Raw genomic sequence first — 144,179 nt, 5'->3', positions numbered from 1 at the left:
ACACCTCTGTTGGGCAAAGAACTACTGTAGTTTACGCTTTTCTTGTGTGCCACCGATGCATAAATACATTTGCTCATAAGACTGAAAGACCCAGTAACTTCCTAAAATGTTATCCAAGATTTGGTTTCTTATTAGCATTCACATCATCAGCTCAAGTCTCTCTGTCCCATATCATCCTGTCTTACTTTGTTCTGACCTGCCCAGGTCTTTCCCTCCCCATCTTGCTTTGTTCATTTTTTCAATCCACTTTTGGCTTTTCAATTCGCAACTGGTCCTGAATTGTTATAAGTGAGCAGATGCCCTTGCTTTTAGTAGATCTCATAATGTCCTTGTCTCTGCTGCCCCCTGCAGACCACCATAAGCACCGTGTTGCAGAGAGGAAGCTGTATGGAGTTGAGGGAAGCAGCACTTTCTTGGAGTGTATCCCAAAGTCCCTTCAGGCCAGAGTCACCTGGACCTTTCAGAAACATCCACAGAACCCACGTGAAGAGGTGAGAGGGATGGAGGGCAGTGGAGAGAGGGTGTAACTAAGAGATCTGACAGGAGAATTGACCAAACACAAAAAAGGTTTTACATGACTGTATACATCATGAAGTCAGGAAGCCACTCTTTTGCAATGTGCAGTAAGTGTAAACAGTTAATATGATTCTTACAACAACAAAAAAAAACACCTTAATCCAGTTTTAATTAATTTTCCCCACATGCCATTGTTGTTAAGCAATGCCATTCAAGTTAGTGTCTGACAGTTAGTACCGAAGATCAGTTTAGCTTTTTCCTGAGTCCTTGGATTATTATTGCCAAAATCAATTGTGATTAAAGAGCATTCCATTGACAGTATACTGGGTACAATGCTGCCAACCGTCACAGATCAGGTTTTAAATGCAAGCTGCTCTTGCAGTTAAAACGTGGGCTTTATTCTATACTTGTGCACTCACTGCCATATGTGCAGGGCTGTTTAGAGCCACTGTCAGATCCACAACATGTCCATTCTTTTCACTCTTCCACTAATCAGGGTCAGAATCATGTGCATGAAACATTACTGGATGACATTGGTGCTAAGATACACACTTTTACAAAAAGACAAAAAGTCCAGCTCCAACATGTTGCTGAAGTTATTTCTGTTTTCCAGGTGCGTCTAGATGACCGCATTCTCCAGACAGACAGAGGCCTGCTGATTCGTCGTGTCCTGAAGAGAGATGTTGGCATCTACCAATGCCATGCCATGGAGCACGGCTTCACCCAAACCTTACTAGGCATCACCTTGGAAGTTGTACCTTCAACATCCTCCTCAGTCTCCAATCTACCCTCCGATGCCCCTGTCCGATTAGACCCCCGCAGTGGAGGTGGGCCCCCGATGACCAATCAAAAGCTTTGGTATCGGGACTTCATGCAGCTGGTGGATCACCCTAACCTGAGCACTGTTGACCAGATTTGTGAGCAAGTTTGGGCACGAAAGAATGCCGGCAGTGACCAAGGGGATAAGATCTTTGCTGCTCCGGGAAAAGATGCCCCTTCTGTGGGCCCTGCTGTCCGCCCAGCTAACAAGAAGTGGAAGCATCTTCAGGAGATAAGGAAGGGGAGAAACCGCCGGACCCACGACGGGAAGCCGAATCCTCGGGCACCTCGCAGTGCAGGGGAGTAACAACGTCGAGAAAGACACGGAGGGCGAAAAGAATGACTAATACAAGGAAGGAAGGAGAAAAATGATAGAACGAGACTGAGAGACCAAGAACTCCTGGAGGTGTTCACATATACAGACACAACCACATACATAAAAACACACGCAGACACAAACACGCAGCACCTCCTCTATTGTGTATATTTATCCATGGACGCCCCCACTATAGGGTACCCCGATCTCTGAGTCCTCGTCTCACTGGCCAGCCCCTGCATGTGCTGCCTTACAGCCCAAAATGATTCTGCACGATCCCTTTACACTCTTCCACTAGCATAGTCGAGGTTACATGCAAGATACATGGGAGTGAACCCACCTTTATCTGTGGACAATAAACGTACACTCGGCTGCCATTCCTGCTGCCACTGACTGTATATGGAAGGTGGGTCGACCACACAGAAATCCCAACATCTTTCGTTGTCTACTTCATGCCAACTACACAATGTTATATGTGGAAAGTAGCTCACAGTATGGACATCTAAACTCTGGACTGCACCACTCCGGAAAAAAACATCCCACAAAGTTTTGGACGACCTCTGCACACAGCTTTTTTCTTACCTGAAGATTTTGTAACGTAATGTAGAAAAATGTCGGACAGGAGAGCTGCGCATAATGGGAGGGAATACAGAAACTGGAATATACTAGAAAGTAATGGTCTCTAACTGGAAATTTGAATGCAACTATTTATGTGCAAGTGCAAATGCGTTCAGACAAATAAACACTTTAAAACATTGTTACGACACAAACAGATACATTGATCAACTTCCCGTGGTGCTCTTGTTGCACATATTTCCAGTAACCTCACGTTTCACATGGGTTTGTGCGCATCATGCAGTCACAGAAGAGGTAGAGATGTCAGCAGTGTGGGGCAGCCTGTGGAACAGATCAGCATGTTGCAAAACTAGTTATATTATATAGTAGTTTTTTTTATGGTTTCCTTTGGCACATTGAGGCATGTTGCAGCAAAATAAATCACACAATACAATGCAGTTATGGTTAGAGAGCAGTCGAATCTGGCAAGATATAATTATGTTGCTTTACTGGTCCAAACCACTAGAGAGTGAGGGGTGGAAAAACTACTGGCATTCCACAATGTGAGAGAAAGATGAGATGTTTACAGGGAATGGACAAAGCTGAAGCACAAATAATTAATTCGTAAAAGCGAATAAAAGCCCGAACAAGACCTGCATTACACCTATACACATTGTAGCATCTTTTTACATACACAGCACTTTTGACAAGATCAAAACTTCACTATAAAATGTGCTATTTATTGGTTTTGTTTTTGGCTGTGTTTAATGTGTTGTGCATTAACATAAAGGATCAATCATGAACATGGTGGTTTGGGGAGGAAACATCAATACAATGAGATGGAGGGAAGTGGACTCTAGTATGACAACCCATGTTTCTGGGCTACAGTACAGTATATATATATATATATATATATATATATATATATATATATATATATATATATATATATATATATATATATATATATATATACACACACACTTTATATATATATATACATATATATATTTATACACATATATATATATGTATATATATATTAGCATGATATTTATGAGTGAAACTATGATTTTGTTTTGTATTCTAAACGGTACTTCTACTCCTGCTCTTTTACACTGTTCTTGCATATGTTGTTTGTGATAAATAGATATATGCAAATAATATGAGATGAGCCACCCGCCAACTTCTCATTCAACACGGCAGAATGCACATAAAGCTGTTCTGCGCTACCCATAATGCATTTCACTGTCCATCAAAAACAAAACTTTCATCCGACTTCAAACACTGTTGGAATCACTTCTCAACGTAGTGTTACAGTCAATAATATCATTGCCTTTTGCTGCTTAATGATGGCATCTCTTCATAATGAACAATTAGTACGATATGGTCTTCCTTCATTCCGTCTTTAGTCCAATCTCTCTCTGTGTATTATCTGTAAAGAAACCCGTGTGTTGCTCGTCTGTGCAAACATGTCGTGTGTAGCCTGCCTCCTTAGTGTCCATTGTGTGTACAGGCTCGGGTGAAGAGCCTATCTATGGTACCATACTGTATTATATCATAGTCTATCCACAACTGGCCATGTTAGATAAAACATGAATTTGTGTTTTGCATTCATGACTCAAGATGATTTTTGATCTAATTTGTGTTTCTGCCACAAATACCTCAGAAGTATCGTGGGTTAAAGTCTTCAGTATACTGAAATTGGCTAAACGTGGCTGTGGTCATTAATTCACAGTCCCTGACAACAGCAGGCAACACAAACTAGGTCTGTGAGTGGATTTTAGATGTATGGAATCATTGTCGTTTGTTATTTATGTACCTTCTTTATAGAGATGTAATTAACTCTTTAAACTGAACTGAACTAACTGACTCCTGTAAAAGGGACACCCTGCACTTTGACACCACATCCAGGATTTACTGTAAAGAGATGACATGAAAAAAAAGTTTAAATGTAGGAAGATGTTGTATTTCGGCATTTAAACTGTAGAATTAATTGAGGAAATACTACTAAATCACTAAAAGAAGATTTTTTACAATGGTTGTGATGTCAAATCTGCTTGAGTCTCTTTTTAGCCAGCTGTTTTGTGCTCTTTTGAAATTGCATGACCAATGTTAGTGGCTAACGCGTTTGACAATGGTGCGGTGGCGAGAAAGAGTAAGAAAGCACAATGTTGAATATTATTATCATTACTTTGTATTTATGTGCAAAGATAAGCTGAAATGTTGTGGTGGATTTTTATATTTTATTATAGATTTACATGTATTTGTGTCTGCTGAAACGGACTCATCCTCAATTTTTTTTGGGACATTACAGCCAATGGTAAAAAAAAAAAAAGAAATCCTGAACAGTGTCCAATGTATGTCTTTGTTGTTCACACAGCCCTCCAACCAACACTTCTGTTGTATCCCATGTCATGTGACGCACCCCTGTATGCTAGCTCACAAGGAGAGGTGTGTGTGTGTATGTGTGTGTGTGTGCAAGAGAGAGAAATGTGTGCTTGCGGCTTTTATGTGTGTGAGTTTTGGGGGAAAGCAGAGCTCTGTATATAATGGCAAAGGGAACAGTGTTGTGTGTAGAGAGGTCTGAAGTTCAAAGGTCGAAGGCCAAAGTTAACGTGGTGCACTGTAATACTCCCAAAGGTCTTTGTGAAATGTCATGTCAGATTGTTTTTGATTAACACAATAAAAATATGCAGTTACTTAAAATGAAATTCCTGATCTGTTTTTTAAGCTAGTGGAGGGGAACCGTGAAAAAACAAATCATAACTGCAAAATAACTTAATGAGTCATATTCTGAGTCTGACAGTCCAGCATTTTTGAAAGGTTGAAGATGGTCATGGTCAACGTGAGGATGTGCTACATTTTTGTTTTTAATTCCTGCCAGTATGAGATTTCATGAATGAATAAATGAATGACTGGAGAGACAATAATAAACGTTGTGACAGAGGTTGATTTATTTAGATCCTTCAATTAAGTTTTTTTTTTTTGATTAAAGTTTATTCTACTTTTCCCAGCTCGGGATTCAGAATTATGTCATACATGTTTTCACCACATGGTGGCAGTTGCACTATCGTGCCTTTGTGTGGCGTATTAGACCTTGAAATCTTGATTAAGTGCTTGTTTATTGAACTTCTCCATTCCATAATGTTATATGTAAATTACTTTTTTCAAAAAGGTGGAGTTTATTAATCTTCAAAAAACAGTGACTGACCTATCAATTCTGCAACATACCTGCTACAGAATGCACTAAAACATTCAAAGAAAACACAGTAACAAACAAAGCAAAATATTTTTCTAGTTTCTTCAATACATACAAATTCATCTCCAACTACGCACATGAGTTATTATTTTCAGTGTTTTGACTCTGCCATGCTTCAATTCAATGCCTAACACTTGTTTCCTTGTTACATGGAAAGGTGAACTTGCCTTGATCTTTAAACAGTTTCTCAAAGTTATGCAGAAGTGGTTGTTAAAGAAAATCAACAAGTTCTTTAAGACAGAGTAAGAAAAGCACTGCTTGCAATGCAGATCGACACAGGTATATACAAAACACACACTAAAGCAGCATGTGGTCATAAACACAACATTAAATTGGGTCCTTATTACTCAAACTGGCAACCCATTAGTCCCCCACTGTTTTCAGTGGCCCTTGGTTTTCTGTAAATATATATAGTTTATTTGTAGTATACGGTTGGGCCTGAAGCATGTAAGCAGTCATAGATAGGGTGGGGACCCACAATATGGTGGAAACCAACAACCTGAACACCATACATTTTACATCTAATTCAGTGAAAACAAGGTCAGAGAAATACCCTGTGAAGTTTTTAGAGGTTTCCCCACAATAAACATACACTAATATGTGCAAACCATCTGATCCATTGTGTCCACTCCTGATTTTGTTTTGTTGTAGTACTGGATCACTTCTGTTTTTTTCTTCGCACTATTGTCATCCCACTGCTCTGTCGCCATGCATTGTGCTCAGGAGCCTTCCTCTTTTTCGGCACATAGCTCACCATGGTCATGTTGCCACTGAATCCAAATTCAGAGCTATGCTTCTCCCTCAATTTGCATGGCTTCATGACAGGCGGTATGTTCAGCTTGTTTTGGCGAAGAGTCCCCACAATGGTCAGGTTCTTCTCAAGGAGCTTCTCAGCCAGAGGGATACTCGTGAAGAAGTTGTCCATTGTGATGACCTATGATCAAAACAAAAACTTTGAATGGTCAATTTAGTCAACATGGAATTCTCTAAATTCAAACACTAAAATTAACTTAATGCATTATCTATTGTATTGCATATTATTCTATTTTACTCTTTTGCCTAACCCTAACCCTTTGCACAATGGTAATAGAAAATTAAATACACATGATAAAAAATTGAAAAAGTGATCTAGGTATTGTGCTAGAACTTCAAGAGTATATTCACTTCTGTATTCTATATTCACCTGTCTGTCTGATTCCGCTGGCCAACTTTTGGACAATATTCTCTCCAAGGTTCTTCTGGACCTCCTCTCCTGGCTGTCTCCCTGTGTAGATCATTCCATCTATCGCATAAGGGACCCTCGCATCGCACATCCAGAATATTTTTATCCCATATTTTGCAGGCTTGCTGGACATGTATTGCAAGAACTTGCACCTGCCCCGGAATGGCACGAGCTGCTCATCTATGGTGACACAGTCACTGGGGATGAACACTCTTTTGCAATTGGCCAGGAAACAGTCCCACACATATCTGAATGCCGCCATGTGGTCCGTTTCCAGTCGAAGAGCCCTGGTCCTCTTGTCATCAAATTAGTATGTCCCCTTATTGTCCTGTGCCATTGTAGTGTTTATTTTTCTAAGAAACAAAAATGCCACTTTCGTGAGGTGGCAGACATCCTCATATCTATGGAAACCCATAGTGGCCTTGGCCTTGGATTTTGCAGTGGATCCAGAAATAGCTCCCGCAGGGCCACATCCCAGCTCTTGTCCTCCCCCTGCAAGGAGGGTCAAACCAATAAAGGCCATGAATTCTACTTTATCAATGCATCTCCAATCTTTATCTTTTGCTGCTACTGCTCTTCATCCCTCTAAATTGGTGCATTTGAGAATCTCCTCGATGATGTTGTCACTAATAAACAAATCCCAGGCATCTTTTGGTGAAATGGTTATTGAACCAGATGCAGGTCCTGGGCAGCTCCTCGGGATGTGATGGCTTCTTGCCCCCTTTGTGGTGGGGAAGCTCATTCCAGTAAGACCCCTTTTTACTCAGTCTATTGGTCTGGGTCTGAGTTTCCTCTTCAGAAGACTCATCAGGCGAGTCTACAATCTCATCCGAGGAGTCTTCTTCATCTAGGAGAGCTGGATTTCTAGACACGTCCACAACTCCAGCTTGACCCTGTGGCACAGTCTAGGTCATCAGCATCAGAGATATCAGACTCAGAGTCGGGATTAAGAATTGGTTCATCTTCCTCATCCCGTTCTTCTTGTATCATCTTTATGACCATTTCACGAGCCATACTAACACTGTGGATAAAGATCAGTTGATCAGATAAACAGTATACTGTTCTATTTTAAGTTTTATGTTGTTGACCGAGCATACATTAGCTAACATTAGCTAGAATTTAGCTAAATAACATAAGCTAACATTAGCTAGCTAGAATGTCATGTTGATTGATGTTCATGATTTCTATTTTCCGCAAGTAATAAATGTCAAATATTATGCGCAGTTATCTTTTCACAAGATTTACAATCATTCTTAGGTAAAACAATTGTAACATAAGACTTACATGAATCAGATGATCAAAAGCAGCCCCTTTTGTTCTGACACGTGTGGCATGGGAAAAGTTGTCCACAGTAAACAGGTTCCAACTGCAAACATTTACAAATCAAAGTTTCCTATCCAATTCACACTTTGCAGACATGGGTCATTTTTGACACGTGTGTAAACTTGATGTAGTAATACAAAAACTATTTGTTAAAAAGTTAAGACAGAGAAAATGAAAAAAAAACATTTATGGTAATCAAAAACAATATATTTTAAGGAATACTCATGTAATATTACATGATTAAATAAATATATTTTTAAATACATAGCAAAGAAACACAGCCATGCTTGAAATAACATAGGAAATGAATACGGGTCTTTCTGGACCCATGTTGTGCTTTACAAAAGCAGTGGAATATACGAATAAAATGGTAGACACATGTAAATAAATGTCAAAAACCAAATGTATTATTATATGGTGGGGAATATGAGCTGTGGCTGGCTTTGAGGCCTGCTATGGTGATGTGTTGGCAGGCAGACGGACAGGGAGACTGCTGCAGCTGCATGTTGTCCTCTGGGCCCTCGCAGCTCTGAATCCACTTTATGAAATACATTAATACAAGTCAGTATGAGTTCACTGAAATAAAGTTAACGTTGATTGAGACAACAATTGATTACTTACCGTTCAGTCTCACAGAAACATTGTAGCCAGCTATCTGGCCCGTTAGCTGCGGCTAGCTCCTTGTTAGCGAATCCTTCAGGCACTGAAGCTGCGCCGTCTGTTCCCTCCAATATAGCTTTGCTCAGGACTCTTTGCTTGGCATCTTCTGACTCACACTGAAGCTTTGCACACGTCGTAAGACACGTCTATTTTTAGATGCTCAGACGCGGAAGTGGAAACCATATCCGTCAGATTTGAAACCATATCTCTGTGACGTATTATTGCTCAGATGTAATTTTATTAAAAACTTAAACACCTGGTTTTACGCATCGACGCGGGCCCCACCCCCAAAGGGTTAAATTGCTTTGCTGACATAAAGACACAGGAGGAAAAAAGTGATTGGATGAAAGCCTGCTGCACTGAATGAAGTGCAGCAGGTTGGAGGCAGAGCAACAGAGGAAGACAGGAGCTGTGCAATGATAAAATAAGCTAATAGGGAAAAATAATTATAATACATGTAGTGTATTTGGGAAAAACTGTTAAATTATAAAATAGTTATAACTTTGTGATTCTGTTTAGGCCAGCAGAGAAGGCTTTGCAGGCCTTGACGGCCCACCACTGGTTGTACGTCTTGGTACACAAAAGGGTGTCATTTTGACATAAATATAAAGACACAGCTTTGTTTTAGCTCGGAATATTTTAGTTCTAAAGTGGTAGGTACTATAGTGCACTCAGACTGACGAGTACCAAATGCTTTTACAGAAATGTTTAAGTTAAATGTGTGTTCTATAGAGCTTGTTAAAAACTCCACAGGTTACCTCCAAATCTTTCAGCACCATCGTTGGTTTCTTTTAAGCAGCTACTGTAAAATATGCTGTCTTAACAAAAAAAGGCTTCTCTACAAAAAAGGTGTTGTTTAGTGAAAATATGAATAACTCTAACTGCTTTAGGAAGTGGCCGACCTCTGCAGTAGCCATTAGCTTTATAAATAAAACCGTGACATGGTTAGACATAAGCCCCCAAAAATGTGTATACAGCTTGGTAATCATAAACTACAGTACTGTGCTATACAATTCTATAGCTCTTAATACAATAACTAAACTTCAAATTGGGTTCTTGTTTCAAAATAAAACCCCTCCAATAAAAGTTTACTTTACAATCAGATTATTGTTATGTCATGGCAGTATACATATACACATTCAAAAAGACTGGAGGCAAAGGAAGAGATATCCAATATTTTAAATTCACACTGAGCATAGATCACCCAGTGTTTAGAGTCGAAGCCGCACAGAGGTTGCAACTGCATTTGCTGAATGAATAAACACTTTTCTCCCGCTGCATGCCGGATTGTTTACGTTGAGTTTTAAATGTGTATCCCTGTGATTGCGTCGCTGTCTTGAACAATGAACACGTTGTATGATAAACGTAAAGCAGTTTCAATGAACCATTAGAATACATTGCTGCTCCCATACCATGATTCTATTGCAGCCCTATTTAACTCATTGAGTTGTAGCACGTGTAGAACAATTCTGTATACCATCTGAATACTATTGTTGATAAGTTGTTTTTGGTTGCTTGGCATGCGCTTGTGTCTATTCTTATTTTTTCTGACTTGGTCAGGGAGCCATGGACAAATTAATTTATGTGGTCTTTACTCTTATAAAGCAAAAATAGATCAGCCCTATCTTGCCTGTATTTTGCCTACCTATACAATAGTACACACACACACACCAACCAGGCAGTGAGACAGGCTGACAGGTCTAATGATTGATGAGCCTAATTAACAGTAATTACCTCAGTGATTAGCCTCAGCAAGTCAGAAAGCCTGTTGACACAAAGGAAACAGAGCTTCCACTAACTAGCCATGGTCACTCATTCTCACAAACACACACTCAGACTTTTGACCACGGCTGGGATTTGCGGTGATGGAGCCCTACCAGCTTAAAAACCCAAACATTCCCCCAGCTAATTGTTTCTATATAAAAACAAATAGCTTAGACACTAATAAGAAGGGGGGAAAAAAAAGAGTAAAAAAAGAGTATTGGTTAGTTTGTCCTATTCATGCATACATTATCTAAAATGACCCCTTACTACCAGCCACGTAATTTAATTAGTTTCAAGTGTTGTACTACAAAGACAAAGTGTGTAATGCATTGGTTCAAGTAATACCAGCGCCCATCTGTCTCTGTTATGTCAGGTGTCGGCACATGCCTTATGCAATAAAGAGCAGGCCAGTGGAATATCAGACCGTTATGGAGCTCAGTTTAATAAAAAAGGTAAATGGGCTGCAAATATACGTGCTCTACCAAAGTGAGATGTCCCCTGAGCAAAATCAAGTTATTTAGTCATCTGTGCAAGTGAAGTGGCTGCTGTGTCCCTGAATCACACCTCATTCAATCACCTCTTTACACAGAAAGGTTATGGTGAAGTGAGGAGTTCATGCCTCATGACAAAATACTGAAGGTCGTTTGTCAGTGCCTCCCGAATCGGTCCATATGTGAAATGACTCATGAGTTTTATGCCACCTAATATAGATCTGAGGGAGCATGGCAACCTAAACTATTTGGTTAAGGTTAGGGAACACATCATGGTCATAGCTGCAGCTAACATTGCTCTAAAAGCAAAACTGATCTAGAAACATAAAGTAAAATGATATAGAAAATATATTTAAAAAAAAGTAAGGATGATCAAGTAACAAAACATATCACACAATATATTTTTAATGCAAGTCAATGTATTGTCAAGACATTACTAAAACACAACAGTGTGTTTCTGATTTCATTTAGTCTTTTTCTGTGTGCTCACATTCATTCATTGATGTAAAGAGTCAATCTTTAAATATATGCTTTGGCAACATGTTTTTGATCAAAAAGGCCATGCCAATAAAGTTCCATTGAATTGATTTGAGAACATTAAATGAACATTTCTACAACTTCAGCTATATTGGCAGTGTGTATGAAAAGGTTTGGTCTCAGGTGGGCAGTTCCGGAGGTGCCTGGTCCTTACCAAGTACAGCTGTTGCAGCCATCACACTCACCTCACTCACAACTCACACACTCATGCGGGTCATTACCTTTGACAAAATAAAAGGCAAGCTGGGAAAGAACCAGCTCCAGCTTTAGCTCTGTTCTTAAACAGGAAAAGGAAGTGAACAATACGTGTGTGTAGTGGTAAACAACCTGTGGTATTCAAGTTATCTACCAGATTTCCCAGCATTATTCCGTCAACGTTTGGCATGTCATGTAATTGTGTGTTGCTGTATGGTTTACTGAGACCTTTAAATAACCAGGTGTCTGTCCGTCCTCTCAGTTGTTTATTCCGCTCTGGGTAAAAACAGCACCTCTTTTTCTCTCTATCAGTTTCAAATACCTAATGGATGACTCTCAGCAACACAACATGAAAACACATGTTCTCCTGTGCGCTGCAACAAACATCTGCTCACGACTTAAATAATGTTCTTGTGTTTGTTGAAAAGAATCATGCTAACGGCAGGAAATTCTTAGGCCCAAACACAGTCAGTTGTGGTTCTTGATGACAGGCCTCCTCCTATTCACGGTGACGACACAACAGCCAGTGTGGATCATCTGTGTGGTAGACGCAGGCAGAAATAGGCCAACGCCAGTGACAAGTCATCGCTGTATAAATGATGGTCCGAATCAGGCACAGCGGGAGAAGGAAAATGCATTAATAACTATACGGTGAGCCAATCTTCTCGCTGATGGTCTCATTTACTAATGATTGGCATCAGTGTTAAATTTAGACTGTTTCATAACCAGTTAAAAGTTCCTCATAGTAAAACATTAAGCGGATTAGTCATGACACATTCAATTATAAAAAAGGAACCAGTTACATTTTTCTACATATAAAAATATTGATGAGTCAAGTCAATTTAATTGACGTAGCCCAATACCGCAGATCTTCAGCAAGAGGCTTTACACTCTGTACAGCATGCACCAGGGAGGGCCAGCAGGTTTGATTTAAAGCTTGTTCTTAAATTTTGGTTAAAAAATAAAAATAAAAAAGCATATTTATACATTTAGCAGTCGTTACTTTTTGAAGTGGTGGAAGACTGCTGCATGCAAGAGCACGCTGTCTCTCCATGTTATGACTAAGATTGTTTCATGCGATTGTAAATGATAAGTCTCAAGAGGACTCAACAATGCAAAACAGTTGAGCACTTTGCTTTGTAGTTCGTTTCAAACAAAACACAAATCATATTCAAGACTTTGTTGTCACCGTTAAGCTGTGGCAAATTTAGGGATCGAAAACTCTGAAAACATGAAATATTCTGGCTGCTAAGATGTGTTTTCATGGCAATAGTTAGTCATCCTCTTCCATTGATGGATACATTTAAGTATTAAGGGGAAGCATTTGATGGAAGTTATGTTGCTTATGTTATGGAAATAGATTTAGAGCCAATGCATGCTTGTTATTAATCAGTTTAAATAGAAGTCTAAGTCTATTGATAACTTCCCTCATCTAATGAGTATGTTTTTCTATTCTGCACTACCCTCACTTTGATTTAAATTTTCAATTTTACCAAAGTAGACAATCATTCAGAAGTACTTCTACCTTGTTCTTTATATGTTGAGTTATTTCTTTCCTACAATACATGTAGGAAATGTTTTAGTAACCCTGGAACCAAGCTAGAATATGTATCTGTTATGAACGCCAAGAAAATCTTGAAATACTTTATTTTCAAGGAACTCAAAATAACGGTTTGTCTTCTCTCAAGGTTATGAACAAACATCAAGACATTTGGATAAATCATGGTAGCTTTAAAAACATTTCCACAAAGTTTTAATTAAGCCTCATTTCATAATAATATAATTCCTCACTGCATGAGGAATTATACTGTGGAAGACAAAAATCCCATTCAAACCTTCACCAAGAAGGAGCGCAAGGTTACTGTGGTTATTGCGGAACATCAAGGGGTCAGAGAGTTATAAATGATGCTAGTCTGAAAACTGAAAGTTGAATAATACACAGTCCTGCTTAAAGTGGGTCATATAATGTTTGAGCATGAGCACGCACTGTGGGTCCACTGACAACATGTAATGAGTAATGAGTTTTATTAGTGCGGCTGGAATACACTCCTTAACAAGTTGTGACACACCAAGACATTGTTCATATCCTTCTCCCAGAGGATGAGTGGGACCAAACATAGGAGATTAATGACCAAACTCTCCACCATGAGGCATAAGATAAGGCTAGTTTGCTTCAAGCTGGAAGATAAACAGTTTTCCATTACTTTAAATAAGAAAAAGTTAATAAATTAGTATTAGTCGCATTCTTCCAACTAAAGATCAACAAGCAAAAGAAGACAATGAGACGTCACTTCACATTGATGGAACTCTGTGCTTAAACATTGTACATCATGATTCAGTGCACAGATGGAATGAATGTCATCCTTCAATGTATTTTTCAGATTTTAGACTTATCAGTGTTTCACGTGAAAAACACTTCATGTAGAAACATTATGGACCACTTTTTAATTTAACTGATTGTTCGTCCGACAGTTTCCACTTGATCCAACAGAGCAATTCAAAATGGTTTAATTGATAGTTGGAGAAAGTGGCGGGATTAAATTCAAATTGTCACTGGACATTGTTTCTTTTTTTTCTAAGAAATTGACTTACAATGTGATCTGTTAATTGCCAGATTTTAAAGACAAAAATAGGTCAAACAAAACAGAGTTATCATAGCACTTGCCAAAATAAGAGTCCAGTCGACCAGAAATAAAGTGCACCAACAGAAGCCAACATGCCGAGTGGAAAAAGTGCCTAAACATCATTATGTGTATATTTAACCACTGTCGCTGTCACGTATTAGTCTATAAACAATTTCACCCTTTTATCAGTTTCTTTTGACAAGTTAATGACTGGTGCTGAAAAATAGAGGATATAGTGCAGTTTTATGAACTTCTTGAACCTCAACACAAACGTTCCCCACAAGATAAAATCCCAAAAGAAGTCCTGCATAAAAGTGCAGTAATACGTCATCTGGCCTGCAATACATCCATACATCACTGTAATAATCGATCATGTGGAAGACCACTCTTTTGGAAGCAGAGGATCCAATCTTTCAAGTCCCAAACCAACATCTCAAACGTATAGAATATTTACAGCTAATACAAAGTTGTGGCTTTGTTACATATCGTGCTACATTCTTATATGGAGAAATAATGGGTTGGCTGTCCAGCTGTGATACAAGCCAAGGAATATTGTGGGACTGAAATATCTATGGTAGCCACTGAGCAATCAACTCAACTGTGCTGCCAAGTACATTTTGCAATTTTTCATATGTATACTACACCAGCAACACTTCATCAAATGCCTGATAAGCACAGCAGTGATAAATAGTCAGGAGCTTTTGCAGATATCAAAAGGGAAGTCAAATGCTCATATTTCAAACATGACAATCCAGCACTAAAATAAACTCCTTAGTGTGGGTTCTTCTTTTTTTTTTCTGCAGACGTGATGGTGATGAATTTTAAAATATCCTAACAGGAAACCTCAGGATTGTGGACAGGAAATCCCCCTCTTAACCCAAACTTGGCTCCAATCAACCTCTAAAGCAGCTTCAATGTAATCCATCAAAAGGTGGTGGACATCATTATTCACATTATCTGCACTGCCCTTTGGTCCTGGGCTTTATGAATGTATAAAAGTCTTTCATCATGCACATGTCATTATTGTACCAGTGAGAAGTAAAGTTTGTACTGAGTGCACAGGGAAAATCAACCATGACGAAAAGCAACTGAACTGTAAGGAGCGTTTGTCTATAACGTGGTTAGAAGTATTTTTTTTTAAATTTTTATGCGTGTATGCAGTGGCGGGCCGTCAGGGCCTTCTAATCCTTCTCTGCTAGCCTAAACACTTTTATATTTATAATTAAAAGGAAAAGGTTTTTCACAAATACACTACATGTATTATTACTTTTCCCTATTAGCTTATTTTCTCATTGCACAGCTCATGTCTTCATCCGTTCCTCCGCTTCAGGCCTCTTGTATGGCTGTCTTGGTTAACAGCATCTCTTATCCATGCACTTCCCTCTCTTTCTCTGTTGAAGAAGTAGCCTAGTGTGACGGTTCCCCTGTCTGCCTGTCTGGTACCTGTCTGTCTGCATACCTGTCTGTCTGTTTGCCTGTCCCTCTGCTTCCTGCAGGGCAGCTTGATGAGACGCACCTGGGCCCGGTGCTCCTGGGGCATAAAGCTCCGCCTCTGTGACGGCCAAGTGCTGGCTCTCGATAGCGATAGCACGCTCTGCGTTGTCGACATTCTCGGCTGCTTCTCGGCGGCACCTTGCTTAACTAATAAAACCTTTTTGTTTGGAACGCTGCGTCTCCCGTGTGCTTTGTTGCGGCGCCTGAGCCGGGCCGTGACACCTGGTTAAACTAGATGAAAAAGCTTCTAGACGTCTGATTCGTCACAAGGCCCAGCGACCCATTAACATGCGCTGTGATTAGTCAGTGTGCCAGAATAACTTCTGTCAACACAACAGAAAGCTACCTTGCTGCCAGGATTAAGAAGAGTTCATGATGAAACAAAAGAAGTTATGTTTAGTGTTTTAACACTAATGGCTGAAGGAGGAGTATAACCGGCTTTGGTGGCGGATTTACTTAAGAGGGGAAACGTTCTAGTGAAGTGTGGAACGAGAATAAAAGTGGTTTCCGTCTTGTACAAACTACACTGCATCGTGTTGTTTTATTAATAAAGTGAAGTACCTTGTCCGTTCATGACGCAGCATCCCGTCATGCATGTATTTATGTAAACAATATCAGACGGCACTCCGTGAAAACAGTTACTATTTCCGCCATTCACCATGGAAATAACCACCAGTTCTGTTTTATACTTGTGGAAGTCGGAACATCAAACCCCCGTGTCTGGGTTCATAACATTATCCGTAGTCGCACACAGCTCCGACTCCTCCAAGACGAGTGTCTGAATGAAGTCTCTTCCATCGCTCCTTCAGGCGGACGAGTTTCTCAACGCTGATTAGCTTTTGGCAACTCGGCATCGGGTGAAATATTTCAACTCTGGCAAAAAAGTGAATACTCGCAACGCTTTTTCGCCTCATTCGCGCCGGCCTGTCAGTCATCAGAGCAACAGTCTTCTGTCTAAACCTTGTTAAGACACCAAAGAAAGAGTTTATAAGGTGAGGACCTTGTCCAAGTTGACAGTTGAAGGAGATTCCTTTAACACTTCCGACGTGGATCTGCGTTTTGCACAATATTTACGTTTTGTAAATATTCATATCTCTGTGACACATTCTAGAGGCATCAGTAGGCTTCCCGCTTCCGTTGCCTTCCTCCTGTGAGCTATAAGGCCATTCCCACAGAGAGATAGGGGCAGAGATGTGTCGGGTGATGTGGTGCCGAAAGTACTCGTCACACGAAAACCTTCACCGTGATTTGTCAATTTGTATGTCTGTCGACATTTTGTGAAAAAAAACTGACCAATGAACGCTTTGTAAACACGCTGGCGTTTTCAGTCCGAAAGAAGATTATGGCGACGCACTTTACTACGAAGGCTGTGGCGGCGATTTTGGCGAGTAGCGACGAGAACACAGGAGCGTCAGACCCTGAGGAATATGCAGACAGAAGGGATCCATTTGAAGATGGGTGTGTATTTAGCTACTAAACTTTGTGTCGCAATAGCATATTTACTTTAGCAGAGTGAGCACATTTAGCTCACGGTAACATTATGCTGCGTTCAAGTAGATTACATGCAAAGTCAATGCACAGACGCACATTTTTCGCCGGGCGGTGCGAATGAGGCGTAAATTTGCCCGACGCGAAGTTGCAAAAGCTAATCAGCGTTGAGGAACGCAGCCCGTCGCCACCGCCGTCGTTTAATCAAACTGCTGCTGGTGCGCTGAAGGAGCGCTGGCAGTGGCTTCATTCAGACACTCGTCCTGGAGGAGTCGGAGCTGTGTGCGACTACGGATAATATTATGAACCCAGACACGGGGGCATTTGATGTGCCGACGTTTGTGGGACTTCCACAACACGTGATCCAGTTCTGATCCATGTTCCCCCCTCAATTTATTTGAAGTTTGACCCATACTGTGGACAACATAAACACTGGGACCACTTTATTTCCTTTTCAGAATTGGTATTCTGAGGGATTTTACAGGGCAGTGTGTAGAAACATGTGTGCGTATGTGGTTCTTAATACATACACAACCTCAAATCTGTGTGCGAAGCATGTGCGCACAGGCATCCTCCTGCACTTGTGTGCATTTATGTGGCTGCGGTAATTGTCAGGCTGTGAAGTCGTTTAGTGGGTCGTTTGGTTGCAGGTTTGGATTTTATGAGATGGTCTGTTTGCTGAAGCGACAGGCAGCCATTGTTACTGCCCAATTACCCTCCAATCACATGCATGGCCAGACCTAGTAACTGGGTAACGTATTGGGTCAACACAGAGTCTGTAAATCTGCAATCACAGACGCACACATTCACATTTCCTCCTGCTAAGAACACTTTTGAGGGTGTGCACACCCACATAGAGCAAGGACAAACACCAGAACCTTTGCCTGACACACGTGTTGTGTTCGCGAAGAGCTAACAGAACATCCAGAGTTGCAGTTACGCGGGTAAACGGCTTGATGAATTTAGTGTCGTTTTTTTAGAAGATTGTATGACGTGACAACTCCAAACCGATGACCTGCATACATCACTGCTTATTTTACAGAACATTGACGTCTATACAGGGAGTAAGCCAAATGTGGGGTGTATTTATTCAATCACACAATATGGCAGTGGTTGTTGCAGACACACCTGCCAGAGATCGGCACTCTACTAAATGACCTCATAAACCCCATATATCTTTCATCCCTGTTGCTTCTTTATATATTTTATCTTGTTTATTTGTATCTTCAAGTTGTACGGCGCTACTATGACAAGAAATTTCCCCTTGGGGATTAATAAAGTGTATATATATATATATATATATATATATATATATATATATATATATATATATATATATATATATATATATATATATATATATATATATCTAAATGTCCAGTAGGTAACACTGAACATTCTTGCTCTCACATGTATAAAACAAGACAGACATACATACATACAGAAATAATAAGTGAAAACAGACATGGGGAATAAAGCCAGTCTATTTAACCCTTAAATGAAATGCCAGGTGTGCAGCCTGCATATTGTTGATTCAGTATTGAATAGAGCATGTCTTGTTTCAGTGCAGTACAAGTTATAGTTTAAAGAAACGGCTCATTTCAGAGCACCGCTGTTGTCGTCGGTTTGTCACTGGCATCATTAGTCTGCCAAAGAAACACTAAAAGACTCCCTATGAAATTTTAAATAAAATGTATTAAAAAAAAAAGGCAGGATTCACCTTCTGTACATTAGAAGAAAAAAAAAACTTTAATGCTGTTAAATTGCATACAAGTACATAGCATGCTTGGTAGAAAGACACTTAAATAACATAAATATGCATTTAAATTAGGCTCCGTCAGAGACCGCACAACCAGCACAACTTTACAGTACAATAAAAAGGACGGTTCAAATTGATGCAAATTGTTTTTTTAAATCGAAGGATCCTAAAACCTTTTAGCCTAAAGTCTACTTTGAGCATGTTGTTGCCTGCATTTTCAGTAATAAGTGTTTTCTGTGAGGAAACCATGCTGGTTCATGATGGCTAGTGCAATTTCTTGGACTGCAGACTCTCCCAAGTTCATGGTTGCCATAATTAGGACTCTATAATGTCAGGACTGTTTTCCCTGCAGTGTCTTCTTTCAGTCAAAAACTGACTGTGGACCTCCAATCAGGAGGCGCAACTAATCAGTGAAATCAGCTGGTTTGAAATCATGACTATCACAGTACATTGATCACATTGATGAGCGTTAAGAGTCTTTGTCAAAGATAAATCAATTATGTGTTATTCCTGTAAAACTTTGGACATTAAGGCAGGATAAGTGTTGCAAATTCAACATGTTTTTAGATCAAATGTATAAAGTATTGACAAACTAGTTATAAAGAGTGGACAAATTGAGAGTAGTAAGGTACAAATATAAAATGTGAGATGCACTATCATAACACACTTTGTACAACTGTACAAAAAACACATTTCAAGGCTTTGAACATGAAAAAAAAGCACAAATTATTGCAACAAATTATCAGCATTTGCTTTTTCGGCTGCAAACTAGTACTTACAATTTTACAAACTTTAAGTTTACAATCGTAGTTATAATAGTTATATCTTAAACACCGTTTTTTTTAATTTTCTGATTAAAGTTATGCAGAATTATATAAACACACAATATCATCTCCATTGACTAGAGCAGAACAGACAAAGTAATCATGTAGCAAGACTAAAATATAAAAATTTGAGGAAGGTGATTTTAAAGATTATTATTTTATTTTCCTGCCAATGGTCTCTTAGTCTCATGCATACCTTCCTATCACACACACACACACACACACACACACACACACACACACACACACACACACACACACACACACTCATTTTCTTTACTTTTAGATAAACATCAGAAGCAATATTTGTAAAGAAAACACCATTAGTGGAGTCTGATAACCAGTCTCAAAATCCTCAAACTAAGAAAATAAACTAAAATGCATCCTTAATTGGGTTGTACTTACTGGGGATAAATGGCACCCTTTTAAATACTCTCTGCATACTGGTGAATTGTAGGAACATGGGTTTTAATATGCATTATGATTTTGTAAGTCCCAAATACAGCCTTCACAAGATGCTTATAGTACCTTATTTCATAAAAATCTCTCTCTGCTTGCTTCTCCACATGTTCACTCCTCTCTTTCTGTTGACCTTTAAGAAGTAATTCACACGCCATGAAGGTTACATAAAGGTTAACAAGTTCACTGGTGTTAATGTTGTTTCCTGGTTACTTTTAAACAATTAGAGGACTCCCAGAATATTTATACCACCTTCCATACGTACAAATATTACATGGGTTTCACCCTCTGGGGGACATATTGGAGGTCCTCATTAGCAACAAGCTATTTGTGAAAAGCTGATTGTGTATCTGACGGTTTGCAGCTATCTTTAAATTAATCTGTGCTGATTTCCCCACTTGACCACCAACATGTAATTTATCACAGTGCAAATGTAGATAGTATCGGCTTTGATTTCTTATGTACACCCACTTGTGCAGGGACAACGATTAAAAGGTGCAAGATTAAATAAATATCAAGTAGTTAATCTGGCAACTTTTAATTATGGACACATTATAGATGCATCTTTTGTTGTTTATTAGGTGAACTATATGTAACCAATCATTTGCACAGCTCTCCTCTTGACCTCCATGGAGCCAGAAGAGGTTACTAAACTAGTGATTCAATTCCAAATCCTCCTTTAATATCTTCTTATTGTTACATATATAATGTATGTATGTATGTATGTATGTATAGTTCAAAGGTTTAAAAGCAACTCTTAAACTTAGGCTTAAAGAATATTCACAATTGATTTATTTTTCAGTTTATGATTATTTTTGATCTTTTATATTGAATTACTGAAGCTCTGAAATATCTCACTGACCTCTACACACACTCAGTACTTTGACTGAAGCTTGGCATTCGTTCTCCTCTCCCACTGTCTGTCTTTCTCCATTTCTCTATAGTTTTTTTTTTACATCTGAAGTTCGACTTTATTTCAGTTACAATGTATACATCTCACCCTGCCTGTCCTGTCTCTTCACTGCTTTGACCTGGTTTATTAAATAAATCAACAGTCCATTCTCTTCCCCACTTTTTTCCTGTAGGAGGAAAACCTATTTTGGATAGTTGCCATAATGGTTATATTTTAACAACAAAAGTGAGTACAATAATGTGGATTACCATGTGTTCAAACCATGAACCATCATAAAACCAGTGTTTACAAAGCAGAATGGATGCTTTTTGAGTATTTTTTAAATAAAGCCACAGTAACTCTTTAGTTTTAGACTAAACAAATATTTTATACAAAAAAAATACTAAAGTAACAAATGCATGAGCAAACTGTTTGAAAATAATTATTATCTAAAGGCCGACTGGATGGGTGTTAATGTCTCACAGACAGAGTTGAGGTTCAGAAGCATTCCCATGGAAGCAAATATGAGCACTTGAACAGGGCCATTAGGTACATTCCAGGAGGTGTTACGGTATGCGCCCAAAAGCATGAAAATAAGCCACTGTGAAATATGCCTTTAAGGGTCGGTGGAGGGGGAATCTCAACAATAAAGCAATGCGCCTTTAATCTGTTGAACCATCAACAGTCGTCTCATGGTAGCTTCCAGTTTGAGCATTTGAGCTCATGCATTCAGTGTAATGTGTGTGTGAGTGTGAGTGTGATGCCTCTGATTTCCACTGCATGGTTGGGCTCGACTCGCTTTTGGTAACTGGTGTTTTTTCTCAATTTCCTTTCCACTGCAGATTGTGTCCCCTCAGAGTTATCTGCTCGCACAACACTGCTGTGACGTTCCACGGTACTCGGTAATCAAACAGTAACTTCCATACTCCCGAGAGCACAACGTAGTCCTAGTGACGATCTTCTCTGACCGATCAGTGGTCTGCAGGGTTTTAACTCCAACTTATAGTATCAGCTCATCTCAATTGGAACCTCAAACGAGGTCATCCCATCCAGCCAGTCGGCCTTCAGATAATATTTATTTTCAAACAGTTTGCTCATACATTTGTTACTTTAGTAATTTTTTGTGTCAAATATTTGAGTTGCAGATGACATCCATGTTGGTCCAAAATGTCATCAATTCATAATTAGAATATGGATTCTTGAGTTGTGGCCAAATGTGTTTTCTGTGGTCACACGGACCAAAAAATGTAATAAATTCATCCTTGAGTCCAAGTTAATGCTTGTGCTATTGCGCTCACATTAATGGTAGAGACAACCCGAAAACATTATGCCTCTTGCCATAGCAATGGCTGGTGCGGAAGCATAATGCTGCGTTTACACAAAAAGCAAATTTTTCGGCTGGAAAGGTGGCGTTGCTTATCTCTGTAAAAACAGTTACCATTTCCACCATGGAAATAACTACTATTCCTGCTTTGTACTTGTTGTGGTAATTCCACAAACGTCGGAACATCAAACGCCCTCGTGTCTGGGGTCATAATATTATCCGTAGCCGCACACCGCTCGGTGGATTTCACCGACTCCTCCAGAGCCTGCGTCTTAGTGACTGCCGCTTCCAGCGCTACTTCAGGCTGACCAGTAGCCAGTTTGACTCAACAACGGCCGGACTGATTGGCTTTCACAACACAGCGTCACGCACATTTTTTGTTGTTGAAAAATTTCAACTCACTCGGCGGAAATTTGCGTTGTTTTCCTCCATTCGCTTCTGTGCATTGACTTTGCATGTAATTTACTCGCGTCACAGTCCCAAGCAAGTTGAGTCAAGCTGTGCCATGCAGTGGAAATGCGGCATAAGTGTCTTAACCTGGGTGCATTGGTTGCATATGCCTCTTATAAATACACTGCAAACTCAGTTATGTCTTGAGCTAGAGTCACACATAAATATTTCATTATAAAAATGCCAAGTGCAGAGCAAGGCTAGAAACATTGACCGGTAAATACTACATGAGACGGAGATGAATCCAGGTATTGCCTCACTGTGACAAAAAACTAATGGAAAGGAAGTGTATGTGTCCATGTTTGTGTAAGAGCTGCACTTGATCTGACACACATGGACACATACACTGACATACACAAACTGGCTATTTTGAAGTCCAAAGATGCAGAGTAAGTAAATGCAATGTCGCTCTCTTTTTCAAGCCCGTTAGCCAAGAGCAAACACCAAGTGTTCATCAAAGAGTCAGTCCACAGGCATATGTACATTTCATAAATCTGAGATGTGTAAAGCTTTTAAATGACTTGATAAAATCAAAGCAGTATCAGCCATGTTCAACTGTAAAAGTATACAATGGCAAAAGTGTGTGAGAGCAGGAGGAGTTCTTGGTAATCAAGATTTTTTTTAAATTCTTTACAGCAACAACCTGTTCAGTTCAGTCGCAGTTTCTTTTTGTGCCGTCTTTCAAGACGGCAACGCCTCTTTGTTTTGGGGCCCTTTCCAGACCAGGCCCCTAACACCCGATCTACACATACACTGATTTGAGTTGAAATCCATTCGTTAGGTTTAATGGCCAAAGCAGTTGACCTCATTCTTAGACATAGTGCCAACGTTTCAACTGTTGGGAGATGAAGCCTTGACCATTTTTTCTGCCCCATTCATTTTGTCCTGTACTGTAATCTTTGTCCCTTCTTCTCCCCTTTCTCCGCTCGCTTTCTCTCCGTTACTCCTCCCATGCGCTGAGATCTCTCGGTGTCCGGTTGCGTTCGCCGGAGCTCTTGCTTCGTGCCTTCCTGGCGCTCTCCTGCGCTTGGCGATATTTCTCCAGCATGCTCTTGTGTTTCCTCCTCAGCTTGTCGTTGCACCACATCCTCTCGCAGTACTCCTCCACGTGCGGCAGGTTGGACGGCCCAATCAGCTGCATGATATCCTTGAACCATGTACGCGATTGGCCAATTTGGCTCGATGAGCCGCTCCTGCTGTAGGCACTGCAGGGCATCCAGGCCCTGTAGCCCCCTGTGGACCGGTCTTTGAACGAGTCAGAGAGGCCAGCGGCGTCGCGGGCCATGAGCTCGTCCACAATGTCCCCCTGGAGGACTTCGAGGGCGAGGCGGGCCAGGGTCTGCGTGAAGCCATGCTCTCGAGAGCGGCAGATGTACACGCCTTCATCCTGGCGGAAGACACGACGAAACAGGAGGCCCTGCTCCGTAGACATCACACGTTCGTCCAGCTTCACCTGGGTGAGCAAGAGAGAGAATATGTCTATTGTTTTGCTTTTATACATGATGGAACAATAATACTGTTAAAATGTTAAGACATGATACAGAGAAAAACAAGAATTAATGGAAGAATCTGTGACATTCATTTGAATTTTGCTGTAAAATCCACATATAGTTCTGTTTCGCATTGGACAGTGATTTTGCAGTCACATTGTTGCAACATTACAAAAGAAGCAGTTGGAACGCAGATATATTTGACACCTATAAGCAGCAAAGAGTCTGCAAAGTTGCGAGCCAACCCTGTAACAAATGTTTCCGTTAAATTACAGGAAACAGCTGGCAGCTACAGTTTCCAGCACTCAACTGTAATTTTACAGCATACCTCCTGTAATTTACAACTGTTAAATATTACAGTACAGTGCTGTATAGAAAAGGAATTATACTGTTATTTTACTGTTCCTACTGTAATGCCCATGAACAGTTCATTACCGTAAAATGTATTAAAGTACTGTAGAATGTATATTTACAGTGACACGGCGGCCAGAAGGTAATGATTTAAAAATGTTACATTTAAAAATAAAACCCCTGAAAATTGCTAGCATAGGAACAACTCAAGAGATGGCTTTACAATAAAATGATTTTATTAAAGCCAATGCAATGTCAAACACATTCAACAACAATTCTACAGTGATCACATTTTGGAAAAATACAAACAATAAAAGTACCATTATAAAATTGGATACATTAAAGCAAATGTTACATTCAATAGCAAAAAAACATTTTAAATACATTTTTGTATAATACAATCAGACCAGAACACTGAATCATGTTAAACACATTCTCAACAATCTATATAAAACTCAACAACAACAATTTGTAAAAGAAAACAATCTGGAACTGCACATTTAACGATAGAACTGAACAGAACACAATTTTAAAACTTGTTACCGGAGGAGAAAAGACCACCAGGATGCAGTGTGCTAGCTCTCCTTCCTATGTGAGGTCCATTGTGGAGATATGCTGTGGGCTACATAACGCCCCACTCAAAGTCCAGGAGGTTTTTGATAAGGGTGGCCACGTGGGGATTAGCAGTTGCTTCTCGATTACTTTTTCACATCGTTCAATGGATAGCTCAAAAACATGCAACGCGTTAATGTCAGTCTGTAACTCGTAGTGACAGTAAATGGGTAAAAAGGTAAGGCCACTCACTGCATTCTGAAATCTTTGTCTGATTAATGTGGCTTCGCTGAAGACAGAATGTTGTTTTCATGAGGTTTATCACTTCTGCCTTGTCACCACCGTGAATACCTTCCTGTCTGTAGATGTTGAGCAATTGTTGCCGCTTCTGCTCCACTGTCTCTGTGGTTTCTTCCGGTGGCAGTTCCGGCTAAAATTGTGAGCATCCGTAAGAATCATTTGGCTTCCGCAGTTTCATGATCTGAGTTGTTTCAATGTCCCTGCACGGTTTATGTTCTCAGTTCGTATTTTCACTTGAGAAAGGAGTGAAGTAAAGCCCCCATCAATGATGACGCTGTCATATCGGCAAAACTATTTCGAAATACTTTCGAATTTCATCCACAATGATTTGCGTCATCTGGCATTGCTTGTCAGGAGCAAGTCTCTTGCTGTTGGCAATGGCTGACACTTCCCCTGGCATTTGAGCCCATGGAACTTTAACGTTTTTGTACCATTTACTGGACATGTTGGCTGTTTGGCTCACTTGCTTCAAAGTACACTGTGATGAGTGATGATGCTCGTTAATAGCTTGATAGTGAAGATAAAGTAGAACAAGGCAATGGACTGGGGACCAAAGACGGTATGTGTTGAGTCATTGTGTTGAGATTTGGACGTCAAGTGTGACTGTAGTAGTTTCTGAAACATATACAATACAGACACATTTAAGTAAAGTATATTACATTAGTTTTTACAATCTTTGTCTCGTATTCAAATTGATGTTGTGCTGGATGGTCTGGCAAAACACAAGAATACTCTGGCAGTGACTGAGTGAAGCTGGGGCTTACAGGTTCATCTCAATGAATTAGAATATCTGGATATTAGGATCATAATATTATCCGTAGTCTCACAACAACGACTGAATGGCGGGCGGCTACGACCGCTACTTCAGGTGGACCAGCAGCCCTTTGATTCAATAACAACGGGCTGGCAGTGATGGCGGGCCAAGCTTCTCAACGCTGATTGGCCTACGCCACGCAAATTTTTCGCCCGAGTTGAAACATTTCAACTTGCGGGAATTCACGCCGCCCGGTAGAACATTTGCGGCTGTGCATTGACTTTGCATGTAATCTACTCGGGCATCAAATTCACAACGCGTTTGGTCTCAATGCAGCATTACAGCTAATAATCCCACATTCATTCTCCGAAAATTGTAATATTGTGAATAAGTTCAGTGTTGTAATCAGCTAATTAACTGAAAACACCTGCAAAGGTTTCCTGAGCCTTTAAATGGTCTCTCAGTCTGGTTTAGTAGGTTTCTTGAGCCTATAAATGGTCTCTGTCTGGTTCAGTAGGCTACACAATCATTGTCCAGATGACGGTCATGGATAAATAGACTTAACTTTTCGATGATATACTAATTCATTGAGATGCACCTGCATACTGAATGGAGTAGGTGCAGCAGCGTGGGCAGGTGAGTGTGATTGAGCTGAAGAGGTGAGACAAACAGGTGCACTCAATGAACTGATTAAGTGTGCGAGAAAATGGAAGCTGAACTGTGACAGTTCACTGCATATGTCAGCGTAGTGTAAACAGTATTGTTTTTTTTTTAACTAAATACTGTAGCTTTAACTGAACAGGAAAACAACTAACTCACTAATTTGATAATAATTACACATTTTGAATGCTTCCAGAAGTTTCCGTTGCTGTATAACAGGCAAAAGGTCTCTGATTTCATTCTGCTGCACATATTTGAGATATTCTATTGATTCCACACCAGAGCTTTCAAGTACAGTGATAACCTGTTGTTGAGTATCCTCACACAGGTAGGGCCAAACTTTGAGGATGATGACCTTTACTTGCTCACCGATGGATGACATGAATCTAAAATGTGGGCACAGAATGGTGAAGAGTTAGAAAATACATGCCCCAAACTGAATATTTAGGCAGTGGGTAGTATCAAGTCGCTCTCCTCGACTGACACAATGGTAGGCTCCCTGTCATGGTGTAATGTGAGAAGTGTTATCGTAAGTACACTGCTGAATTCTTATGAATGACAGCATTTTTTTTCTACTACTAGGCCATCATCATTATGACCGACCACAACAAACATGTTGCTCTTATATGTCCCTTAACGGTCACATTATGACTAATGAGGGTATTTCGAGGATCAAAGTTTAGATGAGCAACTGACGGTCTTATTGTCTCATTGTAGTCTCCCACGTTCAATTCAGTTCCATTCTCTACCACAACAGATGGTGGGAATAGACTCCCAGCACTTAGGAAAGACTGCAAAAGCTGATGTCTTTCAGCAAGAGTTACACAAAGGGTTTTGAAGTTATGCAGCTTTCTTGCACACTGCTTGAAGTAAGGTTGCTTACTTTCAAATCCTAATGTCCACAAAGTTTGCATCTGCCTGACATGTGCAAATGTATGCTGCAGGTCTAAACTCATATGCTGCAAGTTATCATCTTTATATTGCAGCCTAACGTGCTTTAAAGATATAAAATGTTGTGACTCGAGAGTAACGTTAAGGTATGGTAGCTAAAGTTAGCTGGAAGCGTCATGCGTGCCACATGCAGTTAACAAGTCACATTATCGTCAAAGACTCAATACAATACAATGTAAATCCAACACAAAGCGACTGAACACAGTAATGCTGACTTTGATAACATCTATGTTACCTTGTTCAGTGAGCCACAGGGGCAGCATGGACTACGGCGTCCGCTGCGGTGTTTGAAGGCCTTGTGGAGTAGCAGGTGGTGCTCGGTCCACTTCGGTGCTTCGTTTCGAGTCCAATGAAAATTGTCTTCACAAATTTACTCTTCTTCTTATTCTTCCACCCTGAATATAATCACGAATCTATGATGTCTACGTATTTTTTTTCCCTAAACAGTAGACGCAATGTTGCTTTTGAAGAGTAATGGGTGAACTTGGAGTCAACTGAAAAAGGGATAAATACTGTAGTATACGGCAAGATTGGACAGTAGTGCGCTGAAAATATTTTTCTTCTAGGGTGTCAAGATTTTTTTATTTTTTTATTTTATTATTTGAAAATGTCAAAATTGAATATCACAAATGATTGCATTTACAAGAAATGTGCTTTTGAGGTGTATATCAAATTTCCAATTCCTTTTTACTATAAATGCAGATATTTTAAGTGGATAAGTGATAACCCAGTGACAAAGAAGGAATTTAAAGCCCCCTTCTGTAGCTTCTTTTAAATTATTCTGATGATAGACGTCTTGGTACATTATTGTCAAAACTGTTGCTGTCTATTTTATAGGGTGTTTGTATCAAACACACTATAAAATGTATATGAGGAATATGTTGGAGAGGATCATTTAGTCCACTTCATAGAATGAGAAAAGAAAGGGCGAACTGGGGTCTTTGTGCTGTTTTCTCAGCAAGAATGCACCAAACAATCTAGTCACTGTCTCTTTTTCTTTCTTCTCAGTCTCTCTTTTTTTCCCTTACCACACCCCAAGTCTCTCATCTATTCATTTATAAATTATCGTCTGTATCCACCTCCTACCTCCCCCCCTTCAAATTCCATTCCTCCGCGTGTCGATCTATCCCTCCGTGCCAACATAAACACGGCAGCCTTGTCAGCTGGATTGGCAGCCAAATGTTTATTTGCACGAAATGGAGAGGAGTGGTAATGCCTTTATACTTGGATGGCTGGCTGAGGCCCTTGGTTAAGCTTGGAGAAACATACCCTAAAACAAGTGAATGATTACTTTGGGTGTGGGCACCTGTAGCAACTTCACTTTCTAAGCCGTCTTAAAAAGACTTTGCATCGCTGTGTTTAAGTCACAGTGGCAGATAAACATTGAGTGACACTTCAGCTTTCAGTGGCACACTGTCAGGATTTGACTCGGATAGAAAGAGTGGTTGTGCATTTTGCTTTGAAATTGAACTGCTTAATTTAAACCATATGTCAAATTGCTGTTGAATGTGTCAACCGCTTGCCAAATTCACACACAAATCTCACTTGAAAGGGCAATTACTCCGGCCACTGTTGGCTGTTCCTCCCGTCATCTGTCTCCCAAAGCCCCCATTATCATTGTTATATATATATATATATATATATATATATATATGTGTATATATATATATATATATATATATATATATATATATGTTTTACTACCACACTCTTGATCGATTCATCCGATGGTTCTTTACTTATCATTTATCATCTTACCTCCTCCTTGCGGTCATCTCGTTGGACGAGCCAGGTAACGGTAGCTTGTGGGGAGCGAGGAACACACTCCAAGAAGGTGCTGTTGTTCTCGGTCCCATACACCACTCTGTCTTCTGTCACGTCAATGTCCTCTGGTGGATAGAGAGATTATTTGAATGAAAATGCAGACTGTGTGCAAAACATGTATGTAAGCATCCACCAAGTAAGCCTAAAGTTCTCGCACCAGTATGAACCATGTGCATTTGAGACAGTTTTACGCATCCCCAACTGAATTAAGTGGTGAAGACAAAAATAGAAGATGTTATCTAAATCAGCGGTCCCTAACCACCGGGCTGCGTCCCGGTACCGGTACGTGGGTCCCTTGGCACTGGGGCCGCACAGAAAGAATTAATGAAAATAAAGGTTGGAAATATATATATTTTGAAAAATGACCGGATGCATCCGTCTGTGCGTAATCTCATACGTAACCTCTTGACACATGTTAAGAGGTTACGTGATACATTACCCCAAAAATGAAACTTAAAAGTCTGTTTCAACTCTGCTGGTGTTCTAGATTAAAATCAAGGAAGAATACCCTGAGATCGCTAAAAAAGCTCTGAAAACCTGCTTCCATTTACAACATCCTGTCTTTGTGAGCGGGCTTAAATTACGGAGTAGACTTGACACAAACAACACACGTCAGGTGTTATTGTCTCCCATCACCCCGAGATAGGACCGGCGTGTTGCAGAGAAACAAGCTCAGGGCTCCCATTAATTCGGCGTAATGGTGAGTTGTATTTTTATGCACTTTAAATTGTCTTTATGCCGGTTGTATCACTTTATTACGGCATATTTATCGCCCACACCGTGACGAGTTTTAAAGGCGCTGAAACTCGAGGCAGGCGGAGCCAGGCGATCTCTTTACCCCTGTTGGCAGTCGTTCTGCAAAGCTAAACTAACTGGCTGCTGGCTTTACCTTTTAAGAGAGTCAAACTCTCAGCAAGAAAATAAAAAAGCTTTTCTAAAAACGTCTAGCTGCAACCTGAACCGCAAATTCAGATGCTATCAGTGGGATACGAAAGTGGTCTGGGCACATAGTTGGTAAACCAGGCAGTATCTGTTCCTGTACCTTGCGAAAAGTTTGTGAAGAATCTCTAACAAATAGAGAACGTCTAAAGTTATAGAATGACGTTTCAATCTGAGCAAAGACAACACATACCTCTGGGACTTTTACTATTATAACACCTTGGCACAAAGACACCTCATGAAACGTGGGTTCATCCACAGGCCGCATATCGAGGCAGCATATTTCATCACCTCAGTGCCGTACCTACACTCAAAGCCAACACACATCCAACATATGCACACATCCTTTCTTCTCTGTCTTCACAGCTTTGTTCTTTTTGTTCTCTTTTTGGTCTGCCTTCACACTTTTTCATACATGAAATGAAGACCTTCACATCTAATATCTATTTTCTCCTGCTCATTCGTCTTTCTACTTTTTTGTTTGTTATAACTTTTTGATAGGATTGCCGATGGCTTTACATAACCTCAGTTTGAGTTCATCTGTCAATCTCAGCTCTCAAACACACCATCATCTTTCATTCTGTCTTCCTATATCTTCCAAGGTTTTTGAGGATGACGGCAAAAATATGGAGATCTAAATGTCTCAAAAGCCCAAAAGGTTGTACGATCTGGTGTACAATGTAATTATCCATGTTGTTCTTCTTTTTTCTATCCTTTACAGCATATGTCTTAGATAAACTGCCAGTACAAATCTGATTCCTGATCCTCACAGACTTTACTAACACAACTTTGCTCACAAAAAGTTCAGAACATGACATTCACTGACGTCTTGTGGGATATTTAGAAGTAATTTGGGTTGTTTACTTGAGTCATCTCTCATAATTCAGCTTTCCTTTTCCTTTCTCAATTTTTCTCTCCAATTCTAAATGGTGGAGCAGAGGCCGCATCCTAACCTGAATCTTTCTAATACACCCACCCTTTATAACAACTTTGACCACTTGTAGTGTGACATTTGTCTGTGATGTTAAAAGAATAGTTTGATATTTTGGAAAACTTACAGTGTCTCCAAATCCCCATTTATATAGACCTCTGCATTTTTACATCTGAGGTTTGTATTTCAGATTGCATCTTTCTTTGTGTACAGAGTATTGAAGATATCATTTGCGATTGAGGTTTTGAGAAATGCTTTCTGAGGATTAGATGAGAAGAGTAATACCACTCTCATATCGTTATGGTAAAAGTGAAGCTACAGCCAGCAGCTTGTTAGCTTAGCGTAAAGTCTGGAAGCAAGTGGAAACATCTGGTCTGGCTGTGTGTCTAACAGTGACGGTAAGTCTGACTATTAGGATCTCTAAAGCTCATTAATTAATATGTTGATGTCTTGTTTGTTTAATTCATCCCAAAAAAGTGTAAAAACTAAAAGTTGTCTAGAAAGGACTATAATTTGGCCTGGTGCTGTGACATCCTGGAGTCTAGTCTCCGCTGGTTGCCTGGGAACCTCACAGTTGCAACAAGCCTCCAGGAATTCACTGGACCCAGCCAAAAAGAAGGCAGAAACAAAGAGTTTAAATAGGTCACACGTACCACTCAGATTCTGATCCACACATTGTAGCACAGGGTTTCCGTGCCTGATGTCCTGTCTGCGGTAGCGGCGTTTGCTGTTGGGCGCATACTGCGCGCACAATGACCCGTCCCAGGCGCAGTATGGGTCTCTGGCCAGGCAGCACTCAGCGCAGGCCTTCCCATAAGTCTCACAGCGATGCAGCTTAACCTGCGCCACACCAGCTGGAGAGCCGATGTACAGGGCTTGCTGTTTGAAATCATGATGGGAGGAGAAAAACAGGCGTAAGACAAGATGTTGGGAACAATAAGATAATAGAAGTGAGCGTTAGTTAGTAATAGCAGTCAGGTTAACGTACCCTTTTCACAGATATGTCCATCGATGTTATTGGAGTTGGCACCTGCAACAATGAAAATGATTCAGGTATTTCACAATTAGAAAAGCAATGCATTCATTATTGAACATCATTATTTCTGAAGAATGAGGAGAAATGATGTGAAAAGGTTTTTCTTTCAAGACATCTCTGTGGTTCCTTATCCGTTGACTACAAAGAGGGTTAAGAGACTTAGTGAAATAAATATGATGAATGGCTGCTTCTTCAATATGGACTAAAAAAAACAATATGGGGGTGGGGGGGGGAAATGGAGAACAGAGAGAATAAAAAGACACGTGATGGGGTAAAACGTACTTTGAAGACTTGTAGCTCCTCCAGTGTGACCTCCTCCGTCTCCAGGCTGTTTCCACTGTGCAGGGCTAGGACCTTTAATACCGTGCCAACATCTGAAAGATACAAACACATATCAGTGACAAAGTTAAAGAACAGGAACATATCGTTTCATGTTATCGCATATTATTCTCTAACGCAATAATCCAGGTTCCCCACAGGGCTTGATTTCGTTACACACTCGTATTACCTGTGCCAATGAACATAACGTCATACTGCCCGTCCTCTGCCTCGACCCGGTCCACCACGATTTGTTTCAGCTTGTAAGGAATGTTTGCCTTTACAAGCACAGGCTGGCGCAGAGCGGGATACACCGGCCTCCACATCAATGGGTGGCTGCGGGTAAACTGCAGCACTGAATCAGGGAAGTCCTTCGTGCTGCCAAATTCTCTGCCTGGCTGGTTGGTGATTTTGCTCGGGCACTGGAGAGGCGATGGGAGGGATGAGAGGGGTGTGGAGAAACAAAGGGAAAGGGAGAAGAGTTTTAAAAAATAATTTGGGGTAAAAGTATGATGGTAAAATCTTTGGCTGGCTAAATGCAGACGCTACACCGGAAGAGAGACAATAGATGGCGACAGAGATGGAGCAACATTCTGCCCATCCCCAACATGACCATCTTGATAGTTCTCCCAAAAGAAATGAGACCTAATCATGGTCTTGGCGCCTCCTCGGAGAACCCTCATTAGCTGTTTTATGGTGCCTGAAAACTTTAGATGAAAGTTCAAAACCACAGTTGTAAAGTTATGTGTTTGGAAACAGCTCTATGGAGGCCGAGTTTGTTGTTGGTTAAAAATCCTCCCATTTGTGTTCCTGTAGTAATGAGAACATTAATGTGATGGTACTTGGCTGCGATACTGCACCACCTGTATCCTCAAAGAATTAAAAGGGTCGAACGCTGTCCAATAAGGCATGCATGTAAATCATATGACACTTTTGAGTGAGTAAGAAAACGTTAATTGTTCTATTCCGAAGTATTAGGCTCATCTTGACTGATGGCTTGTTAAACTCTTCCTCCATTGAAAGCCGATTTACCCTCCTGAAAACTGAATCTTCACAGAGCTTCTGTCTGGGTTTTCAAGACTCCAATCTTGTCTTGTTTGGCCAAAGAACGCACTACGCAAAGGCTGCTTTTGGGATGCATCACTTGGAAATATGACTGTGAGATGCTCGTAGCTGCTCTGTGGTGATTAGTAATTTCACTAAAACTTTGAAATATAAAAAAAAATTACCTGAGAGGCCTAACAACAGTTTTTTAAAGGAGAAGGTTGGGATGTGTTGCTTTTCTGTACTTTAAGTACAGAAAAATAACACAGCAGCAGTGACTGCCTAAAATGAAAACATATGTCAAAGTCATGAGCTGACAATTATCATGAATTAAGGCTGGGAGATCGACGAGAGTCTCGAGAGAGCAGTTTGTCATTTGACTGCTCGGTATTTTTATAAATCTCAATATTGCTATTCCAGCCCGTGCTTCCATATGGTAGAAATATTGTTACTCCTCCTTGTCACAACAGAAACTGATCCACACAATAGCTCTTTAATGGTCTGGATTCAATTTCCATTTCAGAAGGGGGGGGATCTTAACTGAGCGGGGACTTTCGACTCAAATCTGCACAAACCATTGATGGAAGGTGTGGAATGTGTCAGCAAATCCAAGCTCCTTATCCAACTCGCTGGCTATAAATGCTTCTTTAAAATGTTTCCTTAAAATGTACATTCATGGGTGGACTTTTCTTGCATGAACTGTGATGTTGACCTAAGCTGTGAGTAAGACGTGCGCCAAAATCAACATCATTGTTATTTACACAAACGGAAACTAAACGACACGATCTTTTGTACTTCCCATTAGGAACTGCCAGGACTATTTGTTTTTCAACATGTATTTATATAAGATTTCCTCAACACTCATACATATGTAGTTTCTAATGCACATCCTTGAGTGTTTTAAATTGCTCACTCAACTACTCCTCATCTGCACCTAAAACCTAAAATGGAACAGCTCCAAAGTGTCCACTCATTCAAACGTTGCTGCAGCAAGTCGACTGCTTTCAATCTCCAACTGGGAGCCAAGTGAGGATTAATGACGGCGAACGAGGAGGTGAGCATGTTCAGCAGACACATTGTGCATTGTAAAAAGCCTGTTTGTATTGCATTAAAATGAAATGACTCCATTATAACAAACGGAGGAGAGCCAGATTAGCTGAGGCTCAAATCCTGGAAAGTGACTTTCCTCATTTTCACAGGACCCTCTCTAGTTTTTACTCTTCTGCAATTGCTCTACGTTCAGCACAAACACAACTGAGCCCACTGTGATTTACAATGTGATTATGTTGCATGAATCAGGGACCAATAAAATGCTCACTGGTTGCTACTGTTACTTAATTGCCGGTGCAGTGGAAGAAAACAACACAAATTGGGAGGAAGGGATTTTGACTTTTTGGCAAACCGACATAGTAAACAATAGAACACCAACCTATTTTTAGGCCCTTTCCTCAAATTGCATACCCAAACTAAAAAGGGTGTATCTCTGCAACCACTAGGGATATTTGAATAATTTGGCTGTTATAATAAAAGGTACACATGTGAGATGTTGTTCAGATGTGTACATATCTGTCTATATGTTACTGGTTAAGAGTAAATGAAGATGACACAGAAAAAAATTAAAAGGTTTCAGGTCCACCTAGAAAAAAAGCACCTTTTTTGGGCTCTTTTTTCATAAAACAAGCTATGATTTACAGTTTTATATAACAATCGCTCAGTCTGCCCCCCCTAGGGGGGATTGTTTTTTAAAAGTTAAGAAGTTAGCAGAATCCTCTGTTTGATTTAAGAACATTGATTATATCCTTTAATTTCATATGTCGAACCAGAGAAGGCAGTTAACATTCCTGAGACAAAGTTCGGTCCAGGTAGGATTACCAATAAAGCTTTGATAAATCTGCAGCCAAGGACATCCCATCATTTCCTCTATTACAGAATGAGTTTTGACACCATGTGCAGTGATGTTTCAATCCAAGATAAATATCTTGGAGGATAAATCCACAAAATCTTTCTCGCATCAACTGAGCTTGTATTTTCCAGTCCAGGTTACGTTTTGACAGGTGAGTAAGGAGACGATAGATATTACAGTCTAAAGTTGCAATGAAAAAGTTAATGGTCTGTCTGGTGCAAGTGAGACAGTACTGACATGTCGAGATGTTGGTAAATGATTGAATATATTTTTGCAACTATTATATATATATATTATATATGTGTGTGTGTGTGTGTGTGTGTATATGTATGCATATATATATATATATATATATATATATATATATATATATATATATGTATATGTATGCATATCTATATATATGTATATGTATGCATATATATATATATATATATATATATATATATATATATATATATATATATATATATATATATATATATTCCTTTACATTGTGCAAGTGAGACAATAAAAATCTTGGTCATTATATTTATTTTACAAGACAATAGGGCCATATTATTTTCACTCCAGCTAAACATTCATGAACGATAGCAAGCCATTCTTCATTAAATTACTTTTAATTAATCTGTTAGTGAGAAACTGTCTATCTTCTCACTCTTCTTTCCTTCACATCTGTGCCTCCTTATCTGCCTCTCTCTCTCTCTCTCTCTCTCTCTCTCTCTCTCTCTCTCTCTCTCTCTCTCTCTCTCACACACTCAGTTTTGGGCCAAGACATTCCTGTTAATCAAAGAGTCAGCAGAGTGAAACCACAGCGGTGTCTTTTCTTTTCTCACATATTCATATTCCTTCTGCCTCCATATGCCCTCCTGCTCTCCGGTAATGAGGCTGAATTGCATGCGCTGTGTGTGTGTGTGTTGCCTTTACACGTGTGTGTGTTTGTGTGCATAACGAGTCTGAATTACAGTGATGTGGTTGAGAGAATGTGACAGAGCTCCTCTGAGAGTCGGGAGGTAAACCAGGAGACGGCTCTGTGCTGTGTATATTCGGCCCAGCTGCACTGCCACATACAGTAGTTTACTTTACTGATATGAAACTTTTCTACGCCTCATTTTTCATGGTCGTATCCCCGTTTTCTGTTCTAGCACACGCAGTAGGCCTGAGCAACCGCTCCTATGAATTACATTTATACCCAACTGTATTACATTCGCCTACAAAAGACGTGTTTTAGGTACAGTCATGATGGTGGTTGATCTATTAGGTACGCCGAGCTGAAACCAAGTCCTGCAACTAAGACCTTAATTAAGGTTGTAATGTTCAAATTTTGTTGAAAGTGTTCTATGATAATTTTTTCAGGCTGTAGTTTGTGCTGCTGCTGTGTTTGAAAACGAGCTGAGGTGTTCTTGTTAATCCAACCAAAATAACATTGCAGTGTTTGACATATTTAGTACAGATTCAATAGTTTGTATTGTCTAAATCTCACAGGTTTACTGGATATATGTTGTTCCCCTGATAAATAAAATAAATGATGAAAATATGATTGAGCTTCCTGACCACGGTAAGTACATTATGTTTTAATTACAGTTTGGGTTGTTCAATCAAAACATCTAAATAAATGTTGGGTTCGAGGTGATGTGCAATCGCTCACCACGCCAGGTCTTGGATAAGGGACCCTGCCTTCATAGGCCCCCCACTGGTAGTCGGGGCCCTCTTTATGAGCGAAGGGTCCATTGAAGGCTTCTCTGATGTCAGCCATACGGTAAACACACACGGCGAAACCCTGGAACACATTACTGTGGAGGAAAGGGGGGATACACAGTTGAGCATGTCCACAAATAACTATTATTTGTATTACATATTTGACAACAAATATGGGATTGAAGATTGAGTTACAAGAAACGTAAGTATGCTGCAATAACAATAAGATAATGATATTTATGTTAATAATTCAACATCTCTGATGATGATGATGATCCTGTAAAGACTTTGATGCCATGGTGTACTGGTACACCCTTGAGTCTATGAATACAGGTGATGATATTCTCATATGTGATAGTGGAGTTTTTTAACCATCAAAGGGCACTACCAATTTACAAAATAGCTAATATTAAATTCAGAAGAAAAGATACCCCACAGTACGAAAACCATAACTGAACAATGAAGTGCTTAAGGTAAACATTATTAAGGTAAAATAAGGCAGAATATGTAATGTGTAGATAACCTGTCCACACATATGAAGCTTCATGGTTATTCACCTGATGGTGCTGAAGATCGCGTAGACATCTGGGTTCCTCTCATCCTTGGTCCTCAGCAGGAAAACATCCTCTGTTTTTTTAAAGGCCATTTAGTACATGTGTTAGATACTGAGGTCTGACAATAACATGTGTGAGCTTGTGCTCTCATGCATGCATACGTAAAACCTTTAAAAAATGTGTGTGTGTATCTCACCCAGCTGGTTGAAGTGTGTGTCGATGCCGTGAGGTCCTGGTACAGAGCAGACCAGCCTGGCTTTGATGAAGGTACTCCACTTGTTCACCAGCATTCTCTGGCCTCCAACATCATTCTGGTAGAAATGAGACATGACACACAATCTATAAAACACAGCTGCATACTCATTTCCAAAGACACCTTTTTATTGTTCGGGCTCTGTGCTCTTGCACACTGTGTTGTAGCCCAATGATGTGAACGCAAAGAACGTTAAGGATTGTCTCAATTTTTTTTTGTCAGTGTTGTTTCCAATGACAGCTTTCCAGATGGTTCTGTATAACAAACCATCCGGGGTGTCCCATTAAGAAAAGAGGGTTGAGGAGGAAATACTACAATATGTGTAGGAAGGGGAGAGAAAGAGAGATAGATGGGAAGAAAGAGGAGTAAGAGAGGGGGGGCTGAGGATGACAAAGAATGTTAAAGGTTTAGGTGGTTTTCTGGCACAGTCGACCAGTCTTTAAGGCACTGCTGTGTTATTTGTGTGTATTCTTCTATGCATCGCTATATTTGTGGATGGTGCACACGGCACACATATGGTTTTCTAAGACAAATCAATCTGTGAAAGAGTGTGACAGTGTGCAGAGCAGATGGGGGTGACAGTTGGCACATTCGACAGTTGTGTGGGTTTTGGAAGGAGAAAGAATTCATATGATTCTGAATAGCACTATGCCTTCACAGACCTGTTAGGAAATGTAAATAATATATTGCTCCGAAATACATTTGTCTTTTTTCCAAGAGGGTTTGGAACTGTCACAGGAACAGAATAAAACCGATACAACTATTACCTCCTTGGAAGCAGAAACCATGTAGAGACATACTTATCCAGCAGACCTGTTCTCTCTACTTGTGTTGTCATATAACCATCTTCATGTGGACTGAAGTGGGAATATGAATATATTCCTTGGACTGAAAGGCCAGGTGGAAACTCCCTAGAGAGCCATATAGTATCTTCTAGAGAATAAGAAAGCCCCGCAGGACTCCCAGATCAAAACCTCCCCTTCAAGAAAAACACACCTTCAGATGTCTCATTCCTGGGACTGGATGTGTGTGTGGCCATAAGGAAGTGCATTGGGGAGCTCACCGGACCACTTTCTGTGTACGTCTGTATCTAACTTCAGCCTTTGGAGTATCCTGAGTAACTAGAGAGGGAACCACGGTTTATCATGTGACGCCACAAGACTCAACACCGCTACAAGTTAAATTATCTCCATACCAGTTTCCATGTCTCAATAGAAACATCATCGTGTCCTAAAAAAATGTGTTTGCGTGAAGAGTTTATAAAGTATCTCACCGCACACACTCGTCCGATGCGCGTGTGTATGGCCCCCTCCCGGTCCCCCGGCTCCGTGGCCTTCTCCGTGAAGAAGAAATACACTTTATCGTTGTCTTTGTCGTCGTTGTCTGGGATGAGGTGGGCAGCGATGAACTTTGGGTCTGCAGAGGAAGACATAAGGATGGATGGAGAGTTAGCATGAAACGAGAGAGTAATCCATTTTAAATCTAAATACCAGCAAAATCCTTGTTGTAGCAGCAGAGCCCATCTTGATGCTAAAATGTAATATACACCACCGACCCTGTATCTTGCTGAGACTAAACCAATGTGGTCCCCCTCTCTCGTGTCCTTGTATAGCCCTGAATCATATGCACTGATGAGGATGAACATGTAGTTATTGCCATCATTGTCTTTTAATCCTTTCAAGAAAGGCATTTGGAGAATTCTAGGTTTGTTTTGTGTCTCATTCAAGAAGATTTCCGGGAGATAGTTTGTGCGTTCAAAGAAATATTGAGAAAAGTACATTACACAGCATATAACCAAAGTCATTGTGCTATATTCTTGATGAAATGGACCTGATGATGAGTTTAAAAAGACATAATATAATCAAGATAATACACTCCAAGGTGTCCTGACATGGAAGATAATGTTGCATTGTCTCATTTCTGTATCGCATGAAACAGGTGGATAAAAGAGTGAAACATTACCGTGGAGAAGCTTCTGGTCGGTCTCTGTCCTCATGGTGGAGCGACCTCCCATACTCCTGAAGATCACAGAGTCTCTCCCCAGGAAATCTGCTGTCAGTCCGGCGTACAGCTCCCCACCTAGAGAGAGGCAAGACAGAGGTGGTGGGAGATGGAGAACAAGTTCAAGAGTTTAAGAGAGCGGTAGAGGAGGACAGGAACGTATACAGACAACAGGAAAAAAGGGAGAGGGTCGAAGGGAACAGTTAAAAAGGAGAGAGAGATATGAAGAAACAGCAGCAATGAAGGGAAAGGGAAAAAAAAGTTGGGAAATCATGGTGACGGAGAAAGGAAATTGTGGTTCAGACAAATGAGGCATGGAGGGAAAGAGGAAATATAACACGCTGTCCAATATGCTGAAAAACACATAGAGAGTAATCTGAAACTGAAACTGAAACGCACTTTGTACAGTACATCCTCCACGGACCAGCATGGACTCAGTCTCAATTTCAGCAACTCAAATTATTGATTTTCCTGCTTATAGATACTAAATCTTTCCTCTGGCACTTGGAGAAAACCTTTAGCAGCCAGAGCTATCAGCTAGACAGCAACCTCAGCTAGCCTGCAGACAGAAATCCCTCCAACTCAGACGATGAAGAATTACGAGGGATATTTTTTTGAGAAGAAGCCCATTCGTTTTATTTTCTTCCCAGCACAGGGACCACTGGAGAAAAGGACTACAGACAGTGATCTCATGGGGTAAATGTAGTCTTATCTTATTTGGCTGCAATAATGGCATTAGAAACACGCACATCTTTCTTCACCTTTCTAACAGATGCAAGCACACAGTAATTGGGGATGACAGGGCCTGTTGAGTTTTGTGTGTTTTGGGAAAAGATCCTGAAATTGAGGAGAGGGAAAACCGTATTGGGTTGATAGCTGATGAATAGGACTTTCATCGTCTTTTACTGTTTCATTCTTGGCATCTCTTGTTATTTTTCATCACACGCTGTCATATGTTGGTCAAGCTCTATTTATTTATGCCTGTGTGCGTATTTTGGCGGCACTTGAATGTGTACTTTATTCGTTTATCTCGGTATTTGTTTCTTATTTTATGGATTAGTTTCAAGGCTGAAGTGCTTTACATCAGAGGACGACTGGAAATGGGAGTGTCGCTTGGGCCAATGGGAACCCTTTTGCTTTTTGCACACCATCGATCTCTGGGAAGAGAAATCCATAGAGAGGTCAGTGTTCACGTCAGAGACAGAGACAGACCCTGAATATAGCAGACTCAGTTAAACTCCTAATGTCTGGTCTTCTTACACAACCCTGCTGACCATGAGGACAACGACAGATCTGCCAAGTCAGCATTTGTTCACTTTCAATATGTTGAAAGTGAAATTTAAACTGTTGCCGGTGAACAAACCCTCCTCTCTCCGCTCCCGGCATTCAAAAGTCTCCATTTGTCTACGATAGACTTTTTAAGGCCTAATGACATTCCTCAACAGCTTTGTGTGTATTGTTCTGTATCCAACTTCAAACTATTCAGTACTTGGCTGTAATTGAAAGATTTCCTGCCAAATTTGATGCTTCGTGGGATGAATTCTGATGCTGAAAGCATCCACAGCAGCTGCAAAGAGAGGAAGTTGTGATGGAGGGCTCCACGCACGCACGCACACACACACACACACACACACACACACACACACACACACACACACACACACACACACACACACACACACACACACACACACACACACACACACACCACCTGGCTCAGCGGCTTCCAAGATTGTCTGTCACTGGTATACATTTTGGAAACTGGACTTTAACCCTAACCATATTAGCTAAGGAAACCACCTGAGGATTGTTAGAGAATTATAAATATAGACAAACCAACATAGGACATACCATTAAAGGTGCTTGCGAAGGGGAGGCTGGGGTCATGTGGAACTTTGCCTCTTCCATTCTCCACATTTGTAGGATCCATGGTGAACACATGCTGAGGAAGAAAATGACACATAGAGGATTATAAGTCATACATTCATGCGGTACGATAAAATGTATCCAAACAGTTTTCAGTTTCAGCCGATATGTTTTCAGATTTATTTGTCCTCCCACCGAACTCTGCGTCCGTCTGAGAACTAAGACGGCGTCTGAGAGACGAGAAAATGTAGGATCAGTGCAGTTGCCAGAGTTTAAAAAACGTTTCCCACATGGTTCTGAGGATACGGGTCAACCCTGAGAGCTGAACTGTAAATCACGGCGCCAACAGGGTAACAAAGGACATCACACTGTTTGCAAATAAAGACTACACACTTAATATTGAAACTTTATCAACAACAAGTAATTGTGACAGTTCATATGAGAACAGCTTGTATGACCCTGAGGTCCTAAGACACACTCAACACATACTATGCAGTAAGTGACCAAGACAACATAATACAATACATAGAAGAGCTGATTCGTCATTGATCAAAACTGAAAGTAAAAAAGTGCCAAAGGAAAAGTTCATGGATCTACATTTAACATCAAACTGCAGACTCCATCAGTGAAGACATAAGGAAGCAATTAAAAATAATAGAGTGCTTCTTTCTACGTCATTCACCAGTTAGTCAAGTTCACCTGACGAACACTGGCCACATCCTTGGATTGTGTGATTCGCCAGGTCAAAGCAGGGTCACTCTGGACAAAAGACGTTTTGTTCTTGGCCTTTCTACTCCCACCTCGAGGACATCAGTGTACCCGGCTGCTTGGTCCGATCAATGTGAGTCGCAACGTATAGTCTACTTTCAAAAATCAAAAGGGAATGCAAGGCGACAGGACCTACCGTGAGACATCCTGTTTGATTCCACGTTACTGATTTAAGTGTCCTGACAGTGAACTCTGTGTGTGACTCTGTTCCTCTTACAGACAATGGAGCATTGTTATTGGAAGGGGGAGTCTTCGACTGAGCAGAGATCACACGGGAGATGATGACATTGAAATCAGCGGGATGAAAACACTGTTATGAAACACGGTGAACAATATGCACACCCACGCACACCAGGTTCTGTATGTGCACCAACACACACTCACGTGGTGAGCAACATGGACACGGCAAATTCAGCAAAATTGTATTTAAAAGGTTTACACCAATGTGATGCATGAGGACTTCTGCACGGTAGATTATGTATTCATTTATTATTAAAGTTGGACCACAAGTCTATTATTTGTTTCAAAATTGGAAATGCATAATTTAAGAAAAGTTATGTTTATTTAGAAATTACACGCCAGCAGAAGATGATGGCTTTGTGCAAATCTGATTGTTTTTTATTATCACACAGATACTGAGCCTATTCCTTTCTTTCTTCCATCTCTCTTAACCCGTTCATTCTCTCTCTCTCTCTCTCTGCTCTAATTTCCATCTGTTTCATGCTCTCCGTCTCATTCTCTGTCGAGGTCTTTTAGTTCCCTCATTAGTCTTCCTTATTCTTTCAGCACCTCTTAGCTCTTTTGTTACTGAAGCAAGCGCCACTGAATCGCTGTGTGTGTGTGTGTGTGTGTGTGTGTGTGTGTGTGTGTGTGTGTGTGTGTGTGTGTGTGTGTGTGTGTGTGTGTGCGCGCTTCTGTGCCCAATTTCCCACTGGTGCATCTTATACGTTCAAGAGACTGTGCAGTTTGGGGTGTGTGTGTTTGTGTGTGTTATCTTATTATGATCCGGAGGAATGGTGTGGCTGCCTGTGCAGCTGATTAGACTGTCAGAGTCACTTTGGCCAAAGCTCTGCCAAGATAAATAACAAGTGCTGCGATAGACAGAGAGAGAAGACATCCAGGCCACTTTGTCTTCCGCTGTGCCAAGCAAAATACATCAGGACCCCCCTCCACCAAACCATTCAGACAGGTGACTACTGACACACACACACACACACACACACACACACACACACACACACACACACACACACACACACACACACACACACAGATTTTGTTTTAGCTTCTATCCGTTTATTTTACATCCATTATACAACCTTACCATTTACAAATCTCACATATGCAGAATCTGTAGACAACAGGACACAAGTTTTCCTTTGCTATGGAAGCGTTCTGGTTTTAATCTGTGGTCCGAGTAGAATCACGTCGAGCAGCATTGGTTGAATGCAGGTAAAAGGTCCTTGTGGAGATCTCAGAGCCCACTGGCTGTCGTCTGGCGATGATTTAAAGTCTCATTGGTTTAAAAGTAGCTTGTAAACTGGCTACTTGTCAAACATTCTGGTCGTATATGTAGTCGCTCAGTTTCAATCTCAAGTTAATGGAACTGTAAACAATGAGCAGAGCACGGAAAAAGAAAGTCTTGGCCCAGATATCCACTGGCTACCCGCGAACCCTCAGAAATAAAGTCCCTTACCCACAGAGGTTTATTGTCGTCAGATCGATAGCCGATGGGTTCGGAGATTGCCAGCTTTTAAAATCAAAACCTAATGCTGGCTCCAATCTGGACCCTAAACCAGCTGCCTTAAAGTGAGATGAAATAGTACACTTCTCCTCTTACGAATGAGAAGTTAGAATTTACTAGCCATAAAATGCACCCTTGCTCAATTTAAGATGCACAGGAGTTTCACTGCTTTGGCCTTACCAAGTCTGCTATGACCATTAGGTTATTGTTTCTAACGTTACCGCTTCCCTCTGCCTTCTAACGTTGCACCATGTTTTAGCATTTAGCATGACCACTATTGTCCTTTTGGGCCACAGTGGTCGCTGCTCAACAAAGTTACATATTCTCCTTTTAAAAGGAGCAATCCACCCTAAAACAAAACCACAACTGCTTAATGGTAATGGGTGTTTTTTGTTTCAGTTCCAACGAATCAAAGAGCTTCTTTTGAATCACTTCCAGATTCATCTATTTTGCAACAGCATTAGGTCATAGAGTGACAAATAGTCATAGATGGCATTTCCCCACATTTAGTAGCCTCAGTAGACACGGTGCAATGCAGCCACATGACAGAGTTGCATTTATACATAAAAGACATAAGAATTAAATTGCTCTTATAACTGAGATTTTCAAATCACTGACTGCATACAACCTGTTAGGAAGTGTCTTTGTGTTTTAAAAGGAATTCAACAAAATTAACTAAGTAACTACCAGAAGTCACAGCAGGGTGGGAAACCAATAATTTACCTTAATAACAATACTTTGATTTTATATAGCGCTTTTCTGAATACTCAAAGACGCTTTATAGGAATCAATCACCCACTGATGAGAGGAGCTACCATGCAAGGTGCCACATCAGGACTATCTAACATTATACACTGTAGGCGCAGCTACGGGAGCAATTTAAGTGTCTTGCTCAAGGACACATCGACATGAGCTAGCGGAGCCGGGGATCAAACCGCCGATCCTCTGCTTGAAGAACGACCTTGCTCACCACTGAGCCACAGTCGCCCCAAACCTTACACTAAGATTTTCCAAACAAACTCTTAAGATACACTGAACACAATACACGTCATTACACAGCGATGCAGTTACATGTAGCATCTCATGTGAGTCGGCAGAACTGGCTCTTTAATCGCTCTTCATTGACTTTCTGTCTTTTGGAGGACTTTAGGACCTCATCAGTACAAGAAACAAAGAAAACAGTGGATGGACCAAACAGCTTCTCTCCCTGCTCTCTTCCTCTCTCCTCGTTGAACAAAGCAGACGTCCACATTTTGTCCTCCCATCTCCTTCCAATCTCTCATCTCTTGTCCTCCCTCACTGTACATGTCATGATGAAGAAGAGGTTGATGTGACATGAGTGTATGCAAATCTGTACCACGGCTGCCCTTTTAAAGTGAAAGATTCAAAAAATCCGTCGAGGGTCAAAGCTTTTGACTTTAAATCCACAGATGAGCTATTTTATTAGATTTTTTTCCACGTTTATTAATCAAAGTTAAAAACGGGATACAAGTTTAAAAAATGTTTACTGTCAAATGGTATAGTCAGGTTTGGACTCACATCAAGCATCCTAAAGACAACTTGGCCAACCAACAGACCCCATTAGAAATGCTATTGTGGTTGGCCTTTTCCTCACTGCCCAGTCAAATGATGGCTGGTCTCTCTCCCTCTCACCACTCAAAGTTTATTCTCTCATTAAATCTCCTTTGTTCTTCATTCTCATCCATTGACAGAGCACAGGAGAGACAGGACAAGAGCTGATTGAGAGTAATGGTGACAATTACAAATAGGGATTATGTAAATGGAGCAAATATTAGGGAAAAGGCTGAAGCCGTAAAATAAGCACTCATTTATCTCCAGCTTGTGGGGCTTGGATCCAAAGGCAACATACATGGGAGAAATAAATGGACGATTTATAAGCAATTTATTTTTGATTATGCTCTAAATCTTTTTGGTCCTCTTTTTTTATCCACCATAATGCAATAGCTTAGTTTCCAAAAGGACTTAAAGTATCCCATGATGTGTAGCACTCACTGAGGTCGACAGGGAACTCCGAGAGGAAGTGAGTTACTCAGCAACGTACTATCTGAGTGCCAAAAAGCAGAACTGCCAAGGAAAAGTGGGCTTTTACTGAGAAATGGAGCATCTGAACTGCTTTAGTCTCCAAGTCTATAATGTTGAGCGGGCCAGTCTGCTATTTGTGTGTCCAGCTTTGAATTTAGTTTTTTCGATCTGTCAGTTGTTGTCAAATATATCTGCTTTCCCCTATGTGTTTCAATCTGTGTGTCTTTCTGCACATTTGCTTCTATATATTTAGTTTTATGCTTGACTGTGCATGTCTGTCATCATGTTTGTGTGTGTTTCTGTCTGTATCTCCAAAATGTATATGTTAAAGTTTGTGTCATGTGTTTTGTTTGACTGTGTGTGTGTGTGCGTGTGGGGTCTAGTCCTCTCTATGGCGTCATTTATTTTCCCATCGATGACACTGCTCAGGCAGCTGTGTCACTCACCATGGGCGCTCCAGCTTGTGTGTGTGTGTGTGTGTGTGTGTGTGTGTGTGTGTGTGTGTGTGTGTGTGTGCACGCCCGTGCGTGTGAGAGAGAGAGAGTGTAGAACAAAGAAGGAGTGGGGCAAAAACACATTGACCCAAGACAGATTAGAAGTTCAGTGTCAGTAATATGAACACCATGTGGTGAGAATGAATTTAAACATTGTTTTCACAATCAAAGACAGACAATAAAGACATGGCTACTCATTTATTGGATAAACTACGACATGCTGTAGGCTTTTTGTGATTAACCCTCTGAAATTCAATCAGTCCAAAATCATTTTGGTGATTCGGAAATGTTCTTCTTGAAGACCTCCCAGAAATATAAAAACTACTGACTCTCCTTTTCATCAGGACTGCACGGCCATTGGTCGGAAATACTAGAATTTTGCAAAATGCATTTCTTTTTTTAATCTTTGGATGAAAGCATGAAATATAGTTAAGATTAGCTGACACTGGAGAACAGTAACTGCTCCAAGACTAAGACATTTTTTAAAACACAGTTTGACAGTAGGGGAGCCTATTTCCTTTTCACTTCAACACACCGATGTAAAATGAACCTAATTCACATATTAAATTATACTATATTATAGTATTTCTTAATACATTGATAAGTTTTCCATAAAGTTTGGTTGACCAACGGCTAGACCGAAGCAGAGAAAAGCTAGCATGAGAAAGACAGAAAGAGTGTGTGTCTGTCTGCCCCTAACTGGGCTGTAACACCTAAGTTCAAAGGTCATCCCACCCAGAGTCTGGTCCGAGAGCTCGCAGCCTCGCTTCCCTCGAGAGGTCAAGCAAACAGACGGGTGTGTGTTCTTCACCAGTTAACGATTGGCTAAATAAATGGACAGGCTCCCTGTGGTGTCATCCATTCACGCAGACACTCTGACTCGCTGAAAGGTCGCAGTTGTGGTCAGAGTGATGGAAGGACACACACACACACACGCAGACAACTACACACAATCACACATCAACTGGTATCTTAACATCAGTCAGGACAGCTGAGGTGGTCTGAGTGTTAACGCACATACAGCTGGAACACGACCTGGGAGTCATTTCATGCACACCTGGGCATGCACAGATACAAACACGCTATCTCTCTATCATAAGCACATTCCCTGGGGTAATTTAAACAAATGCAGCAGTGTTTAGGAAGAAAGCTGCACGACAGTCCCCATCATGAACTAGTGAACAACAGATTGAAACTCCTTTATTTAAACAGATTAGGGGTTGCTTTAAACTGTGCATGTCATGCTCGTCTTTCCCTCAGTACCCACAGACATTTGTGTGTACGATCCACCGCAAACCTAGAAATTGAGAAAAGTCTGGCTTGTTTTAGGCTTTATAGCTGAATTATGTCAACCCAACACAAATATGCAAAGGTTTTGATTATTTGCCAGCAAATTCATTCCCAGAGCGTCGAATAGCAACGCACAAGGCACCCGTTAGTGTGGATGTGACGCACCGGGCTTTCAACAATGCAAACCCATCAGTGTCAGACATGCTCAAAGCAACAGATGTAGTATCAAGAGCGAGAAATCCTCCGAGGGCAGGAGTGAGGAGAGCTATATGGGTCTCACAAGCACAGGACACACACACATTTCACTCAGGGGACCAGCGTGCCTTTTATTGACGTTGTGTCGCACGATGTTCCGTAGAATGGCGCCAATGAGTCACATGACGTTTCTGTACGTCTATCTCATACGTTACATAACAAGTGTATATATTTTGAGCCAAACCATGATGTTTTTTCAAACCCCGAGTGGTTTCGTTCCACAGCGTCAACCAGGTCATACAACGTTAACCGCGCCAATATCAACCACATGCGTCAATAACAGTGACCCTGGCAAGTAGAAAAGTAGGGATGAGATCACATTGGAGGATTCATACATGTGACCTACTTTTCTGTCCTTTGGCCCAGTACTACCCTCTAAAGATTCCACTGACTCATTTTTTTTCATCCAGACTGCTGTATTGCGTATTGTAACTGGGCACGAAGTTGTTCAGCATGAGCAGCGCTGTTGTTCATGATGTGCAATGAAACCCGTGGCCTGAAAACCACACAGAGGATGACAGATTGAGGGGGAGGCTGAAAATGACACCAAGGATAGTACACACACTGTGACGAGCTACTAAATCTGCAGGAAGTCGAAAAGAAAAGAAAAATGCTGCAATGTACCTTCTGTACACACACAGTCCACCACACACACTCACTAAAAGGTTAGTAGTCTCCCACACTCAATGTCTCACTTCCCTTTCCTGAGCTCTTTGCCAACATCCAGCTTTCCTCTCTCCCCATGCCCAGTTCGACCCCCTCCTGCTGGGCCAGGCGGGGCCAACTGGGCAGCGAACTGGAGGACCGGCGCGAAACAGCGAGCTACAAGTCCGTCATAGCTCCATTCATTGATTCTTGTCTTTCAAATGGCTCCAAGAGCAAGCCTCTGCAGAGGGTCCCACTGAGCTAAGTGGCTGTGTGGAGAGCCAGCCTGTGCAGTTGAAAAGACGTATAGAGGACCCAACACTGCGGCTGAGAGACTCATGGCAGAGCTGCCTGCTGAAGCTTAACCTTGAACCCAGAGGTACTGAGCTCAGAGCACGGCCAGTCTGAGTTGTGTTTTGGCACCGGCCACATTTGTTCCATTACCCCGGTGTCCTCCACAGGACTGCTTAGAGGACACCCATTGATTCCCTTATCATATCATCTGCACAATACTTTCTATGTATTATGATACAGTGGCATCCTGTCTCAATGCTGCAATAATAACGCAGACATTTCTTCATGACTTATTCATACTGTGAACTAGTAAGACAGCCATTCCTCGGAAGTTTCAAAAATCAAATTTCCCTTTAGTCAGCATGAATGTACTTTTCCAACTTGGTGTTTAAAATGTTATTGAACACTAGATGTAATCATAAAAACCTAACCACAGGTTTTTGTGGCGGTTTTCCAGCCCTGAAGTACATGCCATACACAATGCTGTTTCTTCTCTATGTCTTTGTGTTACGTAAAATCTTTTTTGTAATGCTGAATCCACAGAAAATGCTCTTCAAACTTAGTTTTTTAACTCTTTTATCCCACTGTTTGGGTCTTCAGATCTGCCCATTTGCTGTGTAGTCCAGTGTTACAATCCTCAATAAACCATAATTCCATATAGGAATAACTTGACTGACCCGTCACTAAAAGTCAGTTAGCGACTGTAGCTGGTGAGCACAGTTGAGCATTTGGCAGACAAAAAGACAACTATTGTTTTCTCAGTAGTTGGTGGAGGCCAAACCAGAGTAAAATGAGAGTGACTTTAATTCAACCTGCTTTCATCAGGTGGATGGACTCGATAAACACTTGCTAAGGAGTAACGGTAGAACTCAACTCATAGTCAGTTGATGTCAAAGTAAACTGCACAGTCCAAATTGAATCGTCTCTCTAATGGCTCCACAGTGCATAAAAGTGAATGTAATCTACAGTTTCCAAACATTTCCTTTAGGAAATGGAAACAGAGTGCAACAGTACGTCAGCATGCATTAAATATAATAAAGGTCTTTAACAACTGTTACAGTTGTATATCACATAGTTTTCCTCAAAAACCCCAACTGGAAAACAGTTTATGTCTATGTATTTCTCTTTCTGTGTATGTTTGTGCATGACTGATGTACTGAGAATTTCTCTCTCCCATGATACTTTGTGGGCCCCCAGCCGTCACGCACGCACACACGCACGCACAATCCATACACACGCACAATCCATACACACACTACCTATCTTCACACCGGCTTACCTCTCCTCTGTGCCCCACGTAGATGAAGGCACACATGGGCTGGAACGCACCGGTGCCACAGGCCAGGAGGTGGGTGCGGTTGTAGGGCTGCAGGAGGCGAACAAAGTTGGCGCACTCCGTCTGAAAAACACAGGTACAAACACACAGGTTAAAAACTTGCATCACAAATAAATATAGGAAAGGGTATAGTTTATGTTATATACAAATAGTTGTATGTGTGACCGATCATCAAATACCAAGATCGACCAAAGTTAATTGTCATTTTTGATCTTTAAGAAAATTAATAGTAGTTTTGCCCACACCCTCTATCACCACTCAATTAAATTTGTTTGCACCTCAGCTCATAAACTGTGTTTTTACCGACTGCCATTTTACCACTGCACATGTGCCACTCTCAAGATGAGAAGAAATCAAGATGGCTCACTCTTTAGTTAGTTCCCTCATCAGCTCTGGCTAAAAAAAGATGATTTACTTTAGATTTAATAGCCCAATGTTTCATTTTACTTCCCTGGGGCAATCCTTTTTGTTGAGCCCTGCCAGGATGTAAACATTCACTCTAGCGTGCATGTTACACACATACTGTACGGCACACACATACACACACACACACACACACACACACACACACACACACACACACACACACACACACACACACACACACACACACACACACACACACCAGCGAAGGGCCCTTCAATAAATCAAATCTCACACTACAAAGTTACCTGTCATCCACATGCAGATAAGTACATTTTCAGGGTACTGAAGAGAAACAAAATGTTTTTCTCAACAGGGCTTATTGATCCCACATGTGTGCAATGAGGGCCAAGAACAGAGCTTTATTAGATGTAACGTGATATCCTCAGTGTCCCACATAGGACTCGTATCTTTGATTTTTGGATCTCAGCCAACGTGACATGCTGATGTTGTAGAACAAGTTTCATCACATTCGGGTCAAAGGAACATTGTCAAGATTTGTAAAACACCAAAAGAGGGATAATGTTGACGTGATATGTGAGTTGTGGGTCATAACGGATGTGAAGACACCAACAATAATGCTGGGTTCAATTTTGATCACTTCAGTGAACTCCCGAACGTACTAAACTAGAGCTAAAACTAGAGACAGAAGGCCTGAAATGGAAACAAAGATATCCAAGTGGACACAATGTCAAAAGGCCAGACACTCAAACACACATGAGAGAACAAAAGAAGTGGCGACTGAGGAAACAAGTATCAAGACATTTCTGCACTACACAGGAAGCAGAGGGCATGACTACTTCCTGTCTGTTACAGAAGCGGCTGACAAAATGGGTGTCAGCGGAGAAGGAAGGGATCGGCCGGGTTGTCATTCACTCAAGTTGACGAGGTCAAACTCATATCTGCACAATGAGCGTCTGGTGTACCTCTGGTGCAAAATGTGTGCATGCATGGCGTGTGTTGACGTCGAATTAAATGAGTTCCAAGTGCATTGGTGCATGCTTCCTGTGAGAACTTCTGTGTTGTTTGGTAGTTCCTGATGTATACGCATGTGCGCTAGTCTCTCACAAATCCCAAGTCTAGGAAATCTGTCATTTTGTGTGTGGCCCATGTCCGTCTCGTACTCACAGTCAGACACTCAAACATTTCCTTGAGTGCTTTGCGGCGCTGCAGACGTGATGTAAACCATGTCACTGCAGTACGAGAAGTAGTTTACGTCCCCATATTGCCCTTTGCTGTGGGCTCATTTCTCTCCCCAAACAAGACCAGACCAGTAATAAACTAAACAGAAACACATTTGCATTAAGGACGCTTTCTGTACTAAAGAAGGAGCAGCTGCGTTTCACATATGGCGGTATATGTTTCTGTTGAGGAAGAGAGGGTATCGTAAAGCAAATGTGACATGCTGTTTCTGTCAAATTATTTATCCCAAATTAGAATTGGATGGCTTCATCCGTGACACAGCCTACTGAAAAGGTTTCTGTCTCTATTACAGAAGATATATACGAGGTCTAGGAGAGCTTATCAAGTGGACTGAGAATGAATAGAAATGTGTCTCCTTCGTTTCCTTTCTACTACTCTGGGACGCATCTCAGAGATCTGTGTGGCCGAGGAGAGCAAAGAGTGGAATGAAATGTTGAAAAGAGGAAATATGTCTCTGCTCTCCCACTCTGGGATCTGGGGTTCTAACTGTCTGTGTGGTCTTCCTGAGATTAAGTGGCAATACAGGGAGTGGTGTTAAACAGAAAATGAAGTGTGTTTGATTACTAAATCTGGGTTTGTCTCACTGGGAGATTTCAGGGAGTAGTCTTAACATCCAGCCAGCATTTATTCACTGCATATACAGCACGGGTCAGGCTAGTTGGTGGACACAAAAGCTCACAATGTTCATGTGTTCACCTTTGATGATCAAGGGGAGGTTAGCTGACCACCCATGCTCCTTCCCAGCAATACAACGTTGCTGCTTCACAATGTTGAAACTTTCTAACTGACCGCAGAACCCATCGTCTTGGGGGTTGAAAAAGGGTATGGATAGAAATTTAAACACCAAATTATGACTGCATTTGCTCTGAGACCCATGTGTCATTAACATAAACAAACAAGAGCATTGCCAAGACCTCTGGCAGCCTCTCAATTTGCAACTCTCATGATTTCTCATGGGGTATGGTGATTTTGGAGCGCTCAATAGGAGGACATTGTGGTCCAAACGAAAGCTTAAGATTTAAAAGTTCGATAACAGATTGAAGCAAGATCACTTCCTACACGCACATTAACAGGTCAAACAATTGTTTCCCTGGTTGAGGAACCTTATCCAGTCCAGTGGATTAATTAAATGTTTATTTTACATCCGACTTCTTTGGCTGAAGAAGCAGAGCGGGTGACTCCAGAGCGAGTGGAGACAAATGTCTTCTTCATGACAGAAAGAAGGTTTATGGTTAATTTATTGTATTTATTTTGAGAAATATGAGCAGTAACAGTACCACAGGCTACAAATCATTTGATTCATGCATGGTCTGATTTGTTTAAGTATAACACAGTCATAATTTGGCATGGACGCATTAATCTTTTAAATATGCTCTGTCTAAAAGCAAGAAATTTGCTCAAAGACCAGGAAAATGTGTCTCATACTTTGGCTTCTCCAAGTTTGTCCTGGGCAGGCCAATAATTCAGGACTTTCAACCTCTTTGGCACCCAGGTGCATGTTTGCCAAAGAGGTTTGGCAGTGATTAATTACTGTGTAACCCAAAAGGACTGAAAGGGAAAGATGGCATTATTAGTGTGCCATGTCAGAAATAATTAACTTACTAACCAGCAAAGTATTGTTTACACCTCTTACATTTTGCTAAATGCCAATTGATTTTTGTTTTTGCTGCTGCTGTTGTTGTTGTTCTGGAAGAACGTATATGTTTCAAAAAGGAAAGGGGAATGAAGGAAGTTTGGACACTGCAGAGCTGCTGTCTGGATAATTTTACTTTATCGTACTTTACTTTCATGGCCGTAGCCAGTTGATTATGTCCATGAGGCGTTAGAGCCAGCATGGAGCCAACGGCAAAGCCAAACATGTTCTCTGGAGAGTGACCCGGGCAGGGAGAGGCAAGTTTGGACATGGAGAACAGTTTCCAGTATAAACAGCCAATGTGCAGTAGAGAGAAGTCGTAATCTGTAATATCAACAGGACATTTGGAACCAACACATTCACACACAGACATGCAATTGTACAAGACTACAGTCAACAGGACCCCTCCCATACACAAACACAACCACAGACACACACAAATATAGTAAAAGCAGTTCAAAGCCGGACAGCTGGATGAACTAGCCTTTCAAAGTCTTTGGTCTCAGCAGCTGTTTGATCAAGAAGAAACTTTTCTACTCTCCACTAGCAGCCCGGAAAACATTAAGTCATGGCAAGTGACGTAACATAATAAACATAAACATAATTTACTAACGCAAGAGAATCAAGGACTTAATACTTTAAGGAATTATATTTACGTGCCACTCTTAAGAAAAAACTGGGCGTTTCAATTGTAGTGCTACTGCGTAGTTGGCTATGGTCACAGTATGCTTTGATAAGTATATTTATTAAAATTGTAAATTACAAAAACAGTATTTTTTTCCAGTGCTTTATCATAAAGTGACCCCAAAAAGTATTTCCATTCCAACCCTTACTTATAAGTGTGTTTTAAGTTGCGGATAGCTTTTAGCAACTGAACATGCATGTTAACGATAGGGACACGTTGAAAGAAATCAATGTTTCCAGTTAGTGGGTCTAGACAGGATTAGCCTCTCACTTTCCTGCACTCAGACACCAAATGCCAAACACTAGATTCAAACAAAGCAGGAACTGATCACAGCTCTGCTGATAAAGCCAAACCATATCAAGCTTGTCATGACAGAATAAAGCACAGAATTGAGCGCACAAACCACAAGTTTTTGTGGAGTTCTCAAAGCTGAATTCTACACACACGCTAAGTGCTGAATTTGCCATCTCTGCTACGATCCCTACTTTGCGCTCAAAAGTGTTCTTCGTTCACACACAGCATCATAATTCATTAGACGGCAGAGAAAACTTCCTGATTAGATAATCAGCCCTATTGTAAGCAGAAGATGCAGATAGATGCGGCAGAAACATGTGTTAACAGCCAGAGCAAGACCCTGCATGCTTGGCTGAAGTCCCTGAGTGCCTCCCCTCGGCCTGTTATTTATTTGTCTGAGCTGTAATTAATGATCCTGAAGGTTATGAGGTTGTGACTCTGGGAAGAAACACTATCAGTAAGAACATGTTTAAGGTGGTGGACACTTGTCAGTAGAAGGCTGTGGCGCTTTCATGAAAGAGATTTAAAAAAAGGGACTAGTTAACTTATTCTTCACTCAATTTGAATGTCAAGGTAGGAGGACGGTCATGCAGCTGCAGTAGAGGACCGGCACGTTCCCTTTTTCATTCTGTCTGTCTCATATGTACTTCTCTCTATCACCAAACAATGTGAAGACCTTTCACCTTTCAACCTCGACCACATTTTGTCAAACTCAGTTATGTTTAACAGACGCAGACGGCAAACAAAAGAGATGGATCGTATGTGTGTGTGTGTGTGTGCGCGTCTTTTGCTTTGTAGATGCCAGTGGATACAGCAGCAATCAATCTAATTTGACACCCAAAAACTCAGGAGACGTGAAGGAATGCACAAAGATGCCTGTGTAGTTTAACAAAAGCAGACAAACATCTCTATATTTTACTCCCAACATTTGTCACACACACACACACACACACACACACACACACACACACACACACACACACACACACACTCTTTATGAAGTAAGGTAGAGTTACAGTTTGAAGACCTGTCTTGTAACGCAGTTGGACTCCTCCTCTCCGCCATGGACAGTACGGTAGCACTCACGAGCACACACACACACACACACACACACACACACACACACACACACACACACACACACACACACACACACACACACACACATAGCGCTGTGCAAGCCCTGCGCAGAGGAAACACCTAATAAAACGGATATAAGACACCCAAGACACACCTGCCACTTCAAACACAGAGAACATATAGCCCACCTATACACACACACACACACACACACACACGCACACACACGCACACACACACACACACACACACACACACACACACACACACACACACTCTCTCTCTCTCTCTCTCTCTCTCTTACCAGCTCCAGATGGCTGTCAGTGCCATGAGCTCAAGTAGACACAAAAAGTCACAGTCATTTAAAAACTTTGAAAGCAGTGTCTTCATGTGTGTGTGTGTGTGTGTGTGTGTGTGTGTGTGTGTGTGTGTGTGTGTGTGTGTGTGTGTGTGTCGTGTGTGTGTGTGTGTGTGTGTGTGTGTGTGTGTGTACACCAGTAATTGGTGGCAGTTGTTGTATTCTGCGCTCCACTGAAGCCACAGAGAGCTTTTTCTCCAACCGGGACCAAATTTAACGACGTCTCAGTACATCAAAGAAAAGAATCAAAATCTCTTCCTTCCTTCCCTTCTTTATTTATTCTTTCTCCTCCTTTCTTTCTGTGAGTCTTTCTTTGTTATTGTCCACTTTATCTTGATCTATTATCCATCCTTCATTGCTTGCTTCCTTTGTTTATCTTGTCATATTAACAAGACTAAGAGTCCACAGCCATGTCCGATTTTGGCATTGAAAGCGTTCTGGTTTCCGTTTGTAGTCCAAGTAGTAAGAACTGATCCAGTTGCAGGCTTTGGTGGAATGCAGGTTAGCAGTCAGTGTGTAGAGCAAAAGGGGTGGAAGGCTTGATTTAGATTTTTATTGGTTTAAAATTAGCATGTAAAATTGTGTATCTAAAGTTTCTCACACAGAAAAGAAAGTCTTGGCCCGAATGTCTGCTGGCTAAACCGGTTAACTAGAAATAAAGACCCCGGCCCCAAAAGTCCATGGATCCCCAGATTGATTAGGTACTAACCAAAGTAAGGGACACATTACATTTTGACGTGATGATGGCTCTTGGTGAAAAGTTCAGGGATCAAAAAAGTTAGTAGATCATTCATCCTAAGGAGACTTTTCGCTCAAGACCACAAATATTAACCCTGATTGTAGCGTCAATAGGTTTCATCCTCTGGGGAGCATGAATGTCTGCACAAATATTTAAGTCTTGACCTAAGTGGTGGATCAACCTACCAGACCGGCATTGCCATCCCTGGAGCCACGCCTGGAGCCATGCCAGTTGCACATCAAAAAGTTAGACGGTTGCACGGCTTTCTCTGTCTTTCTTTCCCGTGTATGATGCTCCTATAACCGTAATCATCTTCATCTTCTGCTCTCTTCCCCTCCTCATCTGCGGTGAAGTACAACATACCTCATCCAGGCTAACAAACAGAAAGCTGAGTCAGCTTCTGAGGAGGGAAACGACTCAAGGTGCTGACACATTCTTGGACACTGGTTCCATTCATGATAGCTTTTTTTTTAAAGCTGAAATTTTACTCCGAAATGGTTTGTTTCTTTACATTAGTGGAGGTATTGGATTCAGAATCCCCCTCTCCTCTTTTCTCTCGTTGTAAACATGGTCATAATTACATGAACACTATCCTCCCTTTGTTTTTCTTCTCTTATATTCCCCTCTTATCCCCATTTCCTTTTATTTTCCTTAATTCCATCTCCTCCTTCCTCCCTCTGTATTTCCAGCCCTCATTAAGAGAGGAAGTCTTGCCTCAATTTTCCTCCTTCACAGAACCAATACGTCTTTATTTGGCCTCATTCAGATTTCTTCAGATTCATTAATAGTCTATAGTTTATTGTGGGAGCAATATGGCACTAACTTGTCTAAGTATGCAATTACTGTATTCTAGTTTGTTATACTGTGGGAGGCACATTCTGCACTTTCCATCACATGGTGCCATTCAGGGACTGTTGAAAAAAACAACTGAGAGCAGAGTAGAGACTGAATCTCTGAAAGCACATACACCAGCTTGACAAGCCAGGGTTTGGAGGTCACAATCGCCAATGCGGAGAGACGTTTATCTGCTCTTTACTGGAGGCCTTTTGGCCCAAGGTTCTGCTCAACAGTGTCGGTCAACTTAGTCACTTCATTATTGGAAAAAGCAGAATCGGTTGGGTTCATTTTTGACCACATTGTCTGTCAGAGTTCAAGTTACTGGAAACGGTAATGGCAATCCAAGTGGAGACAGAAAGCTCAGCTGGTTGAATAAAATGCTGCCAAAATAGGCAGACGGCCAGGCAAACAAATTCAACAATCAGCAAACAGACAGGACATTGGCAACAGAGCTGGTTTTCAAGAACAGCCAGGAAAGTGGCCTTGACGGCTACAGCAGCAAAGCAACATGGACAATGTTGGAAAGACTGAAAACTGGCCTCTACTATATATTCTGTTTACTCCAAGGCTCCTTGAATGAGTATTGGTTGGTAGGCTGGTGTTCGGCTCAGGTAAAGCAGGATATGAAAACTTCCAGAACCGACACTCTGGGAGACGGAACAGAGAACGTGTCTCTAGGTGTATTTAGACACATGTTTTATGTTGAAAAGTAATCCACTATAATGTGTGCAATTTGTATGTAATCCATGCAATCGTGAACCAGGAAATACAACATACATGAGGCCATACAAGCGTAGTATAGTTTGGGCCTGATGGGTGAGTTCAAAAACACCACTGCTGTTTGTGTCCCGTGCAAAAACCAGAAGTCAGTGTTGATTTATTTGTAATCGCCAAAACCTATATAGCGTCCCGTTGTATGAGGATACATTGCATTTCTAAATGGAAATGTGTTAAAACAAGCAAGAATTCAAAGTTACCTGTGGTTCCTTCCCCGTTTGAATGCAGTCCTCTCTGTTGCCAGGTAATGGAGGCCAGGTAATCTATAAGGGCACAAGAGAAAGGTGGAGGAACAGAGGAAAAAAGAAAAAACGTGTGATGATTAATAACTTCATATCTTTGAAGAAATGCAAACAAACATCTAATTCAGCCATATTGCAAAATGCAATTGCTTTGTTGAACCCACACAGTGTTTATGTGAGTCTGTGAATGCAATCAAAAGATACTAGTCAGCCCATGTGTGGTTCAATTTGAGTTATTTTCTCTGCAAATTTAACTCCAGAGCAATGAGAGGCATATTGAGCAGAGCAGAGCTCTACAAGTGATGAAACAAAGGCTTTGGAATGAAGCACTTTGGGAGTTAACTTTTGACCTCTAAAGCTGACACTTTGATTGAGAGATGACACCATTTATCATTACACTTACAGCGATATAAAAAGATTGGTTCTTCCAAATACAATAAAAAACAATGTATTATAACACAGATCATTTTTGATTTTATAAGTCCAGGTTGGGAGAATATCTGTCTCTGATATTTCTGCCTGCACGATGCTGACACTGGAGACAGATACATATCTTAAAACCAAAACTATATGCATGTATATCCACAATAAGTGATAAACTAGTTTTGCTTCTCATAATTTAATTTATTTTCAACCAACTTAAAATAAAGTCTGTCCCTGTCAGTCAGTCATGTATTCTGTGCCTGAAATGAAATTATAGCTTTGGCTATAAACAACAGGAAAGCTGTGCTCAGCCAAACCTTCAGAGTATCATAACAAGACCATCTGAAGCTTAATAAAGTGCAAATAAATAAAAGTCTCTTCAATTTTCATCTTAAGTTCTCAGAGTACCGATCCAAGATTTCCTGATTAGGAAAGTCCCACAGTCGTCCTCTCATTCTGCCAGTGAAACAAGGAAAAGAAAAAGCATGACATATCATTTGGACCTGAAACAATGGGACTAGTTTTCACACTGCATTCAGAAAATGAAAAATTTAGATAATAAAAAATAGAATTGCCACTGAAAAGGAGAGACCAAGTCTGTCTCCGTACTGACACCATGACGTGTGTACGGTACTACCAGAGGATTTATCTCACACAATAATTCTTTGTTTGGGAACTGGCTGTGTTTTGGGTAACAGGGAGAAAAGAAAACCAGAGAAAAAAGCAAATGGTCCTGACTTGCATTACAATGTATAGTTGAGCGGCCGTATGGGGAGCATGTGTGTCGAGGGGCCACTGAGGTAGCTCTGGGGTTTTGAAGTGAGTGTGAGAATGGGAAGTGATAGAAATGCAAGTAGAGAGAGTTGAAGAGATGAGTGAATGTTTCTCCTCCCTGGCTCCTCACACCCAGAATGTCATATCAGCAGTAAAATCTGAGACGACTTTTGTCATAATTCCAATTCATCACAGCAGACTCGCTGTAAATCAAGATGACTGAATCCTGGCTCACAGAGATTTTGATTATCTGAAAAACCCTGTCCGGATAAAGGATGTGACATTGGAGTGCCTGAAAATACTTTAACCCCCGTAATGTAATAGAAACTGACGATTCTTCATATGAATTTAATGTATAAGATGAATGAAATAGCAGATATCAAGAATCAAGTTGAAAGTACATTAAATAAGTCTCCAGGGCAAACTGGCCTTTGGCTCCAAGGAGTTATTTAATATCCACTGGTGATGCAAGTTCAAATATGTGTAGCCTATAGACTTAGTCTCGTTATCTAGGATCAAACCTACTTTATGTATACATATATATGCGCACATTCTTTCTTACTTATTCGACAGGTACTTATTTTGCTGTAGGCAGGATATTAGGTCAATTTTGTATCATCTTATGCATATCATATTTGCAATAAAGACAACAACCAAATTGAACCGAGTTCCTAACTATAAGTATTTTCTTAGTAAGAACTCAGCATGAAATGGACAGTATTAAAAACATGTTTTTAATAGACAGCTCCACCTTCACATCCTCTGATTGGAGGGTCCGTCTGACACCCACCCTACAGTACTGTTGTCTCAAAGCCGACTTGCGAATGTGGGAATCCGTGAGAAACAACTATTTGTTTCCTGCCTGACTGAAATAAATAAATAAATTAGGGCCGGTCTAAAACTTGGCATCAAATAGGCCTAATCTGTGGACCAGTTTCTTTGGCACGATGCTGGAGTGATACGAATGCGTGCCTGTCCAAAGGCCTGGCTCACACACGCAGTTTGACCTCAGCAGCCTTCTTGCATGCCTGACTGATACTGATATACTGTGAAATCAGGCCCTGCCTCAGATCTGGCTGGCAATGGTCTGAGTCAGTGCACTGCAATATTCCATCTATCGGCCCCAAGTCTCGCTCCGCACGCTTTAGGAAATTTGTCCAACCTCCACCAGTCATCCACGTTCCGTCCTCTGTTTATCTATTTCTTGACACTTTATCAGTGTGTCTCTTTGCTCTTTCATTTGTATTCGCCCCTCAGGCATGATTCACATTAGTTACGTCTTTGATCTTTGAACTTGGAACAGTGTTTATTTCAACTGCAGAAACATCTATCCAGAGCTGGAAACAAGTGAGGGCCGGAGGCCATTTGTAAAATCACTGAGGAAGCACAGCAACACGACACACTGTGTGTACGCGAGTACACACCGAGCAAAGTCAACCAGCTGTCTGAACATGCTGAAACATATTTGAGATGCCAACCACATTTTCATGCCAAAAGAAAAAATAAACTTTTAAATACACTAATCAAAGATTCCTGCTTATGTTTTAAGGAAGGAGACAATTGAATATTAAGTCCATCATGTGAAACATTTACATGATGGACTAAATCCCTATTTGCTGTTGTTTTTCCTGGGTAATTATCATTGGCAGAATTGTTCTACTTTCCAGATTAGATTCAGGAAGAACTGGATCCAGTTTGAGCAGAAACACACATGGTTCACTGATTTAATGCCATCTGACTTGCTTTCAACCAAAGCCTTGTGTTTAGAATTACACCTCACTCCCATTTCCATTTTTACTACACAATGTTGGTGTTATAGTTATAGTGGAAAGGGTGGAAAACAATAGGCAGTTGTTTGAGCTGGACAACAACATGCTTGTGTAAAAGAGTTCACACCGGTTTACAACTATATTCTAGTTGTGAAAGCACACAACAAAGTTTACGTTTTTATCAGGTGCACAATAAAAAGTGTGTGAAAACCACAAGGCTGATCTGCCTGAAGTGCAATGGATGAAACAACGATAGAAATAAACAATATCAACGCTGATATGTGGACGACAATGAATAGAAACGTTTCAGTCACATAACACTTTTAGACGTATCAGTGCGTGTTGCTGCACTAGATGCTGAAACAAGGAAGCGGCTGACAGGATGACGACATTCAACCCCAACACACCCATCTTGACAAAATGAATGTAAAGGAACAAGGAACAGTTACCAATTTTGGGACACAAATTCACTTTCTTTCGGAAAGTGAGATGATAACATTGATTCACCGATTTCACGATGGTGCGTCATGGTCGTCATGGTTAGCCTGCCTTAACATAAAGAGTGGAAGTTCAAAAATACACCTAGCAGCACCTTTTAAAGTTAATACATAACATATTGCACCTTGTTCTTTAAAGACAGTCTGAGGTTTTATGGAGAGTTTTGTGGTGTTGGTCGACATACTTCTGAACTTCGGAGAGAGCCATGCTAGCTGCATCCTGTCCTTGTGCTATGCTAAGCTAAGCTAATTGACTACTGGCTGGAGTTCAGCTGCATGTGCATGTGTTCTCTGGGAGATAATTTATTTTCTGAAGGTGTACACACTATTTATTCTGTTCGTTTCTCCTTCTTTCAGCATTGGTTGTGGTATTTGGCAGATGTGTGTCGTCTCTTCAACCTTTGTTTCACTGAACTGCCTTCACGGATGAATTTCATAACGACTGGCTTCGTTAGAAGCCCGGGCATTAAGGCCCCAACAGCTTGCAGCAAACCAGAGTTGATTAACCCGTATGAACATGGGGTTAATCAGCCAAGACAGAGAGCATTGAGAGGAGGCTGAGACAGGAATCAAAGTAAGGTGGGCGACATCTGGCTCTCTGTGTACATACAGTCGCCCATGTATGAACACACACACACACACACACACACACACACACACACACACACTGCTGCTTTTAGCTAAAGTGCTTAAGCAATCCGGGGTTTTCTGTTCTCGAAAGTTGTTTCTGTTCTGTGCTTACGAAAACAGTCTAATGGAACATCGGGTATACTAAACGTGAATTAATGCATGCTGCACATTTTCCCAGAACTATTCTTCAACAGATATGGAGATGAAATGTTTTAATCTAAATCTGTTCATTTCTCTTGGGTCAAAGCCGTCCAATAAACTCAAAAGATATCACTCTACAAATCACAGCTAAACGTATCTATATGTATTCTGTTCTACTGGGTGAATGACATGACATTTAAATTCCACTCTAATATCAGTTACATGTTTTTCCACTATTGTCAACATACTTTATCTGGTCTAGCGTGCCAAAGCATTGCATCACAGTAACATGCACTCTGATTCTTGACATTAATACATTTCATTTATACAGCTACGTTTAAAAAAGAAAGTGATAATAAAAGCATTCCTCTTTCTTACTGCAATAAATGTATTTTATCCATACATTTGCATGTATACTGTATGTATATGTATATAGTATAATTGATCAGTACAAAATCCAAAATGTATTCCAGAGAACAAGTGTGTCATCTATTCATTTTTATCGGTTTTTTTTCTGAAAACTAAACTTGTTTAATAGTTTCAGCATTGTTTTCTGTTCCAATTTCAGTGATGATGCAACAACAGTAAAATAGAATAAAAATGGCTGTTCGGGTTGGAGTCATCGCGTGAATAGTTGATTTATGAGTGTAAGAATGCTTTAACAGATGTTCTGCAAAGAACGAACTCTGGAAAAAACACAAACTGTACACCCATCCCTAAGTCATATATTATCTTCTCAAGATTGAAACCACTGCAACGTAAATCAAAATGAAACGATGAACGTAGACTGTGCAGTGACTGAACTTTTACAAAACATCAATCACCGGAGCAGAGTGCCATTAAAATACGTATAACTCTCAACATATGATATTTATTGTCTCCAAAAGCCTCACCTCTTTGGACTCGCTGCTGACAGGTCCCAGCAGGAGAGAGTAGAGGACATCTTTTCCTCCCAGGAAGAGGCGGTCGCGGTACTCGTCCAGGAAGACCGCGCTAACAGAGAGCTGGTCGTGGTGGCCGCTGAAGATAGTTGACCTGTTGGTGGACAGCAGGTCTGCAGAGAGAGAGAGAGAGAGAGAGAGAGAGAGAGAGAGAGATGAGAAGAAGGATGAGCAATGTCATCACTTTCATTTGCACACAACTTAAAGAAATTCCTTTTAGGCAACAAAGCATGAAATCCAAGCAGGAGAAGATTAAACAGTGGTGAGTTAAAAGAAGAAATACAGTGTCTGTCTCCAGAACCCGCTCCTGTTGCTTCTGTCAACGCATCATTCCCGTGGATTATTAAAGGATGTTCCCAAAAAAGACCTACAGAGTCAACCAGAACAGGAAATATTGAAACATGAATTCAATTCAATTATTTCGTATTGACCAAAATCACAAATTTGTCTCAAAGGGCTTTGCAGGCTGTACTCGTACGACACCCCCTATTCCCGGGACCCTGACATTGGTCCAGGAGAAACTCCGTATTAGTGGGGGATCCGTCTGCACACACCAGCCTGCACCTGGCTCTCCTCTCTGAACTTGCAGCAGCTTCAAATTCAAAAGGTTGATGCAACGACTCTGCAGGAGTGGTAGAGAGCGGGTTGAATTCAAGGTCAGCCAGACATGGGGTGTCTGGCTGACACACACGCACACGCACACACACACACACACACACACACACACACACACACACACGCACACACACACTTCCACAGCGTCGAAAATCCACTTTCTTACTCAAACGCCTGTTATATCAGTTATATATATATATATATATATATATATATATATATATATATATATATATATATATATATATATATATATATATACTTTCCCTATATGACTCTCTCTCTCTAACGAGATGAGGAGATACATTTGACATTTGAGTGGGAGAAGATGTCTTCGGTATGCCAAAACTCTCAGTGGCGTCTTTCAGATGAATTGGTTTTCCGTCTACCTCTCATCACTCGTCACTCGTCTGTCGCACTTGATATTCCTCTCGCTCCTTTTCACACACACACACACACACACACGGTGAGAAAGTAGGCCCAGTCACTCATCACTCAGTAAGGGCATTGACCGAGTGAAGCACAGGGGCCTCCTGTCCCAGCAACACCGTGTCCATCACTGGGGCACACACACACACACACACACACACACACACACACACACACACACACACACACACACACACACGATTAGTTTTTTGTAGAAATCTCAGTTTCTCAAACTCCCAAGCTTCCACGTGCACACACCTGAATACTTGACAGTATAGGGCTGCATTATAGCCCCCCACACACACACTATATACACAGACACATTCACACACCTTCACCCTAGATCACCCTCATTACCAGTGCAGAAGAAACTTCTTTGAACACTTTCAACAGTGTAACGCTCTATCATGTTTACTCTGTGTTTACACTCGTTATGGCAGCTAAATCAAAACCTGAACCAGCATCAGCTTGTTTAACAGCCTGTTAAATCCTCTGTAGACAGTTATACAGGGAATAGTTTTGTAAGAAAGACTTCAAGCTGCTGGCGAAGAGAATAATGAGCCGACGCACAAGCAGGCAGACGTTGGGGATGCTCTGCAGCGAGAGATGGAGTTAGAGAATGGGAGAGAAAGTTGGAGAGGGAAGGGCGGGGGAGTGTTGTGGCTTTTAGCAGCTGGTAAAAGTCAGAAAATAATGAGTAGGAAGAGAGATAGGCGGGCAGAGAAAGCCACAAGACGGGCAGAGATTGTTGAGATGTGTGATGGATTTATTGAGACTGACGAGGCAAGCAGAGGAAGATCATCCGTAGATCTGTTTTACATTAGACACTGGAGATCTGTACCGCTGACTGATGTGCAGTTTGAATGCATTCATTATTGTGACTTTTGTATTGTTTTAAATGAAAGCTGATATATTTACGATGAAACATAACCGCCAGGCACAAATTCAACATCAAACACCTATTCACTGATACCGGGAGACATGTAGAAGCTGGAATAAGGGTTTTCGTGACACAGTTTATCAGCAGAACATGAAGGCAGCTCCACACACCGTCAGCTGATGACTGTCTGTCTCCATGAGTTCAACTTTTTCCACGTAGCTCTGAGCCCTGAGATGACCTCCAGCTCCAGTGAGTGATGAAGAATGACGAGTGACGAAACTGTGTGTGTGTGTGTGTGTGTGTGTGTGTGTGTGTGTGTGTGTGTGTGTGTGTGTGTGGGTGATGGTTGAACGAGTTGTTCTGTGTGTGTGCTGAGACCTTCAAAAGATACTGTAGGTTTTGGATCGAATGTTCACGGCACACCTCTTTGTTTTGACAGGAAAGATTGCAGAAGATGGATCATGTCCCGGTTGTGAAGGTTAGGGTTGGTAGTGAGCAAAAGAAGTGATCGTGTCTTTGAAAACTTTCATAACTTTAGGGGTGTCTGGTGGTATAATGTTTAAGATGCATGTACCACGCTTAATTCTTCACCAAATTTGATGATAATGCGTCCAACAATTGTTGAGAGTCAACCCCACAAATGTAGACCTCATGGTGACAATAAATGAAAAGTCTGTAGGACTCATCCTCTGGGGATCGTGAAGGTGTCTATAAAATATAATGACATTCCAACGGTTGAGATAATCAGTCTGGACCAAAGTGGTGGACGAGCAACCGATAAACCAAATCTAGATAAAAAGGTGCAGGTGTGACTTCATGAAGTCCCACCGAACGGATACTCAGTGTGTCTTTAGGGCGCAGAAAAAAATTGGAAGTGTGGCACTTTATCAGAGAAAAAGGAACAAGGGTGTTTCAACTAGCATTTAACATGAACATATGTGTCTCTGAGCAATGATTGTCTGCTTTACACGCACAATACCATAATCACAACTCTTTCAGTATTTGTTGGCGTGCATTCTCACTCTTTTTTGATCACCTATCTATTTCTGTGAACAATAGTTTCACAAGCTATCATCTGATTCTCTCGCTCAAGCTCAAGATGATTTATTTATATTTTCACATTATTGTTACTTTTGAATCCTGTTTGATGTCTCGGTCTTCTTTCGTTCTACCTTTGTATGATGTTAGTCACACAGAAGTATCCACAAAAATCTTCCTCAAATAACAACAAAAATGTGCACGCATAAGTACCACACACACACACACACACACACACACACACACACACACACACACACACACACACACACACACACACACACACACACACACACACTCACACAGAGGGGAAAGGTGAGCTAACAGCTTCCATCTGCAGCTTGTTATCACTCCGGCAGCTCATCGCCTCACTGTGGAAACCACACCACTGTCTCACCTCTCACTAACCGTTCTCTCCTGCTGTCAATCCATCCTCACATCTCCTCCGCCTATCCGTTCAACCTCCCTCTGCTCCCCATCCTGCTCCGTCTCTACTTTCTATCCATTTTTTTTACTTCCTCTCTTTCCTCTCTTGAAGTCACTTCTTAACATGTCTTCCATTTCATCTCTCGTGTCCGTGCATCTGTCTTCCTGTCTCGCTCCCCTTTTGTGGCTCCATATTTCTCTCTGGTCTCCCTCTTCCTTGTGTCCTAGGACCCCCTATATACATCCACAAAGTCCCTCACAGCCTCCATATAGGGAGACGTCTACATCTGTCTCCAATGTGCCTAAAGGCAGCGAGCCGACGCTGCACTGACAAACAGCGGAACCGAAGCGACACGCAGACGAGCATCTGGTTCCACTGGAAGTGTCAAACCTCTCGCAGCGTGCAGCCTCCGCCACTTCAAAGATGCGTATGCAGTCGCTGCTTTCTGGGATGTGTTTACATTGTCAATGTTCCACTTAGTCAGATTGAGGCGTGCCCCGGTGTCCGTCAAATCTCAGAGTCTGACGACTCAGACTGAGCAATCGAATTCGCTGCTGCTGTTAAAAAGACCTTTTGCTTATTTGCATATTTTGGTTTGATCTGGGAGCTTACACGGTTCTTTCATCACCCAGTGACATGTAAAATAAACTTCTGATTAAAGTTTTTTTTAAAGATTCTTGTGTGATGAAACTGAGGGCAGTATTACTGCTTAAATGTATTTGGTAAAAAAAAAAGTCTGGAAAACAAACAAATCTAACTGAGCAGAGAATGAATAACAGTTGACTCCCAAATCTCATGCTGACATCTCTAATGTACAAATTGGGCACAGGCAGAGTGTAAGCTGTGTTAAGCTTGAGACACACACACACACACATACGCATGTAACTAGGCACATACACACACACAATAGTATCATTGTTATCGTTGGCTCAGTGGGAGGGAGGGACACATCTGAAGCCTATTAAACCTCCTGTGCTATAAAATGCATCCCAGAAACACACGCACACGCACACACACACACACACACACACACACACACACACACACACACACACACACACACCATCATGAATTAAAAAAGTCCCTAGTTATATCACACCTATTCCCACCCCTGCTGACAAAACTCACAGACAGGCTGCTATCTCCAAATATAGTTTTTTTTACATTTTGTTTTGATATACTGTGACATAGACACAGACACACACACACAGACACAGACATAAATAAAGACCCATTAGACTCATTACACCGCTGCTTCAAAGCGTATCATTAGATCTCGGCTGTATATTGTTGCAGTGTGCCAAGTATTTCTGGAATCTGCCGCATGCACAAAAAGTCATCTGCTCCTCCTCCTCCTCCTCCTCCTCCTCCTCCTCCTCCTCCTCCTCCTCCTCCTCTCCCAGGTCTCATACGCTATCTCAGTTTGCCTGCATGGTTTGTTGTGACATGTGCACAAATTGCCTTCATTATGTATGGCTTTCTTCCCTATAAAAAGAAGCAAATGTAAAGAATAAATCATGCAAACAGCAATTTCTACTGCACTATTTATTGCATCTATTTTTAATTGATGTGAATGTGACAATTTCTCTTGCTGTAGAATGTAGGTCACATCACACATATCTAGATATTGAGTGTGCTGATAAGTGCAGGAATTTAAAATACTAAACATTAGAGGTGTTAACACCACATACTGTAACTTATAATTATACATACTGCACAATTGCACAACTTCATGGCGGCTGCACTGTGTTAACAGCTGATGTTAGCCTGCTAACACGCTAACCAAGCATGGTGAATATGTCAACCTCTAATTTTTTTAAACTCTTCTCACACTTCTACAAATGATTGAGACACACAGTAACTATGGTAAACCAAAGACTCCAAATAAACTGGGACGCATTTGTTTTACGAGCTCATCTACCCCCAGTGTGACTCAAAGAGGGGTTTCCACTTTTTTTTTAAGTGGCAATTTTGAAATACGTCACATATTTCACAATTGCCACTTAAAAATAAGTGGTGAGCATTGCTACTCTCGCCCTGTGTCTCTTGTGTAAAAGGCCACAGCGGCAGATGAAGATGATGTCAGATGTCAATATAGTTGCAAGTTAGGCTTCTATATTATCACTATTCTATTTCACGTTTATTGTTTAAGCTCCGTTATGTAGAATGTGTTAATTCACACCGATAATACCTCCAGATATTGGTTCCCATTGTTTAAATTCACAGCGATGTGTCCCAGCAGAGATCTCACAGGCCAGATAGCGCATGACAGAGTAAATCCTGGGATTTCCTGCCAGCCTGTTACCGCTGCTCACTGAGATGTCATTCCACCATGCAGCTTGCATTCCTAACACACTTGATCATGTCATAAAACCATGAGAAGCGAGATGAGTGCCAAAAAAAAAAAGCGTGCGCACAAACCAAACTAGTGACTTTACTGTCAGATGTTAAAATATTTCTTTCTGTCTCTTTTTTAAAATGATTTCTTAATCTTTCTCTCACACGCAAATACTGACTTATTCAAGACTTCTTCTCTCTCTCTTCCCTATCAGAGTTCCTGATACCTGATCTTCCCTTCCAGGCCAATCAAAACACAGCACATGGTGTGACCTCATCGCCCTCGATCCTCATCAACCCTCACCCTCCTCTGTCTCTCTTTTGTTTCTCATTTCATCATCTCTCCCTCCCCTCTCTCTCTCCACAATGTTCCTTTCTCCCTGACGGACAGTTGCTTTCTCTCGATCCATCTTTCTCTTCCGTGCACTTTCATCTCTTTTTTTTCTCCCATTTTGAATCTTCTCTTACTTCATTACTCACCCGTACCACACGCGTCCCTCTCATTTGATCTCTCTCATCCACAACATGCCCGCTCTTCTTAACCCGAGCTTTCCTCCTTCCTTTTCTTCATACCTGCTTCTTTCCTTTCTTAATCTCACCCTTCTATATATATATTTTTTTTTACAGAGTTACATTATTTAATTTGTTTGATTTGTGTTTCGTTTGTTTTTACAGTAATTCTAAAAACATGTTGATTAAGTTTGGGTTTGAAACCAAAAAACAGCAATTACTTCACGATTATTTGTACTCAAGATTCAATTATGGACTAAACGAAAGCCTGTACAGCTGATGCTCTATTTGGCAGCAAATGCACTGAATACATGGGAGGCCAGTAAGATAACTGGTTTCAATACACATTGTCAGATGCACCAGAGCATTCACACATGCACACACTGAACCGAGCGTCTCCACTGGTAGTTGTTAACGGTGATGTTTGTTTGCATTTGTCAGCGGCTGTCTAATAGATACATCAGTCCACAGAGGAGACCCTTGTGCTCGGCTCTTCTTGTCCAGTGGAACTAATCGATTCGGTTGGTTTCTGTGGAAGGAGGTACAGCACCCCACTGTTTGTGACATGTCCTGCATTAGAGAGGGTTCCCATCAGCCCGGTCTGTTTCTCCATCACTTTGCATTGGTTCTGAGCCAAAGCGCAACATGGAGGACACTGAAGTGGGGTTTCCATGTGTGTGTGGGCATGTTTTATCCATCTTGTGGGGACAGAAATGTGATTACACAATCACATTTTGGAGATTCGTCTACTTTTTGGGAGCAATATGGGGACAAAATGCACGTCCCTGTAATTTAATGTAAATAATCATATTTAAGGGTGAGGACTTGGTTTGAGTTGGGTTTAGGTTTAAGTAAAGCTTATGTTAAGAGTTAGTATTCAGCTGATAACGGTTATGGTTATGGTGAGTCTCCAGGAAATCAATTTAAGTCAAAGTAATGTCCCAAAAAGTCATGAAAACACAACTGTGTGCATGTGTGTGTGTGTGTGTGTGTGTGTGTGTGTGCGTGTGTGTGTGTGTGTGTGTGTGTGTGTGTGTGTGTAATCATCATAGTAGGTTTTTTATTCTGTTGTTCTTTCTCTCTGTGCTTGCTGCTCTCTGCAGGAGAACCCAGCTGCACCACTGTGGATGTAAAGCCTCGTAATCCTTTAATGTCTCCAGTGAAAAAATACACAAGCAGAGCTGATGGTGTTTATATATCTCACAGGGTGGTGGAGGGATGCTTCTCGCTCAAGTTGGAACAGTATGACTTGCAATAAAACACTGGCAAGGCATCTGTCACTCCACCACCGCGACCCAGCATGCACTTGGCGGACCCAGACCTACAGGAGGAGGCCAAGTTCAACATTAGTACAACTGAGCACAACGTTTTCACAAGGTGTTATTGTGAGACTGTGATTTGTTGGAAGTATTAAACGCTTTGAGTGGACATGAAGATCAGATGGTGGTGTAAGTTATACACTATAGTTCAATATTGCCCATGTACTGGTTTTCAATGATTGTTGGCAAGGTGGCACATAAGGCACCAACACAGGTCGGGGGTCATGTTACTTTGCCTTTGTTGTATAATTACAGGCGCCGCAACAAGTGGTTTGAGTTGGTTAACCGTTTGGGGAAAATGGTATTTAAACATTTCATCACCCAGTTTCTCTGGAAATATAGTTTATCAAACAAAACTATGTCTTCTAAATTTGTACAAAGCTGTTTTCAAATAAAAATCCTACGCAGAGAAGCTTTTTTTATTATTTGGAGCTGAAATGTAAAGGAACTAACAGCAGCAGAACAGCAAAGACCAGTTCAGACTAGAACAGAAAAGGAGAGATAACAATGGATCGGATCAGTACCAGAGCGGAGGGTGGGTCGGACCTCCGGGGTCTGAGAGCTGCTTGGCCTGCCAGAATGTAGAAAGCTTAGAGAAATGGTTTCTCAGGACTTGAACCCCCCTAGGTGAACATCCACTGCTGTGATTTTTGCAACGCTCATGTTAAAACGACGGCAGAATTGGTTTTGGCCGGCCTCTTAGCACACATGCACATCTATTCTTTGACTTGCACATGCTGGTCAAACAAGAGTGAATAGACATAATGATTTCACACAGGACGAAGACACAGGATACTCCCACAATGTGCACAAGACACACACACACACACACACACACACACACACACACACACACACACACCCCATAACTCCAGTCTGTAAGTGGGGTACTTAGTAATCTACATGACAGATGGTCAAAGCCACATTGTTGGGACTTGAACCCTCAACCTTTGCTTCTCAAAGGGACCAGTGTGTTTCAGCCTTCAGGTTAGCCTCTCTCCTCCTTTTATCCTTCTATCTGCCATTCCTCCCTCTCCCTCATCTTTCACACTACCCTACCCTCCTGTCTTTTTTTCCTATTCTTAGCCTCTGTCCGTCTTTGTTTTTTCATCCATCCATCTCTCCACCACGGGCCCATGACCTCTTTTCATCCGCACTTTCATCTCTGTCTAATGCTCCCTTTTCCCTCTTTTCATTCCCTCTGTCATGGATCCATCATTTGTTTTCTCTCCACATTCACAAATCGTTCATTCATTACTCCTCCGTTTCCCTTTTCTCTCTCTCTCTCTCGCTCTGTTCTTTGAAATTCATTGATGTTCCCTCTCTTTCATTGACATTCCCCTCTCCCATTCACCCTTCAGTCTGTCGATTCATGCCAGCATTAGGGGCGCATGTTTTAATTCTTAGTGCAGTCCTGGTTCAGCCAGTTGAGCCTTGTAGAGGCCTGTGTGCACTGACCTTTAAGGGGTATCAATGCAGTGTTTATCTGGACATGTTTTGCAGCAGGGTTAAGCTGTTTGAGTCCAACAGGGGTTTATCAGTTTATCCTTGGACTTTAGGGGCGTAGTGAGTGTTAGATTTATCTCACAGGGGTACTAGGAGGCGTTTATCCAGAGGAAGTTGTTGAGTTTCTTCTTTTCATGGCATTTGTTGAATAATGTTAGACTCATCCTTTAACCACCTTTGTCTCCTGAAAGGTGCAGTGTGTCGGAATCTAGCTGTGAGTTTGCAACCAACGGAAACTTCTTCATGTGATTTAGAGTATAACAACGGCTGATACAATGATTTGTACATAAGCCACAACTTTACGTATTATTTAATTTCCTTTCATATGCTGAAGAAATTATAGGAAGTCATGGTGAATAATTATCGGCACGATGGTTCAGCAATAAGAAACAATCAAGCACAGATGTTTTCATCTACTGTGTTAATACATTATTTCTGATTTGAACACCTCATGGCTTCCTTTTGTGTGAACTTTAACTTTCTTCTTTAAATTATTTTGTTGCCTTTTTTTTCACGCCGTCCTTTTTCTTTGGCCTCAAACATCACAGGCCCTTTTTTTCTCTTTATCACCCCAGCTTCCTCTCCATCTGTGCTCTCTGATCTGGCTTTGTGTTTATCTCAATCCTTTTCCCAGCTCCCCTTCGCTCACACATTGACAGTCAATTATCTCTCCACCTGTCTCTCGTTCCTCCATCTGTGTGTTGTCTGTGATCTGGCCGGGTCTGGGATCGGTCACAAGAGTGAGGCTATTGATGCGACACCCAAGTGACACTTTGAGTCTACATCAGATGCTATTGGCCCCTCTCTCTTTCTTTGACACACAATCACACACAGTGCAATAAAAAAACACACACTCCAAAGGGTTAGTACACACAGATGTTTACATCAGAAGCAATGTGTCTCTTTTTCTGTTACACACAGGCACATTTTGCCCTTTATACATTCACAGAATGTATGAACTCCTACATATATATTTACAAAAGAAACGCCTATGCTAAGGCCTCAGCACATACTCACTGTAGCTCTCTCTTTTCTCTCACACACACGATCGGTCTTCATCATGCCCGTGGTGTCAGAAACATGGAGTGTGTTTCCTCTGTCAGCAGCTCCACATACCAGACAGAAGACCTTTCGGCGGTGTCTTTGGAGCCTCCAAACTAAATACGGCTGATTTTCAGTGACTGGACAAAGCACTTTTGTGCCGCTTCCATTGTAGCATTGAGGCTAATAAATACAAAAACCACACATGTCCAAGTGGTTATACCATGGTCCATCCACAGCAATCTATTGTTGTTTTTTTGGGCTATATTCTCTAAAATCTATAGAGATGTTGTTAGATTTAATCTTTGTCAATCTGAAAACAAACTTTACAGTCAATTTGTATGATTATTTGGACAAACAATGAATTAGTGTGGAGCCCCTCTTTAAAAACATAAAAGAGAGAAATGATGAAGGCTAAATGAATGAATAGTGCTCTCGCTTTGTAACTTTGTCTACATTCATTTATTTGCTATCAATTAGTTGTGATTCATTAAACAAATATATTTTCTAAATGGCTTACCTATTTATAATATAAGGTGACATGGAAAAACCGTCAGGAACATTAATCTACACACAAATTTGCTCGTCTGTTGACTTTAATATAAGACCAATTGTGAATATGGGTTGCCATGGTATTTTAAAACGTGGGTAAAGTTTGGGAAACACTGCTCTAAAGGAGCTTCAATATCCATCCTTAAATATGGATGGACATTTAAGAGAAATTGCCATGATATTGGCAAGATAATTCCCTCCAAATTATTATATTCAACGATAGAGTGTAGCCGCTCTGACGTACAACTTCACCCCTGACAGAATACACAACATCCAGCCAATCAGAATGTAGTATACTCCATCAATGCCATGAAATATACTTATAGACTTCAAAGACGTACCCATTAAATTAGTTATGAGGCTTCCCCAGTGGAAAAGTTTGGGACACAAACTTGCATACAAAACTTTGCCTCTCGCTAAAGAAGCCTTCGTCTGAAAGCTTAAAGGTTTCTCAAACTGTTCCAACTCCATAAAAAGGCATCTCTTAATCACTAACGGAGACAGCTGAAATCAATAAAGGATTAAACAGCCTGATCTTCATTTTTTCAGACTCTTATTATTCCTTTTTCTTCATTTTATTAAACTATTGGACGATATGGTTCACTGTGAACTTTAAATATTGGCTATATAGCCAGCGGGGTAAAAACCTTACACAAACATTTGAAATTCAAACACATGTCAACCATTACTGAAACAGTAAAACCTCTCTTCCTTCTAATATTTTTTAGAGCTGAAGCTTGTATACATCCTGGTAAAGGAACATGTGCCTGACAAGCCAATTGGCTTGGCTACTAAAACCTTCAAGTTCCTCTCTTTTCTTTCCTCTTTTTCTTTCCTTTACTGGGTTTTAGATCAGTCCAGAGGCCTGGGAGCACTTAAGCTGAACTTGGGGAAATGGCAGGAGAGAGGAAGGCTGCAATGAACGAGCTAATACGTGGAGCAAGGAGCGAGAGTGATGGATGAAAAAGAAGAACGGAGAAAGAAAGGAAAAAAGCTGCGAGATGAAAGGATGGGAGCCGCCCTACATTTCAGCAGCTCTGGAGTCTCAAACAGACTCCGGGTGACAGATTACGCCGCTCCGCCTCAGAACAACTAACACCCGTCTGTATGTACGCATCTGGGCCGCGCCGACTAAGAAAACAAACTCATTAATTCACAGGCTGTAAGCATAAACAAACAGAGCCTTTCACTCTGAGAACTAATGCAATCTAATCGAAATGAGACACTGTGTGCCCCCCCCTGCCTTTGGTGAGACAAAGTGAATATTGTATTAGACGGAGTGTGTGCGGCTAAAGTCAGTGTGTGTTTGTGTGTGAGAGTGAGCACACCAACAGGCACACGGAATTCAAATGAGTAAAGAATCAGACAGATTGAAGAAAGAGGAAGACAAATGAAAGACATACAGAGACAGATGGAGAAAGGCAGAGAGATGCATGATGGGAGGTTGGTATAGATGCTTGGCAGAGGGCTGGGAGTGCAGTCAACCACACACACACACACACACACACACACACACACACACACACACACACACACACACACACACAACAAATACCTCAACGCCTCAATGTCACACACACACACTCACACTCACACTCTCTCTCTCTCTCTCTTTGGGTATAAAGAGATTGAATTGCAATTTTTTATAGGATAAAAATAGGATTTTATTCAAACATGTTCTTATCTCAATAGTTTCTGAATGAAACAAATGAATGGGGAATTAATTAGGAATAAAGAACAATGAAACGACTAAATAAAGTAAAAAAGTAAATGTTTACTCTAGGCTTGTTTCAACATGTCTGCATCTAAATGAATGCACATGTGTTTAGGATCCATTTCACATTTACATTAAGCCATTTTAATGTTGTCGAAAGACTTGGTGTATGTTGAATATATGTCTAAGAAAGATCATCTATTCAACTAATTTTACTTTAGTACTTTTAAAATGTATTTGTTTTCCTGCATAGGCTAAAGTGATGCCGACTGTGACGCGTGAAGTAAACATAAACAGATGAGAGTACTTTTATAGTTCCGAGGTATAAATGGCCTTCTTCCTGTTTGAACTTCTACCCACTAATTGATTGAAATGAGATAATGACAGCTTTTCCTGTCGCTAAATTACCTCCACTTCCTCCTGGGAATACAAGCGCCCTCTGGGCTTCCCTGGGTTCTGATGAAAGAGAGAGCGATCGAGGAAGAGACACACACACACACACACACACACACACACACACACACACACACACAGAGGATAGAAAGAACACTGAGGGGAGACGAGAGGAATGACAAATTACACTTGTGAGTGAGAAGATGAGACACGTGGAGACGTGGAATTATTTCCCATTGAAAAATCAAAAGAGGAAAAGAAAGACTTGAGTTAAGGGGTAAATTATGTAAAACAAGGCAAACCGTGGGGTCAAATCTGAGGTTGTCAGAGAGGAAGCGACAAATTGGTCGGTCACAAATGAGAATTTTATTAGCAGAGTTTCTTTCCATACTCCTCATAATGCTTACAAAATGAGAGGCGGATGTTTTCTGATGGCAGGTCATGAAGAAAACTGGTTCTATATGGTGAAGTTTATTGCTGGACCGAAGTGAAAATGGATCGAGGTAAAAACAGTCTCTAAAGTGCAGTGACTCACAATCTTTGTACTGCTTTTTCCACCTCTAATGTTTGCCCAGGTCATGACTTTGTTTGTTCAATAACTGATGTTCCCTCCACTGCAATTGTGTTGCAGGTTATATGTAAAAAAAAATGTATTCAGTAAAGTCTATGGTATGGCAAAGTTATTACATCTGACATCACTTCACACCAAACTTACTCTCAGGATACTTTACATAAAACTAGAACATCAAGTAAAGAGGATGAAATAAGATTATCTTGATATTTTGTTCACACCTAGATACCAAAGTTTTACAGTAAATGTTACAAACATTACACAACCTTTTTACCATCAAACCGGAAGAAGTCATGAATATGACGTTATGACCTAATAACTAATATATAACATGTTCATATAGGCCCTGCTGCTAAAACACAAATAGGATATATAGTATAAAGCATCCTAGTTGGTGAAACAAAGATATTGTATGCAATCCCTTTGTTCTCTCTCTTTTCTCTCTCCTGAGCAGTATTTCCAGTGCAACCAACAGGAAGACCACTAAACTCAGCTGGTGACTTTTCTCCTGAAAATATGGAGCTGAACGGGAGGAAATCCTGTGCGATATCTATCGCTAGTGATGATGATTGCCGACCCGCTGCGGCCTGAGTGGAACGAAACAATGAGGATGGTTTGGCAACAACACAGTCAACATCGCTTCACAAACAAATACACACACGCACACTGGGTGAGTCGTGTCCAACAACAGGGTTCAGATTAGAGAGAGGAATGTGCACATGTTCAAAAGGTTACTGTATAAGGCAATGTTTGAATTGTGGTCATTTTGGCAGCACAAAGCCTGTAATCAAGCCCATAAAAGCAGTGTAATCATACTCACATAGTGATAAAAAAGGTGAAAGGTCACAAGGTTACATAAAGTACAATAGCATATATATATATATGTACTTTTTAACGGCCTGTGTTGTTAGGTCTTTAATGACATAATGCTGAACACCATTCGTCCATATGTACCACAATATAAACAATACTTATGTCATATCCTTCTTTGGTATTTCCGTTGCGGTTGCCGCTCCTAATAAACCTGTTTTAGTGAGGCGGTCGCACCTCGCTGTGTCCCACCGCAGAGCGATGAGCTCCAGCCAGAAGCTCCTCTGCGGGACACCCCGCCTGCACTGCGGAGCGGCTTCAGGCTGGAAACCAGCAAAGCAACGGGTGCGTGCCTCCTAAAACACATAAACCTCCCAAAACAGAAGCCAAGACATCGACCCGGATTTAATGGCCCCAGTTCGGACCACCGCGAAGAGAATAATTAGTTTGAGATAAATATACACGTGAAAAATGTGCCCTAACGCGCACGTATGTGTTAAGTTAAAAGACTCCAAATAGGTCAAATCGCCAATTAATGCCACCTGCGCGCGCACAGAAAAAGGTGATAGCGACCATCTGCGTAAACATAGATAGATAGATAGATAGATAGATAGATAGATAGATAGATAGATAGATAGATAGATAGATAGATAGATAGATAGATAGATAGATAGATAGATAGATAGATAGATGATTACTTAATTACCTTTATATGACAGTCTCAGCCGCGGTACATTTAACTTGGTCGATGAGACGGTGGCGACAAGTAGTGCGACGAGAATCATGTTGAAGAAAGGTGTAAATCCCTCCATTCTGCTGAGGAGATACCCCCGGCTTTTAATTGATTCGAACTAGACTATACAACTATGTTGCCTACAATCAAGAAGTATATTCCAAGATAATTTAAGGGGTGGGGGGGCAGTTGTTGGATCCTTGTTCTCAGTCACAGTGCCAACATTTGCGTTTTCAGGTGGAATTCCTCCCGGTGCGTAATTGTATTTTTGGCCGAACAGCTGCGTCTTCTGCGCGGAGTGACTGCTGCTCTGCTCTGGCTGCGGAGGTGATTCACTTACTCCGCTCTAAAGACTGACACTCCTCCAGATCACTGCCCAACAGAAGGCTGTTTCAGTCAGACGGAGAGAGCGCGAGCGCGTGAGAGAGAGAGACACCACGCCTTAATAGAGGGAGAGAGAGAGAGAGAGAGAGAGAGAGAGAGAGAGAGAGAGAGAGAGAGAGAGAGAGAGAGAGCGCTTCAAGTGACCTGCCCCTCTTTTACGCACATCAGACTCCTCGGACAAGGCACACTTGGAGGCACGCACTTACAGATGATTCATAACACAATTTCAACTTCTAGTAAAGTGCATTCATCACGTATAGCTTTAAGAAACTTTTATAGAAGACATTTATCGTTTCCAGGCGGTATATATATACATATACAACTTTAATAACACATTATCATGTGGACAGTAGGACGTTTGAAGTGTATGGATGAAGTGGTTAATACACCAATAAATAGCAAAACTATGTTCCGTTGGAAGCCATTTATTGAATGTATGCATGTATATACATACGTCAGCAAAAATAGGTTCTGAGGTTGAATTAGATATGAAGGTAAACAAAAGATGAACTGTAGAAAGACCCTTGGCCAAAATAAAAAGATACTACCTAAACCTAAGTTAGAAAAAAATATAAATATATTTTTGGGGAACTGGCCCTTTAAGCAGGTCGTACCCCTGTAATAGCACAGAAGACCTTTTCAAGATATTCACTAAGACATCAAGAAGCTTTATGATTTATAGGCTATAAATGAATGAAAAACATCTCCATCTCCACATTTCTCTCCACTATGAGTCCTGTGCATGCTTGAACTTTCTTAACCCCCTCAGCGCCAACGGGACGTGTTCAGTAATTAAGTTGTATGAACCCCCCCCCTCCTGTGTGTCTATTCACAAGCAAGCCTCCAAGTGAACACAGGGGTCTCAGCAGGGTGAGTGAGAGCCACTCAAGGTGTCAGTGTTACAGGAACCCAGAGTCCTTTGGGAGCATTTGTTTGTACCGAGAAAGAGGCTCCCTACATGTTTCATAGAGACTGAGAGGCAGAACATGGGGGAAGTGGATGCTGGGTGCTTGAGATGACATTGTGTCTCTTGGGCATGCAGAGGGCTTGTTTTTGCCAGGGAAGGGGCTCCCGTGTGCACTTCAAGTTCCTGTTTCATGGAACCTGTCATGTCCAGGCAAATCAGTGGAGTGACTTAAAGAGCCGATCAGTATTGATTTGATACCCCCAGTTTGGTCTCATGTCCTTTCATGAATGTTTTGTAGGTTTTGATTGTGATGAAATAGATGTATTTTGGAGAATCCCAACTTTGTAATTATGAAACAACAAGATATCACATTTCTTATTTATAGGCATATATTAAAGATGTATATTTTGGCTATATAGACAACAAAACCTAAGATTACAAATGAAGATTTTCAGAGATTTACAAGGATATCTAATATGCCATGTCTGAAATGTTTTTGTGCAGTGGTCGCTCCCAATTATTTTTTTTTACTTTATACTAAATGATAGATCGATAAGTGCATTCAAAAAGCTAAATGAAGTATTGTAATACTGTGAGTGAGAAAGGATCAAAATGCCTCTGCATAATTAGTCCAGACAAAGGAAACCGCGGCGCTGACAGCGGGCCGCCTCCGTCTCATTCCAGTGGTATTGTGCTTCTTAATTAAGATCATGTTTCCATAAACACGGATGCTTACTGATGAAATAAAGATGTCGCTACTTGTCCTTGTCTTCAGGCACATGTTTTTTGTATATTTTAGACGACAAACATGTTCAAAATAATTTTTCCATCTGTTCTTCTCTCATTTCATTATGTTCCATAATCTCTACTGTATCCCTTTATGGCACAAACCAAGAGTAAACACATGTAGTTAATATTTCAGTTTTCAAACAAACTCAGACACAGTGGTGCATGATGCGACATGTTGTGTGGAAGCTGAGTGATGGTGTTGGGAGTGATGTTTTTGTATTATACTTTATGACCATTGTAGTGCTTGAATTATTTGAAGTATTTGAAAATATGAGATAATTAATGGGAATGTTTATGAATCCAGATTGCTTTTAACCATTATAATAATGCTTAAAAATATAGTTTATTCATTTTAAGACAAAGAAAAAAATTTCACTTTAATTTATGACATGTCATATTAAATGTCTGTGTTGCATTTATTCTGTTGATTATACAGTATGTGCAAGCAAAACCAAATGTGGCTTTTTGCTGTTATAAAAAAGCATTAATCAAAAGTATGTTGCAACATTGAAATCTGAATTATTCAAAAGGATTTGCACATGCATGTTGTTTTTAATGATGAGGATGCATTTTATTCAAAACAACCAATTTCACAAGTCAGTGAAGTGGTTCTGATTGGTGCTTTTGTTGGAGTGAAGTGCTCTCAGGCCTCCTGGCTCCTGATTGGACAGCACTCGTCCTCATGCAGACTCTTTTTGAAGGACAAACAGACGTGGGAAAGCAGCAGAAGAGGCCAAAGGCAGCGGGAGTGTTCAAGAGCTGAATTCATTAATTTGTCAAAACACCATCCTTGTGAATGAAGGTCCCCTGGATTGTACTGCTAACTGGAAATGACCTCTCTAAAAATGCCTCTCGAACCGCATCGTTGTAAGAGAAACATGAGGAGCTGGGCTGATTAAACAAAATGAATATATTTTTGCCCCGTTTAACTCTTTTTCTAACTCTAAATCCCTCACTGTCGTTACCAATCAACATTCATACAGGTTTCAAACATGGTGCTTGTTTTAAAAAATCCAGCGAAGGATATTTTTTATGTCTCGGTATCGCCATCCAAACTCTTGAAAAATGTAATTCACTCCGAAAGAAATGCCATACTTCTCATAATTCCCTCCGTTTAAGAGTTGCGGTCCATTGTCTGATTGAATTGTTCTGTCTGAGCGAACGGACCTTCTCTGCATCTCACAAAATCCTCCTGGGGCTGAATTATGCTCTTCAGGCTGTCAGAGGAGATGAAACGTAAAACCACTTACCAGCATCTTGACATTGCGTCACTTTGACAAATCAGACTGGTGCTCCTTGAGTGGTTATTGGGAATGGCAGGGCAGAGGTTCATGAATTCACAATGTGGAAGGTAGGTGCAGAACAACTCTGAAGCAGACAGCTGCTGCGTTTGTGTGTGCGCTTCAGGGTTCATACATGTTTCATCCTTTCTTGTCAATAAGAGGAGAAACCCGGATATTGGAGTTGACACGAGTGGAGACACAGTCAAGGACAAAGTGACTCTTGGAAGGTCAGAACAAGGGAATGCAATGTGCTGAACGACAAATACCGCAGTGCACCCTGAAGGGTGGATGTCGCTACTTGCTGCTTGTGCCACTGAGGACCCGCTGTGTGCCAAGCTCAAAGAAAATGTTCACAATCATGTATTCCACATTTTTTAAGGTGACTCCGTTACATCAAATAGAGAACGATGCGAGTCCATATTTTAAACTATTTTCAGGGACATTGGCATAACAGTATTAGTATCCTTGAAAAACATTTAAGCACGGCCCGTTTCACAGCAGACGTTTCACTATAGGAAGAGCACAGGTGTTACTAATCACATTAACGATGCCTCTGTTCTATTCCATTGTCCCAGTAAGTCATGACAGTGTGACATATATATGCGTATATATATATATATATATATATTTTTTTTTTTAAATTCACAGAAAAGGGTCCATTTGATCCTTTTCAGGTGAGCTGACTGAAGAGTGACTGCAATGGGACCCAACACAAGAAACATCAATCCGTTTTCTGGCAGGGGGGCAGTGAGTGTGTTTGTTCTATCTGCCAAATGCTGAAATGTAGCAGAAGAGTTGCTAACATTCGCTCAACTTCCACACGACACCAAACAAGGATGTATTGAGTATGAGAACGAATCTAGAGAACTATTTGTTAGTTCACCAGGCATGGATGCTTTTGCCTTTTTCACACATATTATATGTCACAAACACTCTGTCTTTTCTTCAAGTTCCAGGAACACTTTTTTTTTATCGAGAAAACTAGTTAAAACATTGCATGAAAGCTTTTCTATAAGGAGCATAATGCAAAGCACTTTCCATCAATTGTATAAAAAAGAAATTGAGAAAAATACTTTTGCAACAGCTGCTGCATCTGTGAGGGGAGTGTACTGACCCAGTTTCCACACAGCCATAGATGTTTGTTCGAGAGAAACTTTCTTACATTGAATGGTTTTTGTTTGTTTAGAAGTTGTTTTAGGGAGATTTTTTTTTTACTAATTTGTATTCCACTCTTAATACCAAATGCATACGAAGAACAATTTTGCTCACAGTATTTTTATTGGATGTCTTGGGCCAAGTGTCTGTGATTATAATGGTCATTTTAAACACCATTCCATTGTGTTCTGCTTCATTATTTTCCTAATTTCAAGTGGCCCAAAGGCTGGACAACATAATCTAGAAATCATACTTTTCTTCTGAGCGCCAGTTTAAGAAAAGATGAGTGGACAGCTAATGAATGTGATGAAATACGGAGACTGAGAAGCCAGCAGTGATTCTATTTCGACATAGAGTTTCGGAAGAGTTATACACCAGAAGGAACAGCGACCTCCATCTCTTTCCTGTGTGGATTATTTGTCTTTTTGAGAACTTTATTGGCTGTAAGGGATGGATCATAACATTTAAGAAAATCCTAACACAAACACAGCTGTAGTAATTTTCTCCTCCGTCATCCAAGTTTAGCAAATCGAACGAGAAGTCCAGGAAGAACTGGCTCAATCCTCCATGCACTGCAGATATTACCACCACTATGATTTGTACAACGGTGTAGCCTTCCTACTGCAGCAGGGCTGGAGTTTGGACATGCCAGTTGGTCCACAGTGAAATATCAAAGATTGAATGGATTGCCATACAAATTGATACAGCCATGCATGGTCCCAAGAGGATGAATTCCCTGATCCCCCTACAAGACTAATGACATCCCATCTCCAGCTGTACACGGTTTACAAATGTTAGCATAGTAGCACACTAAACTAATATGTTGACTAATAGTCTTGTATTTACATGTTTTACTTTTAGGGCATAATAATGTTGTTCCTACTGCTGTAGCATGTCACTTTTCCTTGTTTTATATCAGAGAAGGGATTTGCAATATCCGATAACACAATGTAATGAGATGTATTTTCGCAATATATAAATAAACTATTACATCAGAGGAACAGATCAAATCCATAACTTGAAAACAAAACTCAGATGCAGCTTACCTATAATAAGGAAATACATCTGTGACTAAAGTAGCCTCATGAGATGAACTGAAAATATATAGATGATAAGTGGACATACATGATAAGTTAAAAGAAAGAAAAGATACACACAAAATATCTGATGAAGATATTAAAGAACGAGGCACAAAGCTGCCTTTTCAAATCACACAGAGAGACATTTGGTCTTTAACACATGTGGCCTGTGCAGTAGAGGGGGACGTTTTAATTTGGTTTGGGACCTTTGTACCAGGGAACACACACACACACACACACACACACACACACACACACACCAAACACACACACACACACACACACACACACCGCCTTTGGGACTTTTACGTGCCCCAAGTTACAATTTAGACTGATTAGAGCCTGACCTTAGCAGTGAACTCTCACACACAGGACTCCTGCCTGTCCTGATTGAGATGTGACCCTGCCACTGACCACTGGACACTAAACACACCCAGACCACGATAGAACACAGCTGACGTATAGAAAGAACACATGGGGGAAAAACTAAGTTGTGCAACTGCATGAGGAAGTCATTTAAAGATCCTTGTTCTGCTCAAACAGAGCGTCATTTTGTTCACTGCAGTGCAAAGGTTTCCTACTAAAATGACATTTTGACCTTTGATACTCCTACGAAACATAACATATAATGTGCTATCAATTACTTAAGAAACCTTTTTTGTTAGTTTCATTTGAATAATTGTTCAATGTATACCCACTGCATTGGTTTTATCTTTATTGGACTCCTTTAATGAGTGTATGCTCTTTAAATAGTTAATAAGATACAAATCGTAAAAAAAATTATGAAACATTTAAGTTGCATTTTTTCGACCCTGTAATTTTTCCAGAGTATGCTTGTGGTCATTTTCATCCAGATGTCGCCACCATAAAAGTTCCCCTTTGCGTGCATTGTGTATTTCTGCTGTTTCTGCTGCATTGTGTGTTTTCTGCAGAATTAGTTGTTTAAGTAAATATAAATGGATTATTATTTCTAAAGTCTGCATGTGTTTTGGCTTTTCTTTTGTTTTTTTACTGGCGCTCTACATTCTCTTTAAGTGTTATGACTCTTTCCTTTGTTCTCAAAGATGATTATCTCTATTTAATGTATAGCTTACTTCAGAAACCAACTGGCTTGTGTCCTGTAGTGGAGGAACAAAGTCAGGGTCAACCTTTTTATTCTGCTGCAAAAGACCGACACGCTTACAAAAACACGCGCACGCACACACTGTCCTGTCCTGTACAAACACAATCTAAGCACCATCTACTACTCATCCTCAAAGTGAGAACCGACCAAAATGTTCTTCATATCTAAGTCTTACTACCTTTGTGAGGACACTTCTTGTAAGGATACAAATACAAGCCCAAACCCAAATCCCAATTGAGAAACCTCCCTGTCTTTACCCTCCTCTCCCTCATCTGAGTCATCGACCCTCTCTCCCCTCCTCTCCTCTCCTCTCCTCTCCTCTCCTCTCCTCTCCCCTCCTCTCCTCTCCTCTCCTCTCCTCTCCTCTCCCCTCCTCTCCTCTCCTCTCCTCTCCTCTCCCCTCCTCTCCTCTCCTCTCCCCCGCAGTGAGCGCTGCTTGTTTCCAGTCAAATGTATAAAACAACCTGAGGAGAGAAACTAGCAGTGATTTCCTTATCAACGGATATTAAATTGTCTTTATGGTTTGCTGGGAGACATTTTCCTCAGCACAAAAATATTACAAAATCTGTTGCATGAGTGCTTTAAGTACAGCAGCAGTGATTAATGTCGATCTTTATTAAATATTGCGTGGTAATAACAGTATTTCATAACAAAGTCCTCTATTAGGGAAAAAAACAGCATGTTGCTTGTCATATATTTTTCTTCTTTACCTCTATTTAACCAACCTTCACGCTCTCCTCCCAGTGGTTCCAGTCTGACCCGTCGCTAATTGCTGTTTACCGTGTTCGAAAACCGAAAAGATTTGAACAATAACCATTAAATTAAAGCAAATAGCCCGGCGTGTGTGTCCACTCTGTGAGACAAAGTGATGACTGTTGTCTGGCTCCTACGGCACGCCAAGGTCGTGACCCCGCACCAGAGGTTAGGATCCCTTAATGTGGTTGATCATCATGATGGTGTCTTTAACACTTACGCGCAGACATTGGCCACGGTCTGTAACCTTTTGACCCCATACATCACGGTGCCAGATGTTTATTTGTTGATTCCCCCCATCCATCATCACTGTCAGAGTCAGGAAGGAGGGTGTGTGTGTGTGTGTGTGTGTCTGTAGCATTACGGATGCTGATGGTTTTCTGTGTTGTCATTATTAAGCTTTAATACAAATTAAAAGATGACACGGTTGGCCGTGGTGTGTGCATGTGCTCTTGCACTTGACTAATTGGAGTTTTGGGCCTAATTCGGTCTGGGTTGGGGTTCAGCATGTAGATGTGATGCTGAGATTGTGTTTGTATATGTATGGAAGATGGATGGGTTACACATACGTCTTAATGTCATTTAGCACTGTCACCTTTACTACTCCCCTGCAGATACACACACACACACACACACACACACACACACACACACATATATAAACACACGCACACACAGCCCACACACTCCCAGAAGACTAAACACGCACACATTCCCTAATGATAAATGAAAAACACAAAAAATTAAAAAATAAACACCATGTTGAATGTCTTGATGTCAGGTATAAAGAAAACATAACCAAATGTCACTCTTCAGACCGTTATACGCAACATACAGGTGCCAGTCTCTTGTGTGCCTACAGTATATTTCATCAATTCGTCCCATCTACTTCAATCAGGGATTTCATACATTTCCCATAATGACAACAATTCCCAGCCTCTGGCAATAAATCACTGAACAGAAGTATTTAATTAAGAGGATGACAGTGAGACATTCCCTTTGTGAACCTTTACTTCCCCTTTTCAAAAAGAAATGTCTGCTTGTTTTCTGCCTCCAACAGAAATAATGTAAGGTATCATCCACAGCTGTTAATGTGTGGGGTATTTACCCTTTAATACCAAGCATCCGACTAGACCAGAACTATTAATGTCTCTGTTATTTATTGATGTACTCTCCTTGTGTTTTATATAAGTTGAACCGTCTACTGCCATCACTGACTCTGCTGTTAAAGAGCAGTGATGTCACACATTGCTGTATTTCCGGCTGTCTGGAAGTCACCAATCCAAAACTAACAACTAAAGTGGATTGACTGAAATAATATTTTTCATGGTTTCATGGCACATTTTTCCAACGGTGATCACACACTCCAGACCGCCAGAGGTGGACCGGCCAACTAAGTCAAAGTAGCTGAGCATATTGACAAATGAAAACATTTAATTCATAACAAACTTTTCACTTTCGATTAAATGAAAATTGTGAGCCAAATTTCTAACGTTTCTTTTCAGATATATTATTTTTCCTGGAGGTGATAAACACCAGCCCTGCCCCTGCTGCGGTCCCGCACCACGTTTTAAAGGTGGGCTGTTTAATGTCCCGTAGCCCTCACTGCGTAATGGTTTTAAAACCTCTGAAACAAGGAAAAACAAGGTGCCACCTTAAAATTTATGAGACATAATATTTTTTCTCCATTAAATTGCAGTCAATCCATCATCATTAAGGCTTTTCTCAAAATAATCACCAAGCCTGTAAAACAACTTGACTAGTTTTTTTTAGCTGAGGTACAAGGACGAGGTGTGTGTGTGTGTGTGTTTGTGTGTGCGTGTGTGTGTGTGTGTGTGTGTGTGTGTGTGTGTGTGTTATCCTCTAACTTTCCTTCAGTTTGGGAAGGAATGAATTATACACTTTCTTCCTGTGTGTGGGGGCTGGTAGTCGTTCAGCTTCTCATCTCCAGGTATTTCTCTCATGAATAAAATATGTGTGTGTGTGTGTGTGTGTGTGTGTGTGTGTGTGTGTGTGTGTGTGTGTGTGTGTGTGTAGGCGGGGGTAGGGGAGAGAGAGATAGCATGCGTTGTAATGAGTTGCTAATACTTACACTTCTCCACATGATAACATAATTTATATATCATAATCACTATAATTATAAAGGGAGCAATCGTTTTAAATATGTTTCTACGAGGGAACTGCGCTGTTGCTGCAGCAAGACAGATACAATTAGCACATTAATGAGACATATAATGTGAATAAAAAAGATCAATACCTACCAATTCAGGATGTTAAAAATGACCACACTAGAATAAGAAACAATGTTACCTTCTGATACTGAAAAGAATATTTCAAATTAAACATAATAATATTATAATTATATGAGACAAATATGATATCCGAGTGTAAGGAAAAACAAATCGTCTCAGCACTTTGCAGGATGCAACACCACAAACATGAAAATTACATCAACGAGTAGATTCTCTCTGCTGATGATAATATGTTGGCGATTGGACTAGAGCTTTTGCCTGGGAAACAGGGCTTTGACAGGTTTTACACAAAATCCACTCACAGTCTTAAGATTTAGTCTTCCCCCTTACCCTGGTGCCCCAATCACCATGGTAACCAGTGACACATATGCTCGCACCTAAGAGAAAATGCAACAAGTTCTCTTAAATCACTCGAATGCGTTACAAAGAATTAATTTCTTCTGATCAGTGATTCTTGCAGGACCAATGTGCTGCACAACAGATGCAAAAAAGTGAAAATATTCATAACAAAGACACATTTGGGTGAGAGTATACCCCAAATGTGAATGGTTAAAAAATGTTGTATGGATTATTCCAGAGCAATTTATCAAATCGTAACTTAATATAACATTTTTCCAGTCCTTCTTCAGTCTTTTCATGTCTCCATCTAGTGCAGGTTCAGTCGTTGCACAGTATGGAGTACAGGGCAGAGGGGAGTTGCATTAAATGGAGTAATAGTCCAAAGACTCTTCAGGTGCCTCGACACATTGTTTATCGACGATCGCGGTAACTGATGGTGATCCGATGAAGAAATACAATTCCATCTCTTCACGTTTCACTTTCCCACCCTCCTCTGACTCTCCTCTAAATCCTTAAATAAAAGTCTCCACGCTTCGCTGACACTCAGTCGAGCGCCAACGTCTTTTCTCTCCTCTTAAAAGCCAGCGCCGCCCTTCCCCGTCGACAGAGCGAGCCAGCGGATGCTTCAGAGCGTGCCCAGTGGAGCCCGATTACAGCCCCCAATGGTTTCTGCCTGGCAGATCACAGCTTCACTGAAAAGTTAAGATGAGAACAGTTTCTAAAGCTCGGCTCAGAGTCACCACCACTACTTTTCCTGCCAAAATTGACGTCACACTTTTTTTTTTTGTTTTACATTATGGCACTTTTCGCGATGGGGATTTACAATGACAGCTGAATCAGCTCCTTTGTTACCAACATTACGGAGGCAACCAAGCAGTCAACGCTGTCGTTTTTTCTTTCTCTGACATTTAAATGTTGGCTGGGAAATCTTCTATGTATCTCAGGGGAAAAGTTGGGGCAGAAAAGTAGGAAAACCTAGTGTGACCCTTACCCAAGGCTGGCAATATTCTCAGAAGAAACCAGAATTTGACAGAAGCACACCGTTTGTTTTGATCATCTGTTCTATGCACTTATTTGATGATAAAAAAAAAGTACCGTCTGAGTTCACCAAAGTGCCAAAAGGTACATAAAGAATTGTCTGGTTTTATTATAACTCTGCGTGCCGTGTATTTGAGCTCCTGTCACAGGTGGCAGTTTCCTTGTCTGACTTGGAGCCGGACTCAGAGCCGTGTGCCGCAGTGATTAATGGTTTGCCAACACACCGACATTATGTGTCAATGTAAGCGGCAAGACCCAATGTAGTGGGCTTAGAAGTCAAGCTGATGCTGATAAAAGCTGCTCACACTTTCATCAGTCTTAGGTGTACTTTGGCTGAACTTTGGCTCGCATACAACTTCCATCAGCTCAATGAACGTGTACGATTACAGTTTAACTACAATTACCTGAACAACAATCATCTCAAAAGCAATGCCTGTTAGATGTCACCATGTAAACAGGGCAACACGGTTTAGGAAAATGTGGTAATGATTTTGAGAAACTGACAAATTGTATCATTGCTGTGTATGTTGGCTTAATATGTTAGCTTTAACAAATGTTTCATGTTGCACTTTTATCTCCTCCACCACTCATCTGGCTCACTCACTTCAGTCACTCGCTCTAATTTGTTCTTCTGGGGCCAAAAGTTTATCTCCTGTTGTCTCCTTTTAATTTTGTTCAAGCAATCTTTCTTTTTTTCTCTGTCACTTCCAGCCTCTCTGTGACCTCATTCCTCTCTTGCTTCCCTCTTTCCTTTCATCACATGCAAGCCCTCTGATGTCTTCAGTGTTTTCTTCCTTCCTCTGCCTGTTCCCTCTTGTCCTCCCCTTGTTCTTTTATCTACCCACTTTTCTTTTTTGCTGTTCTTATTAGCCTGTCTCAATGTTTTCCTCTTCTCCCATCTAACATCCACCAGCTCTGTCTGGATATGCGCACACACACACACACACACACACACACACACACACACACACACACACACACACACACACGCACGCACGCACACGCTCACACGTTTGTGGAACCACTTCTGTCAATTGCTTTCTAACATCATAAAGTCCATCGACCGTGCACATTAACGTGCACTCGTCAACCTCATAGTGTCTATAAAAAGCTGACTGAATAATGTTTGACAGGCGGCCGCAGGAATTAATTAAAGAAAGTGCTTCTATAACTGAATGGTATGCAATATATATATATATTTCATTTAATTTGCTGATTGTTCCTCTGTTCCACCAGTATCACGGTGTGAGTCACTTACTGCATATTACTTACCTTGCTTTTTCTTGTTTCGATATATTGGAAGTTTCCATTTTTTGTGACGCACATTCAAAACTTCCTCTGCTTCTGTTCACATGTTTGTCCCGTCTAGCTTTTCTCTTTTCTTTATCTCTAATCTTTTTCCGTGTGTCCCGCTGTCTCTTTTGCTCCACGTGATATCAATCCATTCAACCACCCTGATACATTACTGTGTGTGTGTGTGTGTGTGTGTGTGTCACATCAGACACTGAAAGTGAGATGGTAAAATAGAAATAAACCCCATTATGAGAACTTAAAACCTCAGTGACTTACAATAGGTGTCCAGTTCAATTACCTCTTCAATATCCTCAATTCACTCTCACTCTCTCTCACTCGCTCACTCATGCACACACAGACACACACACACACACACACACACACACACACACACACACACACACACACACACACACACACACACACACACACACACACACACACTTTATTGCACCTCTCACTACACCTGAGAGACCCAGGTCAAGAAGGGCGGCGAGAGGAATGGCAGCGCAGAGGAACAGAGAAAAAAGATGAATGAGGTAAAATGGGGGATGAAGGTAAAAACTGGGCTTTAACAGATGAAGTGAGTTTCTCTTCCTTTGCTAAACTGATAACAGTGAACATGTCCTGAATGGTTCATTATCAGTCATCGTATCACTTTCGCACTATACTCCCACGTTTCAGACTTCAGAAATCAAGCGTCTTGCTCAAGGGCCCTGCAAAGCGCTGGTTCCCCACCTACGCCTTTCTCCAGCTGCTCCACATTTTTCCATTTTCAACTTTCTGCATCCCGGAGGAGTCCAGCGTCCAAAGTTCGACTGTAACAAAATGTATCGCAACGTAAATCAAGTAAAGATGAATTACACCAAATATCTCAATGCATCGTTATTCTGCTTGTTCGTTCTCGTAAATGTTTCCTGATCAAAACAAGAAATACAGTGGTGAATAATCATCTACAAAAAAATAGTATTATTTATCCCTTAACAATATTCTGTAGACTTTTAGTTTGGTTTCACCTCTTTTACAGAATGAAATCAAAATAAAGGGTGAACTTTTCTGCACCTGGTGAAACTTTACTACACTGTTTCACCTGCTGATTCAAGGGAGTTATAATAGAATGAGGTAATTTCTGAAAGACAGCTAGAACAGTATACTGGATGTAGAAAACAGAACTGTAGTCTTTTCTTGAATCTGTTACTTTTAACTTATTATTATTATTATTATTATTATTATTATTACTTTATGTGAACGAAAACTCGATTTAACAGAAAACTGGTTTATAGTTGATGGCGGTTCTGATAAACAGCAGCTTTTAATCCTTAATTGGTGGTTTTAAACCCTCGTAAACACAGATGTGTTTTGATGACGGCTTTTAATAAAATATGCGTCACTGTTTGGTTGAGATGGGTCAAACCATCATCATTAAATACAAGAGTGGGATTTAATGAGCAGCATCACCCACATAAACACAAATATGATTTTAACAGCAGCGTTTAACTACATAAATATGGGTTTGTTTTTTCTGCGGTTCTGACACTTCTTCTGATCCTTCCACTCCTGACGAAGCACAGGCCGCCCCTTTAATCCCTCACAGCCCCCATCTCACCTTTAAGGCTGGCTTTTATAGTCAACATAACTCACAGCCCAGACTCTTGAAGTGCTCTTCCTATGAATGAGGCCTATTTAATCCCCGTTAGAGGGTCACGTGTGGAAGCGAATGTTGCCGAGCACTCACACAAACATCCACATCAAACATATATGCAGACGCAGACCACTCTCCATATGCGCAACAAAAACACCCACAGCCAAGGCTGTCTGCTCCAGAATATGTGTAATATTCTGCATAAGTGATTTAGGATACAAGTGGTGTGATGAGCATATGGAGTAGTGGACACAGGTGGTGGATGAGCCTGTATGAGTGGCTTAACTCAAGCAATTAGCATATTCTGAGCAAGTTTTATCCCTTAGAATTGAAATAATGTATTATTTAAATTTTTGCAGAACATTTTCAAATGCATGCTGTAAAGTATTTCTCATTCCCCTCAATTACAGATTGGGAGGAGTGAGATATTTAAATGAATAGTTTTGTTCCAGTGTACTTACTGTCAGTACTGCAAATTAGAAAAGGTACTTCTGTAAAGTCAAAAACAGATTTACCTTGGCCAGTTGAGGGCATTGGAAGCAAGAACAAAGCATTGACAGATCATCACCTTTCATGTTGAACCATCGCTTATTTACATATTCAGCTTCTACGGAGCAACAACGCCTTTCTGGTTACCTGATTAGTCCAATATTCAATCTCTTATACCTCCGTTTTTGGTCTCTATCAACTCCTGAGGGAAATATTTGGCTCTTTAGATGCTCGATGCTCCGCTACAATCACCGGCTCACTGACTGTGCCTGTGAGTCGTTGGTGCACAGTGGGTTTTTAGAGCTTTCTCTCTGAAAACAGCTGCCCGACGCTACACAATACTCAACCGAAGCCGTTAAGTTGTGGCTAAACAATAAACAGAAACTTACTTTACAGCTCTCTGAGCTGAAAGGAGCTGCAGATTTGGGTGATAATCTTTTAAAATTCATACCAGATACACTTGCACATTGTCATTTGATACACTGGGATCCTAAAAATACTGATTATGATTTAAACCAAGATAAATGCTTTGTCTAATCTTGTAAAAAGTAAAAGATAATAATAACAATAATAATAATAATAATAATAATAATAACTATTTATAGAGAAAAACAAAGTTTAGAAAGTGCCTTGACAGACACAGCAACAAAAGCAAGGCAATAATAACAACTGAAAGCTCAACAGTGAGGCCCAGCACAGCAAGACCAACTAAGGTAACAGTTAAACCTGATAAAAAGGACATTAGATTAAACCAATCGATTGTGGCCCTTCTTGCTAAATTATTTTATTTTATTTATTTGTTTATTTGTATGTTATATACAAATAAACAAATAAATTAAATTAAATAATTTAGTAAAATCCACAATAAAATAAAGCAGTAAAGTGACATCATGAAATCCAGTCTGTAAAATTGGGTTTCAAGAAGTGATTAAAAATAAATTACTGATTCTACGAGTCTTATCTCCTCAGGCAGGTCGTTCCAAAGCTGAGGGGTCCTGATGGCAAAAAGCACGGTCACCTTTACTTTGGAACAGCCAGAAGGGCCACACTTGCCCATATGGGCTTTAAAAGTGATCAGTGAAATCTACAAATCAATTCTAAAACGAACAGGGAAGGAAAAAAAAAAAAAAGTAAAAGTTCTCGTTTTTCCATTTTAATACATTGGATCTTTTTTTGTTACTGATTTATATAGCCAGTGAAGAGAGGATTGGGGTGATGTGATGTCGTCTGTTAAAACCAGTGATTAGACGAGCTTCTGCGTTCTGAAGAAGACGGGAAGTGAACATGTTCACGTATTTGTTCTGTTTGAAAGATTCCTTGGCTGAAGAAAATTAAATCTTGGTTGGCTTGATTATACATCGCGCTGTGGAGGCCCTGTTACTATATACCCAAACAATGAGGAGAAGTGCGGTTCTTTTTGCATCATCAGCATCCCTGTGCATCTATTCATTGCATAACTTATATTATTAGAATGTCTGTGGAACAGGACGTCTATTTACATACATACATCTACAAGTGTAGTCGAGAAAACATGTTGTTTGGACACACACACACACACACACACACACACACACACACACATCCATCCATTTCTATGACTATGCACACGCAAACTTCTCTTCAGCCCTGAGGCTAATTTACTATTTCCACGCGGCGCCTCGTCCTAATCCTCGGTTTGACTCTGCTGAAACGGCTCCTCAAGCTAAACCATAGACACACAAACACACTCTTGCACACACAAAGACTGCAGCCTTCCCACCAGCAGCCCCGAGGACGCCCTGAAGGCCTGTTCGACCTCACAGATGCAGATGTGTTTGGGTTGTGAGGTCATTTTAGGTATATATCATTAGGGACTTTGCTTTGAAAGTTATTAATGATCTAATGCTTTTTTTAAACATTGACAACCGTAATTCAACCATTAGCCTGCGTGTGAAGCTTTTACAGTTGCTGGGGCGAGACACAAAAAGTCATATGTGGATTTATAAGGATAAAGACGGGCATGCACAAAAACAGAAATATGCCTCTAAATCTCAGCCATTATGAATTATAAACAGATGTCCGATGCAGCTCGTAATTATCCATACAGGCTCTTATTCTTGTTTGGACCACGTTCAGTCTGTGCTCGGTCTTGCACATGGCAATTTCCTCTTTAGAGTGCCAAAGCAGCCAGTGTGTTGATGCAAGCAGCCATTGTACACCAGCATGATGACGTGAGCCATTAAGTCTTTTAATTGGTGGCACGAGAAAACCAAATGTAAGGTCTGTGAGCTGGTGGTGTTTTAGGTTTTCAGTTGGACAGATCATCTAATGAGAAGGAAGTAATACATGTTACATTTCAAGCAGTAACAACCCATTTTTTTTGACAAATATCATATAAAGTGAGTAACAATAGCCACCATAACTGATCATAAACGGGAGATAGAATCCACAAAGAGCTTTACTGGTTAACTCTGGTTAGTTCAGAGCAACAAAAGACTCACCAAAGAAAAGCATTAACCAAATACAGATATTGTAACCTGGCATTTTTACTTTGCACCACCATCTCCACAGAAATGAAACGCTTGCAGCAGCAGAATGTTGAGCAGCTCCTCAGTGTGACGTCGCCCACATTCAACAGTGACGGAAGAAAAAAACAAAGTCCAGCATTTATGAAACAGATTCAAACGCATTCGATTCCATCCAAAACATCAAAGAGCAAAATAAGGTCTATTGCTCAGCAAAGACACTGCTGATGACCGCGGAATAGAGAAAACAGAAACTAACACACATCACACACTATACATATACACGCACACACAAACAGAGTTGGTATTCCACTTCCTGATGTGATAAGTCTTAATCACAACTCAATGGAGCAGTCAAGAGTGCGAGAGGCGGCTTGGTGTGCACAGTAGTAGGTCTGACACACACTCACGCACACACATAATTCATTCAACTCATTGAGCAAACCCAATCCAGTGGTGGGCTGTGCAGACTCCCAGGGGACTCGCAGATTAGCCCCGGCCAAAGCCACTAATCCCCTCACATACCTACACTCAGCCTCAGACAGTGCCTCTGCCCTGCGATGGCCACATGCAGTCTCACTCAAACGAGTCCCTGAAAGTCGAGGAGGATCTACTTCAGAGTGGTCTTACACACACACACACACACACACACACACACACACACACACACACACACACACACACACACACACACACACACACACACACACACACACACAATAAATGAGGGATGGAAACTGAGAGAGAGGTGAGGGGGTTTGTCTCCAGAGGGTTTACTGAAACCATTGGGCTCTCTACCTTTAACCTCTCGTTTCTTCTGCCATCTGAAGGAATCCATGCGGGGAAGAGAGGAACACCTTTAAATGCTTTCTGAGTTTTGTTAGGCTCTGACGCATCAGCAGAATCAATGATCCATATTTTAATATCCTCTCAAGGCTCTGCAGGAATGCATGGGCGGGGAAAATGTGGCCCACTGTAAGATCTTTAGCCTGAAGTTGCTGGAGTAGTAACGCACTTTGTTGGGTTGCAGCAACTTCGTTTCCGAGTTCACAGGCATGTTAAAAGAAATGGCATGTCTTGGCCCACACCTGATCTATCTGTATTCTTCTCCTCAGCCAACACAAATCAAGCCTGTTTGCCTTCTACCCTAAAGAAGGGATGAGCTTTTTATTTTTTATAATGCAGAACTCACATTATTTACATCTGCATGCAATACTCAGTGTAAAATGAACAATAAAGCCGTTCAACAGTCCTTCATTCAGGACGGCGGTTTAACAACACGCAAGCACTCCCCAGCTACAACTTTACCACGTATCTGATGGTTTCACAGCGGCTAAGCTAACTGCGCCGTAACTAAGACGAGGTCACAAGGTCAAAGGTTAAAACCACACTGGCTCCTACTCAGAGATTCAGTTTCCCAATGTGTGTGTGTGTGTGTGTGTGTGTGTGTGTGTGTGTGTGTGTGTGTGTGTGTGTGTGTGCCTTGTTTAGCCACTTCAACACACCGTAACAATCACTCTCCTCCCGCTGACACCAATTCAATATCCTGTGTGCTTTGGTATGTTGGTTCAGAGATTTTTGCTTCTTTTTTTTTTATCCATAAACCTTTTTCTTCTTCTTTGCTTTGTCGTTCTTTCAGTCCGTCTCTCATTATTCCACTCTATCCTTAGTGTTTTGTGAATTTTTTCATTAAATCATCTACAGTCTTCATTTGCATTGTGTTTGTTTCTTTCTTACCTTCGCCCTCCTTTACAATAGGCTTTTCAATTCATCCACTTATGCACTCAATCCATCATCTAGACCTGCTATCAGATCCCCAGATGCCTATTGGGGGGAAAATCCAGCACCAAACTAAAAGCAGATTACACTTCCTTCTTAAAATGGAAAGATGAAGAGCGAGAGAACAAGAGCCGGTCCACTTTTAAAGGATTACTGGTTTTAGCCCCGAAAGAAAGAAAAGGATACCCTTCCAATTTTAAAGGATTACCTTTTTGCCTCGAAAACTGGACAATGCCCAAGAAGAAAATAAATCTGCCCTGTGGGTTAAGGTTTACTGACAAGTATCTACGCATTTTTCTTCAGGATTATCATTGCATTATACCTCTTTGGTGGTCTGTGATAAAACCTGAGCCCATCACACTCTCCATAAATTAATTAATTAAATAAATATATATATATATATATATATATATATATATATATATATATATATATATATATACTTGTAAAGTGCACTCAGTAGAATGGAGGTCTCTACCAGGCGTGTCTCCCTCGCCACTCCTAAACAAAGAGTTGAATCTTATCCATTTGTCCCTCACAGCTCCAAACAACAAAGATGGAAGCGAAGATAATACAAACTGGGATTTATTCCACTTCAGTGGATCATAACATATCAGGTATTTAATTCATCTGCAGTTTCTCCAGTTCAAAATGAGGCCAAACTTTGCGACCAAACTAACCCCTAACCCTAAACCTCCTCGTGCCCCTGTGCCCTTTGTGGCCCTCGCAAAAAGGCCACAGCTCTGACCCAAACTTAAACCTATGGATGTATTTGAGCCAAAGGTCAAAATGTGGCCTGCAACCGACTGGGTAAGGCGTGTTTTCAGCCGAGCTGGTTGCCTCAAATGCCGTTCGCTAATGAAGCAGTGGTTGATCCCTTGTGGGCCCTCCTGGCAAGTTAAGGGGACCGAGGAGTCAACAGTCCGTGACGGCATAAAACTGTCGATGTTTTTTCAACATTTGTGAATCGAGGCAACCACAGAGGACAATGAGCATAGCATACAGTCATGAATGAGCACAACAATATCGGGCTAATGGGTCCAGCAGTATGCAAGATTAGTCGTTGACAGACACACACATGAGCTAACGCATCATCTCCCTACAGGCATTCGTCTGCCATAGTCATTAACAACAATTGAAACTATTTCACCACACAACACATAAACCCCCTGGGATGTGCATTATTTTAGAAATATTTATCGTGTAAATTGTTTAGCTTTGAGACTATTCGAAAGTATCCAGAATATTCTATTACAGTAAACAGTAAAAGTGACCAAAAGCCCAGGTCTAATACACATTACACATAATGTATCATGTTCAGTCCACTTGCAATATACTTTGACTTTATTTGATGAAGTGTAAAGTACAACTTTAGAAGGCTGGATTCTCACAATCGCGGAATCTCATCGCGAATCTCATATTAAACCAAAATCCATCTTTCCAGGTTTACAATAATGTGTTGTGTCCAGTAGCACAAACCAGTCAGCATCGTGTGAGGAGCTACTGGTGTGATCTAGGTGTGTGAGAGTTTGTTCTAAACAACAATGGCAGCTCTTAAAGAGTTCTTCTTCATCGAAAGAAGAGCAAAGAATGGCACAAAGACTTTTATCGATGGAAAAGATGTTTTCAGGAAAAAAAGGAGGAGAGGAAAGTACAAAAACAGCATGGACGAGTTGAAGAGAGAAGTTTCAATACAAAGAAGAAAAAGTATTAAAAATACTGAGTGTAGAGGGAAGGTTCGGGATCCAATTGAGGAGGCACAACAAGTGAAGGAAGAAGAATAATGATAGAGGGGAGGGGGGAAAGGATGAGAAAGGAGAATATTAAGACAGTGGGAGGGCTCTTGGTATCCATGGAGGTAAATAATGAGAATCTCATGACATCAGGCCTCCAGGAGAGCGTCCCACTTTCCTCCCATTCCACCCCTCCTCTTCCTCCTCCTCCTCCTCCTCCTCCTCCTCCTCCTCCTCCTCCTCCCCCTCTTGTTTTCATCCATGGCCCTCTTGGCGGACTCCCTTTTCTACTCCCAAATCCTTCCTGCCTTTCTCTCAGTCAGCGGCACACACACACACACACACACACACACACACACACACACACACACACACACACACACACACACACGTATGAAAATCAACCACGGCTTGATTTGCATAAGAAGAGAAAACACTTTCTTTCTTTTTCAAATCCTCACGAAGCAGATCTGAGACGGTCATTAATGATTAAACAGTGATTACTGACGTGTCTGCCTTTTGAATCCCATCTGTCTGGAATGCCATGAATAAAAAGCTAATCTGCAACACAAACTAGCTCTGGAGGAATGTAAATGCTGCGTTCCCCCCGTATGACCCTTATATTTGTATTTATTTATCACCTTTATTTGATCCATATGTGATGTACATGTTTCATTATGTCTATGCAGCAAAATTGTCCTACTGATCTTGATCTACTTATTTGCTGCACGCACAACTAAAGGTTTGCAGCTGCAGAGCCAACAGCGACCCCAAACCACAGATATTCCCTCCAGCTCATCCGTGGTTTAAACATCAACTGCAAACTGCTGAATTTCAAATTCTGCAGATTTTATGGCCCTATTGAAGCTCCAAGAAAATCAGGGAATGCACCATGTAAAATAGATAAACAGAAGAAGAAGAGGAGGGAGAGGTAGAAGAATACAAAGAATGAGGAAAAGTAAGAAGAAGAAGTTGAAGGAGAGAGATACTAATTCATCTCTTTGATTAAAAGCAACATCACATGTTTGTGACCACTAAGATAGAAAGAAAGCATACTCATTGTAACAGGTGGCAAAACAACCACCCGCTTAACATCAAGCAAAAACAGAGCAATATTCATGGACATGCTGATGGACTTGTCTTTGTGGCCTATATGATATTTAAGTCTGATAGCCACCGGTCTGGTTTGGTCCACCAAGTGAAGTAAAAACAATAAAGAAAAGTGTAGCATTATTTTGTTCTGCAAGTGGCAGCCCAGTTTTATAATGATTGATTTTGTCTGCTCAGATAACAAAACAACACGCTGAAAGCAACTGAAGGACGCTGTGCAATCTCGGGAGTTTCGTCATAGCCGTGGGTGAAGCTGGTGGGAGTTTGTCGCTTTCATCCTGTTGAAAATTCACAACGTTTTGGAGGAAGAAGTTACAAGCTCGCTCTCACAAGGTCCTGTGTGCTCATTTCCCCAGTAGAAGTCACACTTTTTAACTGGTAAACCCTTTTCACGTGACGTTACTGTGACAAGCTATGAATTCAGGTCATGAAGGGGAACATCAGCCTAAAGATGAATAGATGGAGCTGAGTTTAGGTCTTTGTCCCTGTTCTTCAATTTGGATGTTTATAGCAGCCCAAACTACATCCCAATCCCCCTCTGTCCATGATCCCCCAGCTTCATTTCCTTCTCTCCTCTCAACACACATGTTGCTTAAACCTCTCTCCACTTCTTGGAACCCTCTCTTCTAAACCTCCTTAACCCCCTTACTTCCTTCTCTCCCAGATCTCTCCGTTATAAAATTCCTCTGGGCTGCCAAAGTGATGATAAGACCATGCATGCTCTCTCTCTCTCTCTCTCTCTCTCTCTCTCTCTCTCTCTCTCTCTCTCTCTCTCTCTCTCCCTTCGTGATTAGATCATGTGATGATTTAAGTGTGTTTATACCATTGGATTGACTTCAGAGTCAAACCACAGGTCGACACTATATAAACCTTGTGGAAACCTGTGTGTGTGTGTGTGTGTGTGTGTGTGTGTTTGTGCGTGTGCGTGTGCATGCATGCGTGCGTGTGTGTGTGTGTGTTGTCCATAATGGATGTGTCTTCACTTTGGGGTCAGCGGGGTAATCCCCACCTTTAAAGCAAGATAATCAAACACACTAGAAGTGCAATCCCACACAAACATACACACGGACACACTAATTCATGCTGGTAAAGGATTTCTGCAGCATTTGCTGAAGATCATCCTTATTTTCCACATTGAGCAGTTTTATTTTTATGGTTTTGGATGATTTACACTGCTTTATCAGAATTATCTATACCAAGTCTGGTGTATAGTAAGTCACAATGGAGAAGCCAATTTATCCGTTTTGATATTTATCAGCATTTATAAAGTTACATCCAAACTTTGGAGATGTGCACCACCAATTAATGGTGTGGATATATAAACCATCTAGAAGAGTGTATAAGAATATACTATTATTTTATGACAGTGGTCACCAAGATCGTTCAAGGACAAATATAAGATGAAGAGCTATCAGAAATAATAATCCACACCCCCTGTTGTTTTGTGACATGATGTCGCCATCTTCACCACCATTGGCTCCTCGTACAATAACTTCACCATATTTAAATCTGATACAACGAAAAAAGTGAATGTTTTTATGTTATGGAGAACAATAGCAGTGATGCCATATATATAAGGCTATAAACTATAATTGAGGTTCTGAAGCCTCAACTTCAGCATTTTGTCAGTCGCCATCTTGTTTTTTGCAACCAGAAGTGACACTACATGGTGGAGTACAACCGAACACTGTAAAAGATATTTTGACAAAATGTTACGATTAACTGTTCGACAAAAACAAGGACAACTCCCAGACAACGGTGTGGTAGCGACCTGTCAATCACAAGGTCGCCACAACTTACGTCTGTTTTACTCTAAGCAGTTTCATAATTTACTAAATGAACATCACGCTGTATTGAAGACTTAAAACTAGGCTCATGTTTTCAATGTTTATAGAGGAAATAAATCAAGTGAGAAGTAGTCATTTTCTCATAGACTGATGGCCTTTTTTACTAAGAATGCAAGTTTAAGGTCCTTCTGCATTGGCTTCACTTTTAAATCTAGAAGTGAAACTTCTGTGATAAATACATGGGTTTTCCTAAATGAAAGGCTCCATTTTATTCACCTCATTCAAACAAGTCTCGATGTGGCTCTAGAAGAGTCTAGCGCATCCATGTTTGTGTGTGTGTGTCCATTGTCATCTTTGCCAATGAAGGAGAGTCCTTACTTGTCCAGCAGTGTGACAGCACAAATTATACCCCCTTCAATCTACCATGCGCTACTGTCACTACACATTACAAGCTATACACACACACACACACACACACACACACACACACACACACACACACACGTTCAGTATTCTCATATGCAAAACTGAGCATTCACTTTTTTTGTAAATACATTTGCAGACATCCAACCTTTCATGACATGTTACAAACACATGCACTCATCCTGAGGGTCCCATCATAACCTGTAGCACACTCTTCATTCCCCTCTCTTTCTGTCATCACCTCCAGAACTGAACCCAACTTTGTTCAGTGTGTCTGTTTTAACCGTGCACTCCCCTGCTGAGTGACAAATCTCTCTGCCAAAGAGGCAATCCATCAAGCCTACACACACACACACACACACACACACACACACACACACACACACACACGAAGATTGAATATCACAGTAGCCTCAGATGATCCAAACCGATTCTCATCCCGAATTCTCATACGAACCTGCAGCCGATACAAAGATCACAGCAGGAATGCATGTTAAAAATGATCCAGACCAGAGTCCTGTCTATGTGAGGGAATTGTACACTCACACTAACGGAGAGGTATACACACACACACAGCAAAACACACACACACACACACACACACATGCTATCGTTGAAACAGAGCTCTCTGATTTGGTCTGCTCAGCGGGGAGTCCGTTGTCACAGTACAGTTTCCCATGGCTGGACTTTAAAGGGAAAATCCAGCTAAAAGACTACTTTCACATCCAGGGACACTGAGCATTACGCACTGCCTGGCATTGACAGGGAATTACAATGTCTGCCCAAACCCGGCAGCTACGGGTCATGTTCGGGGAATTTAATTTTGATACATTCAATCTACCTTGATGAAACATGCATTTAGCCTGTGTCCTACAGGGGATAGGGATGTATCACATTTTAATTATACACAGTGAAAAATCTCTTTTTTCATTCATTTTTGTTTGTATCTCCCAATGTATGAACAAGAGTAAGAAGTGTCTATCTGCTATACTCCACATAATATCTCATCTGATTCTGACGCGCTGCTGCATAGAGAATAAAATACAATAGTTCACTAGCTCACTCGTGTTTATAATACTTTGATTTTATATAGAGCTTTTCTGAAAACTCAAAGACATTTTACATAGGAATCATTCACCTACTGATGAGAGGAGCTACCATGCAAGGTGCCACATCAGGACTATCTAACATTCATACACCGTAGGCACAGCTACGGGAGAAATTTAGGGTTAGGTGTCTTGCTCAAGGACACATCGACATGGGCTGGCGGAGCCAGGGATCGAGCCACCGATCGGAGGACGACCCTGCTCACCACTACGCCACGGTCACCCCCAATATACAATGCCTAGATTCTCCCACTGAACTCATTAATTAGGAAGGACGCGACTCTGACCGACAACAGGATGATTCTCTGTGGATCGGTCTCCAAAATGAAAGTACAGCTGTGGTCAGACGCCCCACTGAATGTAACGTTTAGACAAGCCTTTCCCACAGTCAGTCTCCCATTTAGCATTAGCAGAGCAGCTCCAGCAGGTTATACATCTTAGTGACTTTTTCCGCTCCTCTCCTCTGGCTTGTGGCTTTGGAAGTCAGTTCTTCATGTTCACAGAGGCTGAACGTCGCAAAGACACAGGAATAACACATTTCAAAGCTGGTATCTGCCTTTGTAAGTTCAGCTGGTATTTGCCTTTAAACCCTTTCCAGAATGTATATACACACACAGCATTGCAGAAGGGCAGAAATAGCCCCGAGTGTTTATTTGTGTACCAGAGGAGCAGGGTCGTCTCACAGCTCTCTTTGTAAGCCCGGTAGATTCTATTGGGGTTCGGATTTTCCACAAAAACAGAAAGGCGATTCACTGTAATCTTTCCATCGTAGAAAAATTGGACTCTGTATGTTTTCTCTCGCTTTAGACATAAATGAAAATACTCGAGTCACTCCTGCACCTTTACCTCGCATGCATGTACTGTATTGTGCACTCCAGACACACAGACACACAGACACACACACACACACACACACACACACGCACACACACACACACACACACACACACACACACACACACACACACACACACAGTCTCCGTTATAAGCAAACCGTCTCCAGCACCCACTGCTGCATTAAGCCTGCAGGGATGTCGGGCGGTGAGTGGGAGTGATTTGCAGTGTATGTTTGAACATTAATCTCACTTTCAGAAACAAGATAATCCTTCCCTGGGCATGTCAGTCTGTCCTGCGGGGGAATTTGGAAAAAAGGTTTGTGGGATTTTAGTCCTGCATACCAGTGATTTTTTTTGCTGATTTACGCCCCAAGAGTCAGAAAACTTATGTTGGACATATGGACCTGCTGCTGCTCAATATTTCTTTTGTTTCCAGAGGGTTTTGTGCCGGTCAACTCTGATTTAAATCTCTGCATCTTTCCTGAACTGTTCACATTGTATTTTGTATTGTGAGTCATTACACTGCTGTAATATATGTTATATGGCCAGTATTTATTGGATCAATGATATGAATATGTCTTAATTTATTTTCTCAGTAAGTTCAGTTATTGTTCACCACCATTTAAATAACTGCAAGCATTTGTCATGATGTTCCCCTTTGAGACTCTGCACTGCTTTCAATGTCTTAGCATGTCAAGATTCAAACTTGTCTCATGGCATTTTTATGATAAAGTTTGGTAGTAGGAGTAGTCACTGTACAATAATCAAGCCACACAGGGAAAGATATTTATCGTCAGAAACATTATAGAAATAATGCTACACTGCAAATAATTAAAACAAATGTTCCAAGCATGTAGGGGGCAAGGTTAAGTGCAGGCTCAGGTCATAGCTCGCCTTTATTGCACTAAAATAGTTCTGCCTGGAGACAGTGACTTTGTCATGGTTGTTTATTGTACAGGTCATTTACTCCATTTTCCTGTCCCATGCATTGGTTTGCTGTGTTGCAACGCGTCAGCTGTTTTATCACAGCGAGCGATCAGAAAAAACAGATCAGAAGATACAAAAGTATAACGATGCTGCTTCTGTAATGTTACTTTCTTTTAACATGTTTCTTCTTTGTAATCAGTTCAAAGCAAATCGAGAAATTATTTTGTCACTGATGAATAACTGTTTTCCTAAAACTATTTTGACACTGATTAAATCAACCCTGTCTCCTAAAAATTACGTTCCCCAGAACTAATACGCATTCCCAAATACGTTTGATCAGAAACGTATCTCCTCCCTGATTATGTTTGTGTTTGACGTATTACACGTTGATTATACACGTATATGTTGATTAAACAAGTATGTTGATTATACACGTATTTTTGTTTTTATGTTTGTGTTAGACGTATTACAAATACGTTTATTATCGTGTGTTTGTGTTATTGTTTTCTTGCTTTATTTAAGCATATTTTAATTTTTAAACTCTGCCGAGAAAAAAGAAAAGAGGGGCGGGGTGAGGCCAGTGACAGCCGGCCAGTGAAAGCCGGCCGGCCCGGGCCGGGCGCCGGTCGCACCGGGAGCCCGAGAGTCGGTCGCACCGGGAGGCGAGCACCGGGGGGACCGGCCGCACCGGAGCACCGGCCGCACCGGGAGGCTCGGGGCTCGGTCTTCAGACGCTTGGCGTCGCCGTCAGGCCGTCGGTAACAGCCTCCTTCGCGCCGGCTCCGGTCTTCTCTGAGTCGGGTTGTTTGTGAATGCAGCCCAAAGTGTGTGATAAACTCCATCTAGTGCAGTAAACCACTGCGATCATCAGCAGACACTCGGATCTCTGTGGTCACATCAAGTGCAGAATCTGACGCGAAAAAATATTCAAACGGGCGGAAGAAGTCACGGGACCCAACATCCGGTTTTCAAAATACTAACTGATATGAATATGTTCAGAACATTTCTGACCACATCCACACATATTTACTGTAACAGTACGTTGTGTTTGACTTATTACAACATTTTTGTAAGACCAGTACAGTAAATATGTTTGGATGTGGTCAGAAATGTTCTGAACACATTCATAATCAGGGAGGAGATTCGTTTCTGATCAAACGTAATTGGGAATGCGTATTAGTTCTGGGGGAACGTAATTTTTAGGAGACAGGGTTGATTAAATGCAGTTGAGACGTACAAAAGCTACATCTTGTAAAATTAGTGAAAATGAATCCACACTAAAAGTTGGGTTGATGTTTGTACTCATCCATTGAAGTGCTTCACAGGAACTTTTACAATACCTTCATGTTCTGCTCGTGAAATGTTGTGCTTGACACAAGCTGGTTTTGGTCTTCTCTTGCTGGAATGAACTGAGCCTGAGCAAAATCTTTAACCTATCCTTTAGAATTTAGTCAACTCACTCATTTCCAAGAAAGTGGTCTTTAACTGGAAATATAAAATCAGTTGAGGAGAGAAAAAGGATAAATAGTGAAGCAGATGAAACGACAGAAAAAAAGAGACGGGGACAGAGGACTGTCGGTGGTGTATTGAATCTGTGGGTCCCAATGGGAGTAATGGAGAGGAGGGTTCCCAAGGTGCTGACCCTCAACACTATTCTTCCAAACCGCTTCACTTCTTCTGATTTATCACCCCATCATCCATCTTTCCACAGCAGAAGAGGGGAAGATTGGAGGGACCGTGAACCAAATCAGAAGAGGATGGAGGATTTATTGCAGAGAGAAGGAAATAAAAATGGTGGAATTGAAAGAAGAAGCGGTTTGTTGAGCAGAGGGAGGAGAGATGATAAGAAAATGAAGAGGTACGATACAGAATGAAGGACGGCTGAATTTTCTGTGAATGAAGTTTGAGTTTCTGTCCAACAGTTCCTTTCAGCCATCATCAGTTCAATGCAATACGACAGATTCCCTCAGGTAGCCAATAGATGTTGGTGTGACAATGAGTACAGACCTCATATAGAGAGTAGGAAACAGATTTTATGAACAGAAAAATGTTGACTTACTTTAATCAGAAAAGTGAAAATACACAAGACCAATACACTGACATAATAATCACAAGATTTGTCATAGCAGTTTGAGGTAAAGGTGAGAGATTAACATAAGGGGAGCGCAAGACAAAAATAGAGGTAAAGACAAGAAAAAAACGATCCAAAAAGGGGAAAGAAATCCACAAGGGAAGAGATGAAGGCAACAGGGATGGATGAAAAGAAGTGAGGGACGTGTTCGGGGAACAGCAGCCGTTTCAGAGGTGATAAATGTTGTTTTGACACGTGCGTATCCACAGGCCCGAAGGTCACAGTTTAACAGGAGGAACGAAGGTCACTTAAAAGTCTGGGTCAAGTCAAATATGATTCCCGAAGTGACAGGCTGGGAATTTAACTTTATGGTTCAGTGTAGCTCGATGGGTGAAGGATTAGCATGATAGCAACCCGGTATAGGTCAGGTGACGGGTCACATTTAGTCAAATGAGCGGAATGGCATTCATTTAGGATCATGTGGATACAGACATCCACCAAGATGATGGAGGTTGAGGAAAGGAAGGATGTATAAAGAAATGTTGACTAGACTGCACAGAAAGCAGGAAACATACAAATAAAACCAAGCAAGACCGATACAATATTTAGACTGACGGCATGCAAAAAGAAATGAAAAAGGCAGACGGTGAGAGAGGTGGAACAGAACTAAGACTTGAGATGAGCGGTAAGAGAAAAGGGGAGGGGGAATAACGCAAAACATAATAATTAATTAATGTAGCAGTTTTACAAAAACGAAATAAGTACAAACTTTTAAAAAAAAGAGTTGTATAATGTGTAAAAGTTGTTGTTGCACATTAAACGCACGGAGGCTGATTAAGTTTTGTTGCACTTTTGACCAGCAGACACAGATATCAACACACCTACCCAAAATCTGGAAGCAATTACTCTTTACCTGCAGGCTGTACTCAACTACTGGGTGATAAACACAACCCAGTGTGTGTGTGTGAGAGAGAGAGAGAAAGAGAGAGAGAGAGAGAGAGAGAGAGAGAGAGAGTGTGTGTGTGTGTGTGTGTGTGTGTGTGTGTGTGTGTGTGTGTGTGTGTGGCAGTGGCCATAGGAAGATGTTAATTGTTAAGTATGATGTCAACTACCTGCAGGAAACGCAAACATACACCAAGTGGAAAGTGTTGTCATCACAAATGCACACGTCCTCACTATGACTCCATGAAACATGGCTGAGCTTATGTCAATAAGCGGATCACGTCTGACCACGGGGAGATGAGACAGATCACTGAAACTGAACGCACGCTACAAGACTCTTGACAGCAGACCAGATAGCTGTGGTGGATTGTTCTTTGTCTCCGACCCAATTTTTTTGGTCTGGTCTCTGATATTTTCTGTGTTCTTGACTCGTATTTCGACCAAAGGCTAACACAAATAAGCTCAAAGAATTGCCTCAGACTCACAACATGCTTGGTTTTACACACACCTTTGAACCATTCGCCAACTCTTTGTGTTTTGCTGTTGACACAGACTCAGGTTTGCCCTGACTCTGTTTTGACTCGGCCGAGGTGGAACCCGACTCTGCACAAAGACATGGGTTCATCTTGAAATCAACGACGGGTGAATGCATGTCACGATCACACACGTCATCTCTGCCTGGAGTAGAGCAGGCTTTTCTCATACACTGTTCGTGGCTAAATCTACGAAATAAATAACCCACGTAATCAATATGTGTTACGTGTCCATGTAACCGTGAGCCAGGACAGGTGAAGTAGTACAAAAAGTAACAAAGTGGACAGGTGGGTCTAAAAACACCCGACTTTCATCCAGAAGAACGCCGTCAGTGTCCCGTGTGAAACCAGAAGTCAACGTTGACTTATTTGTCACATTACTTATGTATACGCCACTTCTGTACTTATTTTAACCCAAACCATGTTTTTCCCTCAACCTAACCAAGTAGTTTTTACCGCAGAGGCTTGCACAGCCACACTGATTGCTCATGTTGTTGAACATTGGTAGGTAAATGCATAAAAAATAACAAAATTACTTTTCGTAAGATATCATACAAATCGTTGTTTCATGACACGTTGAGCAGAGAGAAGGGCACATGCTCCAGCCTGGGTAGAAGACACCTGATCGATGCTGGTGGCCTATCCAATCATTTATGTGGAGTCAAATATAACGTATATGTGTATAATTTAAACATTACAAATTACATTTAATTAAAACTTCAGAGCAAAACATCACTGGAAAAAGTTCTGATTTCAATCAACTTTGACCTCCATACAATTTTCAAAAGGTTTAATGATTTCAAATACATAACAAGTCCTGGACCAGTCTCTCCAGTGAGCACACTGATACAACACTGATGTACCCATTGGGGATCAATCTGGTCCAAAGCCGATTAAAGCTTGTGTTGTTGTGGAATATCACGCAACATTTGTCTTTCACCACTCCTCTCCTCAGTGACAGAGACGTAAGAGTTTCCCGTCCCGGGCCGGACTGCTGCATCTCTCCCCAGGAGACAATCACACGGGTCACTGATCGGTCTCGGCCACATGTGAGAGATCTCTTGATGAACTGAGCCCAGTCACAACAAAGACGGACAGGCGAGCTCAGCACAGAATATGTGCATAAATATGACACTGCTGTGCACATTTGAGGCTTAATAATATCCTTGGTCCCCAAATAAAGTGTCATCATTGTTTTTTAAAATCTTTTGTAAACATTAAAGATCTCACCATGACACATTTGTCTTATGAATTAACTTCCACCCGCCCTCTGATCACCTGACTCAACGTTTCCCATGGCCAACCTGTAGTTTTGCCCGGAGTCAGTAAACGTGTTATATTATTATTATATATTCTACATCGATCTGTCTTTATCTCCGGAATGTATTGACCTCAGCTGTCAACTGAGACTTGACAGTTTTGGCCTAAAAGATCAAACTAAATATTTGTTGTATTATTCATCAATCCAATTCAATTACTCTCTGGGTCTAACAGTTTAAATAAAAAAACACAATAATAATAATACATAAATAGTGACCTTGGCAGTAAGCAAGGTATATATACCATATGTCCCTAAATAGTGTATTCTCATAACACACATTAATGTGTTTTAGATTTGAGATGAGTTTTTCAATTTTCACATCAAAAAATAAAAAATAAAAAAAATACATATTGTTGGTGTGTGGGCTATATACACACACACACACACACACACACACACACACACACACACACACACACACACACACGCACTTTACATTTCCCATACATGAAATAGTGTGCATATTTGTTTGTAACAATACATTATGTGTGGATTTCCTGTGACAGGATTGGTCATATATCTTTCAACACTCGTTGCCTCTCTTCTCCTTCATCCTGACTGTCTGCGCTCAACAAGTGTGTGTGTGTGTGTGTGTGTGTGTGTGTGTGTGTGTGTGTGTGTGTGTGTGTGTGTGTGTGTGTGGTGGGGATAAGACAGAAAACAGGCTGATGGAGGATCATAAATAAAAGGTCACTGCTGCATGTTCTTTGCGTGTGCCTCACATGAAAGGGGAGCCGTTAAATGGAAACACATGTTGGCTCTGTGATAACCTCTGTCATAAATGTACAGAGAGAACAGGACACTCAAAGAAAATCGGGAAGAGAAGATTAATGAGACGAGAAGCAGACGCAGCTCTTTCATTATGAGTCAATAATAATATAGATCTTTCCAGACATTAAACTGTGTGTGTATTAACACTCAAGTAAATCTTCATTAGGTGAAATGTTCACGGACAGGAAGAGGAGCTCAGATATCAGGAGGAAGATCAGAGTAGAACTGCTTCTCCTTTACGTAAAAAAAAGGAACCGGTCAAAGAAGATATATATCATTCCCAGATGCATACTTGCATGTGGGGTTTCTAGTAGAATATGTTTACATGCTTTAATGTTTAAAAAAGACATTATGCTTCTACCGTCTGTCTGAATTTAACTGTACATTCACCCTCCGTTTCAGGGATTGTTTCTCTCAAATAAGCTCTGACCGGCTTGTGAAATAAATATGGTGCACCTTTGCAAATGGAGTTCTAAAGCCGTGGGTGGAGATACTCAGATGGAGCCAATATATCTAATGAGCCTATATGACAGAAGAAAGGGAGCCAAATCTGAATGGCTTATTGAATCACATGTTGTTGTTTTTTATCTCAGCAGCCCACATAGAAACATACTGGGTTGTCTTGTTTCACAGCTTGTGGGCTGGAATGCACCCCAGATACCCACAATCACTGGAAAAGTGAATTGTTTCTTCGTGATATGTCCCCGTTGGAAAAAACATACACAACACGACTTTAACCTGGTTAAATAAAAGGATTTTAAATTGGGGTTGAAAAAGGATGTTAAAGCTGCGAAAACCAAAACTATATTTTTCCTCATCATTCAGATAGTACGTTTAATTGTGTAATTACTGGGCCCGAAATATGGGAAACATACATTGGCTTATCTAGCAAACTTAACCTTGTCGAAGATTTCACTACAGTCTCAACAGAACATGTTAAATTAAGGTGGCAGTGACATAGCTCTTCTTTATTGAGTCTTAAGGAACACAGTGCTGCACCCCAGACACAACGATGAGCTAGACCAGGACCATCTTACGGGTCTGTCCTTTGACACCCTCACATCTCTCTTTACTGGCTGTGGACGGATGGCTGCTGATGTTCACATCACGGTTAGTTTACATGACGCTTGACAGGTGATCAATTTGGACCATCACTCGTGGTATTCGGTAAGTTTGACAGTGGACCCAGAACACAGGCAAATGCGGCATCCCAAGTCTCTTATTTGCAGTGGTGTATAAATTACCCAAAAGCCAAACTTGAGTAAAAGTAAAAATACCTTACTGGAAAATGACTCCAGTGAAAGTCACCTATTAGAATACTACTTGAGTAAAAATCTTAAAGTATCTGATATTTACTGTACTTAAGTATCAAAAGTAATTTTCTGATATTAAATGTACTTAAGTATTGAAAGTAAAAGTACAAGAAAATGCTGTAAATAAAAAGCAAAGGATCAGAATTTTGAGAATTATAAAGTTTATTCATAGGGCTTCATGTGCTGTGGCCACCATGACCAAGGACAAGGAGTTGGGTTGTCTGTGAACCATCCAGGAGCTTTCTCTGAAACAGTGAGAGAAAGACATGTTGTAACAACTTTAGGTAGCCCCACTTGCTACACACACTTGCATGCATATCCAACTCCGACGCGGTTCAAATCGTAATGCTGCGCTCTTGCGGCTCCTGTCAATCCTATGGTGTGGTGGCTAGCTAACATTAAGTTGGCTAACGTTAGCCAACTAGTGCTGCAATGATTATAGCTAAGCTGACTCAAATCAACAAAATCTCACAACTGCCAACCCTTCCTCAGCTCACCAACTCACTAGCGATCTGTCTACTACACTAATTGTCTCATTTGATTTACGATAGCTAGCGAACGTTAGCCTAACATACACTAACATAGCTAAATTAGAAGATCAGACACCTTCCCCCCCGCCACTCCAATCCTGTGGGAAACACCGCTACAAATCTTAACAGGTTTATGCTAGTTATGATAACTAAACATTAACGTTGTGGCTCATGGGATTAATCTTAATTTACCTCAATGTGTTCCCTGAGGTTGGATGGGGAGTTTTTGAATGCCAATATTTCAATGCCGATGTTGGTCTCATGATTCTTTTTTTTCTAAAGATAGATTTGATTTTGTAGCGAGTAAGGAAGGATTCAGGGTAAATGTATCGGAGTCAAAGGATCAGTTTTCTTTGCAAAATGTAGTGAGGTAAAAGTGAAAGTTAACAGAAATATAAATAATAAAGTAAAGTACAGATATCCAAAAAAACGACTTAAGTACAGTAACAAAGTATTTACTATACACCACTGCTTATTTGATTTGCTTGAACTGAAAGTTGTTCTCCCTAAATTGAAAGGTCATCCCAAAGGACACTCAAGAGCAGCCTTCACGGAAGTCGTTCAGCGCAAAGAGCCGACGTACTCGGAGTACCAACTCTACCTCCAATCTACAGCTGGCAAATTTGAGTGAGCGGGAATGTGGATGCAATTAAGAGATTTGGGATGCACCAAAAGAAGCAAGTGAAGTTAGGAAGAAAGGAGTTGATGGTGGGTGGAACGGGGGGGGGGGGGGGGGGGGGGGTGACACACACACACACACACACACACACACACACACACACACACACACACACACACTTTCTGACCTAAGACCATGAGCGAGGATGCAAGAGGGCAGCCTTCCAGAAAGTGTTTTTACGGACGACACGGATCACAGATTAAACTCAGGTTTTATATTTGATTTGTTTTCTGATTCACCATCTGGTTAAAATGTTTGTCTTCTCTTGATCTGTTACTTCTCAATACCATTTATTATAGATACAATTAAAGTCAGCGAGAACGGGAGAGAGGAAACACTTTTTACATAATTTATCGTCATTTCCATTCAGTCACGTCTCGTGGGTTTGATGAGTTATGTAATTTCAAATTTCTGCCGAAACATTGAGCCTAATAAATTGATTCCAGTCTTTAAGAGAAACCACATTTATATTCTGGGTTAATTAATAATGACTTCACAGTCAGAATTTCAAAATCTAGCGCAAATAATGAATAAATAAGGCAAACGCAATCTGCCGGTAGAAATAAGTCCTGCGCTTATAAGCAGTACACAGAACACAGTAGAAATACTCAATGCAGGTAAAACATCTCTACTCTGGCAGTGATGATTACTGTATCTTTATTAGTAAAAGTACAGTGATCATGTGTTTAGACACAAACTCCCTCAAAAGTCTCTCCAGCTGTTAAAGCTGACTGACAGCTGGAGAGATGCTTTAACTGCCGTTTTTCCAACGGAGAACAGCAGCTGCCGTCATCAGAAACAGACGTTGCTTCACGTTACGCTTTGGAGGAAAGGACGTCCTCTTTCTCTTCTCCTTTCCTTGTGCACGTGCACGTCTCTCTGTGCACCTCGGAAAGGACTAAGACGCGAGGAAAAGACCCAAGTGAGGGAAACGTGGATGCAATTAAGAGATTTGGGATGTTCCCAGAGACACATGGTGCACATATTGAGCATTTCAAGGGAATACTGAGTGAGCATCAACAAATTAGTGTGTCTGGGCCAGAGTCAGTGGGTGACATAGTGTCCATATGGATGCTCTTGTACGTCTCTTTGGGAGGACAAATCTGAGTTTAAGACCATGGGAATGAAGATGTTTTTGGGGATCTCTCACTTCTAGAATGGCTGTTTGAGGGGTAGGATTTGGTTTTAAAGTTAGAAGTAGGTTGCTTTTCCAGGAACACTGTTTTATAGATTGTAAATATTGTGATTTATTTTGTCTTGTATCGACTTGCCTCCGGTTGCTGTCTTTTTGGCTAGGTCGTCATTGGAAATGAGAACTTATTCTCAATTGAATAATACAAAATGTATTCTAAAGTTTCAACTTTAAGGATTGAGGTCAGGCATTATATTAATATTATAATATTAAATCAATAGACATAAACATGTGTGTGCAATAAAAAGAAAAACAAATGGAATGTTTAAATGCTCCTCTCTCTCTCTCTCTCTCTCTCTCTCTCTCTCTCTCTCTTTATCCCTTCCTATCTTACCGCATCAGCTCTCATCTAATTACTGAAGTACCAAAGGGGGGTGACCTCATCACCCCAACGCCATGGTAACGCCCCGCAGCCATGCACCCTGGGTCCCCGGGATCCTGGGAAGGTGGAGGAATGTGGAATGTGATTGGTCTGTGAGAGGCAGAGTGGACGCGCAGGGTGGGAGCAGAGCAACCTGAGGATGGATTAAATGACAACTAGTATAGGCACACACACACACACACACCTCTACAAACAGTGCTGATTCAACTCACATACACACAGGCAAACACACAATAGGTTTCCTCTGTTGGCCAAAGTAGAAAACGACATAACACCCTAAAGCTATACACACACAAACGCAAGCATGTGATACCTGCAAAGCGGCAGCTATCAGAGTCTAATTTACTTTGTCTGTCCAAGCTGCAGGGCAGATCTATGAAGTACTGGAAGTGAAGGGTGCTGAAAGCCTTATTTTCATTTATTCACACAATGTCAAGAGTTGAAATATTTTAAATACTCGAATTGCGCTCGCTTTACTAAATCACAGCGCCATACCGGCTTCCTTTTGAACAGAGCAGATCAGATGTTCCTGACGATGTAAATGAAGCGAACCTCGCGGCGTTGACCCTACCGGTGAATGGGGTTTACGTTGAGGAACCAAGTAGCCTGGTAAAAAGAGACAGTTAAGTCACAAAGCACTGTTACCATTGAATGTTTAGATTAATATTCATTGAGACTTTACAGTTTAAATATTTAGTTTAGATCCAAATAGGTAAAAGAGATAGCAGCTGTAAAGGAGAGTAAATCACAGCTCTAAAGCCAGCTTTGAGGTTTCTGTGTGCGTCTGTCTCTGTGTGCACTGCTGTTTCATCTCAATCTCTGGGAGGACTATGTAACTTTGCAGGACTTTCACTTGCAAAAGTATTTTTTTATTTTGCACTCTAAATACTTTTACTTAAGTAAATATACTAAAACACCAATTGAGCCCCAGACATTTTTCTCAAAAAGTCTGAATGGTCTGCATACCCATACTAAATACAGAAAATAAATGCATTTATTTGAATAATTTCAAAAGGTATAATATACAGAAAACACTTGTGAGACTAGTTAAGAGGTTCACATAGCAGTATATGTGTTACTGGTTTATTGGTTGATGATAGAACACAGGAAAGAAAAAGAAAATCAATAAAAGAAATAATATTCCAGCATGAATTTCCTCATTCAAATGATGCATATCATCGGCGCTATAAAATAGCAATATATGTTAAAATTATCTCTGCAAAGTTTGACTTTGATTAAGTGAAGTTAAATATTTTTAGTTATTCATTTAGTGCACATTTCGTGAACCGTAGTTTTAGATCCGCTGAGAGACAAAATGCCCTAACTTTCTTCCTGGACCTTGGACGCCTCTGGTTCCACAACAGATGGGCTCTGCTCAAGCAGATGCACCAATACATACCAAGCAAGGCAAACAAAGTACAGCAGCGTCACATGACTTCACGTCACCACCACTAAGCTAAAAGCAGACTAGTGCCTGGCGTGATAGCATTAGTCGTCTCATTTGCCACTTGTTTTTAGCAACCGCCCTTTTTAAGACACATCAAAGCTTCAAAACTTATTTTAGGTTTGTAGAAAAAAAACGATCAAATCTCAAATCTCAAATCTCTTTTTTTCAGGCACCTAACTAAAAATCCATTAACTTTTAGACGGTCACTCGCTCGGTTTTGTAAATCAGCATATTTAGAGAGCTGTATGTTTGTGCCCTGTAACGTTTGTGTGTTACAAAAAGAACATTGGTCTTCAGAGAGGACAGTCCTTCTGGCTCATTGAAATGGGCTGATGTTATCAAACGGATGAGAGTAGCTCATTTTATTGGCCATCTTTGAAGTCCACCCACTGGTACGGTATTCCACCTGCTAAAACATCTTCACCCTGGTTTAGTGGAGTTTGCCCTGCTTTGTGCTACCTTCACTGAACAAAGTTATGGGCACTTACTGTCTGGGTCTGTTTGGGCTCTTAACCGTTGCTCTCACATCTGCGATTTTTTTTCCTTCTTGTGTTGGGGTAAGAAAGCCATTCAGGTCAGAATCGTAGACGACCTCTAATCTTATTCTAAGAAACCATAGACATCTGTGTTTTTTTATTATAGGCACGTAACATCTTACATCTTTTATATGAAAAAGGGCCATATTAGCTGACAGAGTGATCTTAATTATTACAAAATAAAACCAGTAGAAACCTTTAACAAAGGGCGTGGGGTGTTGAAACATTTCTTCATTGATGAAAGAGAAAACGTTTTTTTCACTTCTAAAGCGGTGGCATTCACACACACACACAAAGTGCCTCGTCCCCATTAAAAAAAAACCCACACAAACACTCATTCATCCAAGTTGAAGCTTGCAGAGGCAGCTCTCTAATCAAAACAAATCTTCAGAGACAGAGGCAGAGCAAGACAGAAAGAGCGTGAGGCGCTCTGAATGTGTTGTCAATTAGCAGCAGCAGCGGCTCAATGGCTATGGAGTGAAATACGCTGAAACAGGAAAGATCCTGAATGAATCAAACAGGTCTGTTGTGTTTATGCCGTCTCTAATGTGGACCCAGAACTAAATGTTTAACTCAGTTTTTCAACTTCTTCAAAGATTTGGTCAAGAATTAGTTTTATGGAAACAATGAGTTGCTTGTACAGACAGGCCTTCAGTGTGCTGGGTGATATATTGTCTGGGACCTTTCAGAACTCAGTTTTCCCCTTCCTGCGCTCTGTATTTTTCTTTTGGGCTTGTCTTTCATGGGTGTAATTAATTACCGCCTGCATTCAGATGCTCACACACACACACACACACACACACACACACACACACACACACACACACACGAATCAAGCATAGTTTTTACTGCTTTTGTAATCTATGATATTAATATGTGTGTTGGTCCTGTGCCTATTTGAAGCACACCACCCTGTTTGTTATTGAACTGAAATAGTTAAATAATGTTCAGGATATTTGACATGTTGTTTCTCAATGTTTGGTTTTGAGACAGAAATGTTTGGGAAGGCTAAAATTGGTTTCCAAACTATTCCAAGGAAACTGGTGTCAAAACCGTTGGTTGTGTTGTTAAAGCGCAGCACTCCCGCGGGACAGGATCAAATTAATTATAGTGGGAAGATTTTTAGCCAAATTATTATATATATTATTATATATATATTATATTATTATATAGAAATGGCCAGTCTTTTCTCTTATTTTAGCATTACTTTTTTTGCTACAATGTGAAGGACATTAATGGGAATAATTATGATAATAATAATATAATATTAAAAGAATACACCCAATAATATTTGTAAAATAGGATATCTACGCAAAATATATGTCCTCTCTGCTCATGCACCTCTCAGCTGCCCTGTGCACGTCTCTGCTGCATCGTGCATGTGGTGGGGCCAGATCAATACCTTTTTTGCATTGAATCATACTGGGATGTTTGCTGAAATTGATTAGATGGCCTTACCAAAAAAATTGCCACCCACCGCCACTGGATTCAGATGGAGGGAAAGGTCAGTAAAATCGTGCCTGACAGACTGTTCAGAAAGAGACTTGGAAGGCACAGACGACCTAGCCAAGTGATGGACTGACACAGAGCGAGGAAGACAGAACTGAGAAGAGAGGCAGAAAGAAGACGCTGCCATTGGCCAGCTGTGCAGAGAAGCAAACAGGTGCAACACTTCCTCAAGGAGGGACTGCACTAAAGTGTGCACAGTAATTACCATATTCATAAACAGCTTTCATATTGAAGGAAGGATTCTGAAGTCGCCTCCAGTTAACCCGCAGCACAAACTCTAATTTTGAACGTACAAAAATCGAAATAAAGCTTAGAACCTGTATTCTAACTGTGTTGATGACCTACATTTAAAAAGACCCAGTTCAAATATTGACAACACATTTTGTATTTAAAGTGCAACAAGCTGTATGTTTCATTTCGATTACAAGGCAGGGTGGTGCAGTACTTCAAATAGTTCATAAAACATAGTTTAGCTTGTCAAAAATCAAAAATAAAAGACATTACAAGTAGTGGGTGTAGAAATATATCGTATCATTTATTATTAGCCATTATTAAATCAATTTGATACTTTTAGGGCACAAGAATTTAAAATTGTGAAGGAATTTTAGGTCAGAAAATACAACATTTGAACAATTTAGCATGACTTTTGGTATAAATACACCCACTTCCCGTCTTCTATCTGAAATACAGAGACAGACAGTTCAGCTGAGTGGGAAGAAGCCTGAGAAACAGTTCCCAGTTGTCTCACTCTGATTGAACACGGGGAAATGCACTAAACTGCTCTCAATTCTTAATTCGGAGCCAATCCCCACATCCTGCAAATTAGGTGATCTGAATGAGCCGCCAATCAACTCCGGGGACTAAAATGAATTTGGAGAAGATAATTGACATCAAATACCAAAGAATGAGGGATTATAAGTAAGTAAGTTTATAATGTGTTTACATAAATACAACATTATAAAAAAATGAAATTGCTCTAGATTACATTTAAAAAAAGAAATAAGTGACAACATTATGACAGTAGTTCAATGGTCCATATGAGCAGATTGTGGGTTAGCATATTGACAGCTCTTCTATGACAGGTTACACTTTTATTACAGTCCAACCCACATTTACAAATTCTAATATTATATTGAAATGTTAAACTAGCTAATTTCCTTAAGATTCCTTGTGATTGGAGCAAAATTCAGACAGGAGTAAAGCTGACTAAATGCTGTACATTTGCTCCTGTCTGTATATTGTATATGCTCATATTTTTGTCTGTACCTCCTGCTCCGACTAGTTTACAGAAGTAAGTAATACTTGCCTCAATGCAGGTTAATTAATAAAGTAGTAGTGTACCTAAAGTTAAAGCTAGTTAACAGATGTGTGGGGGGAAAAAAATAATGTTAAGGTATGGCATGCTAAGACAACGGACCAGAAATGAGAAGAAGTAAAATTTCAAAGTCAATGTATAAACATTGGGCAGAAAATAATCAGTCAGTATTTCACGTCATGGCATTGAAATGACACAGATAAGCTTTTGCTAATCTATTGAAATGTAGTGTGTAGCATTTAGTGATCACTACAGAGGTTCATCTCACACAAAGCCACAGAGCCCTTCTGAAACCAGAAGCATGGGAAGAGAGGTTCTGTGAATTTGGCATGGAAGGTGTGTATGAGAAACTGCTTCCCAGGTGTGACACCATAATAAATCAGAGTACCAGCTTCCCAATCCAGAAATACTCCAATTTTTTTGCAAAGGGGTACTTCATCTTTGGACTTAACATCTTTGGACTTAGCTTTGGACATCTTCCCATTGTTGGGCTTAACATCTTTGGATGTCTTGTTGTCGTTGGATTCAGCATCTTTGGATGTCTTCTTTTCTTTGGACTCAACATCTTTGGATGTCTTCTTGTCGTTGGACTCAACATCTTTGGATGTCTTTGTGTCGTTGGACTCAACATCTTTGGATGTCTTCTTTTCTTTGGACTCAACATCTTTGGATGTCTTCTTGTCGTTGGATTCAACATCTTTGGATGTCTTTGTGTCGTTGGACTCAACATCTTTGGATGTCTTTGTGTCGTTGGACTCAACATCTTTGGATGTCTTTGTGTCGTTGGGCTTAACATCTTTGGATGTCTTTGTGTTGTTGGGCTCAACATCTTTGGATGTCTTCTTGTCATTTGGCTTAACATCTTTGGATGACTTTTCATTGTTGGACTCAACATCTTTGAAAGTCTTCTTGCCGTTGGTCTTAACATCTTTGGATGTCTTCTTATCGTTGGAATCAACATCTTTGGATATCTTCCCGTCATTGGGCTTAACATCTTTGGATGTCTTCTTGTCGTTGGGCATCTTCCCATCTTTGGATATCTTCCCATGTATGGGAGTGTATCCAGTCTTCGAGCAGAGCAGACTCCAGGACTTCTCGTTGCATCCTAGGCCACCACTTCCGTCCCATCTTCTACCCACTGATCTATATGACACTGCAATGCCGACCATCCCTTCCCACTCCACCTCCCAGTAGCAGAATCCTTTTAGGCCTTTCTTACAAAACACCTGAGTCCTCTTAAATCTGTCGTCGTTTTCAGGTCGTTGCACTTTCTCATTTAGCTTTTCTACAGTTTTTGCTTTCCTGTTGCAATCAAACAGAGCAAGCCTCTTGCTTGCAGTGCTTTCATCAAGCATCAGATCTGCACCATCTGAAAGAGACAAAGAACACATTTTTGTTGTGAAGTTTAAAGACTACAAAACATTTTACGTTGTTTAGATGAAATCAGAACTAAATAAATTCATGATGAAATCTAAGCATGTTGCGTGGAACAACTGTCACCGGGTAAAAAGTGCATACATTATCAGAAGCTATATTACCTGCAAAGGTAGGTGTGGTGAAGGCATATTGTTTGACATTCATTTCAAATGTATCAGGCATGAGCGTATTGTCTCAGGCTCTACTGAAGTGATAACATATTACATAATAGAAACAATAAAAAAAACGTACACTTCTTCAGCCCTGGCTTTAACCGATGCGCTCCACAGTGGTCCAAACTGTGAAAAAAAGTGTTGTCAAGAACAAACATTTTCAAATTCAATACAATACTTCACACATAGATGTTAAAGCTCCTGATATATATATATATATATATATATATATATATATATATATATATATATATATATATATATATATATATATATATATATATATAGATAGAAGAAAATACAGCAGAAAAAAAAGGTTTGACCCTTGAGCCAGAGCGTTCTTCCAGATCGCCAAGATCCGTTCTCACATCAGGATGACTTCCTGTACGAGGCGCTATAGATTCTGCCGGCAAGAAATCATTTATTTACGAGAGCTTCTCGAGCCGCGGACATTGATCACCACAGGCGCAGCCGATTGCCCGTCTCAGACACAGACTATCACCCGCTTCAGGCCGCGATGTTCTTGAGTTTATTTAGCGCTTAAGAAACTTATGGATGTGTTGAAAGCACTCACAATTATATGACAGTGTTATTAGTACACCATACAAATCATTATTGTAGAACACGATTAAGGTGGACTCAAGATAAGAATACAGAGAATCACACACAATTTCTTTTCACTGCTTCAATTGATTGAATTTCTGATTATGAATAATACATACATACTGATCCGCCCATATACATATTCAAACTCCTAGTTATATGGTTATCTACACATACATGTATATACACATATATAGTACATGATACGCACATACAGTACATATATCGTCATAAGTATATATTAATTTGTATGCTCCTGCCAGCAGATACATTTAAATAAATATAATCTGATTGATTTGGGTGATGAAGCACTTAACATTAACCGATACATTTCCCCAACACTGACGCATTTAACTTGTCTAATATATTTGCGACGCTTATGTCTCGCAGCGGGGGTGGTGTTAAGCTGTGTTCACAGCAAACACATTGCAAACGCGTTGCAAATATTCGCAACGGGTTTGCTGTGAATGATTATGGTATTGACTTCCTCATGCCTTCATGATCATCTTCTGCTTGTCAGCGGAGAAATAAAAAGAGGTTCCTCTGAGTTTATTTGCCATTGTACTGTTAGAACATCGTGTTGTCAGTGCTCAATTATTATCCCTTCTGAAGAGGAACGGGCGCATTTATCCAGATGACTGACGTCTGGTTAGAATTAACGAGACCGTTTCAGCACGGATCTTCCGTGGAGAAACCGAGTTAGCCTGACGTCAATCAACTCGCTAATTTAAGGTGGATAATAGGACATTTGCTCAACTTTGTTGAGCCAGGTACGAGAAATAGGGTCCTGGTATTAACATGTGATCTTAGTCTGCTAACTAAATAATAATATTCTGTCTCAGTGTAGATTAAGTCTTGTTATAACTCGGAGAACCAGCTGTAACGATGCAAATGTATGATCATATAAACACACATCCTCACATCTTAACATACCAGAGTGTCTTCAGGCTCATATTTGGATCTGCAGCTATAGCAGAAAGCATTGCTGCGCCATCGGGTCCTGGGTGATTGTAACTCAGATCCAGCTGTTTCAGGGAGGAGGCCGTTTTTGACTTGAGAGCAGAGGCCAAGAAGGAGCAGCCTTTCTCTGTCACCTGACAACCTAACAGCCTGAAGACAAAACACAAACACACACACACACACACACACACACACGGAATTGTTTCTACAAATTGTGTTGCATTTTACATTGTCAACAAACACAATTTCCCATAATCCCTAAAGTCACAAAACTGTTTTCCTATTTGAACTCTATATTATTTTCCCTGAAGACCAATTTACTTCACCAAAACGTTTGCTGCAGCTCACAAAAATAAAGTAAATGCACCATACACTTACTTGAGAATCTCCATCTTACAGTGTAGACTCTGCAATCCTTCAGCAAGCAGCTGCACACCTGAATCCAGCAGGTCGTTATGACTCAGGTCCATCTTTGTCAGATTACAGGATGGGCAGCAGAGAACTGAGGACGACAGACCTCTGCAGGATTCCTCTGAGAGCTCACACCAACTCAGCCTGTGAAAACATTTGCAGGCATATATAGGCATGTTCCACAACAGACTTTTGATTGTATCTGCAAATGTTTAAACATTAAACAGACCATGTTGTTCAAATGTGCTGAATCACAGTACTACCTGCCAAACTCTATGTGTCATGGTAATGCAAATTCCTTCTGAAAAACTGGAATCGTCTAACAAAAATGACTCAATCTGACTGCATTTGCAGATAAAATATGAAAACTGTCCCAATTACACGTTGAGCAACTGGCACAGAAATAAAGATAACGAGGACATTTAGAGAGCACAGACCTCCATCAAGGCAGTTTCTATAAAACCTTGGCCGATACTCCACTCTTCCGCTAATTTAATGAAAATCGGACCAAACTTATTTTCGGAATTCTGCAGACAAACCTAACTAAGAGCAGAACCTCCATAAAGGAGGTAAAAATGGGTTTCTTATATAATTGAAATAAAGCATGTCTTGATGACAGGAGTATATGGTCTGGTCTTGAAGGCTCAACCAGTTTATGTATTGATAACACATTGGCCCAACTCAACCCAATTGCCCAAAGAAGACTAATCATAGCCCAGTATCAACCGACTTGGGAGCCTCAGTTTCAGATTTGAATAAATAGATAGACTTTGTATGTATATAGCAAGATAACAAAAATATATTTGAACGAGCATTTGAAAGTACTTACAAAGCAGTTTTCGAGACTTTAACTACCGGCAACATTCCCAGAAGAACTTTCTCTGATTTCAGGTACTTTTTCAGATCAAACACATCAAGCTTCTCATCTGATGTCAGCAGCACAAAAGTCAGAGCTGACCACTGGGAGGTGGAGAATTTTTCAAACGTGAATGTTTCTGATTGCAGGTACGTTTTCACTTCTTCGACCAGAGAGTGGTCATTCAGCTCATTCAAACAGTAGAACAGATTGCAATTTTTATCAGGATCGCTATTCTCTTCCCGAATTTTTTCTTTTATGTACTCAATGGTTTCCTTGTTGGTGGTCTCCTTGTTGTCTTCGGTCTTCTTCAGCAGCTCTTTCAGTAGATTCTGATTGGTCTCCAGAGACAGGCCTAACAGGAAGCGGAGAAACAGATCCCATTCTCCACTTTTGCTATCTAAAGCCTTGTCCACTGCTGTCTTGTAGAAGTCTGCAGGAAAGTCTCCAATAGTTGGACCAGGCATGGCAAGCAGATTTTCACCTGTGTTATTGAATGTGTGAAAGACATACAAAGCTGCCATGAACTCTTGAATGCTCAGATGCACAAAGCAAAAGAACTTATTTTGGTACAGCCCAGAGCCTTCTCGGGTGATCTGAGTGAATAATCCTGAGAAGACAGCAGATTTTGTGATGTCAATTTCGCACTCTGTCAAGTGTTCTTCGGTGTATAGAAGGCTTCCTTCCTTTAGCCCGTCAAAAGCCAATTTTCCCAGAGACATGACTGTTTCCTTGTTTCTTGTATTCCAGCATGAATCTGTCTCAGCATTTTCAACTGTCTCATCTTCACCATACTTTACAGTAGCCTGTCTGCACTGTAACACAAGGAAATATATGTACATGTCATAGTCTTTGGCATCCTCCCTTCTTCGTTTCTGTTCACAAAGTCCTCCAGAACTTTTGCCGTGATCCAACAGAAGACGGGGATGTGACACATGATGTAAAGGCTCCTACATTTTTTGACATGTGACAAGATTTTCTCAGCAAAATCTTTATCACTGAATCTCTTCCTGAAGTACTCCTCCTTCTGCTCATCATTAAATCCTCGCACCTCTGTAACCCGGTCAACTTTATCAGCAGGGATATGATTGGATGCTGCAGGTCGGGAAGTGATCCAGATTTGAGCTTTAGAAAGCAGATTTCCTTGGATGAGGTTTGTCAGCAGAACATCGATTGAGGTTGGCTTTCTCATATCTGTCCAATCTTTACTGAAGTCAAGATCGACGCGACATTCATCAAGACCATCCAGGACAATCAGGGTTCTGTACTGGTCATAGTCCATTATTTCGGATGTCTTCATACCCGGGAAAAATCGATGGATTAGTTCCTCCAAGCTGTGCGCTTCCTCTTTTCTCAAATTTAGTTCCCGGAAAGAAAGTGGAAACATATAAAATATGTCCCCGTTGGCCTTACCCTCAGCCCAGTCCAGCATGTACTTCTTTGTGGCAAACGACTTTCCAATGCCTGCCACTCCCATCGTCAGCACAGTTCTAATGGGTATGTTTTCTCTGGCTGTAGGGTTGAAGATGTCATGATATTTAATCAATGTTTCTTGTCCCTCTACGATGTAGAGATCTGTGAAGATCTCATTCAGAAGAGCGGAGGTTCTCTGCATATCGATCCCCTCAGGCACATAGGAGAATTGCTCCTTCAGCTGAGATTTGAGTCTCTGTTGACTTGCAACATGAGGCTTGTCTGGAGGAAAATAAATGTTAAAGTTATTAAGGATATCAATTAGACAATAGTTGTGACTAAATCTGTGCAATCATAGTGCAAGTTTATAAAATCTAAACCATAGCATCAAGAAGTAAGTTTTTTATTTGATTGTTTGGGATACCAACTAAAAATGAAGCAGAGCTTAAAACATTCAAGAATCAGCTTGAGAATAAGTTAAAAATGAGCATTAATCATGACCCTTCATACTTTGTTGGTTTGAGTGGGAACCTGATTTCTCCCCCTTAACCTGCTGGTCTGTTTTTACGGTTGTTCATTTTGGACAAATAATGGTCAACTTGCTTTTCTCCTTAAAGAATGTTATCAGTTAAAATAAAGCTAATCCTTTCTTTACTGTCCTCTTACTGTGACGACGCTGCTTTCCTTTACAACAGCCTGCGGTGCCAACATTTTGTGACATACGCAAGTCAAACTTATTTGGCTGTACTGGCACGAGTGGGGGAGGCTAAACGCAAGGTTCGCTAAACTCAGACACCTCTGTCTGTCTTATTAGGAAAAAGAACTGCATTCAGGAAGCAGCTTCTTACCGATTAAATGGCGGCAAAAATACTAATTAACATTAATTCCATAAGAAATGTATGGCCAAAATAAACATGTCTGTTGTGTGGTTATTTTATCTTTGCAGCCAGTGTCTGTACTTGTCAAAGATAGTCTTGAAGAGACTTGTCTTCTCTCTAACAGATCGGGTTGGGCCGATTTCAAGAGTCCAATTCTCCCAGTTAAATATCATATCAGTACTCCAAGATGATACACTTTGTTGATAGCTTTGAACTAGGACCTCAAGCATTAGGATCAAGAAGCTTGAGATTTAGTTGTCTATTGCTGTCATTTCACTGTGTCGGATATATATTTGGTCAACAGGCAATATTAGTATCGGCCTCTGAACCAACAGATACTCAATATTAAAGACTTCGGAACAGTTTTAATTTCATAGCGGTTTTGAGCATTCATGCTACCTCAAGGCGACTGTTTGATTTGAATTTAAACACTTTAAATATGCTTGCACACCTATTTAAACCCCTTCCCTTAACAGCTTTAATCTGCACCCATAAACTTACATCGTATTTCTGTCATCCTGTCGACACATGCATCAGGCGACTTCAGTCGGGAGGTTATCCAGATCCGGGCAGAAGGAAGCAGGGTTCCTCTGATAAGGTTTGTCAGTATAACGTCCACTGAAGCTGGCTCTCTGACATCAGTCAAGGTGTCGATGTTGTCCAAGTCAAGAGGACGTTCATAAGCTTCCAAACCGTCCAAGACAAATACAACTTTGAACTGTTCAAAGTTAGAGATCACAAATGTATTAGTTTCCTTGTAGAAATGATTAAGAAGTCCCATTAAACTGACTTTTGTATCTTTAATCAAATTCAGTTTAGAAAGGTTAAGTGGAATTATGACGTGATCACTTAAATGTGACTCCTTGTCCTCTTTAGCCCACTCTTTTATGAATTTCTGCACATGGAAGGATTTTCCAATCCCAGCTCCTCCAGTGGTCAGCACAGTAAGGACCCTTTTTCCTTTCCTGTCCTTGAAGATGTCAGATCCTGCATTGACTTGTGTCACAGATTTTGCTTCAGTATGTCCAATATTCTCTTCATCATTGACCTCACCACTTTGGTTTTCTCTCATTATGTGTTGCGTGTTTTTCTGGTTCGGATGATTTATGTCTTCTTCTTGATTGATTTCTTTCAGAAATCTTTCCCGCAGGGCTGACATCAGCTTCTGATGTCGCTTTATGGTCTCTGAATAAATAAAACACAGTTATTGATGATGAAGGATACAATGGCTTTAATCAGGTTTTTTTTAAGTATTAGAAAAGTGATTGTTTTGAACGAAGCCAGCCAAAAATACCAAAACAACATTTTTAAGTAAACAATGCTGTTGACAGTAAATGCATAAGAAAAGTTACTGTCATAATTTCATACCTCGACATTCTGTCACTTTCTCAATATAATCTGGAGGAATCTTGTCAACTCCTGAAGGTCGAGAGATGATCCAGAGCTGAGCCGACGGAAGCAAATTCCCCTTGATGAGGTTTGTTAGCAGCACATCCATCGAGGCTGGCTCTTCCATATCAGTCACGTCCTCATTCTTTGCAAAATCCAGAGGAAATTTACATTCTTCCAAGCCATCAAGGACAAATGCTACTTTACACTTATCATAGTTGTAATCTACGAGTCCATCCTCATCGAAGGAATGACGAATCAGATCTTTCAGGCTTTGATCTTCTTTTCTTGAATTCAGCTCACCAAAATTAAATGAAACTATCAAGTCTATCTTTTTGTTGGATTTTCCTTTTGCCCAATCTACCATGAACAACTTTGTTTGGAATGTTTTACCAACACCAGCCACTCCTTTCATCAGCACTGTTCTCACTTCCTTTTTCTTTGACTTACGAAATAATGCTTTAAAGGGTTGGGCTTTAAAGGGCTGCGCTTTAAAGGGTTGGGCTTTAGCGTCCGTGCTGTCCACAGCTTGTATCTCGTAGAGTTCTGTGTCGGTTTCATGTCCTCGCAGTTCCTCTTCATGCTGATTGAGGATTCTCCTCTTCAGGACAGCTTTGCCTAAAGACAACACGAAGAAAGCAGAATGCCATAATTGCATTTCATTTTACACTCCAACACAATATAATGAGCTATAAAATACAGTGCAACATGATGTATTGTGTTCTACCTGCAGTCAAGGCCCAGAGGCAAATGGTAGGACAATAAAGACATGTAAATATTCATTTGAAGTGTTTTGTTAAAAAGTGTATTGATTCTAAACCTTATAAAGTGTTGTGTTGCTACTTGTTTGTATACCTTGCCTGATGTCTTGCCCATCCTGGCCAGTTTCCTTTGAAGCACTGCTGGGCACAGTCAAGACGTGTTTGTGTCAATACAAAAAGATACAGTTGTCCTCATATCGTTATACTTTGTCTTTTTCTCTGGCGCACATGTTTTTTCCTACCTTAATTCAGCCATGAAGTTGAGAGGATCACACTCGGAAATGTTGGCAGTGGCATGAGAGACTGGTCTTTTGTGCTCAGGCAGGCTTTAACACAGATTTAATTGGATTTCACTAAAACAACTATTATTGTAATTATTTGAACATCTGAGACACAACTGTTGAGCTTCATGGTAGGAAATATTAATTTTACCACTGACAAATCCTTGTCCTTAATTTATTTATCTTTGTCTGAGAGTCGCTCTGTGTCAAACATCCAACATAATTTACAATATTTCTCCACCAACTCATCTTACCCCGGTTTGTCTTTACTGAAGCTGGGAGGATCACCCATGGACCAGTCACTTTTCATGGAAACATTGCTGGGTGCAGGAGAGACTGGTCTTTCTGGCTCAATCCTTCTTTAAAACAGATTATAATTACAAATGTTAAATCTTATAACATCTTTAACATTGTTGAGTCTTGAAGTGGAATTCACAGTGCTTCTCTTTCTGTGTTAGTCATTCTCTTCTAATTCATTTCTCGTTATATCAAACATTCAACATAACCGACTCATCTTACCCCAGTTCGTCTTTACTGAAGCTGGGAGGATCACCCATGGACCAGTCACTTTTCATGGAAACATTGCTGGGTGCAGGAGAGACTGGTCTTTCTGCCTCAATCCTTTTTAAAGACATATTATAATTACAAACTTTAAACACATTGAACATATTCAATGCCGCTGAGCCTCAAAGTGGTATGTACCGCATTTCTTCTTTCTGGATGGTCATTCTCAATTTGTATATTTTGTTGTATTAAACATCCAACATAACCAAAATATCAGAGGGAGATCAACTTCATTCTCTGCTCAGGTGGGCATTACACAATTACCAAATAAATATAATTTAAAGCTTAAGTTGGTAATCTTGAAAAACTAGCAAGAGTAAGATAGATTCAATAAATATCTAACTGAAGAACCCAGCCCAGTGTTGTCAACTCTTTTCCAATTAAAGTATCTAGCAGCACTAGCTCAAAAAGTCAGTAAATCTAGAGGAAGTCACTAAGTTTGTCACACTGACAGCCTTTTCCTTCAGGCCTCCATCCAAAGCCTCTACTCCAAAATGATCATCAAACATATCATAATGAATGTAAGCAACAAATATGAAGCTGTCAAGCAGCTTGTGGAGGACTCTGGTGACATGCAATTCAACAGAAATTAAACCGATGTTTTTGAAGATTACGAAACTGGCATTAACACTTATAACATCTTTAACATTGTTGAGTCTTGAAGTGGAATTCACAGTGCTTCTCTTTCTGTGTTAGTCATTCTCTTCTAATTCATTTCTCGTTATATCAAACATCCAACATAACCGACTTATCTTACCCCGGTTTGTCTTTACTGAAGCTGGGAGGATCACCCATGGACCAGTCACTTTTCATGGAAACATTGCTGGGTGCAGGAGAGACTGGTCTTTCTGGCTCAATCCTTCTTTAAAACAGATTAGAATTACAAATGTTAAATCTTATAACATCTTTAACATTGTTGAGTCTTGAAGTGGAATTCACAGTGCTTCTCTTTCTGTGTTAGTCATTCTCTTCAAATGTATTTCTCGTTATATCAAACATCCAACATAACCGACTCATCTTACCCCGGTTTGTCTTTACTGAAGCTGGGAGGATCACCCATGGACCAGTCACTTTTCATGGAAACATTGCTGGGTGCAGGAGAGACTGGTCTTTCTGGCTCAATCCTTCTTTAACAAATATTTTAAATGCAACATTATAACATCTTTAACATTGTTGAGTTATGAAGTGGAATTTACTAAATGTATCTTTATGTGTCAGTCATTCTCTTCATTTGAATTGCTCTGTGTCAAACATCCAACATAACCGACTCATCTTACCCCGGCTCGTCTTTTCTGAAGCTGGGAGGATCACCCATGGACCAGTCACTTTTCATGGAAACATTGCTGGGTGCAGGAGAGACTGGTCTTTCTGGCTCAAGCCATCTTTAAAACAGATTAAAATTACAAATGTTAAATCTAACTTTAAAATTGTTGAGTCTTGAAGTGGAATTCACAGTGCTTCTCTTTCTGTGTCATTCATTCTCTTCAAATTCATTTCTCGTTATATCAAACATCCAACATAACCAACTCATCTTACCCCGGGTCGTCTTTACTGAAGCTGGGAGGATCACCCTTGGAATGGTCAGTTTTCACGGAAACATTGCTTGGTGCAGGAGAGGCTGGTCTGGACTCAAGCCTTCAGATTTAAAAAAAAAAAGGAAGGCCCAGGCACGTCAGAGATTTAAACAGCCAAATTTAAGAGCATTTCTTAATGTAATTGCTGCTATCAGTGGCTCTATGCACACAGATAAGGAATAAAACGTTTAATATCAGTCTTTACGTAGGAGGTTAAACTAATTTCTCACGTCATTTTTACCACGTTACTTTGTCAACAACAAGTGAATGGATGCTCGACATATTTCAGATAAAATAAGATAATCCTTAATTAATCCCACAGCAGGGCATTATCAGGAAATCAGCAGAAGAGTAGATAGTGCAAACGAACAAACAAGAGACATAGGTCGAATTTTTTTATCAAAACAAGTAAAATTAATACGTCAATATTATCACAGTAAAAGGTATAATACAAAAGTAAAAAAAAAATTAAAATATAATGTCGTCAGACTGAATGGTTGTTAATATTGCACAGTTGATTGAACAGATTATTTATGTTGCACAGTGGATGCATTGGATTTATATTGCACATTAAATTAAATGAATGAAGAAGTGTTCTGCTGGGAGCAGTGATGGTTGTGCAGTCTGACAGCGGCAGGAAGGAAGGACCTGTGGTGTCTCTCCTTCACACACTGCGGGTGAAGCAGCCGGTCATTGAAGGAGCTGCATGTGCTGATAATAGTTACACATAGTTACACATCCTGTGTGAGGGGAGACTGAGCCAATTAAAGAAAAGCAGCTACTTACGCGTCAGTTGATGTGACCTCGGCCTGTTCCTGATACATGTTGGTTTTACAGGTAGTTTTCTGCTCTATACTGAATACAGCAGTTGTATTTTGTTCCTTTGTTACACAATGACATTATTTCCAGCTCCTTGCCCTTTTCACAGGCTGTAATTGCAGCAAAGTCTCCTCGCTCAAGACCGATATTGTTCTCTACGTTGACAAAAAAGCGCTCCATCACCTTCTCTCGAGCACATTGTTCCTCTCCACGTGTCTCAAGGTCCTCTCAGTAAACTGATCCACTCATTACTTGACCTTCATTCAAATAAAATCAGTTTCACCAACACTGATAACAAAAGTAACTATCCAGTCAACAAGTCACCGACAGGAGTAGAACTCCCCTGAAAAAAAGAAAAATGATTTCAGTTATGCTGACTTACTTGCATCAACAAAACCTGATCAAAGTCTAAAGAGTAGCATCTCATGACTTTCTCCAACCGTATTGCGGGAGAGCAAACATTATTACTCCAAAGGCTTGTGTAAAACTGAACTAGTCTAACTTAACAAAGATGGTGAGCTAGGTGTGTAAAGCTGGTATACCAACATCTCTAGAACTTCCTTAATACTAAGCTTTGCAACACATGAAGATGGTCGATTATAAATTATAAAGTACACAGGAAATAGGCATCACAAAGGTAAACACAAAGGAAAGTGATCATATTCTCAGAAGTCATCAGACGATCATCGGCAATATGTTCCAGTATGTAAAGAGATGTAAAACTTGTATGCAAGCATGTGGCCATGTAGGCCACAAGCATGTGGCCATGTAGGCCACGTGCTTGTCCCATCTAAAGAAACATGCAAGCCAGCACAAAAGCTAGTTACTTAATATTAGACACACATCACATGATTAAGTATACAGACTGCATCAATCAATCTTACTTGTACAGGTGACGTTAAAATCCTTCAACCATTTGTTTTTTGCTCAGCCGTCTATAATGGAGCCTTCTGTGACTGCATGTTCTTTCCTCCCTCATTGCAGAACTGCCAGTGACACTTTTACTTTCAATTTCGAGCAGCTCTGGACTTTACCTCCTCCCTGAAACTAACCACATGAATATAAAAGGAAATAAGTCATAAATGCATCTGAGCAGTACGGGTTCTGTAAATCAGTATATGTACCTTGTGTTTAATTCCTCATTGTCTATTTTTTTTATATTTTTGTCTTAAATTAAAACCAAATAAACAACTAATGGTTAAAAAAAAAAAAATCTCAAAGACCCATTAAAACCGCCTAGAAAATGTTTTCCTCACTTTGTCATGAAGTTGGTGTGTTGTAGATTTGGTATAGTGCAATAATCAGCTCTCTCGTTTTGTTAATTTTTGAGGAAAGAATACAATCATCTTCTATTCATTTCTTATTTTCAGCCTGCAGTCTGGCAACGTCAGTCTGCCTGTCGGTCAGTTGGTCCACTTTAGTCCAGACTTAAATATATTTTCCTCCAACACACTATGAGGTTGACATTTGTGGATTTAAGTGACATTTCTGGACAACTATTGGATACATTGGCATACAAAATTTGTACAGATATTCATGAGCCACATCAGGCTGTAGAACGATAACTGTCCTTTAAAGTTGGCGTTTTCCTTGAATAAAAAGGAAATGAAAAAAGTTTTCCAACACCATCATCAAGTCAAACATATCATTTGTCCAGTGCTTTGGTTTATAACCATGTGCTTGTTAAACGTATGATATTCCCTCTTTTGCCGTTTAGTGATATTCAGTGCACTAATACACAAAGCTATTATAGTTCATAGTTAGTTGGGGCTATATCTATACCATCAGAATATTAAGCATGTTAGCATTGTCATTGTGGACAAGTCAGCAAGCTGATGTTAGCACACCTAGCTTCACAGAGTTGCTAGCATGTCCACAGACTCAAAGTATTTTTCACTCTGTGCCTCCTGCCCTTTTTTCTTTTCCGACCAAATTGCATATTTTTAAAGCTGCTTGTTTATTCAACCATCTTAATATGTTCGTGTGAAGTTAGTGGGTCAACATGCAGCCCTTCACAAGCACCATGATACAGTCAAATGTTTCCCTGAAACCAGGGCAGTTTATTTTTACCATGACATAATGGCCGTCAAAGCTTTCTGGTACTCACTCTGTGCATTAATAATCCAATATGACCTGACCAATGTTGTGGTCGTAGCTTATGGGCTCCACAAATACACAGACGCATAAACACAAACCATGTATTTGCACAATTTGCAAACAAATACTCATGGCATTTTTGGATGAAAGCCTGTTCCTCTTCACCAGTAGACCAGTAGTCCTGAACTGCCTCTGGGTCACACACACTTATTCAAACACACAAAAAAGTGCAAAAGAAAAAGTGAATTCACTTCCTGAAAGTATATCTACTTTACTCAGTTTGCTGCAGCAGTTGAGGAATCGCTCTTCTGCACTCATCTGCGCGCGAGGGCGGGACTCTGAATCACGAGTAGCAGCTGCAGGGCGGAGCCTTGACAGCGACGTGACACACATTTTAGTGAAAGAAATATTTAAACATTTATTTTTATTTTCAGTGACACAATATCACCTAAAACTCAAAGATAAGAGGACTTCCCTTTAAACCTTTTTCCACTGGACAAAAAAAAAAAAGTTGTCTTTCTTTTTTTTGTTTTTTTTGTCAAAGCCTCAGGGAGCCGCAACAGAGGGCTAAAGAGCCGCAGGTTGCCACCCCTGGTCTAGTGCATAGTTAGACCATACAGTAGTTAGTGATTGACAGTAGAGCAATACAGTAAACCTATTTGTACCATCCTTTCCGGTCTCATGACTGACCTGCAAACCATGCCTCTTCTCTTTTGCCAAGTGCTGTATAATTACAACAGATCAGTGATTTATTAAACTGGATGGTGTAACAAGAGTCCAAAATATGTCCTCCTCCATTTTAAACTCCTTTTTTTAAATTCAGCTACCTCAAAGATCAGCTCCATCAAATTTAGATGTCAAAGATCACCAAAATGTTATACAAAATGAGATACAATGATTTACTCAAAATCCACAGGTGATTCCAGTGCACTGTGTCCAAGGAAATCAGTGGATTTTGCTCCAGATTTTGCTTCTTCAAAAGGCTGTTTGAGATGTTAAGGTAAATGTTACATTTAGGTGAAGATTAAGCTAAGTGTTGGCTTTGGGCACGCAGTTGTGGTGGTTAAGATGTGTGTTATGGGCGAAGGAATGTGGTCAACAAGGGTCCTCACGTGCCTGTGAGTGCGTCGAGGGCCTTCGTGATGAATCCTAGTGTCCAATCTCCTCTAAAGGTGGGGTTCATCCTCACCGACCCTAAAATGAAGATCCATCCTTTACAGACACACACACACACACAATGTTACCAAACCTGAAGTTGAAGAGTGTTTTTGTGAGAGTATGTGTGTGTGTGTGTGTGTGTATGTGTTTCAGAATAAAAGCATGGGGCAAGGAAGGTAAATAATTGAGAAGACTCCCCATAGAAATGCAGGAATTTATAACCTCTTCAATCTCACTCGGTCACGCATCGCCACTCACTCGGTCCACATACACACAATGCAAACATTCAAAATGACAGACACACACATGACCCTGCGGACCTGCGCTGCTTTTTGTCCAAGAGCGTGAGTGTGGGAGAGGCAGACATTCAGCGTGTGTGTGTGTGTGTGTGTGATTTCACTGCCTTTACACTGTGTACACATGGTCAGCACCTGCCCACCGCTCCCCTCCAGGTCTTTTTATTACCCATGCAGCTCATTGAACCCTCATTACCCTTTCACTTCTCTCCTCATCTCTTTACATCTGCTGGCTATCCTCAACCTTCTGCTTGTACCACCCATAAAAAAGTGATCTTGAATTACACGTCCATAAAGTTGACTCACAGAAATGGTCAAAGTCGATGCAACAGAGGCTTTAAGTTTCTCTCATTCAGGACCAACAGGATTGCAGGGTTACAGATGTGATCCTGCATGGTGTGGTTACACAAGATTTGTGGAAGAGAAGGAGAGTAAATACAGATGTTCCCCTTCTGTGTTCAGAGGTTTGAACATCTGTTACTGACGTCGGGATGCAAACATTTTAATGAATTTAAAGGAGAAAAGAACCTGATAATAGACCTTCGCCAAGTGTGAAGTGAGTTCAGAAACGTAACAAAAATCTCTGTGAAACAGTATAACTAAACGCCAAGAATATAGATGCTATTACTGATAAAAGGCCCTGCTGGACAAGTGTATCGCAGCAGGAAGTGATACAGGCTGTGTCCCAATTGGCATTCTTCCATTTGCTATTTTGAGAGCTTGATACAATGCAGTACACTATTACCTGGATGTATTTTACTGTCATTGTGGTGCCATATGACTCAACTGTCAGTGGATCATAAAAAAAATCTAGTTAAATTTAGCTTGAGGTCTTTTTTTACCACTGGCTTCAATGATAACTCTGGGTCAATCTATCACTTTTATCCAGTCTTATATCTCAACAACTATTGAATGGATTTCCATAAAATGTACAGACATTCATAATGCCCCTGACTATGATATTTCACTGTTCTATATCTGTCTCTATATATATCTGTCACGTAGATAAAGTGAAACTTGTCATTTGCCTTATACGAGTCCTGAAGCTCTGCACATTTCGTGTCATCCTCAAAGTTTTGGCAAATTACTAGGTTGTGATATTATCTTCAATGATAAGTGAGCTATAGCTTTTACTGAAGTTTCTTCTCACAAACACAACCTGCTCACTTGGACAGAGGATTGGCTACAAGGAATCACTAAAAGAGTGGATATCATGCACATTTATCACTTTAACTTTGTGAAAATCCCCATGTGGGAAAGTTTCTGTGCACCAGATTCCCTGTGAGAAAACCTCTCATTGTACTGCAGTAGGGTCTGACAGTCTGCCCCGCTGAGTCCTGGTTCTGGTCCTCCAGTGCCTCCAGCGGACCTAGCAATACGGCCTGGTTCTCCAGCAGTGTTGTGACGTTAGGGGGGGAGCAGCGATGCAAAGCACAGCTCCTGGCTGGAGGAGGAGACGCTTCTGACGGGCAGCGAGTACTCTTCCTGTCGACGAGGTTTCCGACTGCCATATGTTGGTCATATAGAGGCTATTGAGAATGTTTCATAAACAGTTAAAGGTGCCTCATGGTAATTTACAAGGATCGCAAAGGATCTTAATACTTCCTCCACCACTGAAAAATAGTAACCATCATCTTCACACCCTTTATAGTACGCAGTTTATCATCTATAACATTCAAACAAAGGTTTACTTGTTGAAATGTTCATCACTCACCAGATTATGCACCACAACCTCAGTTGGAAAAAAAACCTGATTATTAAGATTAAGGTCTTCAAGCTTGGGTTTTAGGCCACCTGCAGAACAAACAAACTGGACAGTTTCACAGGCAGCATGCTGACAACTAAGCTCATCAGAGATGAACCCCATGTTGTGCTGTGAAACATGGTATTTTTCTGCTTATGCCTTGACTCCATTGTGATAGAGGATCTTAAAGGATTAGGAATAACGAATGATCACAGATTTAAGAGGGGACAATTCAACTTTAGAAACACTTGTTTCTATCGCGTTTGAACTGTTCAGTCCAGATTGATCAACATGAGGTGAGGCATACACTCACCAGAGGGGAGGAAGTGGTTTGTTTTTATTGATGTTCCTCTTCGGGTTTCTAGAGATCACACCCTTTACATAACTGGAAATTAAGCGTTTACAAAACTTAAGCAAGCATACAAACATGACTTATATCTGAGTTTTCAATGCATTCAATGTGACATTTCATACAATAACTTGTTATTTCCTCTGCAGGTTTCTTCAAAATATTGTTCCAGTGCGGTACAGCTGCTCACATTTCAATGAACACAAAAATAGACAGGCTTCAGATCAAATGGCAGAAAGATGGTGGATCCCTCTTTCTGTTGGGGTCTGGCCACATCATCTCCTCCACATCAGAAGCAATATCATCCCTGTCCACTTCCTTGTTCATGTCCTCCTTTTGCTCATCCTCTTCCTCCATCTCTTCCTGATGCTCTCGCTGCCTTCATGTTTGCAAGGTTCTCACAAAGGAGGTGAGCTTACCTGATGTCTATTTGTAGTGCTATTGCTCAGACTGTTTCATTGTGTATCTGTGTTTGTGGGTGTGTTGCCAATTTTATGACATGTCGTGCATTTTGAACAGAAGTGTTTTTTCATTAATTGCAAGCAAACTTGTGAGAAGCAGTGTGTCGTGTTTTTCAACTGTGTTCCAGAAGTCCAAAGTAGAAACAGTTTTGGTGTTGTTGTTTAAGGGACGGTTCAAAAAGTTAAGACTTTTGTCGAAGCATTCACATTCACTGAGCAAGCTATCGCAAAAAAAACCCTGCGGTTTGGATTAGTATTAATGAGAGAGAGGTAAGCTGGCAAAATGGGTTAACAGGCCAATCAGACTGACAAAAGGTGTAGTTACGAGATATCTCTCTTCCTCTCGGTTATACCTGGCTACTTTTATTTTCTTCCTATGCCATTCCCTTGTAAATAATCCCCATTTTGTCTGTCTTTCATCGCCAGTTAGCAACCCCCTCCAGCAGTGACAGACAACCTGGCAGCCATCGGAGTGATAGGCCTGCTGTTATCTTTAATAGGCGACTGATGGTGTGTGTGTGTAGATTAATGGAGATGATATGAATATTTAGGAACAAAGAAGGCCTTCTCTGTGGGATTAGGGAATCCAATGGCACATCAGCCTGACATTCCACAGAGACTCCTGGACTTTGTATGGAAACATCTATCCGACCTTTGTAAGCACTGCTGAGTGTGCATCAAATATCACTTTAAAAAAAAACTCCACTTTAAATGTTTTCCCCATTTTGGTTGCAGAACTACACTGAATGCCTTTTAAATCAGGTGTGAACGTGTATCCAAGTGAGTTTTAGGAAACAAATCAACTTGTGAAAGTAGCAAACAAAGACAGAGTGAGTGACGGAGGGGAAAGTGAAAAAGATGGAGATGTCACAGAGAGAGACGAGAGAGGTAAACACTGCCAGTTAACTTGGTCGATAGCAGTTAGAGATGCTTCACTCCCCGCCTGTCAGATGCTGTTAGAGAGAATGTTGTTATTAGCTGTTAGTGAACCCAGAATTGGACGCACACACACACACACACACATTGAAGTAGCACTTATCCTTGCAATAAATAATTAAATTATAGTAAAAAAAAGTTAAAATTAAGTTGAATTGTTTTGAAATGTAAAGTTATATCTAGAAAATGTATTTAATATAAACACGCTGTAGTCTGATCAGTCAAAAACTAAAAACAATTTACCTTATTTCTATTTGACAGAAATTATGTCTGAATGTATTTATCATTCACTTATTCAGTATAGTGACACTCTCAAATGTTTGCATTTTAGAGTATCTGTGCCAACCAGTGATGGTGTGTGATAAGTGTGTACGAGGTGCCAGGAGTTTCAGATAAAGCGGTTTTCAAATAACCACCAGGCTGCCGTTCTTGTTTTTTTTGAGAGAAAGGGTTAAAAAGAGATTACCGTGAACTAAATCCAGCTTTCTTTAAAGGACGTTTCACAGAGCTGAACAGAGCCATCTGTCTGTGTAGCCTTTAAAAATGCGCTCCTGCATAATGTGTAGCACTTATCCTGTCGCGTATTGAATTAGATCAGGAGTGACGTTTTCTACTGGAAAAAAACTATTAAGTTCACACATAGAACAGAATGGTTCCTCCTGCAGAGCAGATTGACGGTTAAGTCTTCTCTATAAACTCCAAGAGTATGGTCAGGACTTATTTTTTTTCCCCTGAAGATACTCCTTATTAGTGTATGCGCTCACACGGAAAATAACCGTAGTGAGATGCAAGACAGGTGCCCTTCCATTGAGAATTGACGGCTCAAAGCAACAAAAGATATAGCGGTCCTTCATTCTTTGGCACTTTAGTTTTAGCTGAATGTCACAAGTTAATTGGAGGATGATTAAGATCACCTGTTGTGCATGAGGTGGGGATTGACTCCTAAATAGAATTGAGAGTAGCTTGGTGCATTTCCTCTCTTGGCCAATCAGGGTGAGACGACGCCCTTTCTTTAGGGCTTAAGAGAAGTTGGGAACTGCATACGCAAGGTATCCTGATCCTGTCTCAACTCAATGCAGATGCTTTTGGCACTTTTGAGACTGCTTTGCTGGCTTAACTTTTTTTTTCATATTGAGGCATATTTTCTTTATTCACTAGTTGGGAAGTGCTTCTCAAGCTTCTTCCCGATCAGCTAGAATCTTATCTTCTGTATCTATACACTCTTGTCTCTTAATACTTCAGTCTTAGTTAAAGAATAGCACCAGTTAGGAAATGCACATGGCTTGTGTGTTTTTAAACGCAGTAGTGCTATTCTTGATCTGAATGCATCCGAACCAGCGTATTTTTTTTACTATTCCGCCTGCTTTAGAAAACACCCTTTCACAGTGCACAGATGATGCTTGAGTCGAGGGAAAAGCAACCGCCAGTTCATACAAATTTGGATAAACATTTTTCCGTCCTTCTTAATACCCAAGGGGGTTCTCCAATCTTCCGATGTTTGGTTCCCCCAGGTACGCTTGGACCTCCACTATTGCATCCGCAGTAACATTTGGGGTCCTCGTCTGCAGGACTGGTGTCCCAACGATGCCACAGTTTGCTACCTAAGCCGGACAAACCGTTTCGGATACCAGCACATTCAGAAGTGAGCCTCCTCTCGGCCTCTGTTGCTTTATTGGGGCTAAAGAAGCCCATCTTCTTAAACCTGGGATCGAGCAGTGTCGCCAGTGACCTGACGATCATCGATTGCAGAGTGAACAGCTTCTCCCTTAACGGTCTCCTCAGACTCTCAGCCATTGCGATGCTCTTCGGACTTTGGACACGTCCCATTTCTTCTTCCACTGTGGTGTAGCATTGATAAAAGAGGAATGACTTTTGATACAGACTCTCTTCTCCTCTGACAGCTCACCGGTGGCATCGTGAAATGGGGACGGCACTTTCAGACATTCTGCAACAATGTCGTATGTTCTGATGAGTGGCGCAACGTCGGTGCGTAGACCTGCCAAAGCTGCTCCTACAGGTTCCCTGAGGTCGTAAACACGTTTGAGCATATGGTATGTGCTGTTCCAGCATGTATCCACCTTTTGGATCAGCTTTAGTGCTGGCCGGCCCATTTGCAACTGTGACAGCCTCTTCTACACATTTTGCCAACAAAATGTGATTTGTTCAAGTGTCTGCAGCAACTTAAACAAAACAGTGTAATTTAGAATATTGCAATGAAATGAAGGAATTCACCTTTGCAGTGGTGCTGCTCTTGAGATAGCCAACTAAATTTCTGGAGTTTGCCCGGATGTCAGACAACACTGTTTTGGGCAAGAGCCTTTTAGGAGTACATTTTAAACTAAGCTCCTTGGCACAAGCACTATATTTGCTGCCCCATCGGTCACATGGCAAGTAACTTTGTTTGCTATACCCCACTGTCAGTTCTGCTTTTACTGTTTCCAAATTTGCAGCAGTATGTGCCTCAGGGAAATGCAGCACCCCCAAGAACAACCGAATGCAAAGAAATGGCATGTCACAGCTAGATATGCATCAGTGTTGATGGAGGTCCACATATCTGATGTCAAACTAACTGCAGATGCTTTCGACATCCTGGCTTTGGCTTTCTCCTTGGCGTCCTTATATCTATCCTCCACCATAGCTTTCAAAGCCTAAAGGAAAGAAGAGAACATTCTTAGCATGGTAAATATAGGGACAATGCTTCATGTGCTCACATACACACCTGCCTAGTGGGGAGAACATAGGTAGAGTTGAAAGCTTTAACACGCTGTCTGAACCCTTTGTCCTCCACAATACTGAATGGCTGGGAATCCTTAATCACATCACATTGACCAAGGCCTTATCCACACCACTCTTCTTTCCTGATGACTAAACAAATGCAGTATTAAATGTCATTAATTACTCACATTTCAAATATGAATTAATGTTGTCTAATAGAATAATCCCTTATTAGTCCCACAGTACTCTCACAGTATTAGGGTCCAGTGTCTTGCTCAGGGACACTTCGACATGCAAACTATGGGGGCAACTGGCCACTACCTTGTGGTTGCAGGACGACCACTCGTCCCTATGAGCTACAGCCGCATAATACAAATGTGCCATGTCATTGTATGTTTATGCCGTCTTATTGTATCCTAAAATGTCTTACTTGAGCTTGGTCCACTTAGGTTGGTCTCCTTGTTTTCATGTAGGGCTGCTCTATAATGTCTCAGCATAGATGAGATATTGTTGTATCAAATTTTATTATTACTAAGTGCTTTTTATTTTTATTAGGAGAGATCAGCTCGGAATGTTCCCAGACAGAGGAAAAATCTTTTCACTTGCGCATGTAAACTGAAGCGGTAAGTGTGGCATGACAACTTGTGTTGCGTTTGGTGTGAACGCAGCATAACGGCGTCACTTGTGTAGTCCGCTCAGTCTTGTACAGCGTGTGTATTCTCCTGACGACGATGCGTCTTGAGAGAGGCTCATACGCGCCGTCATTCATTGTGATTCTAAGGATGCTAGTTGGCTGCATCAATGCTGTGTCCCCAACCTTTTTTGAGTCACGGACCGGTTTCGACACTATTTTTACATACCGGCCTTCAGTGTGGGCGATAAACATGATGTAATAAAATGATACAACCGGCATGATGTTGGAAATGGAAGCAGGGTTTCCGGTGCTTTTTTTTTTTTTTTGCAGATCTCGGGATATTCTGCCTTGATTTTGATCCAGAACACCGGCAGAGTTGTTGTGTGAAATGTACTTTTGAGGCCACCGTCATTTGCGATCTCCAGCAGTTCATCTTCTGCTCGCACGGACAGGCTCGATTCACCGGGTTTGTTTACAAATGGGTCGCGGATCCATTCTTTCGCAGTCCGCGGGTCTTTTGTGGTTGGTAAGTGTAGCGTGAGACATTCCTGCAGCTATCTCCGTTATAACAGTCACCAAATGGATAGCTAGCATTCACGGGAGAAAAAGGGCAGACGACCATCGTCTCTTTGGTCTGGGAACTCACTAACCGTTTATTCTGTGCAGGCGCACAACAGCACCCCAGTGCACACATCCGCCCACGTGACATCACTGCACAGGCCACTCAACATGGCTTTGCTACTCATAAGGAATATGCTCAACACTCCCACTCAAAGACATGTGTATAGCTCTCTATGGTGGTAAATAAAAACCAAAAATACATAACTCCA

General features: G+C 40.8%; 3 protein-coding genes across 3 annotated transcripts in view; 1 reads left to right on the top strand and 2 right to left on the bottom strand.

Moving 5' to 3' along the window:
* The window catches only part of sema3b (sema domain, immunoglobulin domain (Ig), short basic domain, secreted, (semaphorin) 3B), a gene marked incomplete at both ends in the record, with an annotated part of 21,865 nt that extends 20,223 nt beyond the window's left edge, over positions 1-1,642 (top strand). Inside the window, 2 exons of the mRNA XM_079225966.1 lie at positions 352-491; positions 1,130-1,642. Coding sequence (XP_079082092.1) covers positions 352-491; positions 1,130-1,642 — 653 coding nt within the window. The remainder of the gene's footprint in view (positions 1-351; positions 492-1,129) is intronic.
* Positions 1,643-23,914: 22,272 nt separating this feature from the next.
* On the bottom strand, positions 23,915-79,668 carry sema3bl (sema domain, immunoglobulin domain (Ig), short basic domain, secreted, (semaphorin) 3bl; the record flags this gene model as incomplete). The annotated part of the gene is made up of 16 exons (XM_079226682.1): positions 23,915-24,427; positions 29,791-29,921; positions 32,380-32,605; positions 32,715-32,756; positions 33,045-33,136; positions 33,271-33,502; positions 37,676-37,820; positions 38,283-38,352; positions 38,476-38,590; positions 39,806-39,948; positions 40,495-40,611; positions 42,385-42,475; positions 51,212-51,331; positions 59,498-59,560; positions 64,667-64,827; positions 79,563-79,668. 16 exons carry the CDS (start codon positions 79,666-79,668, stop codon positions 23,915-23,917), a joined length of 2,367 nt encoding a protein of 788 aa, XP_079082808.1.
* Positions 79,669-121,100: 41,432 nt separating this feature from the next.
* LOC306743343 (protein NLRC3-like) lies at positions 121,101-141,794 on the bottom strand (the record flags this gene model as incomplete). Its single annotated transcript, XM_079225847.1, is given in 9 exon segments — positions 121,101-121,294; positions 121,883-122,230; positions 122,530-122,576; positions 123,987-124,163; positions 124,392-124,568; positions 125,254-126,127; positions 126,130-126,975; positions 129,411-129,578; positions 141,602-141,794. Coding segments are annotated over 9 exon segments (3,024 nt in total).
* Between the last annotated feature and the right edge of the window lie 2,385 nt (positions 141,795-144,179).

Source organism: Taurulus bubalis (assembly GCF_910589615.1).
Source record: "Taurulus bubalis genome assembly, chromosome: 11".
In the NCBI taxonomy this organism is placed as follows: domain Eukaryota; kingdom Metazoa; phylum Chordata; class Actinopteri; order Perciformes; family Cottidae; genus Taurulus; species Taurulus bubalis.
The sequence above is the reverse complement of the archived record's forward strand: the minus strand, read 5'-3'. Positions and strand labels throughout refer to the sequence as shown.